Raw genomic sequence first — 144,179 nt, forward strand, 5'->3', positions numbered from 1 at the left:
GGAAGTGTCTCTGGGGTTTGAGCTTCCCTTTGAATTCCATTTGTCACCCCCAACATCTCAAGCCCGGATGGCTAAAGTCCCTTCCTGACAGAGTCAATCCATCCTGGTACCACTGTCTCTCCACTGCCATCACGCCCCAGTCTTTACCAAGAATGCGCACAGTGGCTTCCTGCTGCCTGGCAGCTGATGTGTGATCTGTGCTACCCCTACTCATGGTCCCTCCTGATCTCTGCAACCCTTTCTTCCCTTAGCAGCTAACTCAACAGTCTGAAGAGCTTCCTTCACCTGGACAGCTGCCTTCACCTGGACAGCTAGTCCTCAATTCCCGTTTTCCCACCTCCTTAAGCAGTGGACTGGGTCAGAGCCACCATACAGGATACATCTGGGCATTTCTCTCCTGGAACATGAGCTTAAGAATCCTCACCTGCAAGGCGGTGAGTGAGGTGACAAGTGAAAATACCAAGCAAGCCTGGCACGGAGGAAAAACTCAAAAGATGCCGGCTGAAGTGCGGCCTGGGCTTCAACCGCAGTTTAAGATTCACCCCGTCTCGTATAGCATCGCTATTTCTCATCGGAAGAAGGAAAGGAAAGGGAAAGGAAAGGGAGAAGAGAAGAGAAGAGAAGAGAAGAGAAGAGAAGAGAAGAGAAGAGAAGAGACGAGACGAGACGAGACGAGACAAGACAACACAGAGAGGATTCTTCTTTTCCCAAGAGGATTCTTCTGCCAGACGTCGCCATCTCTGGGCCCCAGTGAGCTCCGTGACTGCACCCTCTTCAGGCTCCACCCTCTTCAGACCCCCATGGGGGTCTGTCGTGGGCTGGAACACTCTTGGCTATTTCTCATCGGAAGAAATAGCGATGATTTATGTTTTTCAAATTTTTAGGTAAAACAAATCTTAGTGGTACTGTTCGCTACATTGTTCAGTGCTTCTCATTTGAAAACCTCTATAATACAGTCTTCTTTGAAGAGTAAGGAAGATGTATGTTTCTTCTGATGAGTAAGTATACTTCCTTTTATGTGACAATGGGAACTCTATATAGGGCTTTCCACTTTCCACCTTTGACCAGGAAGCTCAGAGCAAGGCCTCATACTCAGTTGCAAATCTCCTGGTTGACCTGGGGGAGGGAGACAGCGTGACATGAGGACAAAGCAGGGGCCCCAGGGTCTGTCGTGGGCTGGAGCACTCTTGGCCCCTTCTTACCCTAAATCACTCTCTCTAGGCCCCTCTTAAGCTTCAGTTCCCTCACTTGTGTTAGAGGGATAATAAAATGATGAGGATAACACCTGTTTTACCTGATTGTTGTGAGACAATGCATTTACAGTATTTTATAAAATTTTTAAAAAGTCGTATGAAAGTTGCTCATTAGCAGTCTAGGTTTTCTAACATAATTATTTTCCCTCTTTTCCCTCCCAATACCTGGATCTGATCTTTTAAACTTTAAAGTTTTTTTTTTTTTGAGACAGGGTCTCACTCTGTCACCCAGGCTGGAGTGCGGTGGCACAATCTCAGTTCACTGCAACCCCCACCTCCCAGGCTCAGGTGATCCTCCTACTTCAGCCTCCTGAGTAGCTGGGACTACAGGCTCATGTCACCACACCCAGCTAATTTTTTGTAGAGACAAGGTCTTACTGTATTGCCCAGGCTGGTCTCGAACTCCTGGACTTAACCAATCTGCCCACTTCGGCCTCCCAAAGTGTCAGGATTATAGGCATGAGCTGCTGCGCCCAGCCTACAATTTTATTATAAACTGTGTCTCTTAATTTGCTGTGATCTTTTCTGGAAGAATACAGAAAACAAATATTAATAAATGAGAAAATCATTCCTACAGAGGAGTCTCCCTGAAGGCAAGAAATTGTGTCCTTCCCTTGTTTTGTACAATAATGATTTACATTAGAAAAACATTTAGCTATGGAAAGAACTTTCTATTTTGGTTCCTATGCTAAGACCAAAGGAAGTACTCAATATTGTTAAAATAAATGAAACTGTATGGGTCACAATGAGAATGGTCCAGAAGGGGGCTTTTTGTTTTTTTTGTTGTTGTTGTTTTGAGACGGCGTCTTGCTCCGTTGCCCAGGCTGGAGTGCAGTGTTACGATCTCAGCTCACTGCAAGCTCTGCCTCCTGGGTTCACACCATTCTCCTGCCTCAGCCTCCTGAGTAGCTGGGACTACAGGTGCCCGCCACCACACCAGGCTAGTTTTTTGTATTTTTAGGAGAGGTGGGGTTTCACCGTGTTAGTCAGGATGGTCTCTACCTCCTGACCTCATGATCCACCCGTCTCGGCCTCCCAAAGTGCTGGGATTACAGGCATGAACCACCGTGCCCGGCCCAGAAGGGGGCTTTTTGGTTGGGGTTGTACTGATAACACTTGGTGATTTAGTCACACATTCATTATTTCATTTATCCAAGTATATACTGATGCTGATAATGAACCAGGCATTCAGCTGAGCACTGGAAAAACGGTGACCAACACACAGTGTCCACTCCATGCTGAGGCAGCTCACAGTACACTGGGGGAGGTGGGTAAAAAAATCATTTCAACATGGTAAGGTAAGTGCTATCAGGGCCAGGTGCAGTGGCTCATGCCTATAATCCTAGCACTTTGGGAAGGCAAAGTGGGAGGATCAATATAGTGAGAACTTGTATCTACAAAAATGAAAAGGTAAGTGCTCCAGAGCAGAGAACCATGTGGGGAGCAGCAGGGATAGTGTGCCTGTACCTGGAGGGGACAGGAGAAAGAGGGACGAGGTTTCTAGGTAGAGGACACATAGCATGATCTCTCCAGGTAACCAAAAGGTTCAGTGTGCTCAGAGAAGAGATGGGTAGAATCATAAAACCAGGAATGGAGGCAAAGGCCAAACCAAGAATAAAGGCAGCTTCCAAGGAGCCTGGAATAGATCTTAAGGGGAGGGGGTTGGCAGTCAGAGCAAGGTGCTGACGGCCAGGAAGTGAGAGCTCACTGACATCAGACATGACAGATCCAATCTCGCTCCTTCAAAGGCAGCTCCATACTGCAAGTTGCTGTGTTTCACGACCACAAAGTCCTGTGCAGACAGGACCAGCTCTCTAGGCAGGGACCGTTAGCTGCTGGAGGGATTCATCCAGGGCCTGCATAAACACTGGTTGACCGGGATGCTAAGAAGGGGAGTCAGGTGCTGGACCAGGGCTGGACCAAATGACCTTTCAAGTTCCTTCCAAATCTGAACTTCCAGGATTCTAAAGCAAGCCCGGTAGCTGAACTGGTGCCATGGGCTGGAATCTGTGGCTGGGGAGCTACCCTGGGCAGCAAATGGGTTAACGCTCAAATAACTTTTATATATGAATTAATGTGCAGAGTTGGGAGCCAAAATCTGTTCCATTAATTTTTCCATCCATTCCAGGAGCAGTTAGGTACACACAGTAAAGTTTATTTTGGTGCATGGTATACTTCACTCCATTAAAAATAAATTAATCAGCAAATTCCTGCCTGGCTCAGCTCTGGTTTATGTAAATAGTGCCCAGCTGTAATGAGTTACAAGGTGTTATTATCTCACACACACACAGGAGGCTTCACTCTAGAGCTCCGCTCGCAACAAAAGCATCTTAAATAAACTGAGAGAAGGCGGTTTGATTTGTAATGTTTTCACAGAAGTGGGATATACCTCACCCATATAGAGTTTCTTTATATGACTCATTTTATAGCAAGTTAAATGAAGGAAGTTTGATGGGGGAGGAAGGGGTAATATGGTTCCCCACTCCCTTTCTTCACTTTAAGAAAATCCCCCAAGAGATGACCTGCACTGTGGGAGGAGGGGCTGGTCCTCAGGTGCTCAGACCAAGGTGGCTCTGCAGCACGTGCTTCAGAAGTTGGGAAGGGGGCCCAAAGCTAGGCACAGGTCTGGGTCTGCTACAACTAAGCCAGGAGGAATGTTCTCTTCTCCCCAATATCTCATGAAAGGGGGGGCCAAGAGAGGAGACAGCATGTTCCTCATTCAGTTCACTGTGACAAAGGTGACTTTGTTCTCAAGGCCTTCTTCCAAATGACTTAGGATGTGAAAGCCCTTGGTCATCAGAGGCCTCCTGGGTCCCAGACGAGGGGCCTGGCTGGCTGTGCCTTGGCCTGAACAGAGACACATCTCCATGAACTAGAGGCAAGAGCAGCAGCAGAGACCATCCCAGCCTCTTCCCTTTCTCCATCACTAACTGAGTTGGGCGGTGCCCTCACTACCACATTCACCAACTCAGGCAAGTTTCTAAGTCCCTGGAATAAAGAAGGGCCACGGCAGAGAGAAGTCTCTGTTTCTTTTAATGGCCAACTCAACCCCATGGCTGGAAGCCGAGGGACAATGCGTGGTCGCCGTCCGGACTCCGCAGCATTATAATCCACTCCTAGGCCACAGCAGGCCCTGGGGGGTTTCCCTTTTGAACCTACGCCATCCCTTCCTCAGCCTTTGAGAAGAGCTGTCAGTCACAGGTAGTTGCTGGAGGGGGTTGGGGAGTGTGTGCTGGGGGACTCTCACTCGGGGCTTCCCGAGGCAGAGGACATGCGGGAGAGCTAGGGGTTCTCCCATCCCTGTATCCCAGCAGATCAGACTCCTGGGCACACTAAGAGGAAACTCAACACAAATGGGGCCAGGTATTTGACAGATGCTGTTCAGAGGTCAGTTCAGGCCACTTTCTGCAGGGTCCTGGACCAACAGGCACTTCTCTCCTGGCGGTTCCTCGAAGCCAGCTGGCCAGCCGTGCAGAGGGCCCAGCCCATCAAAGTCCCTGGTCGTTGTAAGTGGGAGAATGGGGCTTCAGGATGCTCTGAGGATTCTTCTCCACTAGAGGGCGCCAGCTCACCTCCCCTGTCAGAAGCAGATCCTCCCCGTTCATGGAATCCAGGTACTGCATCTGCAACCAGAGGAGTGGGAAGGAGGAAGCGACAGAGGCAGGACAGACGTGAGGAGCCAGCATCAGGAACCAGCCTCCCAGAGGAGAGGAAGGAAGGGGACGGGGCATGAGGGGGGTTTCTGACCATCCCAGGTCCCAGGCCAAGCCGTCTCTGATCCAGATAATTTCACTAAGTTGGTTCGGAGAAAGCAATCACTGGGGAGCTGGGTGGGGCGGTTGGGGTGGGGGCGGTTAGGGAATTCCCTATCACACCTCTGAATGGAGATGGACACACATCTCCCAAGGACTCGTCTCCCCGTCACGCCCTCCCTAGACAGCTCCTGCAGGCCAGGAAGTCAGGGCTTGCAGCGCACACAGCCATGCTGTCCACCCCAGAGCTGCCGCGTGAGAGTCCTGATTCTGTCCCTTCCCAGTGCTGCTATCCAGGGTGGCCGCTTCCCCTCTCTGAGATTTAAGTTCCCTTGCCTGAGAGAGGGGATAGAAACAGGTACCTCACAGGACACATGAAGAGATTCATATATGCAGTGCGAGTCACTCACACTTTAAGCATATGTATGCCTCTGTTGTCCTCTAGTGGGCCCCTGGTCAGTGGGCCCTAGCATCACCCCTCTAGGACAGTAGGGGCAGACGGCTCTGCCATTAAAATGGTCATCATCCAGAGAAGCCACTGCTGTAAGGCCAGGAGGCTTCATCTTAAGCTTTAGATCATTCCTCCTTCCAAGAATCCACCATTCCGGTTGCTTCCGCTTCCAGCTGCTGACGCTTGAACTCAACCCCAGCCTCTTGCACGCACCTCAGCTCTGGATTCCCATGTGCCCTGCCATGTCTTCCCTAAAGCCCACTCCTCCTTACAGTGACTCCATTTCTGTCCCCAGTGCCACCACTCTGCCCACCTCCTGGGTTGAAAATCTCAACAAGACCTGTGGTTGGCTCTTGGGTCATCAGCCACACCAAGCAGCCTGCTCAAGGCCCAGCTCCTGCTCTTCCTTTCCTGGCCTTCAGCACTCTGCCCTCTCTGTATCACATTACGGGCTAGCTTACTCCAGGGTTAGCCGTGTGCCTGGGCTTCCTCACCAAACCATGAGCTGGCCCCTCGAGGGCAGGACTGGATCTTATTAATCGTTGCTTTCCCAAGAGTGCCTGGAGCAGCAGGTGCTCAAAACGTTTTGCTGACATAACTGGGTCCCCACCAAAGCTCCCTGCTTTCCCAAGAGCCCCTTTGCTGTTTTTCCACTGCCTCTCACTGGGGCCACATGGGACCTCTTGTAGGGACAATGGTTGTGGCAGCCCCTTCCTAGAGGGCCCTCAGAGAAGTCCCAGGTGTGTCTTGTTGTGGCTTCTGGCACAAGCCCACCATGGCAGATGGAAATATTGGGCAGGTCTCTCAGAAAACACAGCATCTGCTTTGAGAATTACTACTCCTGTCTGAGGGTGAGTCCAGTCAACAGGTAGTACGAGAATTCTCTGTGGGTGGGGCCCTCTGGCCATGCCATGCCTTCTCCCTGGCTCTGGCAGATTTGAAGAGTGGTCAAACAGAAGTCCTGGCTCCTGGGATTCTCTACCCTGTGGGTCTGCAGAGCCCCGGTATGTGGTTTTTCCAGCAGTTTACAAGCTAGTCCTATTGGCCCTGTCTTCTCAAGAGCTGAGCTCCAGCCTTGCCCTTCCTGGTTGGAGGCTTGAAGACCATGGATACAAGTGAACAAGAGAGTAACAGTGGGGTGACACCCCTTCAGCTCCAAGGGCCAGGTCATGAAGCAAAGGTGTGACTCATGGCACAGCCTGAGTTGTCTGAGGCAGCTGAGGCCTCAGTGGCCACATGAATCACGCAGCTTGGGGCCCTAGGGCAGCTGTGCAGGCTGACTCACTGGGAGGCCCTGGAAGAGCCTCTATGTCCTCTTCCCTGCCAGTCAGCTCACTCATCTATCAAGTATGAGTCTCCCATCAATACAAGATCTGAGGGCAGGGAGGTCAAGGAATTAATTCCCTGGGCTTGAGGAGAGCTATGTGGGTAAGCAGTCCCCACTGCAGAGCTTTCTCCTAGAAGCTTTGATGTCGGGGAGACCAGGGGAGCCAGAGGGGTGAGAAACTGAAGTGGGGACACCCTGCTTGACCATGGAGAGCATCTAGCAGGAAGACGCTGTCTGTGAAATGCTGCCTGCTGCCCAGTCCTGCTGGAAATCAGGAGCAGGAAACAAATCCAAGTGGGTAGAGAAGGGGTCCACAGTGGGCGGCTGCCGGTGCTCATATCTGCCAGGACTGTGGGCCCAGCTGCTAGCATAGCACCCGGCACATAGTAGGCAATGGGGTGCACAGTGAATGAATGACTCAAAGTTCCTGAGAGCAGGAGACTACTCGATGCCTCTTCCTCTCTCTTTCTTCCCATTTCCCGCTCCCTGGCCCAGTTCATGGTTGGACACACAGAAGGCGCTCCTTCTTCAGCGTCTAGCGCTGATGTGATCTGGTCAGAATTCTCTCGGACTGCTCCTTGGTAACTCAACCTCTCATGATCCCCTGGAAGCCCAAGAGGAGGGCCCACTGTTGCCAGGACTTGGGAGGGGAGGGAAAAGGTCGCTCACCTGTTTCCTCACATACTCTACCAGCAATTCAAGATGTCGAGGGTCTTCACATTTCCCATTGAAGAACGTTCTCCAGAGGGCAGCGGCCAGCCCATGATCATCTGAAAGGATCCCCTGGAACACAGAGCACAGCAATGGTCTCCGGAGGGATCCACAGAGCCAGGACACAGATGCTGGGGATACTGTGAACATGCTAGCAACCGTGGAACCGACTCAGAAGGACCCTCCACACATAAGAGGAAAATGGGGTAGTCACACAGTAGAGGTGGAAGGGGTCTTACAAGGGCATCTGGCCCAGTCCCTTCATTTTATTACATATAGAGGAAGAACAGGGGGTCCAGAGGGGCCAAGCCACTAGTTAGGTGATGCAGAGCGGGGACTCAGGCACAGCTCCCTCTACTCCGTACTGTGCCTGGCCCAGGCAACGCTTGAGAGGCCAAGAAGAGAAACAGTAGCAGCAATGCTCCCCTTGCTGTCCACAGGGCACAGGCTGGGAATATTGTGAATGTATGTTTCTCCCAGGAATGGAGGTGGGCATGGACTGTGCCTTCTTGCTTGGTCCAAGGACATATATTTGCAAGGCAACTGGCTCTTTGGGGAAGGGAGCCAGCTACCTTGTCTTCACTGTTACCCAACTCAGCATTTCACAGACAGCGTCTTCCTGCTAGATGCTCTCCATGGTCAAGCAGGGTGTCCCCACTTCAGTTTCTCACCCCTCTGGCTCCCCTGGTCTCCCCGACATCAAAGCTTCCAGGAGAAAGCTCTGCAGTGGGGGCTGCTTACCCACATAGCTCTCCTAAGTAGAGGAACAGGATGTTCAGCAGGATTGCTGGGGCCACAGAGGGCCAGGCTCAGAGCCTGCATGTGTGTGTGTGCCTAACACTGCCTCTTTTGGCACAGAAGAGACTTCTGTTGGGAAGCTCAAAGATTACAGAGCAAAATGAGAGCCCCAGCCACCAGCTAAGGACATTTTCTAGCTTGGACCTCTAGAGTAGGGAGGGTTGAGAGTCTTGCTTCCTGGGGTGAAGGTGACTGATGGAGCAGGCCCTGAGAAGTTGCTCTGTCCAGATGCCAAGGTAGTGTGTGGAATCGATGTGCTGACTTGAAGTCAGAAGGCAGATCAAGTCCTAGTTCCACCTCTGCCAAGATCAGTGATGGTGGCAGTTGACTAAACCAAAGTCTCAATCTTGTACTTCTTAAAAACAGATGAAGTTACCTGCTCTACTTACAGCATTCTTGAACTACTTGTAAAGTGTAATCTGTTGGATACAAAGATTAGGCGTATGCTTTGGCAGACAGCTGGGATATAGTCAAAACAGTGGGGTCTGGGGGCCAGAGCACAGAGTTCAAATGCCAGCTCTGTCATTTGATGGCCGTGTGGCCTTTGAGAAGCTATTAGCCAATCCTGAGCCTCAGTTTTTCATGAGTTAAACAAGCCTAATAATACCCATCCCACAAAGTTGTGAGAAGTGAGAGACACTGGCCATGAATGGCTCTATAAGTGGTAAACATTACGCAAAGACCCAGGATCACTTTATTCGACATTATATTGTGGTCTGTCCTCTTGGGCATTGTGGTATATGAGGTCTGGCTCCAGGCCTGCTGCCAGGAAGGGCCATGTCCAGTATGGGGTGCTGACAGTTTGGTAGAAAAACATTCCACCTGTTCCAAATGCTCTCTGATAAATACTCCTTACAGTTCCACAGCTTAGGACTGTCCTGGCACAATGGCTGAGTCAGGAAAACTGGCTTCTTTTGGCAGATGGGGAAAGGAGCAGAGGACAAGCTCAGGCACATCACCCTTCTGCAAACGATTTGCTAGCACAACAGCATGCCTGTGTCTACTGTGCCTGGGCACATGCCAGAGCACTGCTGGCAGCAACCCACATGTGCTGTGCAGAAAGGAATGGGATTGGGAGTGGGTGTTACGGGGACCTGGAGAATGGGCAGAGCCCAGGATGGGAAAATAGGCAACTTTAGCAGCGGGTGAGATGGCTGGGAAGGGGCAACTCCACAATCAGGAATTCCTGAGCTGTCAGAAGGAAAAGAATGACTCAGGACTCACTAATAGTGAGAACAACCCAACTGTTCCAGACTGTTAGGGTTCCCTCACACACCTGGCTCCTAATGATTATGTATGCCAAGTAGAACAGATATTATATTCGCGTTTGCTTTGCTTTGCTTTGTTTTGAGATGGAGTCTCACTCTGTTACCCAGGCTGAAGTGCAGTGGTGTGATCCTGGCTCAGTGCAACCTCTGCTTCCCAAGTTCAAGTGATTCTCCTGCCTCAGCCTCCCAAGTGGCTGGGGACTATGGGCATGCGCCACCACACCTGGCTAATTTTTTGTATTTTTAGTAGAGATGGGGGTTTCACCATGTTGGCCAGGGTGGTCTCGAACTCCTGACCTCAAGTGATCTGCCCGCTTTGGCCTCCCAAGTGCTGGGATTACAGGTGTGAGCCACCGCACCTGGCCTGTATCCCCATTTGAAAGATAAGTAAACTGAGGCTTAGAGACTAGCTAACTGATGACTGAACTAGAACTAGCATGCAATGATGAGGTGAGGGATGGTGACTGACCCACTCTAGTCAGAACACAGAACCTGGCATAGAGTGGGAGAGCAATCAGAATGGCTGAATACCCAGCATTTTGGGAGGCCAAGCTGGGTGGATCACTTGAGCCCAGGAGTTCAAGACCAGCTCGGACAACATGGTGAAATTGTTTCCACAAAAAATATAAAAATTAGCCAGGCACGGTGGCACACGAGTCGACTCAGGAGGGATGAGGCAGGATGATCACCTGGGCCCGGGGAGGTCGAGGATACAGTGAGCTGTGATCACACTGCTGCACTCCAGCCTGGGCAACAGAGTGAGACCCTGTCTCAGAAAAAAAAAAAAGAATGGCTGAATAAATTAACGCACACAATGTCAGCCTTCTTCCCACCACACTGCTAGCGTAAGGCAGTGAAAACAAATGAGAGACTAATCTGAGGGTGCACATTTCAAACTAAGAAAGCAGAAAAGGAAGAAGGGTCCTGGGAACCAAACATGAGGACACACTGTAATTTCCACCCAATCTAATCGGGTGCCTACTTGTTTTCCCTCACAACACAACAAAGCATCCTTCAGAAATTAAGACATCTAGGTCTAGAGTAACTGAGAGGAAGCCAAGGGGATTGTTTTGGTTTTGGAGGGTTCTGGTTCTGATTAAGGGTTTAGAGTGGCAGAGTTCCACTCAGTGAAGACTGATTTGACATCACTATGTGCTCAGCATAATGCTAGGAACACAAGAGTCACCGCAATATGGTCCGAGCTCTCAGGGAACTTGCAATCTAGCTGAAGGGACAAAATCAGTGCACATCTAACAGCAGCAGAGTAATACCCTGGAGAATGAACACATGCCAAGCTGCAGAATGAGACTCAGCTATACTCTACATGGCTGCCTCCTTGTTCTACAGTCTTAGCTTTTATGACAACTCCTCAGAGAGACGTTCCTGGTCCACACTAAGTCATTCCCCCTGTTATTCTCTCTCACCGCACTGTACTGTAGTTAGATATTTATTGCTTGTTTATCTGTTACTTGTTTACTATGTCTCTCAATTATAAGGTAAGCTCCAGTGGGAAAGAGCCAGACCATGTTTGTTTTATGCACCAATATATTTTCATGTATCACACATGGTAGACACTCAAAAGCTACCTGTTAAATGGATAATGAATAGATGGATGGGTGTTGAAATTCACAGTAAAAACACAAGACAGCCAGAGAGGTCAGGAAAATCTTTCTGAAGAAGTGGGCCTTTAAGAATTGGGAGAATTGAGCTGGGCTTAACTGGTGAATTGGTGGCTCACGCCTGTAATCCCAGCACTTTGGGAGGCCAAGGTGGGCAGATCACAAGGTCAAGAGATCGAGACCATCCTGGCCAACATGGTGAAACTCCGTCTCTACTAAAAATACAAAAAAAAAACTAGTCGGGCACAGTGGCACCTGCCTGTAGTCCCAGCTACTTGGGAGGCTGAGGCAGGAGAATTCCTTGAACCCGAGAGGCAGAGGTTGCAGTGGGCCGAGATTGTGCCACTGCACTACAGCCCGGCAACAGAGAGAGATTCCATCTCAAAAAAAAAAAAAAAATGGGAGGATTTGGAGAGCTGTGGATTTTTATTTATTATTATTATTATTATTATTTATTTTTTTGAGATGGAGTCTCTCTCTGTTGCTCAGACTGGAGTGCAGTGGCGCGATCTCAGCTCACTGCAAGCTCTGCCTCCTGGGTTCACGCCATTCTCCTGCCTCAGCCTCCCGAGTAGCTGGGAATACAGGTGCCACCACCACGCCTGGCTTTTTTTTTTTTTTTTTTTTTTAGTAGAGACGGGGTTTCACCATGTTGGTCAGGCTGGTCTCGTGACTCTTGGCCTAGTGACCTACCCACCTCGGCCTCCCAAAGTGCTGGGATTACAGGCGTGAGCCACTGCGCCCGGCCAGCTGCAGATTATTCTAAGCAAAAGAAAATGTTCAAAACATTTACAGAGGGAGTACCTACAAGGTACGCCAGGTCCTGAACCAGGCCCTAAAGCCGACCAAGACTCAGCTACTGCCCTCAACCCCTCGTTTTAGGTAGAGTCTCAGTCAGACACAGCATGTCTATGGGGCAGTAAGGCAAACGGCCTAAGAGAGAGCACAAGAAATATAAAGGCAGATAGGGCACATAGCAATGGGAACAGTTCACAGAAGGCCTGGAAGTTCAGGGAGCAATTTGGACCTAATGTCATAGGAAACAGGGAGGTACCCAGAGCGTCCAGTGAGGGGGAAGAATCTAAGCAAGATTCTAGGAAAAGGTTGCTGTACAACAGTGCTGTCCAACAGAACTTTTTGTGACTATGGAACTGTTCTGTATCTGCACTGTCCAAGATAGTAGCCACATATAGTAACTGAGTATCTGAATTTTCCATTTTATTTAATTAATTTAAGTCAAAATAGTTGCATGTGTTTAGTATTGAATAGCTCTAGAACCTTGTGATTCCAAGTGTGGTCTGTGAAATGGCTGCACCCCGATCACCTGCAGCTGATAGCAATGCAGAATCTCAGGCCCCACCCCACACTTGCTGAGTCAGAATCTGAATTGTACCTAGGTCCTCTAGGTGACTCATAGGCACATTAAAATATAGGAAAAACTTCTAGAATTGCACATTAAAATCACCTGGGAACTTTTACAACTACAGATGTTCACCTCCACCAGTTAAATCAGAAGCTTTGGGGGATAAGACCCAGACACTGATATTTCTAAAAAGTGTCCCAGGTAATTAGTATATTTTCCCAAATTTCCTGCTCTTAAAAGTCACCTTGGAGTGACATATTGAACCACCAGGTAGCACTCCTACTGAATTGGAATCTTCAGAGAGGTGATAAAGATTTAGATTTTAAAAGCACTCCAGGTGACTCTTGTGGTCAGGCACAGTTGGGTAAAATGGCTCTGCCAGAATGGACTGGATGGGGGACCGGGAACAAACAATTCGGTACATTTTTATTAATATTGATAAAAGGATCGACTGAGCCAACAGAGCCACCTGCAATAAAGACCATAAACAAAGGCTCATAGAGAGGTGTAGTTCTTCACTCCTAAGCCTCATCCTTTTCTGTATAGTAAGGCTTCTACAATTACAATTCGTCCTCTTTTATAATTGATACGTAGGCTGGATGTGGTGGCTCACACCTGTAATCCCAGCACTTTGGGAGGCCGAGGCAGGCGGATCACCTGAGGTCAGGAGTTCAAGACCAGCCTCAACATGGAGAAACCCCGTCTCTACTAAAAATACAAAATTAGCCGGGCGTGTTGGTGCATGCCTGTAATCCTAGCTACTCGGGAGGCTGAGGCAGGAGAATTGCTTGAACCTGAGAGGTGGAGGTTGCGGTGAGTCGAGATTGTGCCATTGCACTCCAGCCTGGGCAACAAGAGTGAAACTCTGTCTCAAAAAAAAAAAAAAAAAAAAAAGATATGTACACTTGAGCAATAATTCTCAATTCCCATCCCATAACCACCAAAAGCTCATGTTAAGTTAATGATGTGTATAGTATGCAATCTAAATGCTTCCTTCTAATTCAGGATATGTAGTAGAACAGGAATCAGGAGACCCTATTTTAACTGGTCCTATGACCCTAACCAAATCATTTAACTGGATTTTTTTGGTAAGCTTGTCTCCTGGCTTTAATTATTATCTTCAGGCTGGTAACATTTCCTCCAATCTGAACTTCAGTTCCTTACTTTTGTCCTTTTGTGCATTTCTCACTCTGTGACTACCACATGCCAAGCACTATGTCAGGCCACATAAATGCAAACACAGTAGGCATTGCCACTACCCAAAAAGAAATCCCCACCCAGCCAAGGTGACAGATAATGTGAATATAGTAAGCACTGTGAGAGTGCAGGGAGGGTGGAATGAGCTGAGCCACAGCAAGTTCAGGAACTGCTTCCCAGGAGAGGTCATGCTTGCATTAAATCTGGAGGTAACCATAAAATCAGTATAAAAGCATCTGGTTAGTTTAAAATATCAGGTGTTCATTACACCATTCTTTCTACATGCTTGAAATCTCCACAATAAATGATGGGGAGAAAAAAGATGAGATAGATGAACCTCGAGGGCATTATGTTAAGTGAAATAAGCCAGTCACAAAAGGTCAAAAATTGTATGATTCTACTTACATGAATTATCTACAGTAGTCAAATTCACAGAGGCATAAAGTCAAATGAATGGTGGTTGCTAGGGGATATGAGGGAAAGAGGGAATAATTATTGTTCAATAGGGACACAGTGTCAGCTTGGAAGATGGAAAAGCTCTGGAGATGAATGGTGGTGATGGTGCAAAGCAATGGGAATGTACTTTATGCTACTAAACCATATAGTTAAAAATAGTTAACACTGACATTTTATTATATGCATGTTTTACAATTTTTTAAAAAAGATGAGATAGATCCAAATGTCCTGATGTGGAAGGACACCCAAGATACACACTTCGGTGAAAAAAGCAAGTTGCAGAATTGTGTGTCTAGTGTAACTCCAGTTGCATAAAGAAGGAAAAGAAAAAGGTGCTTGTCTATGCACAGACAACATTTGGAAGGACATCCAATAAACCAGGAATTAAGTTTTTGTCTGGAGCAGGATAGGAAATAGGTCTTCTCATTTCATGGTTTTTTTTTTTTTTTTTTTTTTGAGACCAAGTCTCACTCTGTCACCCAGGCTGGAGTGCAGTGGCGCAATCTCAGCTCACTGCAGTCTCCACCTCCCAGGTTCAAGCGATTCTCGTGCCTCAGCCTCCCAAACAGGTGGGATGACAGGCGCATGACACCATGTCCGGCTAATTTTTGTATTTTTAGTAGAGACGGGGTTTCATCACGTTGGTCAAGCTGATCTCAAACTCCTGACCTGAGGTGATCCATCTGCCATGGCCTCCCAAAGTGTTGGGATTACAGGCGTGAGCCACCGTGCCCAGCCAGGTCTTCTAATTTCTACTTCAACCATTTATGTACAGCTTTACAAACTTTTATTTTTATTTATTTATCTTTTTTTGAGACAGAGTCTCACTCTGTCACCCAGGCTGGAGTGCAGAGGCACGATCTCGGCTCACTGCAACCTCTGTCTCCCAGGTTCAAGCAATTAACCTGCCTCAGCCTCTGGAGTAGCTGGGATTATAGGCACCCACCACCATACCCGGCTAATTTTTGTATTTTTAGTAGAGATGGGGTTTCACCATGTTGGCCAGGCTGGTCTCGATCTCCTGACCTCAAGTGATTTGTCTGCCTCAGCCTCCCAAAGTGCTGGGAGCCACTGCGCCCGGCCAGTTTTACAAACTTTTCAAATGAGCACGTATTGCTTTCATAATTAAAGCAAAAAAAAAAAAAAAAAAAAGTGTATACTTTGCCTGGCAGACCACACTGTTTACATGAATGTCCTCCTCTCTCTGGGAGCACATGGGGCTAAGACAGTGTCTCATTTGCCTCTGTCCCTCCATCCAGCACCCAGCAGTCACTCAACAAATGCCAGTTGAATGGTTTGACCATATTAAATACTGCCTTCTTTCCCAAACATGTGGCATGTTTCCCAAACATGCTGAGCATATTCATTCTCGCTGCCCAGTTGATGAATATGAAGAAATAAATACTACGCCATGGTGGTAGCCAGTAACAATGGTCCCCGCAGCTTCCCTCAGAGGCTCTCATCAAAAGCTTTTGCTGGGGGAGGCCACTGTTCTGCCTAAGCCTTGGTAAATGATCTTACCTCATCATATCCCAAGATCGCTGCATAGAAATTATTTGTCATGAGGATCATGTTCTTCTTCAGGATATAGGGATTAACCTACAGAAACAAATGGCAAAAACAAAAGTATGAAAGAAAGAATTAAAAAAACCCAAAAAGTATGATCTTTGACTCTTAGCTGTCACAGACTTTTAGTAGAACAGAGAGACAGCCACTAAGAAGTCAAGCTGCCAGTCCATTCTCAATTCCCTGACCTGTCAGGATTCTCCCCAATTTGCCAACTTCTTTTAGGTTTTGATCTCAAATTACACAAGTCAGCTTAATGAACTGAGCCCCAAACACATGTTGAGTTTTGTGCTAAATCCTATGAACCAAGTATAAGAAAAGGTTTCTTGACTGGAGGAGCTCAGTCCAATGTAGGAAAATAGGCATATAAAAAATAATTACACTGCAACATGTTGCCTCAAATCCTATTCCAAACATGCTGAGTGATAAATGGGTTTTAGTTTTACCTGCTTGAGGGAGCTGGTAAGTGCTCTCCAGGAGGTAACATTTAAGTGAACCTTGGAGGAGGAGGAGTTTGACAGAGGAGAGTGAGGGGGAGGAGGGAGAGACAGCATTCTAGACAGAAGGAGGTGTGCAAAGGTGCAGAGGCTGGAAAGAAAATGACTGGCACAGGGAGGGTGTCAGGGAGGGTGAATGGGCAGGATCACGGAAAGGTATGTTGAGACTAGGTTAGGAGACATCTTAAGGGTCACTCAAGAGTTTGTTGTGATGAAAAAACAAAGAGAAGGAAGTGGTCAGAGATGGGAAGAGGAGGGAGAGAGGCAGGACTGTGAGAAACATGCTGAGGAAAAAGGGGGGCCTCTGAGGCTATGGAAAGGAGGGAAGAACAAAGCAGGGGTAACTGTGAAGCAAGAAGAATGTTAAAGTTAAGAGATCATCTTGGCTGGGTGGTGGTTCACACCTGTAATCCCAGCACTTTGGGAGGCCAAGGCAGGCAGATTGCTTGAGCCCAGGAGTTCAAGACCAGCCTGGGCAACATGGTGAAACCCCATCCCTACAAAAAAATACAAAAATTAGTCTGGTATAGTGGTGCATGCCTGTAGTCCCAGCTACTTGGGAGGCTGAGGTGAATCACTTGAGCCTGGGAGGCGGAGGCTGCAGTGAGCCAAGATCACGCCACTGCACTCCAGTCTGGGCAACAGAATGAGAGTCTCTCTCAAGCAAACAAACAAAAACTCAGAGACTGTTTTAGAAATGCAATTCTGGTGAGATGGTTGAGAGTCCGGTAGAATTCCTCTCTCCTCTCAGGGAACAGCCTGGCCTGGAGGATCTTTAGGGCCCAGAGTGAAGTTCGCTGAATGCCTTCAATAGGGAACAACTCTGACCTCCAGACAGTAACATGCTGTAAGGCAGGGTCCACGTTTTATTCCTCTTCACGATCCCAGCAGAAAGCCAGTGCAATGTAGAGCACAGAGTAAGGACTCACTGACTATCTGAACTGATGGTTTTGGAAACAGCCAAAAGGCATTTGGAACTTTATATGGAGAACAAGATTTGTGCTTAACAACTCTGACGGTGACCATGCCCACGGTCATCTCATTTACCAAGTACCTGTCATGGGCCCGGAGCTTTATGGACACTATCTCCTCTAATCGTCACCAGAACTCAGAGGTAGATGTGTTACAGTCACTCAGACTATAAGTGACTGTGTGAGAGACTCAGCCGGGTGAAGTGATGCCTTGTGTCGCAGAGCAAATGCATGATAAAGCTGAGATCAGCATCCAGGTCAGTCTGAATCCAGAGTCCACGCTCCTTTCAGTCTGCCAGGGTTCTGCTTCTGGGAGGATAATTTTACTTTGGGTCACAAATCAAAGACTGAGTGATTTTATCCTGTGGCTCATAACTAGTCGGAAGAAATGCAGAAAGGGTGATCTGGATTTAGACTCAGAAAATCTGGGTTCAAGTGATAGTTTTGCTATGTACACAGGATGTTATCTTAAGCAAGTCAACCGGAGACCATTTCTTTTTTTTTTTTTTTTGAGACGGAGTCTCGCTCTGTTGGCCGGCCAAGCTGGAGTGCAGTGGCATGATCTCAGCTCACTACTACCTCTGCCTCCCAGGTTCAAGCGATTCTCTATTCTCCTACCTCAGCCTCCTGAGTAGCTGGGATTACAGGCATCCGCCACCATGCCTGGCTAATTTTTTTGTATTTTTAGTAGAGATGGGGTTTCACCATGTTGGCCAGGCTGGTCTTGAACTCCTGACCTCAGGCGATCAGCCTGCCTCAACCTCCCAAAGTGCTGGGTTTATAGGCATGAGCCACTGCACCTGGCCCCTTTTCTTTTAAATGCCCTACACACAGGGCTGTTTGGAAGAGCACGTGAGTTAGCATGCATTCATTCATTCATTTAATAATGTGTGTATGCTGAAAGCCTTGGTAAACTGCAGAATGCTCTGCAAATGTACGGAATTATAAGTAATAACTTCTGGTTTGTTTACGTAAAACCAAAACCAGTTCCAATGCTTTACAGTCATGGATAATTTTCAAAAATGAAAGGATTGTGAAGCTCAAGGCTGGAAAATGTAGACTGGATGTAAGCAGGAGTGCAAACCATGACCTATCCCACACACCTTCAACCAGGGCCACATTAGCCATCCATCCTTGGTATTCTCACAGCTCTCTGGGCATACTTTCTCCCCTGGGTACACACACAGTTTAGAGCTGCTTATGCACCTGTCACTCCCACTAGTCTGGGAGCTACTCAAGGGTCATAGGAACCATGTCTGATTAATCTCAGCACCCCCATCATCTGGTCCAGAGCCTAACCCAGAGCAAGGGCTAAGACAGGCTTGCTGGTAACTGAATTTTGACAAGGGCCTGTGTACTACGCCATGCATAGCATGTTCTACCCAACTAGTTTTCTGGGGGGTTTTCTTCTTCTTCTTTCTTTCCCCCTGCTGAATACCTTCCATGTTTCTGGAATTTCAGAAACATATACTGCCAGACTTCTACTGTCCCATCTGCCAGAAAGGGCTGGGGTAAAGGGAAGAGTCAAGAAACAGGCCAGAGCTAGAGTTCGTTCCTTCTGTCATGTGAGGATGAGACTACAACTCAGACCTCCTGATACCCACACTTGGAGGCTTTCCCTACTCCCACGTGAGTTGTTCTTCTGTGTTAGGAATAATCGCAGCGATATCATAATAATATAATGGACAATATCAGAGGTATCAAAGAGTAAGGCAGGAGCATCTCTCAGAGGAAAACATTCACTGAACCTGCCTAGCAGAGCTAGTTTATGTCATGTATCACACCATTAAGCTCTGGAGCAGGAAGGGCCCTCAGAGATTACCTAGCTCAATACCCTTGAGGAAAGGGTGAACTGAAACCCAGAAAGAAGAGACTTATTCAAGGTCACACATCATAGTGTCAGAGCCAGGATTAGAACCTGATTTCTGGGTGAGTGCTTTTCCTACTTTACCATCTGCAGGGTATTTCCAGAGATCACCGACACATTCATCTGCAAACCTCAGTTCTTGCTTTCCAGCAAGGCCCACATACATACAAACACATTTTCTCCTCTTGGGATACACCTGCATTCTGGTTGGCTACTGCCCAGGAAAAACAGAGCGCAAGACTAGAGTTCCTTACTAGCAAGGCTCCTTGACCTTCTGGTCCTATATTCTAACTCCAGTGACCTGTAGGCTGCCTCTCCCTTCACCTCTAGCTGAGACAATGGCAAGCTGCCACAGCTAGAAATGCTTTTCAGAAATCATCACCCAGGCTGGATTAGATCACGAAAAGGGCCCTTCCTGGAAGAGGGTGAAAGTGTAACCAGTACAGACACATGATCTGCAGGGCAACAGGTGAGGGCAAGTGACAGCAGCTTCCTCAACTACCAGACTCACTTGGCGGGGCCCTTCTAGCTAGTCCAGCAGCCAAGGGGAGCGGGATATTCGCTCTGGTGAATTCCTGTTGGATTTTAGTCCCTCATTTAAGTTCCTGGTTGCTGGTGTGCAGGTTCCCCGCCTCTCCACTGCCAGATCATACTATATGGAGCGCTCTGCCCATGACTACACAGCTGTACCCAGCAGAAGAGAAACTCCTCCCAGATAGTGTTGGGCCGTTCTCTTATTAAACTCATCCTTTCCATAATGCTTTGCTTTTTATAAAAACCCATACATACAACGCCACAAGGAAAAGGTTCCTTTTATATCAGTTACTCATATTTTCCCATTTATTTAAGCCATTAAAATTCATGCAGATATTTTATAAGCCATCAGGATTCAGTGACTGGTATTACTGAATGTTTAATAATAAACTAAACAGAAGAAATCAGAGGGTTAAATGATGACTGCAATTCCTGTAATGACTTAATTAAATTTTTATTGAGTACATAAACTATGATGTCACTTCTAGCCAACCATGGGCCTGCTTTCCCAGCATGTCACAGGGAGGGAGCACTCAATAGGAGGCTCGGCTAAATGAGCAGCAGGTCTCAGCTGAAATGGGGAAGGGAGTAAGGCTCATGTAACACACTCAATAAATTATCCGTTCATTTTTAAACAAAGTCCATGAGTTATAATATATTTGCCATGCACTTTTTATGACATAATAAAAATGTTACCTTAAGGATTACTTAACACATACTACAAATGTTATAGCAGAGGCAGGCACAAGGGGCAAAGAAAACAAACACGAGCAGGCCAGGGACAGGTCCTGGAGTTTATGTCCCAGGGGAAACAGCATAGTATATTAAAAAGGGAATGCAAAAAAAAAGGAGAGGATGCAAGAGTTCAGGGTTACTAATCAGCAGATTAATGAATGAGACAACCAACAGGGAACACAAGTAAGGCAATAATGAATCTTGCAGGGCACATGTTTAATTAAAGTAGCATTCTCAAGGAGGAATATTAGCTTTAAAGAGATGCCAGTTCATTCGAGGCCAATTCGCTGTTCTCTTTCCTCTTTTCACTGTTGCTGCTCTTAAAGATATTTATGTGACTGCTTAACAGAGGAACCAGACTATGTGGATATAGGGACTGACGGGAGATCAAGTTTTAACTCCTCCGTGAACTCTACAAGGCTTCTAGTGATCTGCTCTTGGCCATTGTTTCTGCCTCCCCTCCTCTTGCCTCCCTACTTTACCTCACCCTGCAGTCAGTAAAGTATGTGCATAGATACATCATGCTCTTGTCTATTTCTTAGTCACACTGCTGCCAGGAATCCTTCTCTTCTTTATCGACTGATGGAAGGGATGCTAACTCCTTATCCTCTAAGACTTAGCACACATATTATTTTCTCTACTAAGTCTGCCCTCATCACCAGTCTACAGGTGCCCCAAAGTGATTCAAGTCTGGAGACGGATCCCATCATTCATTATTTACCAAGTGCCAATAACTGTGTTTACACATTAGCCACTTAAACCTTCCCAAGGACTCTAAGAGACAGGAACTGTTACTGTCTCTGCTTTAGAGAAGAGGAATCTGATGTCTGGGAAAGTTAAAGCTAGACAGCTAGGAAATAGTGAGGTCAAGATAAGAATACAGAGCAATCCAACTCCAGTGCCTGTGTTGGAACAGACACCGGAATGAATGTAGCTGCCCCTTCCTGTGCCCCATAGCTCAGGCTATCTGCAGAGGCAGAACTAAGAAATGCCAATGTGGTCTTGGGTAAACACAACTCAGAGATTCCAGTTCCAGTGGCAGCTAGAGACAGCCACCAGATGGGTCATCAGTGGCCAGTTACTAATACATCTGATATTCCTAGTATAGCCAAGCTCCACTCCTGGGAAAACCTGAGGTTGGGAGTGGGTGTAATTATGGTGGGGGGATGGGAAAATAGAAGAAAGTTGGCATGGAAAACACTGATAAGCACAAAGGTAAGAATAAGCTTTAAGGTTACTGGCTTGAAGCAAAGTTGCTAACAGCAGCAGACTAAGAATTTGCTGGAATGAATGAATGACAAAGGACAGCCAGAGTTGCTGGCTGAAGCCTAAGGACTATATCAAATTCATCATAAGGCAACAATGCAACACAAGATTGTAGGTCATGTTTTAGCTGTGCTGTAGTAGACAGTAATGCCACCACCCATGCTTTGCAGTGCCAATGCCATGTTCTACAGTCATTGTGTGGCAACAGGCTGATGTGTACTGAACATCAGCTAGCCTATTTAAAGTTCAGGTTAGAAATTAGCCCACTGTGGAATATTTTATGAGATACTTAGAAACAGAGTAAGAGTAGATAGACAAGAGAGACGGGGACATGGAGAGACCAAACAAAAAAGTCTACCTGTTACTCACATGCATTATGACTGAAAGACCTATTGAGGGTCTTTTAGCAATGATGACAAAATACAAACAAAACTCTGTGTGTGCACACACACACACACGCATATCGGGCAGTTCCAGAGAAAATTGTTAATACCAAGAATAAAAAGAAAAATATTTCAAATGAAAGACAATTTCTTTCTCTCTTTTTATAGAATAATGTGAACATTTAAATATAGTATGTTCCCGTTGCGATGAAAGGCCAACCTAAACTCAGCATGAGGAGATCCATTTTAAAATCCATTTTAAACATTTCAGACTTTTAAGGTACAAGGGAAGTTTGCTATATGATAACATGCTTTTTAAAAATATTCCCTTCTTGGCTGGGCAAAGTGGCTTACATGTATAATCCCCATGCTTTGCGAGGCCAAAGCAGGTGGATCACTTGAGGCCAGGAGTTCAAGACCAGCCTGGACAACAAAGTGAGGTCCTGTCTCTACAACACAGTAATAATAATACAAATCCCTTTCTTATTTATTTTGAAAATTCCTGTTTTGCTGCTTGGGATCTACATGTTCAAGACTGCGTAGCCTGATAATGTCCTGAAAAACAAGGGATATGGTTGGCAGACAGAACTGCAGAACCAGTAGCCCTAATTTCTATATAGTCACGGAGTACAACAGTCCTTCCCTCAGGCTTGGAAAATAGCCAAGAGAGAAAAGATGTATGTCCTCAGAAATTCTAGTCATTTGTCCAGCTGAGAAAACATGCGAACACATAATATTAAGTCTACAATCATCTTTAAAAGGAGCTGATGAGGTACATTAAGGTTCTGAGATGATCAAACTACCATGGCTATTTAATTTTCTTCTCTTTAGGGCATTTGAATAAGGGGAATATTACAGCTATAATCTACTTTGGTTTCTGGAAGCTTTTTATAGTATACCACATGACAAGTCTCAGGCATACTCATTAGAGAAGCCAACACCTGGCTTGAAAGAGTCGCAGTTTTAACAACAGCACTGATGGTGTGGAGTCCTAAAGGAAATAATCCTGGGGACTATCTAAAATCCGTACTGATAATAATGATGGCAGTGATGGTGGTAACAACGATTACACAATGCATTTGATAATATTTTCATTTTATGATCTTATTTTTGCCTCACAACCACAACCCTGCCCTCAAGGAGCTCACAGCCAAACTGCTATTGTTGTCCTGACTCTATCAACAAGGAAACAGAAGCTCAAAAATGTTAAGTGGCCAGGCACGGTGGCTCATGCCTGTAATCTCAGCACTTTGGGAGGCTGAGGCAGGCAGATAACCTGAGGTCAGGAGTTCGAGACCAGCCTGGCCAACATAGTGAAACCCCATCTCTACTAAAATACAAAAACATTAGCCAGGCATGGTGACGCGCACCTGTAGTCCAGCTACTCAGGAGGCTGAGGCAGGGGAATCACTGAACCCGAGAGGCAGAAGTTGCAGTGAGTCGAGATTATGCCACTGTACTCCAGCCTGGCAACTGAGCAAGACTCTGTCTCAAAAAAAGGAAAAAGAAAAAAAAATGTTAAGTGACTTGCAGTCAGATCACATCCTGCTTGTAAGTGACAGTGCTGGGACTTTTAACTCAGATGGCCAGTCTCTAAATCTACTGTCTAAGCCATCACACCTTTCTGCTTCTGATGAGTCATATGAGAAACGGAAGAACTACACAAGCACAAATCTAAAATTGCTCATTTCTGCACTTTGGAAAGCAAGAGTAAAACAGACTCTTTTTAAATTTAGAAAAACTGTCCTTAAAAAGAAGATGAGATTCGACAAGGTCAAATGCACAGTATTATGTCTATATTAAAATAAAAAAATAACAGGATGAAGCAAGGGTCTGGCCAAGTAGACGTAATAGCATACCAGAGCAAATTTCCCTCATGAACAGATAAATCAGAAATATGAAAAGGTAATTATTATTACCTATATTAAAGGAAAAGCCATATGCAAAGGTCAAAAAGTTTTCTTTCCTCATTTATTTTAATAGTCAAAAGTCTTTGTCGTAGCAACCATACTTAAGAATGAACATGGAGAAACCAGAGAGGTTTCAAGGAAGAATGTCAGATATATATGGTTACAATGGGTTGGCACTAGTCACAGGCCAGGGCGTTCAAGATTCTATGGCTAACAGAAACACCCAGAGGCTATTCCATGGATTGGTTAGGTTGCCTCCATCATCTGCCTCAATGGATCAGTAGATCTTAGAAGTACTCCAACACTGAGGTCTCTATCTCTTTTTGCATTTCTTCCTTATGTTCAGGACCTACTCTTCCCCAGTTCCATGAGTTGGCGGCTGTTGATCCTAGAATGCTGTCCCCTCATCACAGAGATGGACACATAGCTGAAGCTGCTAATCAGACTCTTGCTTCTGAGAGTAGAAAAAAACAAATATGAAAGGAAGCTAAAGTTGGATCTCCCTTGGCAGGACACCGTGGCTCATGCCTGTAATCCTAGCACTTTGGGAGGCCATGGCAGGAGGACTGCTTGAGGCCAAGAATTAAAGACTAACCTGGCCAACACAGCAAGACCTCACCTCTAAAAAATAATAAATAAAATAGTAAAATTGGGTCACCCTAAAGAGACTATACATAAGTTCCTATTGCTAAGATCACTTAGCTATCCTGTATCTTTCCTTCCTGAGTCCTGTTATTAAACTCTCCATTCTGTGAGCCTTAGTTACCTTCCAATAAATACTTTGGTTGCTTAAATTAGCTAAAGTCAGCCTCCCAAGTAGCTGGGATTACAGGCACGCACCACCACACCCAGCAAATTTTTTTTTTTTTTTTGAGATGGAGTCTCACACTCTTGCCCAGGCTGGAGTGCAGTGGCACGATCTCGGCTCACTGCAAGCTCCGCCTCCCGGGTTCACGCCATTCTCCTGCCTCAGCCTCCCGAGTAGCTGGGAATATAGGCGCCCGCCTCCACGCCCGGCTAATTTTTTGTATTTTTAGTAGAGACGGGGTTTCACTGTGTTAGCCAGGATGGTCTCAATCTCCCGACCTTGTGATCCGCCCGTTGGCCTCCCAAAGTGCTGGGATTACAGGCGTGAGCCACCACGCCTGGCCGAGCAAGATAATTCCATTTACACCCACTAGGATGGCTATAATTTAAAAAGAAAAGAAAAATAAGTATTGCCAAGGATGTAGAAAAACTGAAACGCTCATGCATTGCTGAAGAAAATGTAAAATGGTACAGTCAGTGTGGAAAACAGTTTGGTGGTTTCTCAAAAGGCTGAACATAGAACTACTGTATGGCCCAGCAATCCCACTCCTAACTATATGTCCAAAAGAATTGAAAGCAGGAATTGAAACCAATATATTTGTACACCAATTTTCAGAGTAGTATTATTTATGACAGCCAAAAGGTGGAAACAACCCGAGTATCCAATGACAGAGAGAAACAAAACGTGGTACACACATACCAAGGGATATTATTCAGTCATAAAAAGGCATGAAATTTTGAGATATGCTATAACATGGATGGACCTTAAAAATGCACTCATAAATGCATTATGCTTAATGAAATAAGTCAGACACGGGAGGACAAATGTTGTATAATTTGATTTATATGAGGTACTTAGGCACCTTCAGAGACAGAAAGTAGAATAGTCTACCTGGGGCTGATGGGAGGAAGAAAGGGAAAATTATTATTTAATGGGCACAGAGTTTTTGTTGGGGATAATGAAAACGTTTTGGGTACAGATGATTGTTACAAAACACTGCGAATGTACTTAATGCCACTGAATCAAGCATTTATGAATGGTCAAAATGATAAATATTATGTATATTTTACCACAATAAAGGAAATCTCAGTTATAAACAGTTCTTCTCAGACAGTCATTTCAATCTGTGGCTTAACCATGTGTGTATTAAAGCCTCTCTTAGGACACTTATCCATTCAGCACAGTGGTATCATGAGCTAACTGATGTTCCTCACCAGATTATAAACTGTCTTGGTACAGAACTCTACATTGCATTGTACATGATTGATAAGCACGTATTAAGTACCTGCTGTATTCTACTGTGATATATGCTGGAGGTAAAAAAACAATAAAACACAGTACTTGTCCTCAAGAAGTTTATAATCTCATGTGGAAGACACACCTAGCACGTTGTATATAAAAAATAGCAATGGTATAGGGACTGAAAGGCTTGAGAGAAGAGGCAACATTTATTATAGTGGGTATTAAAGGGTGAACAGGTATGTTCAGACAGAAAGAATGGTATGTATAAAGGCACAGGGAGGTGAATAAGTACAGCATTTTCAGAGGAAAGTTTGTAAAACACACACACACACACCACACACACACACACACACACACACACACACAAAACCACAGAAGCGCTCATGGTGGCAAGAATCAGAAGGTGGAGCTGGAAGGGCAATTTTTGTGAGATTGTAAATGGCCCTGAACGCCACATGAAGGAAAGAACAAGGAAGGGGTCTAAGCACAGGGAAATTGCATGGACAGATTTATTTTCAAAAAGTAACCCTAGAAGTACAGATCACAAAGTTGGGAGAAGGTCCAGAGGCAGGCAAACCAGAGGAGACTGCTACAATGGTCTAGGTGAGAGTCCTTAAGGAACTGAAACAATGTTAAGTGACAACAGGGACAAAGACGAAGAGGCATGCTTTCGAGAGAAATGGCTACAGCCAGAGCAATGGGATTTGATTATCGAGTAGATGAGGAGGAGGAAAGGGGAGGCCATGACTTGCACGTAATCAGACTTCACTGAAGAAAGCGGAGAGAACAGAAAGATGAAGACAGAAGGCAAGTTCTATGCATCATACACTGCTGACTTTCTGACCCTGGCAGCGCCAAGTGTAGACAACCAGTCTTGTATGATTTTAGCAATCGCCATGCCCTTCATGTCTCCTATGTTGTGGTAATGGAAAATCTTACTTGGATAAGATGTAATATGAGCAAGATGTGTATTTAGTTTGAGCCCGGCAGGCGTCTCCAGTGGAGCACAGGCATAACACAACAGGGCCTAGGAGCCTGAGCCCCTTTTCCAGTGATTTGTTCACTACATGTAGGTCGGTATCATTCCTCCCGGCCCTCTGCATTCTGACTGCAGCCATGAGGTCTGATTACGGTCAGCAAGAAGATGCTGACACACTCAGGTTTCCAGAGACACTTGGAGGCTGCTAATTGCACCGTGAGCCTCATGACTACATTTATGAGGGCAGAAAAGCTGCAGGCACTACTTGGCTTTTTTAATGATTTTCTATTAAATTTAGGCAGACAGGGTACAGTGGAAAACTACAGGATGTTTGTTCCCCATCACTATCAACCACATCAACTGCACAGACACAAAAGGCAAACAGATGAATATAGATCAACAAGTTAGTCAGTTCTCTGTTAATAGAGCTGAGCTACTGTCACTTGTCATGGATGCTGAGGCTCTGAACAACCTAGAGGATCTAAAGGCAACACTGAGATCACTGACCCGAGTCCTTTCCCAGTGATCCCAAAATAGATATCATATTGACCAGATAGCAACATTTTCTCAGAGGACCCAAAATTTAGCCCCTTACTGATCTTGAGGTTCCTGACCCTTCATCCAACAGCCCTGCCTTCTTCTCCACAGCAATGAAGAGTGAAAGGGGCGGGGCCACCCTAATGAACCAAATCACAGGAGTTAACTGGTAACTCCACCTGGGCACAATGGGTCAAATCAAAGTCTAAAGCCCAAAACAGTAAAGCAGACATTTACATTGTTTTACACAGGTCACAGAATGTTTGTCTTTCACTGCTGTGTCCTAACTGCTCACTGTTCAGAGCTGTACAATTGCCAAAATACTGACCCAATGGTAATCTGAGAAAGAGGCTGTTCCCTGCTGAAGACATGAGGAAGCAAAGGCTCAGAAAGGTCAAGTGACTCACCCAATTATCACTTGGCTAATAAATGGTCAAGAGGTTCACAGAGACAAGGTCTTCTGGCTCCTAGTCCAAGTTTTTTTGTTTGTTTGTTTTAAGGCTCAAACAGAATTGCCACTCAGCAGATAGCTTATACATTCCTGTAGAAGCATCCCAGGAATGGCTGAGTCCGGATCCCAGGTAGAAGCCATATGATCATTCTTACTTAAGTAGTGAGGTGGTGAAGGTTGAGGCCAGAAGTGAGGTTCAGATATCCCTTAAAATGGAACTGACACAGCCGGGTGCGGTGGCTCATGCCTGTAATTCCACCACTTTGGGAGGTTCAGGTGGGCAGATCACCTGAGGTCAGGAGTTTGAGACCAGCCTGGCCAACATGGTGAAACCCTGTCTTTACTAAAAATACAAAAATTAGCTGGGCATGGTGGTGTATGCCTGTAGTCCCAGCTACTAAGTAGGCTGAGGCAGAAGAATTACTTGAACTGGGAGGCAAAGATTGCAGTGAGCCGAGATTGTGCCACTGCAATCCAGCCTGGGAAACAGAACAAGACCTTGTCTCATAAAAAAAGGAAAAAAACAAAAAACAAAACAAAACAAAAAAACCATGGAACTGACATGGCCTGTGAATTCTGAGTGACCCCATCTTTTTTTTTTTTTTTTTTTTGAGATGGAGTCTTGCTCTGTCGCCCAGGCTGGAGTGCAGTGGCCGGATCTCAGCTCACTGCAAGCTCCGCCTCCCGGGTTGACGCCATTCTCCTGCCTCAGCCTCCCGAGTAGCTGGGACTACAGGCGCCTGCCACCTCGCCTGACTAGTTTCTTTGTGTTTTTTTTTAGTAGAGACGGGGTTTCACCGTGTTAGCCAGGATGGTCTCCATCTCCTGAACTCGTAATCCGCCTGTCTCGGCCTCCCAAAGTACTGGGATTACAGGCTTGAGCCACCGCGCCCGGCGAGTGACCCCATCTTTATAGGGTAATTCTCTTTTGTCCTCTTTTCTCAGTAAAATGTCCTTAGAAAGGTATTTTATCCAAAGGAAAGAGACAAACTCAGAATGCTGTATGTTAACGAGATGCTGTCTTTGGTGTTCTGTATTTAAGTCCCAACTCAGGCCTAGGAAATGCACTGAATCTAAGTAAATTTTGGGCCCCAACAGCCCTGTTTCCCCACCTTGTGAGTCTGCAAGATTAATCACTCTGAGCTTCAGTTTTTCCATCACAACTATGCAAAACTGCCCTTCCTTTTCCCTTTTTTATATTAACAGATGAAAATGCTTAACAGTAAGTAAATTAGTGGCAAACATCTATTTCACTCTCACGCATTGTTTAAAGAACCTCACATGTGATAACTCATTTATCCCTCACAATGCTACAGTGATGTAAGGTGGGTATTATGGTTATCTCTATTTTATGGAGAGAAAACTGAGGCACAGAAAGGAAATAGGCAGAGACCTTGCCCAAGGTCACATGGCTAGGGCGGGATTTAAGTCCAAACTGGCTTCAGTATGTGAGTATTCTCAGCTACTCTGTGATAATGCATTGGAAAGAAGGTTATAAACTCAACCCAATCCCCCACGTGGAGATGAGGGCCTGGAAGCCTCTGAAGCTTCCCTCGGGACCTCGGGGTTTACCTACTCTCCTGCCTCATCCTCCCATCATACTCAGCCCTGCCCTGGGATAACTCCTGGAAGAAGCCTGCAGTGAACACAAAACAAAAAAGCAAGTGAACTTATATCTTTCTTGTTCGTCTGTTTTGTGTGGAAGTGAACCCAGGAAAGATTCAACTTCCTTTCTCAGAATAAACTAGATTGTAAGCCCTGTAAGATCACTTATCTCTGGTATATTCTCTATGAACCACATGCAGGGATTAGCATGTGCTGAGACAAAAATGTTCCTTGAATAAATGAATGAATGAAGCAATCCTTAATAAAACCATACAAATTAATAATGTTCCTGGATCTAGAGGAAATACATTCAATATTGCCTTCATCAAATGTATTCAGCACTAACCAGGCATCAAGCACTGTTTTAGGAGCTGAGGCTACAGCAGTAAACAAGAGACAATTCCCGAACTCCGGGAGTTTAGGATGATTAGTCAGGCTGCTGAATTATTTGCAGAATGAATCTGAGATGAAGAGAGTCAAGAGGGAGGAGGACCAGTGAAGAAGCAGCCGATAGTGAGTTTACGTGAGAGGTCAGGACTGGATCTGAGCATGAGTAGGACAGTTGAGGCCCTGATAGTGGTTGTTTTAAAGAAGGGCTCCTTACAGTTCCTCCTGCTCCTTTGAGAACCAGGCACATCATATGGATGGCAAGGATCATTGACATTCAGAAAGACCAGCTAAACAGAGGACGATGAACATGGAAAAACAAGTCCCTCCACTCCAGCCAGGCCCCTTCAGCTCCAACCAACACCATAGGGCCATTCACCCAGCATTTTGGGGAAAACAAAGCAAGAAAAGCGTGTTACAGCAGACTCATCAATGGATCCAGAAATACTCATGGCACACCCAGGGTAGCTGAAAGGAGCATCTGTCTCTACTGTATTCTGGGTCTGACCCTAGAGCCTCCAGAACTTTTTTACATAGCCCCACCCAGATCCTGGTGGAGCCACTGCCCTCTGGTGGTACCCAATGCAGGAGTTAAGCCCACAGGAGAAAAGAGCAGACAGCTGCCCACCTTGCGGTAGGGCACGGAGTGAGAGGCATATTCAACCCCAAGAGCTCGTCACAGTGCCTGTATGTCTTACTACTGCAATCACTGCTTTTTCCAAAGACACTATTTAGAGAAAACTCTGGTTAAAATGCAAGAGTTATCTGGGACCATTAAAACAGATCTTACTGGCATTCATTAACGATTTGGCATCAATTTAATCAGGTAAATTGCAGTGTAAGTATAGAATTGATTCTAAGAAGATGGGGTTAGGAATAGACTGTGAGTTCACTCACTCATCCACCATTCAACCAACATTGGATGAAGGCTTATCATGTACTAAGCACTGTGCTAGACACTGGAATGCTGACCTTAACAGAAAAGGATCAGGAGGTCTTTGATTGGAGGCTTCTCCCAGCAAGACAAAATGCAGGGTGTGTGTAGTGGCTGTAGAGAACAGCAAAGATGACAGTATCATGTAATGAAAAGAGCAACAGAATGAATCAAGGGAAGTGAGTTTTAGTCTCTGCTACTACCACTACTATATGACACTGACCAAGCCTTTTTCCTGCCCAGGACTGAGTGTCCTTACTTGGAAAGGGTTGAATTAGGATCATCTTTGCGGCTGTCAAGCTTCTAGGACCTTGGCGGCCACTGAAATGATTAGGAGATGGCATAAAATAAACACACTGACTGCTTGGCAATTCTGACCAGCTAGGGCTAGCCCTGGGTGGGGCTTCCTGCCATCAGCCAGGGCAGTCTAAAATTCCTTTACATAGTCCCTGAGGATCATCATCAAGTGACATTCTTCTGACATCCATACCCAACCACTTCATCAGACCAGATACCCCTAGTATGTTATGAACCCCACACTTGTCCCCAGCTACCCTAGTCTCTTCTGGTCCTTTTGAACTGAGACTATTAGGGATGGAGCCAGTTCTTCCAGTGCTATGGGGCAAGAGAGGCTTGGAGAAAAGTAGGAAGTTTTGCAAACTGCTGTTCACTGTTGTAAATTCTACCCTGGGCTGGAAAATTTTTATCTCATGGATTTTTTTTCAAGCAGGAAAGGCCCTTAGAAATAACCTGGTCCAGGCTCTGCATCGGAGCCTGCTGGTTAATTAAAGAACTAAGTCTAATTTCACTCCTGTAGCTCCAAGGCTGGTGTTTTTCAGTTCTCCCACACTGTCCTTCTAGAGGGAGGCTCTTCCCTGGTAGCCAACTCACCCTGGGACCTAAAGCACAGGAGACGATAAACACCTTCTGTCTTTGAAGGAGAAGGAGTATAGCCACAAACACCTATCGGAAATGCCAAAGACAATAAGGTTCATGTGAAATCTGAAGAATCTTAGCAAAAGAGCATGAGACAGAGATGAAAAGAAGAGCGGGAGACAGAAGGCTGCTTAGCGCTTAACAGGAACCATCTCCTACTTGCCCCATAACCATACACATACCACAAGCCAGCTGATTCCTAACCCCAACAGCTAAACTGCCCAAGGCCTAGGTAAGGGGCAACACACACAGTTTACACCTTTTATTATTTTGATCAAAATTTCTCTCCTGGGAGCAGAAAGGGGTCAAAAGTCCAACACCAAAAATATATATCTTTATAAGTCATGGGCAAAGAAGTATTACAGCAGACAGTTATTAAAAAAAAAAAAAAGCTACAGTGAACGCAGCAGAGTAGGAGGTGTGAGAAAACTCACTCCAAGTAATTTATTCACTGAGAACCACAAAGGGCTTTCCCAAGAACAGCAAAAACACCATTAATTTCTCCATTACCCTCCTTTCAAAGGGCTCCAAACACTTCACACATATCGTTTTAAATTGTCCTCAAAGGCTCCAAAATAAGGGGTTACTATTTCCTCAGGTACAGATGGAGAAACTAAAGCATTTACGCCCACCCTGCTCTGCCCAAGTCATCCTAAAAGATTCAGCCAACATCAACTGAGTGCCTGCTATGTGCCTTACTCATGCCAGGCAGAACAGGAGACAGAAGGATGAAAGATAGGATCTTTGTCCTCCAGAAAGCCAGAATCTAGTGGGGTGTCACAGACGCACCTATAAATCCCTTCAAAAGATGACAGCTTATGCTAGGTGCTATTGAAAAGGTCCAAATACAGTATCCTGATAGCTCCAATTTATCAAGTACTTAGTATGTGCCAAACACTGTGCTAAGCCATATTGTTTAAGTGACATAACTGTGCATGACTTACCTTATAGAGGATGGAATGGAAACAAGGAGAGGTAAAGAGACTTGCCTAGGATCTCAAAGCAACATTGTGGCAGAGCAGAGATTAGAACCCATGTCTGTCTAGCTCCAAAGCCCACATGATGAGAGGTGAACTGTTTGGAAAACTGGGCACTGGCCTCTCAACTTTTTAGCACTGAATGCCACGCTTCGGAGGCGAATAGCAGAACACACAGGGGCCCTCACTAGATTTTGGGGGAATGGCCTGTTTCCCAGGCCCAGAATTGTATGTGCATGTACTAACTGGGATTCTCCATGATAGGGACATCTGAAGCCAAAGGTTGGTGTGTCTACCAAAAGGGAACAGAGCTCTCTCTGGGAAAAGAAGAGCTGAAAGGTCCTGAACTCTTCTTGCTACTTTGTTAAGTACTAAAAATGGAGCAGGACTAGAGGGTATGGGATTCCCAGGCTGGCTTTAACAGAAAGTTCACACCCTGCAGGACAGGCATGGCGGCTGCAGTACATATGCAGTACAGTATCCTTTTCTCAGAGCCAGAGTGGAACTCTTGCCGGGGAAGAAGTCCTCTGCCGGAGAAGGACCTGGCTTAGTGACAGCTCTGCAGAGCTCACCTGGTGGCAGCAAGTGCTGCCTCTTTTGCCAAAGCCCCATTTTGGAGGCCAAGGAAGAAAATACCAGACTTAGAGAAAGGAGAGCTCCCCACACCAGACAGGTTACAAAGAACACGGTCAGTCCTGGGGAATGCCTAGGTCTTAGCAAGGACTGGGCTAATAAATCACTCTATTTTAAGTCCATAAGACATAAGACAGATGGGAGAAAGAGAAAGTCCTCCGAACTCTGGGACCAAAGTTGAGCCTGGAACTAGGAAGCCTAATCCCCAGCCTAGCATTCTTCCCACTTAACTCATGGCATCCTTCTGTAATTGTTTCATATCTTAATTTCAACCTAACGAAACAACAAGAAGAACAAAAACCCTTTGATGGAGCCAGGTACTTCTGTGTATTATTATCGCATTTAATGTAAGCGACTTGTGCTTCTATCAGTGGATCAGTTAGTCCATCAGTTCACTCATTATTACTTATATTCTATCTATTTCCAAAAAAAGGTTCAAGTTGGATTACAACAAAAGGCACATGTTATGGCCAAAAGAGCCAATTTTTTTGGAGCAAAGATTTTGAAATCCATCAGATCTGGGCTTGTGACTTACTATGGCGGCCACAGCCAAGTCCTTTAAGTTTTCTGCCCCTTGGTTCTCCTCAGTTGTAATATGGGGACACACTCAACTCTATTGCAAGGTAATTTGTGAGGATTAAATGAGACGATGTCTGTAAAATTCCTGGCACATAGTTTTGCCCACAGTATGCACCTCAACCAAAATAAAAGTAAGAGAAAAGAGTTAAGTAATAGTCTGTGGGGGGCAGGAGAAGAAAGGGGATAATGAATACTTATATCAAAATATCTAAATAAGGGAAGCTCTGTACTTGTTGGCAGTTGTGGCAAAAGGAAAGCGGGACTGCTATACCATTCTCATTGTTTAATAAAGAGAAACATGGAAATTCATCAGGACAGAGAAAGTTCTTAATTCTCAATGCAGAAGGGCTCATAAATACACGAGTGACTGTGTATGTTACACACATACACATGCTTATACCATTTCTCTCTCCAACAGGAACAGGGCAAACGGCTCTCCAGAGTCCTGCTGCCCCCCTGACACCACACTACTGCAGTGTACAGAGAAGTACTTCAAGAGTTAAAACATTTCTGTGCCAATATTTTAAGAGTGCAGAAGGTTCCAAATTACATGTAAAATAAACAATGCCAGACTGTGAAAACTCTTGGCTGCAACGTTCTCTGATGTTAACAAGAGTTTCTTTATTACTGTAACCTTTCAGAAGTGAATAAAAATTATTTCTCTGCCCTAGTTTTGCCCTCCAGTAAAAGTGAAGAGAGCAGTGACCATGGAAAGAGCTGTACAATGACCTCTCATGAAGGCCGGGGGCTGGGAAGGGGGCAGTTTAGAACACAAAGCCTTCCATATATGCTTCTAGGTTAAAGGCTAGAAATTTAGTTTGTGCTGTGCTGATCATATTGTAAAATTTTACCTTCCTAATACTTTTATGTAACCAAAACCCTTAGAGACAAGAAGGCATTTTCGAGAGCCCAACCTGAGCTGGTGCTATGGAGAAAACCCAAATCTGGACCATGATCCTTCAACTACTCAGTGAACCCCCTTACTCAGAAATCGAGTCTGAAGTGTCCTTAACAAAGAAGGAAGAAGTACTGCGTGTGACCAGTACTTAAGACAAAGCATGTTACTTCTCAGACCTTTAAGTGTGGATGAGTCTGTAAATATCATACATACATGAGGATCTCAAAATGGAGCTAGTCTGGATAAGGAGAATCTGCATTTACCACTGCAGGAAAAGGAAGAATGTCACCAAACAAAGCCAAACATTGTTTGCCTTCTCATACCAACTCGGTGCCTTTATCCACACTATTCCTCTGCCTGGAATTCTCTTCTTGTCTAGCAAACACATACTTATCTGAAAAGATTTAACTCAAATGTCATCTATTCCCAGCCTGTCTCCTCTGGGCATTCTCAGCAATTTAAAAACATTATAATTTCTTAATATTGTAATTATCTGTTTATGTTTATCTTCTCCTACTAGACGAGGGAGTCATGGAAAATGTCTTAATCATCCTTGTATCTCCAGTGCTTTTAGCACAGTACCTGGAAGCTAACAGGCCACAATAAAATGGATGGATAGATGGGTAAAACTTTGTTTGTGTCTGGGAACAGAAATCAGACAGAGAGTGATGAACTGCTAAAAAAACAGAACACAAGCTCTGGGATTTAACACAAGGCTAGCTTTTCAGACTTCCACAGAGTTGCAGAATGTTAAGTCTGGAAGAGAATGTAGAAATCATCTAACTCTTCTCCCCAGAGAGGTGATGTGATGTGACTTACTCAGGCTTACCCAAAGAGTGGCCAGGCCAGGCAGAACTCATTCCATTATGCCACACTGTCCCTTCTTATTACTGTCTAAAACTGTAGGTAAAATAAGTAATGATTAAGGTCACATATCTAATGTTTTTTCATTATAAACAAATGAACAATGGAAATCATCTAGGAATTCAAACAACTTGAAAAAAGATACAATATCTGAATTCTTCAAAAAGTTTACATAGTGTCACCATGTGACCCAGCAGTTCCACTCCTGGGTATATTCCTCAGGAAAGCTGAAAACATATGTTCAGACATAAACTCACATATGAATGTTCACAGGAGCATTATTCGCAAAAGCTAAAAAGTGGAAAGTGGAAAGACTAAATGTCTATTAATTAATTAATAGAGTTTTAAAACATGGTATTGCTACACAACAGACTATCCCAAAAAGGAATGATGTTGGTCGGGGGAGTTGGGCAAAAAATAAACAAATGAAGAAAAAAGACAAAAAAGGAATGAAGTACTGAAAATATGCTACAACATGAGTGAACTTTGAAAACATTCTGCTAAGTGAAAGAAGCCAAACATAAAATACTGCATATTATATGATCCTATTTATATGAAATGTCCCAAATATGTCAATCCGTAGAGATAGAATGTAGAATAGTGGTTTCCAGGGGCTGGGGATAAGGGGAATGGGTGTGGCTGCTAATGGGCACAGGATTTCTATCTGAGGTGATTAAAATACTCTGGAATAGTGGTGATGGGTACGTAACACTGTGAATTTACTAAAAAGCATATTTACATGTTATGGGATATGAATTATATCTGTTTTTAAAAACATAAAAATGGAATATCTGCCCTCTAGAAGCTAACTAACTGGAGAAGCTAGGACCAACATGTAAGATGCTTGGCCAGGCATGGTGGCTTATGCCCAGCACTTTGGGATGCCAAGGTGGGAGGATCACTTGAGCACAAGTTCAAGTGATCAGTGTGGGCAACATGGCGAGAACCCATCTCTACAAAAAACCCCACAAAAACAAAACCTCAAGATGCTTAAGGACTAAAAGGTTCAATGCTACAATACAAGTGGATACTGTGGAAGTTACAGGAAGAAAGAAACAACACTTAGGTTAAAAATCTTAATGCCAATGCTAGAGCCATAGTTTTTAGTTAAGTACAGAGTAGTAATTAAAAGCACAGGCTCTAGAGTCCAGAAGGTTTGGGTTCCAATCCAGGCTCCCATATTTACTGTGTAAGTCTAATTAAATTGCCTAACAGTGGTAGGTAGGCTGAATTTGGTCTCCCAAAAGATATCCATCTCCTAGTTCCTGGAACCTGTGAGTGTTACCTTATATGGCAAAAAAGGATTTTGCAGCTAGGGTCAAATTAAGACACTTGAGACAGGGAGGGAATCCTGGATTACCCAGTTGAGCCCTAAATGCCATCATACATATTGTTCCCTTTAAGAGAAAGGCAGAGGGAAACTAGGCTCAGATAGAAGAAAAGGCAACATGACCACAGAGGCAGAAATTGCAGGGATGCAGCCACAAGTCAAGGAACGTGAGCAGCCACCAAGAGCTGGAAGGGGCAAGTCTCCCCTAGAACCTCCAGAAGAAGCACAGCCCTGCCGACATCTTAATTTCAGCCTCATGAAACTGATTTCTGGCCTCCAGAACTGTAAGAGCACAAATTTTTGTTGTTTTAAGCCACCAAGTTTGTGGTAATCTGCTGTACCTGCTATGGGAAATGATCTCTGAGCCTTAGTTTCCTCATCTGTAAAATGAGGCTAGAAATGTTACTAATCTCACAGGTAAGACTATTGTAAGATGTTATAAAATTCAAATGGTGCTTGTAAAGTGCATGAAAAAAAGAAAGTGCTCAATAAATATTAGCTATTACTATTGGGGAACTCTGCTTCTGAATTATACTGAAATCCTCAAGTTTTACATGTTGTTAGCTCATGCCTTAGCAAGGAGAGCAGTAAGAGTGGCAACCAAGATACCCGAGTTCTACTCTTCAGTCAGTTTCTAATTTGTACGCAGCTCTTCCAGAGCCAATTTCCCAATCACCTAAATGACAGAATTAGTTTAGGAGCAGTGGTTCTCAAACTAGAGAGCTGGTGAGAAGACAAGACTGTTGGGTCCCACCCCGAAGATCAAGGGTATGCCCTAGAGCTAGCATTCTTTTTTTTTTTGAGATGGAGTCTTGCTCTGTCACCCAGGCTGGAGTGCAATTGCAGTCTAGTCTCATTGTAACCTCCACCTCCCAGGTTTAAGCAATTCTCCTGCCTCAGCCTCCCGAGTAGCTGGGACTATAGGTGCATGCCACCACACCCGGCTAATTTTTGTATTTTCAGTAGAGATGGGGTTTCACTTTGTTGGCCAGGCTGATCTCAAACCCCTGACCTCATGATCCGCCCGCCTTGGCCTCCCAAAGTGCTGGGATTACAGGCGTGAGCCACCATGTCTGCCCTGAGCTAGCATGCTTAACGAGATCCCAAGCGATGCTGAGGCTGCTGGTGTGGGGACCACACTTTGAGATCTCTGGATCAGATTATTTCAGTGTTCCTTTCCAGTTTAAACAGTCTAAGATTCCCCAGTAACATCCAACAGATGCAGCACTCAAGTAATAAACACTGCTGTACCATGCTGAAATAGCCTTAAAACTAAGTTCTTTTCCTAAGTAAGAGTGGGAGGGTGAGTATGAAGTACATGGTAAAGACTAGTTTTAACTTCTGAACTAAGCAGATTGAGAAATCTAAAGCAATCGTGGAAACAGGAAGAGACTGTCCCCTTATCCAACATGCTGGCCCCATTTTAATTTATCTTAATCCCACCTTTCTGCCTTTTCACCAGACCCCTTCCCCTCACGGGCTCCTCTAGAAACACATCTAGGTGTCTCCTGAATTCATTTATTGGCTTTGCCGCACACAGTATAATACCGCCTTTGTTAGTCTCCTGGCCCGGCCCCTTCAAGCACGGTGTTCAGTCTCGGTGTTCCTCTACCCTTAAAAAAAACACAACCAAGGAGTCTCTGAAAAATAATTGTAAAATCAACTAAGGCAAATTCAGACGATGTAGAGACGTTCAGACTCTAAACGATGGGAAAAGAAACAAATTCAGAACATTGTCAGCATTCTCATGTCTTTTTCCCCTTAATCTCCATTAGTCCTGTTGAGTAGGAAGTCTCTGCCGTATTAGAACATTGTCAGCATTCTCATGTCTTTTCCCCTTAATCTCCATTAGTCCTGTTGAGTAGGAAGTCTCTGCCGTATTGGATTAGAAATTGAGTAAAAGAGGCCTCAGGCTTGGGAGTGCACTGAAGAAATAAATGCAGTGCCTTTAGATTCAAGAAAAGCTGTCCTCTTGGTCTTTGGCAGTGCTTGGTAATAAGACAGGAGAAAAGGTTTCTTTCTTTCAATTGGAAGGTATCATGGTATAGTAAAGAGGACACTGGACTGGAAATTGGCGTAATCTGGTCTTGGTCCTCATTCTGCTTTCTCTAGTTGTATGACCTTGGCCAAATCAATGAACTTTTCTGGGCATCCATTTCCTCACCACAGAAATGAGAGGGCAGAACCTTAACCAGAAATATGCATTAGAAATCTTTTGGGGCCGGATGCAGTGGCTCATGCCTGTAATCCCAGCACTTTGGGAGGCCGAGGCAGGTGGATCACTTAACGCCAGGAGTTCGAGACCCACCTGGCCAACATGCTGAAACCCCATCTCTACTAAATATAAAAAATTAGCCGGGTGTGGTGGTGTGAGCCTGTAGTCCCAGCTACTCAGGAGGCTGAGGCAGGAGAATTGCTTGAACCTGGGAGGTGGAGGTTGTAGTGTGCCGAGAACACACCACATACCACTGCACTCCAGCCTGGGTGACAGAGCGAGACTCCGTCTCAAAAAAAAAAAAAAAAAAAAAATTTGGGATTTTTCAAAATGCATATACCTGAGTCTCTTCACAGACTCAAAACCTCTGAGGCACCCAGTCTGACATTCCAAGGTTCACCCATCCTATAAAGCAGATTAAAAGTATAACCAGGATGAAACAAGAGCCAGGGAACCCATGAGGCAGGGCAGAGAGAGAACGGACCTTTTTCAAAACGGGAGGATGGTAAGAGAAATTGAATCCAAGTGTAATTAGAGAAGACCATTCTTAAGTCAGTATTTGGAAGACAAGGCTAGCCAGACGCTAACAAAAGAAGCAAGTATTTATGTTCATCCAACACATATTTGAGTAGTGACTTCTGTAGGCATGTGGTTTAAGACACCAGAAATCCAAGAATCCTTATCCCATCCAATAGGAGTGACCTACATAAACCACGAGCACACCATGGTAAGTTCAGAGAAGGCCAGATATATTAACATTATTGGTGAGTACCGGGAAAAGCTTCTTGGAGGAGGTATTATCCAGCTTGTGTCTTATAGTGCCATGAGCAGAGTAGACGGAGAAGACCAGATCAGATGGAACAGCATAAACAAAAGCCTAGAGGCATAAAAGAACACAGCACACTTATGGCACCAGTGAATGTCTGGCATGAAAAGAATATGTATTTGTGTGCATGCACTTAAAAACTTTTTTGGAAGGAAGGGGTATGATTTGTTGGAGATTAAACTAGAAGAATGGGGGTTAGAGCCAGAACATGAATACTTCTTTTCTCTCCAATTTTTTTGCTTTGAAGAATTTCAAAAAATTTATAAAAGATGTAAGAGTAATACAACAAAAACGTATATAAGTTGTTTTGATATCTGCAACTTCAAATGGTTCAGCAAAAGAAAAGGGTGTGTAGATGCATGGGTAGAGATAAAGCAAATGTTGCAGAAGATTAAACCTTTGGCACAATCTTAGATGCACATCTTTAGATGCACAATTTTTAATTTTCTGCAACATTTGCTTTATCTCTATCCACACATCTACACATCCTTTTCTTTTGCTAAACCATTTGAAGTTCCAGATATCAAAACATTTTACCCCTAAATACTTCAGTATGTATCTGCTAAAAAGAAGCACGTTCTCCTATGTAAATACAAGGGTTCTATATGCATCCTTACCCAATCTAATAGGAGAGATCTATATAAACCAATAATTACAGCACACCATTATAAGTTCTATCTCTGAAGTTGGTGTAGTGCTGCAGCAACGCAGAGTCCGATGTGCCACTCAGAAGGACAGGACTGGCACCCTGACTGTATGCACCCATGCGTCTGACCAGTTGTAAAACTGCTTGAGGCACCTACTCCTCTAACTCTTGCTACCTCTTAAGGCCTAGGGGTAGGAAACATATGTAAAGAAAGGCATGTATCTATCAGAGGTACATTTTCAGTAGGACCCTGCTTAAATTCGTAAGCCAATCCCAAAATGGAATTATTCTGACTTCTAAGAATTTAGCCTTCTCTCTCAAAACTGACTATCCGCTCCAACAGCTCAGGCCATTTTAGATACTTTCAAAAGAACAGCTGGTATCTGAGAACATGTATTCTTATTTTCATGGCCTCAAGCCCAAGGGATTGTCCTTTAGTTACACTCACACCATTTTCCCCCCAACCCAAGGAGTGTAATAGTGCAATCACAGCTCACTGCAACATCGAACTCCCTGGCCCAAGTGATCCTCCCACCTCAGCCTCCCGCAGAGCTGGGACCACAGGCATGTGCCACCATAACCAGCTAATTTTATTTTTGAAAAGATGGGGTCTCCCTACATTGCCCAGGCTAACTATACTTTTTGACATGCTCCTTGTCTTTAAAAACAATACCTTTGGCAGTGAGTTTTAATTCTGACCTAGAGATGCAAAACAGTACAATTTTTATACTGTTGTAAAATAGAAGAGGTCTGAAAATTTTTGTGGGGAAAGAGAGGAGATTTGGTGACGGGTGGTGATTACAGAGGCCTGAAAGGAAATTTTCAGAAAAACTGAAGTCTCTTAAAATGTAATGCCTTTGTTAGTTTAGATACATAAAATACCAGCCGGGAGTGGTGGCTCATGCCTGTAATCCCAGCACTTTGGAAGGCCGAGAAGGGCAGATCACCTGAGGTCAGGAGTTCGAGACCAGCTGGGCCAACATGGCAAAACCCTGCCTAAAATTACAAAAATTAGCCAGGCATGGTGGTGCACGCCTGTAATCCCAGCTACTCAGGAGGCTGAGGCAGGAGAATCACTGGAACCCGAGAGGCAGAGGTTGCAGTGAGCCAAGGTTGCGCCACTGCACTCCAGCCTGGGTGACAGAGAGAGACTCTGTCAAAAAAAAAAAAAAAAGAAAAGAAAAGAAAAGAAACATAAAACACCCTACGTATAAACTGGGGTTTTTTAAAAATCAAGCAATTCCGTTAGAAGATGGAAAAGTATGGGAAAAGAAACTAAACAGTTGATGGTGGGGGAAACGATTTCTTATTTCCTTTTCTTCCAATATTTAAGAGTAACACAGCAAACAAATATCCTCAGAATAAAACACAGTATCTCCCTGCCCCACTTTTTCCAGTACATATTCTGGGCCTGCAGGAGTGTCTTCTTTCATTCTTCAGATAGTTACTGGGCACCTATTCAGGAAAGGGGCAATAACAGGCACTTTGGAGACAGATGCACGTGATCCTGCACCACAGGAATTCACCTGGAAGACAGTCAACATAACTGAATGACAACAATACAAAATAGAAACAGTAACAGCTGGAAGAAGGGTAGATATAAATCATTAAGGTACTTCCTTAGGGGAAACTGGGATTGGCTTCCAGTTAGCTGTGGAAGGATGTGAAGGAATTGAGGCTGGGGTGTTAGGGTAATCTAGGCATATGCACCGAGTGAGCAAAGACACAAGACAGAAATAGCAAGGAATTCAGCTTGGCTGGAATGAAGGGTATGTGAAGCAAGGATGGAATGTGATGTTCACTGAGTGCTTACTAAGTGCCAGGCACATGTGCTAGTAGGTTTCACATATTTGAAGTTCAAGAAGAACTAGGGGAAATGAATTTGGAGAGGTAGTCTGGAGTGTGATCATAGAGGACCTTACAAAGCAAAATGGTGGTTCTGAGAAGCAAGGCAGAATTACACAAGAGTCCAGTTCAGCCCACAGTTCCTCCATTTTTCCTAGGCCCTCTGCACCATCCCATCAAGCAGCTCTGCTACAGAGACAGCAGGGGACCATGAGGTGACAGAAGGTGCATTCTTACTCTGGAAGTCTCGCTGAGGCAACAGGCATGCCAGGGACCGCTGATAAAGGTAAATTGTAATTTCTCAACTACAGTCCACTCCCATCCCTTCCCACCTCTGTCTTGGAAAGCTTGAGCCTGCTCATGGTGAGCCACAAGGTGGAGATGTCTGGCAGGGCAGAACTGAGAGGAAGTCGTTTAGCCAGCCTAAGGTTACCATTAACACTTTGAGCCACTGCCGTGAGCTAATTTTTATGTTTGTTTTTTAAGTTTGGTTGAAATGTCACAAATGGAAAAATTAAGTAAAGCGCCCCGGTTAGCCACAAGACTGGACACACCTGGCTGCAAACCCAGCAAAAGAAACTTACTTCATTAGTAGGAGAGGCAGAGAGTGAAATTTACATCTGAAATCTGCCTGCACCAGGAGAAAGTGCTGAGGCCAAAGGCGCTGTCTGTTTTTACAGCTGTGTCAAGTCTTAGTTCTTTACTCTTACCAACACTCAGGAGTGCGGCAAGGGCCCAAGGAAAAACGGTCTCCAACCTCTTCAGCTGCAACTCAGCTCACAAAGATTTTTAAGAAGCAGTTAATGAAATAAAACAAGACCAGATGAGGTGATATAATGAACTTTATTTCCACAGCTAATTTATAAGTTTAAATCCCAAATAATGTTTTTTTAAGTCAGAACACTCTAAATTATTGATGTGATTTTTGTAACCTCAAATTTAACACCTGCTTTTTGTACCAGCTTCACGATGATATATGAGTCTGCTCCATTTTTCACAATAGTTGGGCTCCAAAAAGTTGGTGAAAAGCAAATTTTTGTAAAATAAAAATTTTCCCACCAAATCAGAATAGAATTCTAATTTCAAAGGAGTTTTTGATGCAAATTTATTATTAATCACTAACTCAAAAGTGGCTCTCTTATTTCTTGATCTTCCACACACCAATCCACTCAAAGCAATCACCTCTAAGTTTTTGGCATGAGAAAAATCACTACTACATTGATCGGTTTTATAAATTCTACTTTTTATATGAGTTTTCTTACAGAGGTACACCTGGGATGCCAAATAACACAGACATAGATTTGCAAATTACCACCTTCAAATCAGATTTTCAAGCTGAAAAAAAGCTGAAAACTTGGGGCTCATGCAGTTAGGCCTCCCCTGTCCCCACCTTTTTTTTTTTTTTTTTTTTTTAACACAGAAACTGAAGCACAGAAGAGGAAAGATTTGCCAGTCAGGGTGAGAACCAGGCCAGACTGGCTCTACACTGCGTATCACTTCTCCCTAACCACATGTCCCATTTATAGGTTGTACACACACAGAAGACTGAGATCCCCTCAAACACACACATGTACTCACACTCATCCATGCATGCATTCACGACCCACTGGTTAATATACAATTGTCTTGCCTATATAAGGCGTGTCTATTTATGCCATGAGGTTAAAAGGAGGTATCAAGTCAACTATAGCAGAAAAGCAATAAATAGTAATTCCCCAACTCTTCCAAATCTGTTATTTTAAAACCATCATCCTTTACTTACAGTCTTTGTAACTAAATTGGAACTTGGGCACTTCTCTTCATAAAGGCAATTTAAGAGCCTGTATTGGGGTACCACCTAAAGCCTTGCTATTGGCCCCTACCCCACCCTGCGTCACTAGCAACATCTGCATCACCTGGAAGCTTTTCAGAACTGTAGATTTTCTGACACCTGTCCTGAAACTTACTGAATCAAAATCTGTATTTTAACAAGATCCTCAGGTGAACTACAGGCACATTAAGGTCTGAGAAACGCTTACCTAAAACACTTCCTTATGGGCAGCACCCTATCTACAACAATCCAAACAGAAAAAATGGCTTGATAAAATGCAATAGGGGAAAAATTCCCCTAATTCCTGCAGGACTGCACTGATATACACTTGGATCAGAGACTAATAAATCAGGTATGATTTATCTAAAAAATGTTAGCTTAAAAAAGAATTCCAAAGCCTGGTATTCAATATATTCATTCATTTGACAATTATTCAATGTTTACTGCATAAGCAAAAAACGGAATAAGATGGTTTTCTGCTTTTATAAAACTTACAGTTAAGTAGAAGGGACACTACATAAGAATTAACATGGGAGAAGGCTCAAGTGTTGACTACTGTGATGAAGAGAGATGGAGGTCCAGAAGGAAATTCATCTGCGGGCAGAGGCAACTAAAATATTCCTGTGGTCCAGGAGTCAGCAACCTATGGCTCATTAAACTAGTCAGGACAGGGACAGCTGTGGCCCATAGGGCTCTAGTGAGACAACTTCCAGCAGAGTTTAGTCAACAATGATAAGAACAGGTTCACTAAAGGAAGAGCTACTGTGTAACTGCCTGGCAGTCAGCCAGGGCTTTGGCTGACCAGGAGGTATCTCTGGCCGTCATTAAATAGGACTGAGATTGCCAACCACTTTATGTCCACTGTGCACTGCCGCAGAGTCGGGTGGTAAGTACTTGAGGGCATGTGGGAACACTCAGCTGGGTGAATACCTTAAAGGCTGCTGATCTCACTCTGGGCAGCTGTGATATCGTGAAATTTATATTTGGTCTTCAACTCCTTTCCTGGCATACAACTCCTAAAATCTTTGGCCTCTCCCAAGTGGTGTCTTTTTGTATGCTAATGATTGACTGGTGGCTGGCAGCACTTAGGTGGCTTCAGGATAGGGGCTGATCACTGAAAAGACCAAGGGAGGATTAGAAGGTTAGGACTTTCTGTCCCATCTCCCAAACTCCAAGGAGGGCAGAGAGGCTGACTGATTTCCAATGGCCAGTGGTTTAATCAGTTGTGCCTACATAACGCAGCTTCCATAAAATCCCTAAATGGACTGGGTTTGGGGCACTTCAGGATAGCTGAACAGGTGGAGGCTTCTGGACAGCTGCACACCAGGAAAGGTATGGAATCTCCTCACTCCTTCCCACATCTTGTCCTATGCATCTCTTCATCTGTATCCCTTGTAATATCCTTTATAATAAACCGGTAATGTAATAAGTGTTTCCCTGAGTTCTGTGAGCCGCTCCAGCGAATTAACTGAACCCAAGGAAAGGGTGGGAAACCCCAATTTATAATCAGTTGGCCAGAAGCACACATAAAACAGCCTGGAGCTTGCAACTGGTGTGGCAAGTTGGGGGCAGTCTTGTGGGCAAAGCCCTCAACCTGTGGGATCTGACACTATTTCCGGGTATACAATATTGGAATTGAATTGGGTTAGAGGACACCCACCTGGTGACCTCTCTCCAGAAGTGATTGCCTGTTTGCTGTGTGGGAGAAACTCCCACAAATGTGTCACAGAAACCTTCTGTGTAATTGTAATTGAGTGATAGAACAGAAAAAATACTTTCTTTTCCAATATTACACAGCAGCCAAGACAGTAAGAAAGCATAACAGTGAGAAAAATGAAAAAGGAACCAAAGAGGATCATTACAAAGATAGCTCTCAGGTGAAGGATAGGCATCAACTCAAAAATGGTTACTTTTCTCCTTCCTTGAAGGTAAGAAAAAATAACAAAAAATAAAAAAGGTTACTTCTGGGGAGTTAGACTGGGGAGAAAAAAGACACTTGTTTTTTACACTCAATACTTTTTACTCTTTGATTTCTATTCTGTGAGCATATGTAACTTTTATAATATGTCCATAAACTTTGTTTACTTCTCAGTCCACAGGGATAACTTTGCCCTGTAATGAAAGAAACCAAATTAACCCATTTCATGACCTAGTCATGGTTCTAATTTGGATGCTCCCAAGCTGGGAGGCAATGAAATGAGAAGTAACAGGGAACCACAAGCTACTAAAACATGATCTAGATACACAAAATACACAACACAAACAAAAGAAGATACTATTGAGAGGTGAAGTCAGCTAGGCTTCTGGGTCAAGTGGGGACTTAGAGAACTTTTCTGTTTAGCTAGAGGATTGTAAATGTACCAATCTGTGCTCTGTGTCTAGCTAGAGGATTGTAAATGCACTAATCAGCATTCTGTAAAAACGTACCAATCAGCGCTGTGTGTCTAGCTAAAGGATTGTAAATGCACCAGTCAGCACTCTGTAAAAATGCACCAATCAGCACTCTGTGTCTAGCTAAAGGATTGTAAACACACCAATCAGCACTCTGTAAAATGGACCAATCAGCAGGAAGTGGGCAAGGGCAAATAAGGCAATAAAAGCTGGCTACCCTAGCCAGCAGCGGCAACCCACTTGGGTCCCTGTCCACACTGTGGAAGCTTTGTTCTTTTGCTCTTCATAATAAATCTTGCTGCTGCTCACTCTTTGGGTCCATATCACCTTTAAGAGCTGTAATACTTGCCGTGAAGGTCTGCAGCTTCATTCTTGCAGTCAATTGAGACCACGAAGCCACCGAAAGGAAGAAACTCTGGACACACCATCTTTAAGAGCTGTAATGCTCACTGCGAAGGTCTGTGGCTTCATTCTTGAAGTCAGCGAGACCAAGAACCCACCGGAAGGAACCAACTCTGGACACACTATGATCTGTATAACCAACTACATTCTAGTGTTTTGGTTTCATTTTTCTATTGTCATTACATCCCATGTGACATATATATACAATATATTCCCCTTTCTCAGGTTAATTATTAAATGTACCAATGTACATTTTCAGTAGGTATGTTACTAGACTCTTCTAGGTTGCTAGTGATCAAGGAGCTTGAGTTTCAGTTCCTGAGGAGAGTGTAGGCCCCATACCAGGGCCTCCCAACAGAACTAATTTATAGGACTGGTTCAAATATTGAATTGGTGTCAAAGGTATAGTATCCTTCACTGGATTATCATTTGATTCCCTCCATTCACCAAATCCATCCCTCCTATCACCATGATTTGGGCTTTACAATCCCATCTCCATACAAGATGACTTCATACTGACAAATCACAAATAATGTGTACAAACACACAAAGTATCTGTGGAGTATGAGTTTCCACAGAGGCAGAAAAAGTGACTTTAGCTGAACTGCCACTTGATATTAGGCAGCATTTCACAGAAATCTAAAAGCAGGGCCATTTTAGAACAGATAAAATTCCAAACTCAAACCCTTCTCTGGAATTGTCCAGGACCAGCATCTGACAGCACTCACTTACCCCCATGACTCTGCCGCGCTGCTGAACATCCTCCCACATAAAATGAACTATGATACGACACATGTACTTCCCACTCCGGCCTTCCTGCTTCATTCGGACTAGACACATCCTGGGTGGGAAGAAGACAAAAAAACTCTTGGCTGTTTGCATTTTTCACATCACACATTTCCACTGAAGGTCTCCTCATCTAAGAGTGAGTTTAGCAAAGGGCACCAAATCAAACTGGAAGTGAACTTAGTTTTTTTAAAAAAAAACTTTTGGCCGGGCGCGGTGGCTCAAGCCTGTAATCCCAGGACTTTGGGAGGCCGAGACGGGCGGATCACGAGGTCAGGAGATCGAGACCATCCTGGCTAACACGGTGAAACCCCGTCTCTACTAAAAATACACACACAAAAAAACTAGCCGGGCGAGGTGGCGGGCGCCTGTAGTCCCAGCTACTCGGGAGGCTGAGGCAGGAGAATGGCGTAAACCTGGGAGGCGGAGCTTGCAGTGAGCTGAGATCCGGCCACTGCACTCCAGTCCGGGCGACAGAGCAAGACCCCGCCTCAAAAAAAAAAAAAAAAAAAAAAAAAACTTTTACTGAAATATAACAAAGATACTATTAACTGTATAAATCTTAAGTGTACAGCCTGGATGAATTTTTATGTATTACACATACACCCACACAAGCACCACCCAGATCAAGATACAGATTATTTAGGGCACCTCTGATGGCTCCCTCATACCTGGAGGGAACCACATTTTGTGGTTAGAAGATAAACAAGTCTGAATCCTTCATTTTACTGATGAAAGCAGGAGTCCTAAAGAGGGAAAGTAATTTGCCCAACACCAGAGTCCATAAAACTGGGTATAGAACTGTGCTGTCCAATACAGTGGCTCCACTGTGGCTATTGAGCATTTTAAATATGGCTAGTCAAAACTGAGATGTGGCACAAGTTTAAGATTTCAAAGATTTAGTTCAAGAAAAAGAATGTAAAATATCTCATTCATTTTTAATACTGCTTTCATGTTGAAATAATATTTCAGATATACTGGGTTACATAAAACCTATTAAAATTTGTTTCTTTTTACTTTTTCAAATGTAGGTACTAGAAAATTTTAAATTACATACATGGCTTGCGTTATACTTCCATTGGACAACACTTGTCCAGAACACAGATCACAGAAAGTATTATGATTATATTTCTGTAATTATCAAATTGTTTCCCCCACCAGAATGTAAGCTCTACTGAAGATAAAGATCAAGTCTGGTTTTTGTCAACATTTTATTTCCAGGGCTTAAGTATAGTAGGCACTCAATATACACTTGCTGAATAAATAAATGAACAAATACCACAGGGCCAAGGTTAGGACCTTTTCCCCTATACCACATTTGCCTCTAGTCAGTCCAGAAGGTTTTCTGCTCAAGACCTTACATAATCTAAACATACAAGAATTATATTTTATTATATATAGGAATATAAGCAAGGTCCCCAACTTTTCAAACTAGTTCCTCATCTCATGACCATAGTTCATTCTTTTCTGTTTTCCCCTTTTTGAGACAGGGTCCATTCTGTCACCCAGGCCGGAGTGCAGTGGCACAAACACAGCTCACTATAGCCTCGACCTCCCAGGCTTAAGGGAGCCTCCTGCCTCAGCCTCCTGTGTAGCTGGGATCACAGGTGGGTACCACCACGCCCAGCTAATTTTTTATTTTTTTGTAGAGATGGGGGTCTCACTTTGTTGTGCAAGCAGGTCTCGAACTCCTGGGCTCAAGACTTCCTCCCACTTCAGCCTCCCAAAGTGTTGGGATTACAGGTGTGAGGCACTGTGCCTGGCAGACCATACTTATTTTTATTGTTTCTCATTAAATAGCTCCTTAAGCAGCTACAACACGATTACTCACCTAAAAGACAGTTCCTGTCACAATTATGGAATAGTTAATCCAACCTGACAATTCTACCTCCATACACAATTGATCCGGCCAATTAAAATCTATCAGCAATAGTATGGTACAATGAAATGATTACAGCTTGGCCTGTCTCAACATCTTTGTTAATAACTAAGATGGAGAAAACAAAACATATTTACCAAATTTGCAGATGACAAGAAGCTGGGCAGGAGAACAAATGTGCTAGATGACCCAACCATGAACCAAAAGTACTCTAATAGGTTGAATCTAACAAGATCAACCTAATAGGGATAAATTCAGGATCCTGCATTTGGGTCTGAAAGAACAACTGTAAAAGTACAGCACAGATGAGTCATGCCTACCTATGTGTGAAAAGACTTACAGGCTTAAGTTGATATTATGTGCTCAGTAGGAATCAAGAGGATGACAATGTTGCCCTCCAAATTAATGTGATTTTAGATAGAGTAATGCAAATATAATATCCTCAGTGTGTAAAGTGAGACTTTTGTTCTACTCAACACAAACCAGAACCTATTTGGAATACTATCCACAGTTTTGAACATTATATTTTAAGAAATAGGAGGACCAGAAGTATCTTAAGAAGACCAGAAGATATTTAGCCTAGAGAAAAACAGGAAAGTTGACTTAAACATTGTAGAAAAGTGATTAAACTGTTTACCAAAGAGAATCAGGCCACGCCTGGTGGCTCACACCTATAATCCCAGCATTTGGGAGGCCAAGGTAGGAAGATCACTTGAGCCCAGATGTTTGAGACCAACCTGGGCAACACAGTGGGACCCCGTTTCTACAAAAAATATGAAAATTAGTCAGGTGCCGTGATGTATGCCTGTAGTCCCAGCTACTCAGGAGGCTGAGGCAGGAAGATCCCTCGAGCCCAAAAGGTCAAGGCTGCAGTGAGCCATGATGGTGCCACTGAACTCCAGTCTGGGTAATGGAGTGAGACCCTGTCTCAACAAACAAACAAATAAAACCAAAGCATTAGAATCAGAACCAATGGGCAGGCCATAGAGGGAGAAAGATATACTCAACATTGAAGAGCAAAATCAAAAGCTTACTAACAGGAATGTCTAAAGTTTTGTTTTTTTAATTTTAGAGACAGGGTCTTGCTCTGTCACCCAGGCTGGAGTACAGTGGCACAATCATAACCCATTGTAACTTCAAACTCTTGGACTCAAGCCATCCTTCCACCTCGGGCTCCCAAAGCCCTGGGATTATAGGCATGAGCCACTGTGCCTGGCCTGAGTGAGTGTCTGAAGATTTGAATTATGAAACTGACAACCTCAAAAAGTAGAGAATTTGCCTGTCACTGAGAAGTGAATCAACGCTTGGTGGGAACTCGGGTATCTGACAGAAGGTCAGGTGCAGTGGTTCACACCTGTAATCCCATGGCCGGGTGCCGGTTCACATGGCCGGGTGCAGTGGTTCACACCTGTAATCCCAGCGCTTTGGGAGGCCAAGGCCGGCAGATCACCTGAGGTCAGGAGTTTGAGACCAACCTGGCCAACATGGTAAAACCAAAAACACAAAAATTAGCCAGGTGTGGTGGCGTGCGCTTGTAATCTCAGCTACTCCAGAGGCTGAGGCAGGAGAACTGCTTGAAATCGGGAGGCAGAGGTTGCAGTGCCAAGATCACACCACTGCACTCCAGCCTGGGTGACAGAGTGAGACTCCATCTGAAAATAAAAAGAAGGCTGACTACGTGATCCCAAATGAGGTTTATTGATGTGATTCAAAATCTGTAGACTGGGTGCAGTGGCTAATGCCTATAATTCCAACACTTTAGGAGGCCGAGGTGGGCGGATCACCTGAGGTCAGGAGTTCAAGTCCAGCCTGGCCAACATGGTGAAACCCCGTTTCTACTAAAAATACAAAAATTAGCCAGGTACAGTGGCATGCACCTGTAATCCCAGCTGCTTGGGAGGCTGAGACAGGAGAATTGCTTGAACCCGAGAGATGGTAGTTGCAGTGAGCTGAAATCGCGCCACTACACTCCAGCCTGGGCGACATAGCAAGACTCTCAAAATGAAAAAACAAAAAAACTGGCCGGGTGTGGTGGCTCAAGCCTGTAATCCCAGCACTTTGGGAGGCCGAGACGGGCGGATCACGAGGTCAGGAGATCGAGACCATCCTGGCTAACATGGTGAAACCCCGTCTCTACTAAAAAAATACAAAAAAAACTAGCCAGGCGAGGTGGTGGGCGCCTGTAGTCCCAGCTACTCAGGAGGCTGAGGCAGGAGAATGGCGTAAACCTGGGAGGCGGAGCTTGCAGTGAGCTGAGATCCGGCCACTGCACTCCAGCCCGGGTGACAGAGCGAGACTCCGTCTCAAAAAAAACAAAAAACAAAAAACAAAAAAACTGTAACCTCTGACCCCAGATAGTGCTTAAGAAATAGCACTTTATAGGCTGGGTGTGGTGCCTTACACCTGTAATCCTAGCACTTTGGGAGGCTGAGGTGAGCGGATTACTTGAGGTCAGGAGTTCAAGACTAGCTTGGCCAACATGGTGAAACCCGTTTCTACTAAAGATACAAAAATTAGCCAGGTATGGTAGTATGCGCCTGTAATCCCAGCTACTTGAAAGACTGCAGCAGCAGAATTGCTTGAACCTGGGAGGCAGAGATTGCAGTGAGCCAAGATCACACCACTGCACTCCAGCCTGGGCGACAGGGTAAGACTCCATCTCCAAACAAAAACAAAAAACCAGCACTTTGTGACAATAATGAAACAGGGCACAGAAAAAGATTTAGCTACTTGACAGGACACAGAGCATATTCCACAGCAGAAACAAACTGGGAAAAAGTTCAACAGTCCTTTTTCATAAGACTTTTCTAAAAGTTAATCAAATCCCTCATGCCAGCCTCTCACCTGAAAAGACGCTGTGTGTTTTGATGCTTAAGTGCTGTCAGAGGCCAATTCATCAACAGTAATAGTGAGGTAATGGAATTCTTCATTTATTTGAAAATTCTGTAGTTTGTTAATACACCTGCCCTCTGAGGTTTAAAAGGCACAGATTTTCTCAGACCATAAACTTTCTAAACGTATCAACATGGGATGAAGTGTTTTTTGTTTCACAACAGTTTGTTCCATAGCCCTTACAGATAACAGTGGGCTCAAATGGTTATCCAGTTGAAAAGATAAGGCAAAATGAAGACACTTTCAAAATGGTGACTGACAATTCACTCAATGAACATAGGAGTCCCTATTGTGTGAAGGTGTATGGCTGGATGCTCTGGGGATTACAGTGATGGCTAAAACTAGAACCCAGCTTTTATGGAGCAGTTTCCTCTAGGTGAGATAAGGTACACCACACATAAACAGCCCTAAAAGGGCATGCCATAGATTTCTCAAGAGAAGAGTGCCATGGAGCTTAAGAGGATGACTTTTGGCCAAGTAGAATCAGAGAAAGCTTCATGGAAAATGAAACACCATACCTGGATCTTGGAAGGATAAGCTGAAGTTGAACAGGTTGAAACAAAAGACAAAGGGAATGTCCAGCTGATGGAATGTTCCAAGCAAAGGCAGGGCCATGGAAGAGTTCAGGATGTCAAGGTAAAAATGAATACCTAGATTGTGGGGAGGGCAGGGTATAGGATGCAGAAAACTGAAGCCATAAAGGTCATGAAGAGCTTTAAAATGACTTGCTGGCCGGGCGTGGTGGCTCAAGCCTGTAATCCCAGCACTTTGGGAGGCCGAGACGGGCGGATCATGAGGTCAGGAGATCGAGACCATCCTGGCTAACACGGTGAAACCCTGTCTCTACTAAAAAATACAAAAAACTAGCTGGGCGTGGTGGCAGGTGCCTGTAGTCCCAGCTACTTGGGAGGCTGAGGCAGGAGAATGGCGTGAACCCGGGAGGCGGAGCTTGCAGTGAGCTGAGATCCAGCCACTGCACTCCAGCCTGGGTGACAGAGCAAGACTCTGTCTCAAAAAAAAAAAGACTTGCTAAGAAAAAGTATGGACTTTACTCAGCAGGCACGGGCCAGCTACTGGAAGAAGATTCACTTCTTAGCACTGAGAACAGCTGAGTCTCTGAGAAGTTAACCCTTTCTTCCCAGCCTCAATCCTATAATAAAATATAAGTATCACCAGGGCTGGAAAAGCACAAATTTGGTGAATATAGTCATGTATAACATAACGACATTTTGGTCAACAACACACCACACATATGAGAGTGGTCCCATAAGATTATAACGGAGCAGAAAAATTCCTATCATCTGGTCTAGATGGTCCTGACCTGGTAGAGGCCTAGACTAATGTGAGTGTTTGTGTCACAGTTTGGTTTTTGTTCTTTTTTTAGAGACAAGGTCTCACTTTGTCACCCAGACTGCAGTGCTCTGATACAATCATAGCTCACTGTAACCTCAAACTCTTGGACTCAAGCTATCCTCCTGCCTCAGCATCCCAAGTAGCCAGGACTATAGGTGCATGCCACTGCGCCCAGCTAAGTTGTTAATTTTTTTGTAGAGACAGGGTCTCACCATCTTGCCCAGGCTGGTCTCGAATTCCTGGGCTCAAGTGATCTACCTTGGTCTCCCAAAGTGCTAAGATACAGGCAAAAGCCACTGCACCCAGCTCTATGTCTTAATTTTTAACAGAATTTTTTTTTTTTTTTTTTTTTTTTTAGGCGGAGTCTCGCTCTGTCGCCCGGACTGGAGTGCAGTGGCCGGATCTCAGCTCACTGCAAGCTCCGCCTCCCGGGTTTACGCCATTCTCCTGCCTCAGCCTCCCGAGTAGCTGGGACTACAGGCGCCCGCCACCTCGCCCGGCTAGTTTTTTTGTATTTTTAGTAGAGACGGGGTTTCACTGTGTTAGCCAGGATGGTCTCGATCTCCTGACCTCGTGATCCGCCCATCTCGGCCTCCCAAAGTGCTGGGATTACAGGCTTGAGCCACCGCGCCCGGCCCAGAATTTTTAAAAGTAGAAAATAAAATTTAAAAAAAAATGGAAAAAAGGTTATAGAATAACAATACAAAGAAAGCTGTATAGTGTGTGCTTTAAGCTTAAAATGTAAGAATCAAAAAGTTTTTTTAGGCTGGGCACGGTGGCTCACACCTGTAATTCCAGCACTTTGGGAGGCCAAGGTGGGTGGATTACTTGAGGTTAGCAGACCAGCCTGGCCAACATGGTGAAACCCCATCTCTACTAAAAATACAAAAATTAACCAGGCGTGGTGGCGCATGCCTGTAGTCCCAGGTACTCAGGAGGCTTAGGCAGGAGAATCACTTGAACCGGGGAGGCAAAGGTTGCAGTGAGCTGAGATCACGCCACTGTACTCCAGCCTGGGCAACAGAGCAAGACTCTGTCTAAAAAAAAAAAAAAGTTTTTTTAAATTAAAAAGTTTATAAAGCATAAATGTTATAGTAAGCTAAGTTTAATTTATTATTGAAGAAAAAAATTTAAATAAATTTAGTGTAGCCTATGGCCAGGTGTGGTGGCTCACACCTGTAATCCCAGCACTTTGGGAGGCCAAGGCGGGCAGACCGCTTGAGCCCAAGAGTTCAAGACTGACTGAGGTAACAAAGTGAGACCCCACCTCTACAAAAAAATGTAAAAATTAGCCAAATGTGGTAGTGAGCACCTGTAGTCCCAGCTATTGAGAAGGCTGAGGTGGGAGGATTGTTTGAGCCTGGGAGGTCAAGACTGCATTGAGTTGTGGTTGCGCCATCAAATTCTGGACAGAATGATAGAGTGAAACCCTGTCTCAAAAAAAAAAAAAAAATTAGCTTAAGTGTACAGTGTTTATAAAGTCTACAGTTGTATACAGTAATGTCTGACTCACCCAGAGCAACTTCTAGTTCTGCAAGCTCTATTTATGGTAAGTACCTTATACAAGAATACCATCTTTTATTTCTTATATTGCATTTTTACTGTACTTTTTCTATGTTTAGATGCATTTAGATACACAAATACTTACCATTATAACTGCTTGCAGTATTCAGAGTTGTACAGGTCTACAGCCTAGGAGCCATAGGTCATATCATACATCCCAGGTGTCTAATAGGCTATACCACCTAGGTTTGTGTAAGTATACTCTATGATGCCCACACAATAATAAATACCTAATGATGCACTTCTCAGGACAGATCCCCATCATTAAGCGACACACGACTGAATTTACTTTAATAGAACTATCCTTTTCAGAATATTCTGATCCAGAAATATAAACTAAAGATTATACCTGCCTTTTGAGAAATATACAACCAGCAAAGATTGTTATAACCTATACCTAATTTTGCTGATACTAACAGTTTAAAAAACATGGATTGATGCCTGAAAATAAAAGGAGGGCAAATTCTCATTACTCCTAAAACGTTGGACCCAATAAGTTCAACAGACCTTTTATTGATGCAGAACACTAAATATTGTAACTCCTCATTTAACATCACAGATAGATTCTTGGACACTGTAACTTTAAGCTTAACAACATAAAACGAAACCTATTTTACCATAGGCTAAGTGACATAAACAAGAGTTATATTCCTACAGTATATTTCTGGTCACAAAAACATCACTAAACTTCTAAATAAAGACCCAAAAGACTTCCAATATTAAACACTGAAATAATGTGAGCTATGCATACATTATGGCAGGGCACACTTAGACCCACACCCATTCCAATAAGGACAATTTAGACATGTCAGTTCACCTCATGTGCACATCTTTGGGATGTGGGAGGAAACAGGAGGACCCAGAGAAAACCCACCTAGACATGGACAGAACATGCAAACTCCACACAGACAGTGGCCCCAGATGGGAACTGTTATTTTTTTCCTCATCACTGTTATAACAAAATGACATTGAACAGAACAATGTAATTTGAAGAACTGCTATATAAAGCTCTACAGCAAATCTCATTACACATAAAGTTGTAAGACCAAAGCAAAGAATCAGTCTTCCTATCAACCTGAAGTTACTGAAGATTCCCATGAGTTCTACTGGGAAAATAAGATTCTGATCTACAGGGCTGTCCAATCACCAGTACCACATTCAGCTAATTAAATGCTCACCTAATTCTTTCCCTGAGTTTGTGAATCAAATTCACTAGGTAGTTAAGGACAGAAAAGTAGTCCTATTGTGAAGGACTTTTTTGTTTATCCTCTTCAAGGGAAAAGCAGAGCTCAAGGCTGGGCCGAAATCTTAAGACAGTCAGCTGCCTGGAATGTCCAGACAAGCAGCTGAATACCAATTCTTAGACCACCTGACCCTGAAGCCTATCACGTTCAATTTACTCTTGTTTGATAACTGTTTGGAATAGGTAATACATGCACATAGTAATAAAAACCAAGTCTTCTTCCTACCTTCATCCTCTGCCAACCAGTTCCTCTCCCAAAGGCAACCTCAGCTACTAGTTTCTTAGGAAACCTTCCACATATAACCTATACACACACAAGTTTATGTATGTGTGTATTCTTTTTACATAAATGGTACCTTCTTTATCTTCCCTTTTGTGCTAATATTCTACACATACTACCTTTTTTTTTTTTTTTTTGAAACGAGGTCTGGCTCTATCACCCAGGCTGGAAAGCAGTGGTACAATCTCAGCTCACTGCAACCTCTGCCTCCTGGGCTCAAGTCATCCTTCTACCTCAGCCTCCTGAGTAGCTGGGACTTCAAGCATGCGCCACCACGCCCAGCTAACTTTTGTATTTCCTGTAGAGATGAAATGGGGTTTCGCCACGTTGCACAGGCTGGTCTCAAACTCGTAAGCTCAAGTGATCCTCCTGCCTTGGCCTCCCAAAGTGCTGGGATTACAGGCATGAGACACCACACCCAGCCAACATACTATTCTCAGACATTAAGAAAAAATTACATCTGATACTGGAATAGAAGGATGGAAGTGAAGAAATCTCAACTCCAACTCTGTGTTCCATCCACAGACACCCCAGTGAAAAATTTTGGACACCAGAATGGATTCCTACTAATTTATTTGACCATTGTTCGGGTGACATCTGATTGATGCTGAATTCAACTAATTTATCTGGCAATTTTTCCTATTCTAAAAATGACTAACAGGAAGAAAGGAAAAAAAAAACTTAAATAGCAAAAACGGACAAGTGCTATAATTAACAGTTAACACAACTACATGCCAGGCACTAGGCTAAGTGATTTGGATGCATTATTTTTTCTAATCTTTACAACAACTTCATGAAGCTGATACTGGTGTCCTTACTGTCCTCATTTCACAGGTGAGAAAATTTGAGTCTTAGAGAAGTAACTTGCCCAACGATACAAACCTAGTAAGTGCTAAAACTGAGATCTGAACCTAGACAATCTGATCCCAGAGTCCTACTAAGGTTTTTGTTGTTTTCGCCTCCTTTAATGATTAGAACAAACCCTCCAGAATCTATTGACCCTATTTTTCATTCAGTCCTCACAAGTACAGTAATTTAAGCTTCAAAACTAGCATCATGTTAGAAATACCACATCAGAAAAAAAAAAAAAAAAAGACTGGTAACTGGAGGCAAGCATACCTATAACAAGAGTAACTGCTAGCAGCCTAATAGGAAAAGAGGAAATGAAAAATTTATTTAATAGAGACATGAAAAAACTAGCAGAGCAATTGAGGTTCAACAGGTACAACTCAAAGACAATAGTCTGGCAAAATACAGTTAAGAGTTATCAGGACATCAGTTATTAGGACAACATCAGTTATTAAGAATTATCAGGACATCATGAGTGATTCAGAAAAGGCTGAAGTATGTTGAATAGTAAAAGAAAAATAAATAGGCCAGGCGCGGTGGCTCATGCCTGTAATTCCAGCACCCTGAGAGGCCAAGGCGGGCAGATCACCTGAGCTCAAGAGTTCGAGAACAGCCTGGACAACATGATGAAACCTCATCTCTACAAAAAATACAAAAATTAGGCCGCGTGCGGTGGCTCACGCCTGTAATCCCAGCACTTTGGGAGGCTGAGGCGGCCGGATCACCTGAGGTCAGGAGTTGAAGACCAGCCTGACCAACATGCTGAAACCTCGTCTCTACTAAAAATGCAAAATTAGCTGGGCGTGGTGGCGCATGCCTGTAATCCCAGCTACTCAGGAGGCTGAGGCAGATGAATCGCTTGAACCCGGGAAGTGGAAGTTGCAGTGAGCCAAGTTCGCATCATTGTACTCCAGCCTGGCAACAGAGCAAGAAACCGTCTCAGAATAAACAAACAAACAAACAAAAATTAGTGGGGCATGACTGTAGTCCCAGCTATTTGGGAGGCTGAGGCAGGAGAATCGCTTGAGCTCCAGAGGTGGAGGTTGCAGTGAGCTATGATTGTGCCTGGGAGACACAGACAGAGCTCGCCTCAAAAAAAAAAGACATAAAGAAAGAAAGAAAGAAAAATAAAACAAAGTCAAAATGGTTAATAAAAATAAAAGACTTGAAGATCCTGCTACCCACTGCAAAACAAAGCCAACACTTGTCACAGACTCTGACCATATAACAATAATGTTGAGTCATTAAGTAAGCTATTTCACAATACAGCTCACTTTAAATCACATCATGGGTGTATATCCTCTTAATAAATGTCTCAATTTAACATTGAGAGGTCAAATTACATTTTGTCACTGATTTAAAGTCATAATATCAGACCTCTGTTGGAAACGAGGGGGAACTGAGGACAGGGGGCATTATGGAGGGAATAACACACTTCCATGCTAAAACATAATAAAATAAATAAAAACTGCCCTCAAGAATGTAGGCTGGGCACAGTGGCTCATGCCTGTAATCCCAGCACTTTGGGAGGCCAAGGCAGGTGGATCACCTGAGGTCAGGAGTTTGAGACCAGCCTGGCCAACATGGTGAAACCTCATCTCTACTAAAAATACAAAAATTAGCCGGGCATGGTGGCAGGTGCCTATAGTCCCAGCTACTCGGGAGTCTGAGGCAGGAAAATCACTTGAACCTGGGAGGCAGAGGTAGCAGTGAGCCGAGATCGTGCCATTGCACTCCAGCCTTGGCATCAACAGTGAGACTCCATCTCAAAAAAAAAAAAAAGCAAAATATCAGTGTGCCAATCTGTATCCAGAAAAAAAAAAGAATGCAAAATAAACTTTAAAAACTATCTTGTAATAAAAAAGATTCCTATATTAATTAATCATTTATTGAACAAGTATTACTAAGCACCTACTCTGAATATAGACTGAATCTGTGCAGATACTACTCTCTGTTTAAGATCAACTCAAGGTGCTCCTCCCAAGTTTGATGTGTCACCCAGGCTGGAGTGCAGTGGTATGATCTCGGCTCACTGCTATCTCTGTCTCCCAGGTTCAAGAGATTCTCCTGCCTCAGTTTCCTGAGTAGCTGGGATTACAGGCACCCACCACCACACCTGGCCAATTTATGTATTTTTAGTAGAGACAGGGTTTCACCATGTTGGTCAGGCTGGTCTTGAACTCCTGACCTCTAGTGATCCACCTGCCTAGGCCTCCCAAAGTGCTGGGATTACAGGCGTGAGCCACCGTGCCTGGCCTGATGATGTTTTTAAACCCACAATTTATTATTTAGGTTTTAAGCTTCACAGTACTATCCTTGTCTCTCAGTGATTCCAGTGGCTCATACATAATACTGATCTCTTTTATATATAAGAAACACAAATAATCCAGCTAGCAAAGTAAAGAAAAAAAGGAGTGTTCAAACCTGGCACCCAGATATCTCTAAAAGGCAAGCATGGAGACGGGACACAGGAAGAAAATGTCACTCACTAGGAGTATCAAATGATAAAGGGCTGAAGCTATCAATCCTTCCTTATGGAAAATAATAATAATGATTACTACCATTTATTAAGTTCTGTAATATGAAACTTGTCACTGTAAGATGCATTTACATTCATTCTCTCTCTCAGAACATTATAACTATCCCTGTTTCACAGAAAAGAAAACACACTCTGAAGAGGTTAAGTAACTCAAGATTGCACAGTAGAGAAGAAAGGGGCTGGAATGAAGCCTGAGCTCCCCCCTTTTTCCCCCATTCTGTGATAATACAGCACCAAGAACCTCTTCCTGCTAAATAAGACAAGTAGGAAGGCAACAATACTGTCTGCAGAGTCTCCTTTGAACAGGAGAGTTTCCTAGCTATGATTTCCTCCTCTCAGCCTAAATCTGGGAGGGAAGATTCTTGTTATTCCTGATGCTGACCTCCTGCCAGGTACTGGCAGCTCTGAGCATCCTGTCTCACTCGCTCTGTTTGGGCCCTCTGACAATGCCAGTTGTGTTTTGGCCTTGTTTCTCCCGCATGGTAGTTTATAAGCTGCTTAGAGTAGATCTGATTTTGAATTAATAAAGACTAGCAGGCACTTGGGCAGGTTTGTCACTCTGGCTGCTATGAAGGAATCCCAAAGGGGACTTTCACAAAGCTTGTTTCCCTTACTCTGTCACCAGCTGAGGCCAAGAAAGCAGAGCCTAGATGGCTACACTCAAGCCCCAGCAGTGTGCTAATGAATGAGTTTATTGATCTGTAAGCTGGCACGCTGACCCTTTTTCAGGGCTGTGTACAAGGCTATCTCTACCTGGTTTCCCAAATTCCCTCACCATGAAGCCTAACCCTTCTGGGGGGAGCATGAGGGCCACAGGACAACCTGTGGGCAAACAGACAAGTTGGGTGAGGTACTTCCTGAAGCCATCTCACCTGACAACAGGCCTCCTCCAAGAGCTACACCTGGCCTGCAGCTTGCCTGTCAGATCCGCTATAAAGAATAAGCCCCTGGGTAGCGGGTATCAGCGCACTTAGGGTATGCAATGTTGGTAAAATGCTGCTGCATAGGCCTTTGGTTTGGGCAGTAAAGCTACAAGCATGGGTGTTTTAACACTGCAACTCTGGCTGGGGGAGGGTAAAAGAGGATGTGCACATGGCCAGGGCTCACCATGTATAGCAGGCCTGGGGTTGCTGGAATCCAGCAGAAGCCTGAATGCCCTACAGCTACAATAAAAATGCTGTGGTGGTTTTAAAGAGCCTCTGCAAAGGCTGCCAGTGTCTGCCAGTGCAGTTCTCTGGCTGCACTGAGACTGGCACCAGTCTGCTTTCTAACCTCTTCCCATCCCCACACTTTAATTCCTTCTCTTCTTTCCCAAAGGCTTCTTCCCTTCAGCTTACAAAATCGTTCCAGTGTTTCCCCCACTTTAAAATAAAAAACAACTAAATGCTTCCCTTCTAAACTGTTTTTCCCTCAAGTGATCATCCCCTCATTTGAAACTTCTTAAAAATTAGTTTACAATAACTTCTTTGCCTCTTAATTACTCCTCAATCCTATATAGTGTGTTCTAGCCCCCAGAAGTCCAAGGCAACCCCCCTTCCCCCGTGATCCCATATAATCTGTACATCATCCTGTGCTAGTTTCAGGTTTACCTGTGGCCTCTCCCGGAATACACAGAGTGAGCGCCAAGAAACATGGGGCCCGTCGTAACAGCTGGTGATCCGTAAATGTTTGCTATGCTCATATGACATGTTCATACTCAGGGGAAGAGACCCCTATCCCCTGACCACCAAATAGGACAACCAGAAAGGAAGCAAAGTGTTTAGAAGGGGTAGGTAACCACAGTTAACTTCAGAGTTGTCTCGGGTCCTCTACTACTGAGTAAGTGGCCTGAGACAATTCCTTAAAATTGCCAAACCTGTCTCCCCATTTGCAAAATGAGAGAAGTGGACTAGATCTGTAGTTTTTAAACTGCACTGTGAGTTTCCATGGAACTACTTGAGGGTCTTTTTTTCAGTGGGCATGTTGTGAAGTGAAGCAAGCAGGTCATTCCCACCCCCTTTTATCATATATATCATATTTGGTGGCTGAGCATAAGATTTCATTTTTAAAAAGGACTCTGCTGATAAAAAGTTTGAAAATCACTAGATCCCTCTACTTGGAAGGCTTTTTCATCCACTCTTTCATTTGCTAATTTCTATTCACCCTTTAGGTGTCAATGTAAGTGTTCTCTTTAGTGAAGCCTTCCCTGACTGACCCACCCCTAAACTAAATGAGACGCCCAGCTTCTCCCACGTAGCCTTGTCACATCCTCTCACCACACCTATCACAGCTGTGATTTGTTTAATGTCTCTCTTCTCTCCTAAGCCCTAAGAGGGCACGAAATAAATTTGTCTGCTATACACAGTACCTTCAATCAAGAGAATAAATGTCATAATTTTATGAATCTATGTTTAAGTAGGTACTTAAGTATTAATTAATGTTAATTTAAGTATTTAATTAGTTACTTTAGTAGTTATAATTACTAAAGAGGAAAGCAACTTAGTGCTTTGAGTTAGCCAGACCAGCACCTGAATTTCCTCTCCACCACATTCTAACTACTTCTTTGGGAAAGTTCTCTGACTTCTCTAAGCCCCTAATCCCTCATATGTAAAATGAGAATAAAGAAGTTGTGATCATGTGTGAAATAATGTATGTAAATAAATAAATGATAATATACATAAAACACCCAGTAGTAAGTATATTTATGAAATACCTGACTTTAAAATAACCTTTAAAAACAGACTACATTTTACTCCCTCTCCATCCTACCTTCATTACAGGTATGTTCTAATTTTATTAGTTCCATTCCATTTTATAAAATTAATTTCTGCATTGAGAAGGTACTAGTGCTCCATGATTTCAAAAGGGGAGTCTCTACAAATCTGTTAACACTTACAATGCCAACACAAATTCCAACTATATAAATCTCCCTGCCCAGAAGAAAGGGAATGCTTCATAGCAGAGATAATACCTGAATTGGATACTGAAGGAAAAACAGGAATTTGTCAGGTGGAGAGGAGGGGGAAGGGTCTTCTAGGCAGAAGAAACTTAGTGCAGAAGACTTGATATTTCTACTACATAGTTTTGCTTTTTCTTGCGGAGAAGGGAGTAGTGATGGTAATGATGCCTAGAATAGCAACAAATGAGACTAGTAAAGGCACCATAGGTCACATTTGATCAGATGTGAATGTAGTGATATGAAACTTGTATTTTATTTTATTTATTTTATTTTATTTTATTTTCTGAGATGGAGTCTCGCTGTGTCGTCTAGGCTGGAGTGCAGTTGCACCATCTCAGCTCACTGCAACCTCAGCTTCCCGGGTTCAAGCGATTCTCCTGAGTAGCTGGGACTACAGGTGCCTGCACCATGCCTGGCTAATTTTTTGTATATTTAGTAGAGACGGGGTTTCCCCATGTTGGCCAAGCTGGTCTTGAACTACTAACCTCAAGTGATCTGCCCACGTCAGCCTCCCAAAGTGCTGGGATTATAACTGTGAGCCACCGGGCCCAGCCAAAACTTGTATTTTATTCTGAGAACAATAGAGAACGTTAAGGAGTGAGTGCGTGTGTGTGCATATGTGTGTGTTTGTATGTGTGCTGACCCCATTTGTGCTGAGAAGGCCAACAGAATGGGAATGGGAAGCTAGAGGCCAAAGACCACTTTTCAAGTACAGTTGGTTGCAACTCAGTGTAATCAATTTAGTGGGTGATATCATCAATGTCTGTTTAAAATGAATTCAAATGAAATAGAAAATATTGGGGGTTCCCTCTCTCGGCCTTGGAGCCTCCCTCCCTCGGTCTCTGTACAGAGCAGCTGCTTCTTTCTTCCTTCCCCCTTCTTTCTTGCCTATTAAACTCCCTGCTCCTTAAAACTAAAAAAAAAAGAAAGTATCAGAGATTACCTGACATTATAAGGATAAATTTTACAGAACTTTTGTACCAGATTCATGTGTCCATTCATATGTCCATTCTGGTCACAAAGTAACATGCATTTGTTACTACTGGTCAGGGTCAAAAAAAGTTTGAGTTAGGTGACTGAGCAGGTGAAGGGGTGAGGGAAAAGACAAAGGAGGGCTCCCAGGTTTCTGGTGTGGGCATGATGCCAGTGGCCAAGACAGGGAATAGGGGAGGAGGCCTGCTTTTATCAAGTCCACGTGGGGATGCCGGACAGCGCAGACAGCGGCCTCTCTCAGCATTTTTTCAGCAGCCACAGTCAACACTAATCTTGTTCAGCAAAGACAATGAACACATAGTCATTGCAGCTGCAAGCTCAAGTGAATATACAACTGATAAAGGTCCTCTAGGAGCTGGAGGGCGTCCCAGTCCTAAATCCCAAACCACAGAAAAACTGTGAAACTAAAAAAAAGCAGACAGGATAAGTGAAACACCATTTCCTCCAGGGAACTAACAGGGTGTGAGAAATCTTGTCCTTATTCTAAGAGTCAACAGGGAACCCTTACCCTTGGGAACCTAAGCAAACCTTCTGAAATGTCAGCCACCAGGGTATTTTTGTTTATTAAGAGTTTGTTTGGGCCGGGCGCGGTGGCTCAAGCCTGTAATCCCAGCACTTTGGGAGGCCGAGACGGGCGGATCACGAGGTCAGGAGATCGAAACCATCCTGGCTAACACGGTGAAACCCCATCTCTACTAAAAATACAAAAAACTAGCCGGGCGAGGTGGCAGCGCCTGTAGTCCCAGCTACTCGGGAGGCTGAGGCAGGAGAATGGCGTGAACCCGGGAGGCGGAGCTTGCAGTGAGCTGAGATCTGGCCACTGCACTCCAGCCTGGGTGACAGAGCGAGACTCCGTCTCAAAAAAAAAAAAACAAAGAGTTTGTTTGGTTTTGGTTTTGTTTAGGGGAGGAGGCGTTATTTCTACTTTTCTAACTGTTTTCTAAGCCTCCTACCCCACCCCACACTACCACCTCCAAGAGGTACTTCAACCCCTGCGCCTCCAGCAAGTCCACTGAGTCCTGTAACCTTGATGTGGCTATCCTTTGGTTACCCTCCTGGAGCTTCAGGCTAAAAGAGCAGGGCCAATAGAACATGGCTTGGGGTGGATCCATCATTCCTCCTAACTGCCTGCCCCGCCCCCCGTCCCCCTCCATTCCATTAGAAGAAAGAGTTCTCCAATTCTTGGAGTATCACAGCACAACTGAGCCCCAAGCTAACTACTTTCCTGGTGACCCTTCTACTACATTCCTCAGTAAACCTGCCCCAGACACGTCAGGCAACTGGCTGCCCTCAAATACTCCATGTTCTTGTACATGTTCTATCTTTTGTTCCCAATATTTCCTCAACCTAAAATGCCCACCCTTTCTCTGACAGAAATTCTAGTCACTCTTCGTGGTGCATCTCAAATGTCACCTCTACCACAAAGCCACTTTTTATCCAACACTCCACCCCATCACCAAATCTGGATTTAGTGACACCACTTTGTGCTTCCACTGCATCTGCCTGTGTCTTGGGCACAGCATTTCTTTCACTGTCGTGCATTATAGGCAATCGTGCTTTCATGTCGTCTCTTTTCCACTAGACTTAACGTTTCTTGAAGATCCAGACACAGAGCCTGTATCTGATTTGCCCAAAAGAAATGACCAGAAAAGAACACATGTCATACCCTTCTCTCCAACATCCCATGGTCCTGCACACACAGGAGGTCCTCAAGAAGAGTGTGCTGATTCAAACTGAAAAGCTACAGATTCTTTCCACCAAAACCTGCAGACCATCAGAACTAGGGGAGAGAAAGAGTGGAAGGGGAATCAAGCGTAGATTTGAAGCAGACAGCTTCCCTCTCTCGATTGAACTAGGGGTGGTACACCCTACTCCTCAGAAATTAAACCAACCTCAGCAAGGAAGATTCAGCAGGCAGTTTGGAAACTTTAAAGAACTATAAGTAGTTTCAAGGTTCTCCCAGCTGCTGTTAGTCGGGTATTGACCTTGGGATGTGGTCACAGGGATTATATATTTTATTTTGCCATCCACTCCCTCTAACACTGATACCTCTAGCTATATGGGCAATAAAGAGTCTTTCATACAGGTTCTGAACATTATCTTTGAGTTCCTCTGGGAACACCCTAGCCTTCTTGCAACCCTCCCACCTTTCCAGTGAGTAATTTTACAGTGCCACCTCTGCCGTCCTCCTCTCCTGAAAAAGCACTTTTTCCCCTCAATATATCCAGCTTCCCTCCCTGAACGCTATGCCCTAAGCTTCACCATTAAGACAATAGGAAGGCAGTATGCCTTCTAAGCTACCTGATGCGTGGCACATTTCAAAGAACTAACAGGTAGAAGTATAAGAGTTTTGATAGTTGCAGCTTCCTTTGTGATCCTATAAGTACTTCTCATTCATATTTATTATATAACTTAGGCATTCTGATTTATAATTGACCATTTTACACAACTTAGCTCCCTCACTTGACTGTAAGCTTCTTGAGAACTATTCCCTAGTTCCCACAAAGTGCCCAGGACATGGTGTGCACTTAATAAACTACTGCTTAGAAAAAGATAGCATAGGCTGGGCATGGTGGCTCACGCTTGTAATCCCAGCACTTTGGGAAGCCAAGGCAGGTGGATCACTTGAGGTCAGGAGATTAAGACCAGCCTGCCCAGGATGGTGAAACCCTGTCTCTATAAAAATACAAAAAAATCATCTGGGCATGGTGGTGGGCTCCTGTAATCCCAGCTACTCAGGGGGGCTGAGGCACGAGAATCACTTGAACCCAGGAGACGGAGGTTGTAGTGAGCCACAGTTGCACCACTGCACTCCAGCCTAGGCAGCACAGTGAGACTATGCCTAAAAAAAAAAGTGAAAAAAAAAAAAAGCATAAAATAAACTGCCACCTTAGGCCTCCTAAGCCAAACTCAGTGTAACTGTGTGAGTACAGAGGAAGAAACATTTCGGAGGTGATCAAAACCAAAAAGTATATAGTAGTCAGTTGTGCGATGCAAAGGCTCAGCTGAAGGCAGTCTCAAACAAGGGTTCTTTTGACAGGGCAGCCATTCCCATGTTCCTCAGATACTCACTATGGTCAAAGTAGTAAACTTAGTTCTCCAGAATTTACTTTCCCAAGATCTGGCAGTTCAATAAATACATTCCCCAGCCCCCCACTTCAACAACTCTCCTATATCCTTCTGACCTTTAATACTGTGTAACGTTAGATGAAAAATTGATTTTTTTTGGCTACTTATTTCACAGCTGAAGAAAAAATATACTGTTTAAGGTGTTAAATATTTTTACATGTAACAAACCTGGCATGAAGCTAACCTGTATGCACATTTTAGAGGTACAGGCGTAAATGTCAGTGCTATAATTTGTTATAGGTTTCTGATGACCAGCAATGAAAATGACCACGGATTCTCACAATTCAAACCACTTTTACGTAAATGTGAACTTTCCTAAAACAGCCAAGGGAGAGAAAACTTTCCATCCAAGCTCACAGCGTCTCTTAAGAGATACTGATAGCATTGTTCACTGGGTTAGGTGTTCTTTGAAAAAATCCTACAAATATTAGTTTTCTTCTGGGCCTATGCTTTGACCTTTAATAAAAATGTGCTTCAAGACACCAGTTATTAAAATGAAAGGAACAGTTTTTAACACCTGAACAACTGCCATTTCATATAATCAGCCCTGCTGAGGGCTATACCTTACAAGTCAACAGTGTTTAAAAAAAATACATTTAGTGACTTCATTTAAATTGCTCACTTACCAGACGTGGAGTAGGGTTATAAGAAACCATGAATTGAATGTATCAGGCATCTGACACCCTAGAAAATAACAATAAGGTATAAGTATGTGAGGGTTTAAAGGAGGCATATTGACTATATTTTAAACATTGGCAGGCACGGTACTTACAGCGCTGTCTGATTATGCTATTGCAGAAAAGTCCAGTAGAACAATAGGGAGAGACCATGGAATAAAAGAACATTGAATCATAGCGCGCCAGGAGTAAAAGAAAAAAAAAGGATGGATGTGGTGGTTCACACCTGTAATCCCAGCACTTTAGGAGGCCAAGGTGGGCAGATCACCTGAGGTCAGGAGATCAAGACCAGCCTGGCCAACATGGCAAAACCCCATCTCTACTAAAAATACAAAACTTAACCAGGCATGGTGGTGGACACCTGTAATCCCAGCTACTCAGGAGGCTGAGGCAGGAGAATTACTTGAACCCGGGAGGCAGAGGTTGCAGTGAGCCAAGATCAAACCACTGCACTCCAGCCTGGGCAATAGAGTGAGACTCTGTCTCAAAAAAAAAAAAAAACAAAAACAAAACATTGAATTCAGTCTGACCACTAGCCTTCTAGTTCTAGCCCTGTTACCAGCTTGTTATGTGGCCTTGGACAAATCACTTCTGCCCTTTGAGTCTTGGTTTTCTCACCTTGCGGAATGTGGCCTAGATTATTTCTATGGTTCCTTCTAGCTTCCATGTGATTCTACAGTATTTTCCCTCCATGGGCTTGAATTCTGAAAAGCTAGGCAAACACTCCCTCACTTTTTTCACTTGGGCTCCACTGAGAGGCTTAAGTCTTTCTAGTATCCTTTTCCTGTCTTCTTTCTGTAAGGTACCCAATGTGCTATGGATATGGGTGTGCTAAATGATTTGCCCAAAAGAAATGACCAGGAGCTGGGTGCAGTGGCTCACACCTGTAATCCTAGCACTTACGGAAGCTGAGGTGGGTGGATTGCTTGAGACCAGGAGTTTGAGACCAGCCTGGGAAACATAGTGAGACCCCGTCTCCACAAAAAAATACAAAAATTAGCTGGGCATGGTGGCATGTGCCTATAGTCCCAGCTCCTTGGGAGGCTGAGGTGGGAGGATCACTTGAGCCACGGAGGTAGAGGTTACAGTGAGCCAAGATCATATCACTGTACTTGAGCCTGAGTGACAGAGCAAGACCCTGTCTCAAAAAAAAGAAAAAAGAAAAAGAAAAGATCAGGTGAAAAAAGTCAGGGCTCTAAGGAGCTTCAGCTGAATAAGAAAGCACATTATATTTAGTGAAAGGCTGTTCATCACCCCCCAGAAATAACAAAACTGGGAAGGGTTTCTCCTTGGTTTCAGATCCCACAAATTAGTTCTGTGCCCAGACATCAAAGCCTCTCAATTCTCACTCAGCTAAGAAAAGCCTCCTGCTGGATGAGGAGTCTCCCACTGAATGTGCCCTCCTTATTACATAACAGGGAGAAAAGCCAGAGCAAGAGGAAGATGCAAAAAGAGAATAAATAAGTGGGGAATTTGGGCCCTTATGGTAGAATCTGTCCTTTGGGGCAATGACTCAAGAAAGAAGCACTATCCTCTGCTTTTCAGGTATAACCATCAAGGTATACGAGGTACTAAATAACAAAGAGGGGTCACCAGGAGATAAAACATAGGCCCAGACCCCCGTGAGGTACATTAACAGCACCAGTAATAAAGAGCTGTAATTCACTGCGGGCTTACTACGTGCCAGATGTTCTACTGGGTTCTTTACATCCATGAGCTCAATGAATCCTCCCAACAACCCTGAGGTAGGCATTGATATCCCAAATTGACAGGTAAGAAAACTGACTCAGAGAGACCAAGACAATTGCTGTTCAAAGTCATACAGCTATGAAAAGAGACACCTGAGATCAAATTCAGATCTACTTGATTCCAAACACTGTGTTCTTAATCCTGCTCTAACAGCCTCTCTAACACCACTATCAGAAACCAACACTCACTAAGAGCCCATCTGCATACCAGATCTACTGCAAGCCATGTCAATACATTATCTCACTCAATCCTCATTTTAACCCTGGAGGGAAGCATTATACTCCTCATTTTAGAGATGAGGAAACAGGCTCAAACTAAGTAACATGTGGGCAGCCACAATATTAACAAGCTAGTGGCAGGGCTGCAGTTTGAATCCAAGTCTGTCACAAAGTGACACCAAAATACTTTGGTGAGCTTACTGGGAGGTGCCTAGCAGCTGTCAAGTTGACTTCCTCTCAGAGCCCAGCAGGAGGGAGCTGAAGGCTGGTCTGGCCAGCCATACAGCTATTAAGACACATGCCATCTGAGAATGGGCCAACCACCCTCCACCTAGACGAGAATAGCCCTGAGAAACTCTCAAGCCCGGATCTGAAGTTGGGTCTTTTTTGGATGCTAGAACAAAACATTAAAAAGAAAAATTTTCTTGGAAGTCTGTCTTTCAATCTGGAAAATGAAATTTGGCTGCTTCTAAAGGACAATCTGTTCAATTGCTACCTCTACATCAAAGCTTCTCGGCAGCCTCTAGGAGCCTTTCCAATTTTCTCAGAGAGGGAATCAGTTCTTGGGCTGGAAAGCACAGACAGACAGACAGGCCAGCAGCTGGACGTGGGTCACAATTTCCCCTTCTGGGGTCACCTCAGGGCTGAGGGTGGGAAAAGTGCTGGCATATGATTGAGTCCCTATACACATTGGTATCAGAACAGAAACCCACAGGGTAAAGCCCTAAAAAGTAACACCAATGACTGTTGACTGTGAACTACGCAAGAATACAGCAGATTCTTTAGTTCAGTGAAATGCATTTAAACATTTCAAAGTTAAAACCTGCTGTAGTATTTTGCCACGATCACACTCTTGCGCCAATGCACATTCAGTGCTTCAGTTTCTGAAGCTAGGCACTTTCTTGACATCAAGTTGGATACAATTAAATAGTTCATTACTGTTATGGGAAGGCAGCATAACACGGTTGTACATTTAATGTGGGGTCAGACTGCCTGATTCAATACTTTGACTCTACCTCTCACTCACTATGTGACACTGGGTAAAATTACTCAATTTTCTTCTCTGTAAAAATGAGAAAAACAAGATAACTGACCTTGTAAGATTTTTGTGAGAATGAGATAAGGCCTATAAAATGTTTAGCAAAATGGTTAGTATTAAGTTAGCAGGTACTCAACAAATATTCACTATTATTGGTTTTCAGGCAATTATTTAAATAGAATTGAAATTATCTTTGAAAAACCTCATTAATTATTTCAGACTGTATCAGTGATAAACCTCAACCACAGACTCAGAATGTACTCATTAAAGAACCTCCTCTCCAAGGCCTCCAGTCTCTTAAGGGTTAAAGACAAAGCAGTCTGCAGACAACACTGTGGAATTAAACAGGAACTCTACTGACTGACCACCTCTGCTCCAAAGTGCTCTTCAGGGCAGAACATCTCTAAAAGACCAGTCAGCAAACCGCTGTGTATTCATCAGTGCAACACGCTCAGACAAAAGACATCCTCAAAATATCTAAGAAACAGCGGGCGGCTGAATTCTCAGGACTCCAAAAGTTAAGCCCTAAAATACCACAAGTCCAAGTGAGCAATGACCACTTTAAAAAGTACAATCTTGGGAAGCAATATATATATTGCTTTCTCTTGTTTCGTTTCTTTTTTTTTTTTTTGCCCAGGCTGGTCTTGAACTCCTCAGCTCAAGGGATCCTCCTGCCTCAGCTTCCCAAACTGCTGGGATTACAGGTGTGAGCCACTGCACCCAGCCCCTTTCTCTTATTTCAAACCTGTCTCACCTACTCTTTAGAATCCAAGCCACAGGAAAGTCAATGTAATTATTTTAAAGATATTTGTAATCTTCTGCCTCCAGATGGCATATTCTAGATTTGTTCTCTTTTTATTCACTAGCCACAGTTTGGAAGCACTTTGGTTTGATATGAAAACTTAATCCATCCACAAATGACTAAGATGGGCCACAATAGAACGTAATAAAAATGAACATGCTATAGGTCTCAAAAGTAAATTTTCAAACTGAGTCTCAGAAAACCTGAAGAGTGGCGTTACTGAAAAATTTACTTTCTCCCTAGGTAACTACTTCAAAGGCTAAGCTAGGACAAAGCTCACCAATAGGTACACACTATAGTTAGTATAAACATCAGTTTCCAATACCAATAGAAAATCTCACAGAGATAGTTTGCATTTAAATATGACAAAATACAGAAAATATTAAAATGTATTACATTTTCTAATTTGCAATTACACTCATTCACAGGCAATATGTTATAGTGGAAAAATCCCTGGATTTTAAACCAGACAACACAGGTTCAAGGCTTGGCTAGGCAACCCTGGGTGAGTCACTTAGCCTCTTTGAGGCTCAACTGTTTCTGAAAACAAAATAAAACAAAATGAAAATAATACAAGCCCTTCCTAGCCCACAGTATTTTGTAACTCCTAAGTGAGACAAATGTAAAAGCATACTATGTGAGCTAATAGTATAAAAGTTACTTATAAACTTTTCTTAAGTTTTATAAGTAGTTTACAACAGGCTATGAATTGAAACACGATATGTTAAATATATAAAAAAGTCTTATTATTCAATACTATAATATTAACTGAAGAACCTTCAATAATGAACAGTTGGCCAACACAAAGATATCTAGTAAACATCCTTTCAAAATAATTCTAAGAAATGTCTGAGTTATTTATTGAATCAAATATAAAATAGACATTAAATAGATGTCTGAGGATGCGGGTTATTGTTTTTTTGTTTTTGTTTTTGTTTTGTTTTTTTGAGACGGAGTCTTGCTCTGTCGCCCAGGCTGGAGTGCAGTGGTGTGATCTCGACTCACTGCAACCTCTGCCTCCCGAGTTCAAGTGATTCTCCTGCCTTGGGTCTCCTAAGTAGCTGGGATTAGCCCACCACCATGCCCAGCTAATTTTATTGTATTTTTAGTAGAGAGAGGGGTTTCACCCTGTTGGCCATGCTGGTCTCGAACTCCTGACCTCAAGTGATCCACCCGCCTCAGACTCCCAAAGTGCGGGGATTACAGGCTTGAGTCACCATGCCTAGCCTGAGGATGAGGTTTCAAAAAGACCTGATGAAAAATACTTCACACACGGATTCACGAAGGCACTTAAAGAAAAAAAAAGGCCGGGCACAGTGGCTCAAGCCTGTAATCCCAGCACTTTGGGAGGCCGAGACAGGCAGATCACGAGGTCAGGAGATCAAGACCATCCTGGCTAACATGGTGAAACCCCGTCTCTACTAAAAAATACAAAAAACTAGCCGGGCGAGGTGGCGGGCGCCTGTAGTCCCAGCTACTCGGGAGGCTGAGGCAGGAGAATGGCGTAAACCTGGGAGGCGGAGCCTGCAGTGAGCTGAGATCCGGCCACTGCACTCCAGCCTGGGCGACAGAGCGAGACTCCATCTCAAAAAAAAAAAAAAAACCAGGCTGGGCATGGTGGCTCATGCCTGTAATCCCTGCACTTCAGGAAGCTGAGGCAGGATCACTTAAGGCCTACGACCAGGAGTTCGAGACCAGCCTGGGCAACACAGTGAGACCCTGTCTCTACAAAAAATAAAAATAAACAAATTACCCAGGCATAATGGCATGTGTTTGTAGTCCCAGGGACTCAGGAGGCTGAGGTGGGAGGGCTGCTTGAGCCAGGAGTAAAAGGATGCAGTAAAAGGGCTAGAGGCACTGACTCCAGCCTAGGTGACAGAGCAAGATCATCTCTAAAAAAAAAGAAAAAGAAAAAAAGTAGTTTCTAATATTAATAGCTTCATCAGGTAGAGAAAAAATATTTTTTCCTTTTGGACTAACTTATCCTAGACTAACAAAGAAGCAGGAAAATATTCTTTCCAGGTTATGAATAAAGAAGAAATGAAAGGTGGACATTAAATTGGAATTATAATTCAGTATGGTATTTTAGTTTTTGGTATCAATCTGCTGAGACAGTAAAATAAACAAAATGATTTGTATTTATTTGATTTTTAGAAACCAAAATAGGCCAGGCCCCATGGCTCACACCTGTAATCCAGAACTTTGGGTTGGGAGGTCAAGGCAGGCGGATCATGTGAGGCCAAGAGTTTGAGACCAGCCTAGTCAACATAGCCAAACCCTGTCTCTACTAAAAAAAATACAGGCCGGGCGCGGTGGCTCAAGCCTGTAATCCCAGCACTTTGGGAGGCCGAGACGGGCGGATCACGAGGTCAGGAGATCGAGACCATCCTGGCTAACATGGTGAAACCCCGTCTCTACTAAAAAATACAAAAAACTAGCCGGGCGAGGTGGCGGGCGCCTGTAGTCCCAGCTACTCGGGAGGCTGAGGCAGGAGAATGGCGGGAACCCGGGAGGCGGAGCTTGCAGTGAGCTGAGATCCGGCCACTGCACTCCAGCCCGGGCGACAGAGCGAGACTCCGTCTCAAAAAAAAAAAAAAAAAATTAGCCGGGCATGGTGGCGCGCACCTGTAGTCCCAGCTACTCAGGAGGCTGAAGCACAAGAATCACTTGAAACTGGGAGGTGGAGGAAGCAGTGAGTCAAGATGGCGCTATTCCACTCCAATCTGGGCAATAGAGCAAGACTCAAAACAAGTCTCAAAAAACAAGACGAAACAAAAAAATAGTTATTAAATAACCAAAACTGCATCCAGCTTTCTTCATTGTGAACACAAGTATATGTAAATATTTGCTGCTAGAGAAAAATCTCAAATGTACACATTTAGGTGTATGCTGCTTTGAGGATGTGACTATTACCACAGAAGTACACAGCATACATTTCCTTCCAAAATCTGTGGAAGTGGAAATGATTTAATCTCTCCCAATTACAAGTACCTGCTTTAATTAACTTTGTTAATAATATAACTGTTTACAGCATCAAAATTAATACTGTGATAACAATCAACTGCTTCTGATAGTCTAAACCAGCAAAACCCTTTTGGAAAGCAATTAATCAATGAGGTAAACATAATAAAATTATATGTGCCTTTTGACCCAATCATCCTTTAACATGAGAAAAAAAAATCATAATTAATCCAGGATTAATTATGGATTAATTTTAATTAATCCTGGATTAATTAAAACAAAGCTTAAAAACAAAAGAGGAATAGCTGGCCAAAAGTCCATGTCAAAATGCTAAGTAAAACATCCAGAATGGGCCGGGCACAGTGGCTCACACCTGTAATCCCAGCATTTTGGGAGGCCGAGGGCAGATCACATGAGGTCAGGAGTTTGAAACCAGCCTAGCCAACATGGTGAAACCCCATGTCAACTAAAAATGCAAAAATTACCTGGGTGTGGTGGCACATGCCTATAATCCCAGCTATTCGGGAGGCCAAGACAGGAAAATCGCTTGAACCTGGGAGGTGGAGAGGGAGGTTACACTGAGCCAAGATTGCACCACTGCACTCCAGCCTGGGCAACAGAGCAAGACTGTGTCTCAAAAAAAAAAAAAAAAAAATTCCAGAATGTAAAACAGAATATGTTTACTATGAACACTCTTATGTAAAAAGATGCACATGTGCACAAGGGAGATGATGTCAAAGTACCGTTTGTTTGTTTGTTTTTTCAAAATAAGCAAAATGTGTTATTTATAGGATCCTTTTGCCCTCTGTTTACTCTATTAAAAAAGAAAAGCAGCTGGGTACAGTGCCATGTGCTTTTAGTCCCAGCTACTATTCAGGAGGCTGAGGTGGGAGGACTGCTTTAGCCCAGAAGTTTGAGGCCAGCCCGGGCAACAGAGCAAGACCCTGTCTCTAAAGAAATATATACAATAATTTTTTTAAAGAGAAAAATAGGCAGTTTGGATTATATGCTTTGTGCAGGAAAAACTGTTTCACTAGGGACTAAAAAAACCTACCCTATTAAAACACAATCATAAAAATGAAATGTAGGTTTGTTCTCCTTCTCAGTACTATCAAACAATAACTTACTTAGAAAGAATTCCTCGAAGTCAGTTTTCTCCACACAGCTAGTATACATGCGCAGGGCAGCAATCTTAATCTTCTAGACAAAGAGAATAAAACCAAACTCAAGACATGACCAAGTGGATGTTCTATTTCCGTTAGACATGGGTCACAGAATCTTATATTTCTTCAACTAGAAGGAAGGGTCCAAACCTCTCTCTAGGTAATTTAAACCAATACAAATATATTTTTGTTTTCTTAGAGCTTAGCCATTCATACAGACTTCACACAATTTTCATATTTTAGGACTTCAGCATGAAAACCTCAGAAAGGCTTTTCCAACATTTAAATGAAATCTCTCATTTAACTCCAACCTACTTCACCATATTTGTGCCTCTAAATCACTGTTCAGCATTATCCACATTAACTCCTTAGAATCTGAAATCTTTTACAGAAAAAAATTACACATTCTTCTGGCCAAAATCAAACAAAAACCCTCAAGCACTACTCAGAGGCACTACTATCTATTCTATAAATCTCTGGGCAATGGAATAAGAGGCATCTTTTTTCCAGATTTTACTTAGTTTTACAGTTTGCTGATTAACACTGTATCTGTAAATAAGGGTTTCTAATGAGTGCAAAATACAAGAATCAAACTTTTACTATTCCCAAAGCACTAGGAATTCTCTTAGGCTTTTGATATGAGTGATGGTTTTAATTTATTCACTGAGCTGTATACTTAAGATCTGTATATTACACTGCATATAAATTATGCCTTAATAAAAATAAATCTAAAAATAAACTATTTAAGAGTTGACTTATAGGTCTGAAGACCAACTCAGCACTATAGGAACAGGTATTTTAAGGACTTCCAAACATTTCATTAAGGATATAACTAAATAAATGAGCACATCAACAAGGCTTCTAGAAGCCGATTTTTTCTTAAAACAACAGGGAAAGTTACAAACTCAAATATGCATAGACTAAAAACAAATGTGTACAGGCTGAGAATGACCTAGTAACTGAAGAAAAACCAATCTAGAACTTAGTGGAGCTATGATATTAAGGTTTAAAGTCACCGAGAACATACTATACCCAAAACTATATAATGTTCATATTTTTCTATATTCTCTAGAGTTAAAGCAAGTGTCTCTGATGGGTAGAAATACCCATAACAAATTAAGGAATGATTACGTCTCTGATTGTAATTAAGATATTTTATATGATAATTTGAGATCTGTCATATTTTTAAGAGCTTCCAGTCTAAAGTTAATACAGAGGAAAACAGGACATATAGAAATAGACAATAGAAATCAGACATCCCTATCTGGGGAGTAAGTCAGCATTAGAAGCCCACATTTAAACAAAACCCATGATGAAACACTAGAAAAGAAAAGCAAATTAAACCTAAAAGCAAGCAGAAATAATGATATAGTAAAGAGCAGAAATCAACAAAACTGAAACAGAAAAATAAAATATTGAAAATCAAAGCCAGGTCAGGCGTGGTGGCTCATGCCTGTAATCCCAGCACTTTGGGAGGCCGAGACAGGCAGATCAGCTGAGCCCAGAAGTTGGAGACCAACCTGGGAAACATGGCAAAATGTTTCCATCTCTACCAAAAATACAAAAATTAGCTGGCCATGGTGGTGCGTGCCTATAGTCCCAGCTGCTCAAAAGGCTGAGACAGAAGAATCGTTTGAACCTGGGAGGCAGAAGTTGCAGTGAGCCGAGATCGTGCCACTGCACTCCAGCCTGGGTGACAGAGCGAGACTCCGCCTCAAAAAACAAAATTTTTTTTTCAATAAAATTGATAACCTATGAAACTGATCAAGGAAAAAAAAAAAAAAAGCCCAAAACACATAAGATACAAATTTTCAATATCAGGAATCAGAGAGCAGACATCACTACATATCCTGAAGACATTAAAAGGATAATAAGGGAATACTATGAACAACTTTACTCCAATGAATGTGATTACTTAGATGAAACAGACAAATTCCTTAAAAGATACAAACTATCAAAGCTCACTAAAATAAATAACATGAATAGTCTTGTATCTATTAAATAAATTGGATTTGTGGTTAAAAACCTTCCCACAATGCAAACTGCAGACCCAGATAGCATCACTAGAGAACTGTACTGAACATCTAAAGAAATGTTACGAAATCAGCTGGGCGCGGTGGCTCACGCCTGTAATCCCAGCATTTTGGAAGGCTGAGGCGGGTGGATCACGAGGTCAAGAGATTGAGACCATCCTGGCCAACATGGTGAAACTCCATCTGTACTAAAAATATAAAAATTAGCTGGGCGTGGTGGTGTGCGCCTGTAGTCCCAGGCTAAGGCAGGAGAATGGCTCGAACCCAGGAGGCAGAGGTTGCAGTGAGCCGAGATCACGCCACTGCACTCCAGCCTGGCGACAGAGTGAAACTCCATCTCAAAACAAAAAAGAAAAAGAAAAAAAAGAAATGTTACGAAATCTACACAAACTCTGCCAGAAAACAAGAAGAAAGGATACTTCCCAGCTCATTCAATAAGGCCAACCTTATCCTGATATCAAAACCAAGGTCATTAGGAGAAAACAAAACTATAGAACAATAGCCTTCATGAACACAGATGCAAAATTCCTTAAGAAAATATTTTCAAATTAAATCCATCAATATTTTTAAAAGGACAATATATCATAATCCAGTGAAATTTATCCCAGGAATGCAAAGATAATTCAACACTGACAAATCAATCAGTTTCACCATATCAACAGACAAAAAAAAAAAGCCTGTTTAATTTTGTTAACACTTGCAGTTCTAGGAAGTATTTGACCACAGAACACATATTGGGAAGCACTGGTCTGTGCCATTACCAAACTAATGATAATCTAATAATATCACGATCCTAATAATTTGGCCTTGACAGGTCTACTCCTATCCTTAAGACAGGGAGTTCAGGACATCTGCCCCAGCTCCTTGCTTCATCCAATAATTCACTGAGTACATAACTCAGTGCCTGACACTGATCTGGATGATGAGAATAGAGCAGTAGACAAAACAGACAAAAATCCCTGTTCTGACAGAGCTTATGGCCCAGTTCAGCTATAGACAAGCATGTAACTTTAAAATTTCTAATCACCTATTTCTTGATCTTATTTTTTTTTAAACTTGTAGTCTCCTTCAGATTCCTATATATAAAATCCTCTGGGTTCATAATTAATCACCTTGCCTGGAGACTTGCCTTTAAGGCCCAAGGCCCAAGACTTTCCTTTAGAAGGAAGCTTCCCCAACAACACGTTTGTGAAAAAGCATTCATCACAAACAATGAAGACTTCACCAGATTGGCCAGAGTATGTTTTCAGTGCTCATGCTATGGCAATCAGGAGCATTTTATAGTTCTTCACTTTTCCTGCTGCAAGGCCAAGCCTTTATACTTGGATGAGCCATTTTCCTGGACAAATCTCTAAAGCAAGTCCCTTAAGACTATCACACAGAGATTAGAAATAATAACTTGAGGAAAGAACTTCTTCAAGAATCATGCACGGATCTGAGTTAAGGAGGTAGGGGACTGAATTTTCAACCAGTCAATACAAGTTGTCTGGTCCTTGGATGACTTCATATTTATTTCATTTTAACTTTAGAAGACTTCATCAGTCATTTTTTACTTGAGTAAAAGAGAGGCACCTTGAACAGCTTTAGGAAATGAAAATCTGCTCTCCCACGAACTGATGCATTTTTTAACATCCTACAGGATGAAAAACAAATCTAGTAAAAGGATTGCATTAACAGCTATGTAAGAGTTTGAGGCCGGGCGCGGTGGCTCAAGCCTGTAATCCCAGCACTTGGGAGGCCGAGACGGGCGGATCACGAGGTCAGGAGATCGAGACCATCCTGGCTAACACGGTGAAACCCTGTCTCTACTAAAAAATACAAAAAACTAGCCGGGCGAGGTGGCGGGCGCCTGTAGTCCCAGCTACTCGGGAGGCTGAGGCAGGAGAATGGCGTAAACCCGGGAGGCGGAGCTTGCAGTGAGCTGAGATCCGGCCACTGTACCCCAGCCTGGGCGACAGAGCAAGACTCCGTCTCAAAAAAAACAAACAAACAAAACAAAGAGTTTGAAAGGGCCTGGCGAGGTGGCTCATGCCTGTAATGCGAGCACTTTGAGAGGCCGAGGCGGGCGGATCACGAGGTCAGGAGTTCTGAGACTAGCCTGGCCAAGAGACCAGGCTGGCCGATATGGTGAAACCCCCTCTCTACTAAAAATACAAAAATTAGCTGGGCGTTGTGGTGGGCACCCGTAATCCCAGTTACTTGGGAGGCTGAGGCAGGAGAATTGCTTGAACCCGGGAGGCAGAGGTTGCAATGAGCCGAGATCGCGCCACACTGTACTCCAGCCTGGACAACAGAGCGAGACTCCAACTCAAAAAAAATAAAAAGAGTTAGAAGGGTCTTTTAAATCATTTGAACCTTCTATTATCTACTGGAAATCCTTCTACAGCATTCTTGATTCACAGTCAACCATCTGGGCCTCTGTTCAAACAAGACCAATGACCTTGTAAGGCTACCTATCCCACCGGAGGACAATTCTTGTTAGATTCTTATTTTGCTAAACTTAAAATCTGCTCCACGTAACATTCATTGAACATTATTCTGCCCACTGGAATACCTTCTTTTTTTCACAGTTGCCCTTCAAATACCTGAGAAGAATCATCCTGTCTTCTCTTTTCCAGGCTAAGCATCCCTATTTCCTTCAACCATTCTTAACAGTTTCTAAAGCTTTCATAAGGCTCACTGCCTACCTCTGAATACATTCCAGTTTGTCAGTGTCCTTCAGAATAGGAATAACTTTTTGGCTTAATGCTCATATGGAAACCTATTCTATGGCATGTGACTGAGTTGGGTAAATATTGTCCTTATCTCACCTGATACTGCATATAAAGATAATTTTTTAAAATGATGATTCCAGGATACTCACATAGGTAAGGAAAAGCTACATTTAAGATCCTAAATATGATTACAGAACATGGGAATAATACATGAAAACATTAAAGAAAAAGAGAAAAGATAGCTGATACTGCTGATGAGGACAGACATGCAGTTATTTTACTTCCTAATCAAATACATGTGAAAACACAAAACAAATAATTTTGCCAGTGCAATCCAATGAAAGTGTATTGATTTGAATCAACATTGCTGAAAACGGTTTTGTTTTTCAAAATGAAAAGTTACACATACATTTTCACATCTCAATTACACTAGAATGTCATACTTTGATACTGTGATGTAACAAATTTTAAAATGAAGGTTACAGGCTGGGCGCAGTGGTTCATTCCTATAATCCCAGCACTTTGGGAGGCCGAGGCAGGTGGAATCACTTGAGGTCAGGAGTTCAAGACCAGGCTGGCCCAACATGGTGAAACCCCAACTCTAGTAAAAATATGAAAGTCAGCCAGGTGTGGTGGCATGCACCTGTAGTCCCAGCTACTTAGGGGGCTGAGGCAGGAAAATTGCTTGAACCTGGGAGGCGGAGGTTACAGTAGGCTGAGATCGCGCTACTGCACTCCAGCCTGGGTAACAGAGTGAGACTGTCTCAAAAAAAATAAAATTAAAATAAAATAAAATGAACGTTATAGAAAGTACAACTATCACATTACAAAAGAGTTTTAAAATGCAAACCTCAGGGATTTAGTTGATATCACAAGGGAACCAAGACAAATCAGAGGCTAACTTAGGATAAAAGAGTGAAGGAATTTTCCTGATGATTTAGTAATCCTCCAAATGACAGTCAATTTTCCCTCTAGAATCATTAAAAAACAGCCTATACAAAACATATGGTAGCAACCAAGTGGAACCCAATCACCAAGAAATGAATAAAACTGTAAATGTTTCTCTTTTCTTTTTTTTGTTTTGACTTCCCTCTTAATTTCTAATTTTCAAACAAAACATATACTTTAAGTTTGTAAATCCAAATGCCATAAGCACAACATTTTTTTAATAGGGGAAAAGATTCTACTTAAAAACATTACCAAATATACCAACAATTATCAAGTGTCAAAAAATTAAGATATTAAAAATACAACTTTAAAGAACATAACTAATATTTCATTGGCAATTAAGAAGATACTTCATACCTTAGGGACTCAAGAACATCATTATCAGTATTTGTGTTCTTTCTATATTTTTTCAAAGTCCTTTAAAAACAAAATGCTTGTGGAATTACTGTTCACTTTTCAGAATTCAGGTAAAAGAGTAGTTATAGAGAGAAGTTCTTATTTGCTGTAGTGAGAACTGTTAGAAAGAGAACCAGACACCATAAGAAGAAACCACAAGTAGAAGTCTATAATAAAATTGAAGGCCGGGCACGGTGGCTCAAACCTGTAATCCCAGCACTTTGGGAGGCCGAGACGGGCAGATCACGAGGTCAGGAGATCGAGACCATCCTGGCAAACACGGTGAAACCCCGTCTCTACTAAAAAATACAAAAAACTAGCTGGGCGAGGTGGCAGGCACCTGTAGTCTCAGCTACTCAGGAGGCTGAGGCAGGAGAATGGCGTAAACCCGGGAGGCGGAGCTTGCAGTGAGCTGAGATCCGGCCACTGCACTCCAGCCTGGGCGACAAAGCGAGACTCCATCTCAAAAAATAAATAAATAAATAAATAAATAAATAAATAAAATAAAATAAAATTGAAATTCGAATTTGAATCCAACTTGTTAAAATGGTGTAACTGGCATTACTTGGTTGTTCTGAGTAAAGCTTTCATATTTTCTAGAAACATCTTCCCTACTGCTTTGAGTGGGCTTGCTTTGACTTATGACTGATTCGGCTTACCCAATATTCCAGCAACCCTGAAAGGCATTAAAAGGCATTTCTGCCATAGTGATAGAGAGAAATGGTATTACAGGTTGAGTACTCCTTATCTGAAATGTGCGGAAACAGAAGTGTTTTGAATTTTGGATTGGGGGGGATTTTGGATTCTCTGCATTACACTTACCAGCTGAGCAACCCAAATTCAAAAATCCAAAATGCTCCAATGGGCATTTCCCTGGGGCATCATGTCTAAAAACTCCAAACGTTTTAGATTTTGGATTTCCGATTTTCCAATTTGGGATGCTCAACCTGTTCTAGGAGACAAGTGGGCTGAGAAGAACTGAATTGCTGATGTTTTATTTCTATAATTGGTTAGAGGTATTATTGTAAAAGCCCAGGGGCAGTATACATCTGAGGCAGAGAGGACATTCATTCATTTACAGCCACTACTATTATAACAGATAATGTGCTAGGCCAAGAGTTGACTGGGATTGACACAGCTAACAAATATCCCTCCATAATAAGAATTACAATAGATCGTGGGCTTAATTACTTAATAAAAAGATGCCGATTAGTAAAATTTTAATGAAAATCCCTTATAAAATATAGGTTCATTGGAAAGTAATGCTTCCTTAAGAATGTTGCCCATCAGAACATTTGGCCCATCTGACCCCTCAGAAGTCGTCTATATATGGCATACCATGCAGCAAGGGCCTGGAAAGCCCAGTCTTGTTGCCATGCCTGCTACTATGAGACGCTTCTAAGGAATCAGGTGGAGGGACTAGTTCAGTCCCACATGTTGTATAGATCTGACTGGAAGCAGTGAGGAGGGGTTGTGGCACGTGGGCAGAGATATTTTGGAGAAGTTCTCAGAATAATATATGGACCTTGAGAGCTTACTTGGAGGTTCTGGCAGTGGAGTGCAGCTACTTATATACCCTTAATCAAAGAATGGTCCTCCTGTATTGGAGAAGGTCATCCTCTTCAACCAAGAACACAGCTTCAAAAGGTCGCACATGGAGTGGTCAGGGAGGAAGGGAACACCTGCCTACCCAGCCAGATCAGCCGAATCAACCCTGGTGATCAATGCAGTGACAGATGTCACAGCCAGATCGTCCTCACATCCAAAATAATGTATGAATTCCATGAAAGCAATGCAGAAGCTTTAAAAAAATCTACGAGGAGCAGAAAGCACAATGCCCAAAAGGAAAAATGAGAAGAACTTAAAGGACTTTACCCATTTACTGTATTTCAAAGGTCCTGTGAATCCCATGGCTTCTATTATCTTTGTGAAAGCACCAACCTTCTCCTCAACAGGCTGTGGGAAATCTTTGGTAGTAGAAAGCTGATTAACCAAAAAGAAAGAAACTAAAATTAGTTGCAAAAAAATTTTAATAGAATGCTTTGTTCCTCATCAGGTCGGAGAGAATTTTTTTTTTTTTTAATACAGTCAGAGTCTCTTCCTTTCACCCAGGCTAGAGTGAAGTGGCACAATCATAGCTCACTGCAGCCTCAAACTTCTGGGTTCAAGTGATCCTCCTGCCTCAGCCTCCCAAGTAAATGGGATTACAGGTGCATGCCATCACGCCAAGTCAATTTTTAAAATTTTCTGTGGAGGTGGGGTCCACGGCCTGTTGTTCTGTGGAGAGCGGGATCCACAGCCTGTTGCCTAGGCTGGTCTCAAACTCCTGGCCTCAAGCAATCTTCCTGCTTCAGCCTCCCCAAATGCTGGGATTACAGGTGTGAGCCACCATGCTCGGGCTGAGGGCATTTTTATTGCTTAGATTTTTGTTTTCACCTACAATTTTTTTTTTTTTTTTTTTTTTTTTGAGATGGAGTCTCGCTTTACCGCCCAGGCTGGAGTGCAGTGGCCGGATCTCAGCTCACTGCAAGCTCCGCCTCCCGGGTTTACGCCATTCTCCTTCCTCAGCCTCCCGAGTAGCTGGGACTACAGGCGCCCGCCACCTCGCCCGGCTAGTTTTTTTTGTACTTTTTTAAGTAGAGACGGGGTTTCACCATAGTAGCCAGGATGGTCTCAATCTCCTGACCTCGTGATCCACCCGTCTCGGCCTCCCAAAGTGCTGGGATTACAGGCTTGAGCCACCGCGCCCGGCCTCACCTACAATTTTTAATTTTCACTTTTTTAAGCATCTTATCATTCAATGAAAACACATTTGGAACTGGACCTAATAGATGCCCTCTAAATTTCAGAGCAAGACATGCCCACTTCATTGACTGTATGTCTATTAATCCATATCTAGCAGATGACAGATGTGGGGTATTAGAATAAAAGTTCTGGCCGGGCGCGGTGGCTCAAGCCTGTAATCCCAGCACTTTGGGAGGCCGAGGCGGGCGGATCACGAGGTCAGGAGATCGAGACCATCCTGGCTAACACGGTGAAACCCCGTCTCTACTAAAAAAATACAAAAAACTAGCCGGGCGAGGTGGCGGGCGCCTGTAGTCCCAGCTACTGGGGAGGCTGAGGCAGGAGAATGGCGTGAACCCAGGAGGCGGAGCTTGCAGTGAGCTGAGATCCGGCCACTGCATTCCAGCCTGGGCATCAGAACGAGACTCCGTCTCAAAAAAAAAAAAAAAAAAAAAAAAAAAAAAGTTCTATCAAAAAGAGGACTTTTTTTTTTTTTTTTTGAGACGGAGTCTCGCTCTGTCGTCCAGGCTGGAGTGCAGTGGCCGGATCTCAGCTCACTGCAAGCTCCGCCTCCGGGGTTTACGCCATTCTCCTGCCTCAGCCTCCCGACTACAGGCGCCCGCCACCTCGCCCGGCTAGTTTTTTGTATTTTTTTTAGTAGAGACGGGGTTTCACCGTGTTAGCCAGGATGGTCTCGACCTCCTGACCTCGTGATCCGCCCGTCTCGGCCTCCCAAAATGCTGGGATTACAGGCTTGAGCCACCGCGCCCGGCAAAAAGAGGACTTTCAAAAGGAAATCTTGACCCCCATCTCCCAAGAACAATTCTGAGAAGTAAAACATTCTATGCTTATTGATGTAATAGGAAAAGGAAAAAAAAACACTGCCTGAAAGCAGTCAAAAGTCATTCAAAACTGCAATCAAGCACTGAATGTTTTTAAACTCTTGCATTTTTTAGTAAATGCAAGAGTTTCACAAATTTTACTAATGACTACAGAAAATATAAGTCTTGTAGTTTGCAAATAACCTCCAAGGAAAGTCTGTTCTAATGTTAACCCTCTCCAAGCAAAGGCAAGCTATTTAACCAATAAAAAATTACCCAAAAGTTAAATATCACTTTATTTTTTATTTTTATTTTTTATTTTTTGAGATGGAGTCTCACTCTGTTGCCCAGGCTGGAGTGCAGTGGCCGGATCTCAGCTCACTGCAAGCTCTGCCTCCTGGGTTTACGCCATTCTCCTGCCTCAGCCTCCCGAGGAGCTGGCACTACAGGCGCCCGCCGCCTCGCCTGGCTAGTTTTTTGTATTTTTTAGTAGAGATGGGGTTTCACCGTGTTAGCCAGGATGGTCTCGATCTGCTGACCTTGTGATCCGCCCATCTCGGCCTCCCAAAGTGCTGGGATTACAGGCTTGAGCCACCGTGCCCGGCCATCACTTTATTTTTAACATGTAGAAAATTCATACGTTTTCCTCTTAAGTGTTTTCTGGACAAGACAATGGAAGAATAGGTCCAAATATTCAGGCTGGCATGGTGGCTCACACCTATAATCTCAGTAATTCCAGTATTTTGGGAGGCCGAGGTGGGAGGATCACCTGAGCTCAGGAGTTCAAGGCTGTAGTGAGCCATGATCATGCCACTGCACTCCACCAGGGCAACAGAGCAAGGCCTCATCTGTTAAAAACACTTAGGGAGGCTGAGGCAGGAGGAATGCTTGAAGCCAGGAGTTTGAGACCAACCTAGGTAACAAAACGAGACCTTGGTCTCTATAAAAACTTAAAAATTTGCAGTACACAGTGGTGCATGCCTATAAGTCTCAGCTATTCAGAAGGCTGAGGCAGGAGGACAGCTTGAGCTTGGGAGTTTGAGGCTACAGTGAGCTATGATAGCACCACTGTACTCCATCCTGGGTGACAGAGCAAGATCTTGTCCCTGAAAAAAAAAATTCATTTTGTCTGCCACTTACTTAGCATCCTTGTGACCTTGGACAAGTCACTTTACCCCCTGAGACTCACCTTCTGCATTCGCTAAAACTCAGCCAGCTAACAATTTTGTTGAGATCCAAAGAACACCTGTGTGAAAGCATACTATAAACGTAGAATGCACTGATAATTCTCACCTTATGTGTGGCGTGATACTTCCTATTCAGCTGTATGTCTATTCCAGGAATCTGTTCTGATCCACATACTCGGGACTGGCTCATCTGGGGCCACTGAAGAATAGAAACATAGATCTATGCAACACTGAGCACTTACAGGGTTAATCTGAGCAGAGCTGTTTCAAAGTAAAGACTATAGGATCTTTCCAACCTTACTTAGCCCACTTCCCAGTGATCAGCTCACCAAGAAGATCTAAGATCAGCACCTACAAGGGTGTCTACTACATGGTAGATGCCCAATACATATCTGTTGAATACCTGAAGAAATAAAAGAATTTGGGCCAAGCACAAGAGCTCACACCTGTAATTCCAACACTTTGGGAGGTCAAGGTGAGAGGACTGCTTGAGGTCAGAGGTTTAAGACTCAGCCTGGGCAACATAGCAAGACTCTATTTCTACAATTTTTTTAATTGGCTGGGTGTGGTGGTGCATGCTTATAGTCCTAGCTGCTCAGGAGGCTGAGGTGGGAGGATCACTTGAGCCCAGGAGATCAAGCCTGCAGGGACCTATGATCACACCACTGCACTTCAGCCTGGGCGACACAGCAAAAGCAAGACCTTGTTTGTAAAAAAAAAAAAAAAGAAAAAGGAGAGAGTGAATTCAAAGACCGGGTGGTGTGGCTCATACCTGTAATCCCAGCACTTTGGGAGGCCGAGGCGGGTGGATCACTTGAGGTCAGGAGTTCCAGAGCCTGGCCAATATGGTGAAACCCCACCTCTACTAAAAATACAAAAAATTAGCCAAGTGTGGTGGCACACACCCATAATCCCAGTTACTCAGGAAGCTGAGGCAGGAGAATAGCTTGAACCCAGGAGGTGTAGGTATCATGCCACTGCACTCCAGCCGGGGCAACACAGCAAAAATCGGTCTCAAAAAAAAAAAAAAAAAAAAAAAAAAAAAGAGAATTCAGCCCTGGAAACCTGGAACTACATCTAAGTCAACTCTAGGAAACAGAATTGTAGTAAGTATCTATTTAAATATGGGCAGCAGTGAAGTATATGGAGAAAAAAAAACAAAGACACCCGTCACTTTTAGGTTTAAAACTTGCTTCTGCCACCTGCAACAAGCTCAGTGGCCATGGAAAACTTACTGAACCTCAGTTGCAGTAAGGATGAAAGAAGATAAGATATATAAAGTACCTTTCACAAAATAGGCACTCAATAAATAGCAGAAGTTTCCATCATCACTATCATCATCGACACTATTGTTTGGATCACAATCACCACCTTTTTTATGTTCACATTGCATTTAAAAGCAATTTGGCAATAAAATAGCCATTATTATGTGCCAGATACTATACAGAATGAAAACTGGGAGGAAAGTTCACTAAGGAGATGGTTAATTAAAGTTCAGTCACTCAGTGGAAAATCAGGTATCCACTGAGGGTTTTTTGTTGTTTTGTTTTTGTTTTTTGAGACAAGGTCTGGCTCTATTGCCCAGGCTGGAGTGCAGTGGCACAATCCCAGCTCACTGCAACCTCCACTTCCCGGGCTCAAGCAATTCTCGTGCCTCAGCCTCCTGAGTTGCTGGGACTACAGGCATCTGTCATCACACCCTGCTGATTTTTGTATTTCTGTAGAGACAGTGTCTCCCTATGTTGCCCAGGCTGGCCTCAAACTCCTGGGCTCAAGTGAGTGATCCTCCTGCCTTGAACTCCCAAAATGCCTTGAACTCCTAAAATGAACTCCCAAAATGGGATTACAGGCATGAGCCTGGGTGCCTGGCTGGGATTTTTTTTTTTTTTTAACAGCAGTTTTAGGCTCATAGCAAAATTGCCTGGAAAGGGCAGAGTTCCCACATACCCCTTCCCCTACATGCACAGCCTCCCCGGCCATCAACATCCCACACCAGGGTGGTGCATTTGATACAAAGTATGAACCTACACTGACACATCATCATCACTCAGAGTGCACAGTTTACTTAGAGATTATTATTGTTAACATGAAAAAATGCTTATAATATGTATAAAATTATAGGTTAAAAACATGACTGCATAGACTGCATATAGGCAAGTTTAGAAAGAACACACAAGAAACCAAAGAGTTATTTTGTTCAGTTAGAATTATGGATAAATTTAACAATCTCTAGCCAAAATAACTCTGGTAAAAAAAAAATAAAAGAATCTAGCTTCCAAACTCTCACTAATGCTTTATTACCTTTACAATAAAAAGAGGTGAGAGGGAGCAGGAAGAGGACTGACCCTTCAATTCTGGTTTTATTCCAAGAAGAAATGGAACACATGGAATGAAAATGATTTTTTTTATTTAACCCTAACGAAGAAAAAATAGAATTTCTAATTGTGGAATGTTACTATTTACTTTTCTTTCCAAACAAGGATATTAAAAGATTAGTCAGGATTCTTCTGGTTAGTCCCAAGGACACTTAGGCTTTAATTCATAAGTATCAAGCAGGCTTTGTAAAATACAGACTAAACACAGAACACCTCCCCATTACATCACATACATCAATGCAATGGTCCATCTAAAACACAAAGCACTTAAACTGGTTCAAAGAATACAGCCAACAGCAGTTTCCACAAGCTGTGCTTTGGGCTGGGTCCTCTTCTGTTAGGTTCTATGAGATCCTTCTTTTTCCTCACAGCTCCAGGAGTAACCAGTGGATTTCTTCTGAGGCTGTCCTACCATCCACTGTATTTCTATCCTACCATTATTCATGAGCTAACATTCTACACTATACTGAACTACTAAAGTACCTATGTATCTAGTATCAAAGACAACATCTAGTTTCTCCACACCTACACACTTATACACACACACATTTACTTTTTTGTACTACCCACTCTTGTCCTTGCACTTCCCACAAAAAAAATCACTCGACCCTTAAAGACCTCAATTTTTCCTTTGCTTAGATTAAAAAACATCAATAGGCTGGGCGTGGTGGCTTATGCCTGTAAACCCAACGCTCTGGGAGGCCGAGGCGGGACGGTTGCCTGAGTCCAGGAGTTAGAGACCAGCCTGGGCAACATGGCAAACCCCCATCTCTACCCCCCTCCAAAAAACAAAAATTAGCCAGGCATGTGCCTGTAATCCCAGCTACTCAGGAGGCTGAGGCAGGAGAATCGTTTGAACCCAGAAGGTGGAGGTTACAGTGAGCCAAGATCATGCCACTGCACTCCAGCCTGGGTGACAGAGCGAGGCTCTGTCTCAAAAAATAAAAATAAAAATAAAAAAACAAGAATGACAGAGGCAGAGAAGTAGAAAGGGGGTGCTGGGACGAACTCAAGCAATTCTTGAATACCATGGGTGTGTGCGTCTGCTCCTTTTAGCAACTATAAGCCCCACCAGGGCATAGGCCATCTTATACATCTTTCATTTTCTGTCCCAGTGCTCAACACCATTCTGGGCATGAAGTCACTACTCAATAAAAACTAGGTGGATATTTTTTTTTTCAAAAAGGACAACTTTGGAGAACATCCAAAAAAAGAACCACAGGAATGATCAAAGGGATGAATAAAAGGTCCTAGTGGAAAGGTCAAAAGGAATTTAGGCTGTTTAGCTTGGAGAAAAGGCAACTGAAGAACTAAAGAGTAACTCAGAATAACAGCACTTGAGCTGGAAGAAATCTCAGAGATATTCTGGTCCAACCTTTTCACTTCACAGATGAGGAAACTAAGACCAAGGGAGAGGTTACAATTTGGTAAAGGTAATTTTAGGACAACTTTTTTTTTTTTTTTCAGTTTCATTTCAAACAGTGAGGAGAAAACTTTCCCAAGTAACAGGAACATAAATAGCAATAAAAATAGCAATTGCAACTTACTGAAGATCTCCTGTATGCCTAGTACCTACCTACATGCTTGGTGTTTTACTTACGTTATCTCACAACAATCTTATAAAGTATATTTTCCTATTTCTTTTTTTTTTTTTTTTTTTGAGACGGAGTCTTGCTCTGTCGCCCAGGCTGGAGTGCAGTGGCATGATTTCGGCTCACTACAACCTCCACCTCCTGGGTTTAAGCAACTCTCCTGCCTCAGCCTCCTAAATAGCTGGGATTACAGACGTGTGCCACCACGTCAGCTAATTTTTGTATTTTTTTCAACAAAGACGGGGTTTGACCATGTTGGCCAGGCTGGTCTCAAACTCCTGACCTCAGGTGATCAGCCCACCTTAGCCTCTCAAAGCGCTGGTATTACAGGCATGAGCCACCACATCTGCCCTCCTATTTCTTTCTCTTTTTTTTTTGGAGTTAGGGTCTTGCTGTGTCACCCAGGCTGGAGTACAGTGGTGTGGTCATGGGTCACTGCAACCTTGACCCCCCCCGACTTAAGGGATCCTCCTGACTCAGCCTCCTGAGTACCTGGGAACACAGAGATCCAGCTATTCTTGATTTTTTGTTGAGATGAGGTCTTGCTGTGTTACTCATGCTAGTCTCAAATTCCTGGCCTCAAACAATCCTCCCACTTTGGCCTCCGAAAGTGCTGAGATTACAGGCATGAGCTACTGTGCCCGGCCTATTTTTTCCTATTTTAGAAATTTGAGGCCGGGCGCGGTGGCTCAAGCCTGTAATCCCAGCACTTTGGGAGGCCGAGACGGGTGGGTCACGAGGTCAGGAGATCGAGACCATCCTGGCTAACACGGTGAAATCCCGTTTCTACTAAAAAAAAATACAAAAAAAATCTAGCCGGGCGAAGTGGCGGGCGCCTGTAGTCCCAGCTACTCGGGAGGCTGAGGCAGGAGAATGGCGTGAACCCGGGAGGCGGAGCTTGCAGTGAGCTGAGATCCGGCCACTGCACTCCAGCCCGGGAGACAGAGCGAGACTCCGTCTCAAAAAAAAAAAAAAAAAAGAAATTTGAACATGAAGGTTCAAAGAAGTTCATTAAAGACTAGAATATATATTCAAAGCTATGTCAAGATACTTACTAATTACAAAGGGAAAATACTAACTTTAGAGTTCAGGAACCTGACAAACACCAATGTAAGCAAGTGGCCGAAGTTATAAGACCTACTAGCATTATATATCACCTGATATGATGCACTGAGAAGGGAATAACATCATTTTGGCCAAAAATGCATAACCTCAATCTCATTATAAGAAAATATTAGAAAGGTCAGGCGTGGTAGCTTACACCTATCATCCCAGCATTTTGAGAGGCTGAAGCAGGCGGATCACCTGGGTCAGGAGTTCGAGACCAGCCTGGCCAACATGGCAAAACCCCTTCTCTACTAAAAATACAAAAATTAGCTGGGTGTGGTGGTGGGCGCCTGTAATCCCAGTTATGCGGGAGCCTGAAGGAAGAGAATCACTTGAACAGGAGGCAGAGGTTGCAGTGAGCTTAGATCACACCACTGCACTCTAGCATGGGGGATAGAGCAAGACTCTGTCTCAAAAAAAAAAAAAATAATAAAATAAAATAAAGAAAAGAAAATATTACACAAACTCAAATTGAGAAACATTCTACAAATAACTGACTAGTACTCTTCAAAAGTGTCTAAATCTTGAGAAGAAAAAGAATAAGAAAATGTGACCAGGCACAGTGGCTCATGCCTATATTCCCAGCACTTTGGGAGGCCCAGAAGGGTGTATCACTTGAGGTCAGGAGTTTGAGACCAGCCTGTTCACCAAATGGTGAAACTCTGTCTCTACTAAAAATACAAAAATCAGCCAGGTGTCGTGGCACACACTTGTAATCCCAACTACTTGGGAGGCTGAGGTAGGAGGATTGCTTGAACCCAGGAGGTGGAGGTTGCAGTAAGCAAGATAGTGCCACTGCCAAGATAGTGTCATCCAGCCTGGATGACAGAGTGAGACTCTGTCTTAAAAAAAAAAAAAAAAGAAAAGAAAAGAAAATGTAACAGATTGGAGAAGACTAAGAATATATGACAACTGGATTTGTTATCACAGACCAAAAAAGGACATTCATGAAAAAAAAAAAAAACTTGACAAAATTGGAACAAATAGACTAATTAATAGTATTATTTCAATGTTAATTTCCTGGTTTCAGTAACTGCACCATGGTTATATGAGACGTTAACATTAGGGGCAACCAGATGAAGGCTACTTGGGAATGCTACCACTTTTACAACTCTTATATAAGTCTAAAATTATTTCAAAATTTTAAAAATATTTTTAAGTAGACAGAACTTCAAGAGGCTAAGACAAAGCTGAAAGTATGTCTCTAGCTCTTTGAAAACAATAATAGGATCATAGCATTGGACATTATCTTACAGATATCTGATACTACCACTCGTCCAAGGAAGGATTCCTTTATGTCAGGCCCTTGACTTACATTCATCCTACCACTGCCTGAATATTTCCAGTAAGAGTAAATTTACTATGTGAAAAACACAGCCCACACATTCCATTATGCACAATTCTAATTAACATAACTCTTTCTCATTCTGAGCCAAACCTTCTTTCCTGTGAGACATGTACCTGAGGATGCCATTCTGAAGCAGAAGTTTACAACCAGGGGACCTCAAAGATAGGAAGATACTCCAGTAAGTTACAGTCGTTATGACAAAAGGTCCAGTTGATTTACAATGACTAAAATTACATCTGGTCAGCATGAGATAAACCACCTTGAGTCATTTACATAAATGCTTTGCTATAAGGTTGTCCCAGAGCCTAATACAGCACCCGGTACATATTAGGTGCTCAAGAAACGTTTACTGACTCAAAGAGTAGGGTACAAGTCAGAAATTCATATAATGAGTTCTTTTCCCCTACCAAATGCTATTAAATAACAATGCTATAGCCAGGCACGGTGGCTCAAGCCTGTAATCCCAGCACTTTGGGAGGCCGAGACGGGCGGATCACGAGGTCGGGAGATCGAGACCATCCTGGCTAACACAGTGAAACCCCGTCTCTACTAAAAAAATACAAAAAACTAGCCGGGCGTGGTGGCGGGCGCCTGTAGTCCCAGCTACTCAGGAGGCTGAGGCAGGAGAATGGCGTGAACCCGGGAGGCGGAGCTTGCAGTGAGTGGATATCGGGCCACTGCACTCCAGCCTGGGTGACAGCGTGAGACTCCGTCTCAGAAAAAAAAAAAAAAAAAAAAAAAATGCTATAAATAACAATGCTATTAAAATTTTGTACAAAAAGTAACAGAACACAGCCCCAACTCTGAAAAGAAATAGCTGCATAACTACCCAAAGTAGATGCCTCTTCTGTACAGGCATATTCTCCATTCATTCAACATACACTTAGTGACTACTCTGTGCCAGGCATAGTGAAAAGACCAGGAAATACAAGAGAAAAACAAGATGTCCTCAGAAGGGCAGGGCTTACACATTAATTGGAGGGAATTTTAAAGTAGATTATATATGTTACATAAATTATATAATATATATAATTACATATAGCAAACATTTTAATTGCATCAAATATGAAAAAGAAAGTTAAAGGCTACAGATAAAAATCATAAATTGGTAAGAAAAATGAGTTCCCAATAGATGGAGAAATGCCATAAGCATACAATTTTCACAAACTGAAAAACAACTGATCAACACAGAAAATATACATAATCCTGAGAGCTAAACAAAGAAATACAAGGTAAAACAAGGTAACATTTCTACCAATTTATTTAAGTTAAAAAAAACTCAACTTGAGAGAGGTAATGATGAAAAACTAGTTATATATACACTGCTGATGGTAGCATAAATTAAAACAACTTTTTGAAGAAGCAAATTGTTCATACTCTGACCCAAGGTATGCCTTCCTAGGAATTTAATAAGTAATTAGAAGTAAGAAAAAAAATATGTACTAAGACAATGGTAAGAAAATTAAAGCTTATAATGGCAAAAAAAAAAAAGGAAAAGATTTTCATATCAAAGGCTAAGTAAATAAAATATTATATAGCCATTAAATATTTAATTACAGGCCGGGCGCGGTGGCTCACGCCTGTAATCCCAGCACTTTGGGAGGCCGAGGCGGGCGGATCACAAGGTCAGGAGATCGAGACCACGGTGAAACCCCATCTCTACTAAAAATACAAAAAATAGGCCGGGCGCGGTGGCTCAAGCCTGTAATCCCAGCACTTTGGGAGGCCGAGACGGGCGGATCACGAGGTCAGGAGATCGAGACCATCCTGGCTAATACGGTGAAACCCTGTCTCTACTTAAAAATACAAAAAACTAGCCGGGCGACGAGGCGGGCGCCTGTAGTCCAGCTACTCGGGAGGCTGAGGCAGGAGAATGGCGTAAACCAGGAGGCGGAGCTTGCAGTGAGCTGAGATCCGGCCACTGCACTCCAGCCTGGGTGGCAGAGCAAGACTCCGTCTCAAAAAAAAAAAAAAAAAAAAAAATACAAAAAATTAGCCGGGCGCCGTGGCGGGCGCATGTAGTCCCAGCTACTCGGGAGGCTGAGGCAGGAGAATGGCGGGAACCCGGGAGGCGGAGCTTGCAGTGAGCCGAGATCGCGCCACTTCTCAAAAAAAAAAAAAATTAATTACAAAGTCTATCAAAACAATATGAATAATGTCCATTCTAATAAGTGAAAAGGTACCAGAATATAAAATTCTGTGGACATCTGTTAGGGCACTTCAGGAATAAAATACATATACATACACACACACACAGAGGCTGTAAAAGAACCAGCAGAGATGAAAATACTGATGTTTTCAGATTTGAAGTTGTAGGTGATTTTTATTTCCCTTATTACTAAATTATTTGTATTATTAACAAAAATCAGGAGGGGAGAAAAGCCCTCACACAAGGTCCAAGGTAAACTACATTACAATGAATTAGGTGGTCAACGGTAAATGAATACCTCAAATAATTGTTTCTTGGATTTCATATTCATATAAAGGAAAAAGAAATAATTATCACGCCCAAATAAAAGTAGCACAAGGCGGCTACAAAAAGAAAACTGAAAAAGGTTAACTCGGAGATGAATATCTGGAAATACTCCCTAACAGTAAAAATCATCAGACTGTAGCATGGTATCCTAGGCTAAGTTCCACTGCTAGGGCATTTAGAAGCAACGCCCTAGACACCATACTTTAGGAATCAGTCCTAAGCTGGCACCACAGAGACCCAGAGTGGTCTCATGAGGTTTTTCCATCACACAATTTGGTTGGCTAATCTATAAATACATGACATTTGCACATAAACACTAAGTTTCTCATACTAAGCAAAAGAACAACAAATCTTACCTGGGAAGTGCCAGACAGAGCCCTGCCACCCTGTCCTTGGGTAGGAGACACAGGTATCAATCGGCTGCATCCTGGAACCCACTGGGAAATGCTAGTCTGGTTCCTCTAGAGAAAGAAAAAAATAATCTGTCAGGAATCTAAATCATACTCCCTACGTGGAAGGCAAAGAGTGTACCTGTGACATTGTCATATAATTAGAAATATATATTTGGTCTTCATCTCTAGTTCCTGGCACAGAGCTCCTAAAACCCTTGGAATTTCTGAGTGATGGGGGTGTCTGTAACTCATAATAAGCCCCTTTCAACCATACCTGAGTTTATGCTAATGAGATGATTCATGCAGGATGGAGGCTGGTTGCCAGAGGAACCACCCACAGGAATAGAGGGTTGGAATTTAACCTCAACTCCTCAAGGCATCCCCACCTCATTAGAGACTCAGCCAATCGCAAGTACCCAGTGATTGAATCAATCATGCCAACCCTAAGCCTCCATAAAAATTCTAAATGACAGGGTTCAGAGAACTGGTAGAGATGAAAAACTCTTTTTTCTATATTCAACACTCCACTTCTGATACCAAATGTGCAGGGGTAAGAGGTCTCCATACCAAGCAATTCTCCAGTTCTCTGCAGACACCAACTGGGTGTCCTACAATTTAACTTAATTCTTTTTTTTTTTTTTTGAGACGGAGTCTTGCTCTGTCACCCAGGCTGGAGTGCAGTGGCGCGATCTCGGCTCACTGCAAGCTCCGCCTCCCGGGTTTACGCCATTCTCCTGCCTCAGCCTCCCGAGTAGCTGGGACTACAGGCGCCCGCCATCTCGCCCGGCTAGTTTTTTGTATTTTTTAGTAGAGACGGGGTTTCACCGTGTAGACCAGGATGGTCTCGATCTCCTGACCTCGTGATCCACCCGTCTCGGCCTCCCAAAGTGCTGGGATTACAGGCTTGAGCCACCGCGCCCGGCCCAATTTAACTTAATTCTTACACTAACTGCCTGGAGTCAGCAGAGACCTCACAGCTCCATTCAACAGGATTGTCCCCACTTCAGACTCCCATCACAAGCAGTGAGTCCCCAGGTTACTTACACTTTTGTCCAACTTGTCCATACATTGGGGATTCCCACAGCTGCCTCCTCAGATTCAATAATTTGCTAGCATGGCTCAACTCGGGGAGGCACTTCACTTACATTTATCAGTTTATTATAAAGGATACGCCTCAGGAAGAAGAGCCAAAAGGAAGTGATGCAAAAGACAAGGTATGGGGTGGGAGCCTGCTCTCCGGGTGTGCCACCCTCCCTACATTTTGATATATTTACTAACCCAGAAGTTCTCCAAACCCAAGGATTTCTATGGAGGCTTCATTATGTAGACATGATTGACTATCACTGACCATTGGTGATTAGCTCAATCTCCAGCCCCTCGCCCCTTCCAAAAGTCAGGGAGGAGTGGGAGAAGCTACAAGTTCCAACCTTCTACTCACATATTTGTTCCTCTAGCAACCAGCCTCTACCCTCCAAGAGTCAGCTTATTAACACAAACTCATTGCTGGGCATAGAGGTTCATGCCTTCACTCCTATTATCTCAGCATTTTTGAGAGGCTGAAGCAGGATTACTTGAAGCCAGGAGGTCGAAACCAGCCTGGGCAACAAAGTGACACCCCTGGCTATACAAAAAAAAAAAAAACCCATAAACTTATGTATCGTTGAAAGGGGCTTATTATAAATAACAAAAGACACTCCTCTCACCCCAATCACTTTGCAAGAGTTTCAAGAGCTCTGTGCCAGGAACTAGGGATAAAGACCAAATATATATTTCTTCTCTCACAATATCATATTTGGGTTGCAGCCACATGCCAGGAGGGTGGCACACTCTAATTCCACAGGGACAGAAGCAACTGTACTCAAGATCATTCCAGATCTGGCCTTTAGTACCTAAGTTTAGAAATCCTGCCAGAATGGGGTATCACATGAATGAAGAACTTCCAAAACGGGACCAAGACCAAGCCTCCACATGCTCATTTCTCCAAGGATAAGATATACCACTGCCTACTACTGGTTCCGCAGACTAAAATAATTCTGGTAACAGGTGACTCAAGCAGTGGGCATGGGCTCCCTCTGGGAAGAGAAACAAAATAAGCAGACTTCTGGCATTTTATGATTAGATTATAATTCAAATTACAGTTTGCAATGTCTTTTTTTTTTTTTTTTTTTCTGAGGCCGAGTCTTGCTCTGCCACCCAGGCTGGAATGCAGTGGTATGATCTCGGCTCACTGCAATCTCTACCTCCCGGGTTCAAGTGACTCTTATGCCTCAGAGTCCTGAGGGGCTGGGACTACAGGAATGAGCCATCACATCTGGCTAATTTCTGTATTTTTAGTAGAGACAGGGTTTCAGCATGTTGGCCAGGCTAGTCTCAAACTGCTGACCTTAAGTGATCTACCTACCTCGGTCTCCCAAAGTGCTGGGATTACAGATGTGAGCCACTGTGCCTGGCCTCTTTTTTTTTTTTTTTTTTGAAGAGACAGAGTCTCACTACATTGCCCAGGCTGGAGTCCAGTGCCTAGTCATGGTGCTAACATTGTACACTACAGCCTCAAATGCCTGATTCCTGGGCTCAAGTGATCCTCCCACTTCAGCTTCCCAAGTAGCTGGGACTAAAGGCTTGCATAACCTGTGCCTGGCTTACAATGTGTTTTCATAAACACTGACTTCCTTACCTGATCTTCACAGAATCCCTTTATAGTAAGCAATGCTGAGATCATCATCATCCCCAAAAGGAGGAGGAAACTAGGGTAGAAGTTTTACAGTGAGAAAACACACAGGGGCAACTTGATTTCCAAGACAAGAGAGATTACATGGCTGTTCAAGTAGAAACTGAGATTCACAATTTCCCTCTAACATGAAGCTCATTTCAGAAAGGTCTCTTGGCCAAAAGGAGAGGTTAGGCTGGAGAAAGGGAGAGCTCTGTCTTGCTAAATGAGAAGTCTGCTTTATTTTAAGAAGCTGAAATACATTCTACTGTATAAATGACAGCCATGTACATAGCACTGAAAATCTTAATTTTAGGAACCAACTCTAGGGATCTGAGGGTTTTCTTCACTTGACCTGTAGACCTTATAGGGCCATAATGAGGATCACACACACAAATTGCTTGAAAATCTTTTGCAAGGCATAATGTACAACACAGTCAGCCCTCCACAGCCATGGGTTCTGCATCCATGGATTCAGCCATCCACAGATTAAAATATTTAGGAAAAAAAAAATGCCAGGCCTGGTGGCGTGTACCTGTAGTCCCAGCTACTCTGGAGGCTGAAGCATAAGAATCACTTGAACCCAGGAGGCAAAAGTTGCAAGTGAGCAGAGATTGTGCCACTGCACTCCAGCCTGGGCAATAGAGAGGGAGACTCTGTCTCAAAAAACAAAACAAAAAAAATCATGCCAGGCGCGGTAGCTCCTGTAATCCCAACACTTTGGGAGGCCAAGGCAGGCGGATCACGAGGTCAGGAGATCAAGACCATCCTGGCTAACACGTGAAACCCCGTCTCTACAAAAAATACAAAAAAATTAGCCAGGTGTGGTGGCGGGTGCCTATAGTCCCAGTTACTCAGGAGGCTGAAGCAGAAGAATGGCATGAACCCGGGAGGCGGAGCTTGCAGTGAGCTGAGATCATGCCACCACACTCCAGCCTGGGCGACAGTATAAGACTCCATCTCAAAAAAAAAAAAAAAAAAAATCAGGAAAAAAAAATTTGCCATACTAAACATTTAGACTTTTTTTTCTCGTCATTACTCCCTAAATAATACAGTATAACAACTATTTACATAGCACCTATATTGTATTAAATGTAAGTAATCTAGAGATTATTTAAAGTACATAGGGGGATATACATAGGTTATATGCAAACACTATGCCACTTCGTATCAAGGACTTGAGCATCTATGGATTTTGGTATCCGAGGGAGGTCCTGGAACCAAAGGACCAGGGATACTCAGGGACAACTGTACTAGGAGTCAAAGATTCCAGTTTAAATTCAGCTACTCTAATATTATCTTTACAAGTAATTTAACCTCTGTGACATTCAGTTTCCTCACAGCAATTATCAGGAATACTTAATGAGCATTTGATGGCAGGCACTTTTTTGATACTTTACATATATGACCTCATTTAAACTTCACAATCACCACTCATGTAGGTATACCATTATCCCATTTATATAAAAAAGGAAACTGAGGCATGGAGAGGATAAACAACCTCCCAACATCACACAGTTCTAACAGCAGGATTAAGATATGAACCCAGGCAACCCAACTCTAGAATCCATGCTCATTTACGGGATGAAAGGGTAGAGTATCTGCAAGGTACCTTCTAGCTCTAACATTATATGACCTAGTCTGGAACCAATTAAAACAGCATATTGTGGAAAGTGCCACATAACTAAAGGCAGAAAGCACTGTTCAGAAGCTACATATCAGATCATCACCTCTGGAAGCCTTGGTTGTCTCTTTTTATCAAAAATAAGACAAAATCCCTATTTCTTAGGATTTTCTTTAAAATTAACAAATGTACCTTGCAGTATGTTCAGCATATTAAGTTGAATCTGAATCTCCATTTCCTCGAGTAGACAGTAACAGGTTGAGGTGGGGGGAGAAAGGCATTAAATTTTTAAACCTACAGACGCTTTCTAAAGTGTCTCACAGTTCTAAAATTGTATAATTGCCACTTACAGCACCTTATATTTCAAATGAAAAGTGGAGCTAAAAATATTTTATTTGAGCTGCGGTTTGATCGGTTGAAGTGGTTTTCCAAATGGGAGACAGTTACTGGTGTTCTGTTTTACAAACACTGACAGATTTACTAGAATCATTCAATGTCAGATGTTCCTGTCCTAAAAATGTTAAGTATGGGATAAGAGGAAACTGCTTCAGATTCAGGGCCAAGGGCGGGGGGGACAGGGGGAGCAAGAGGAAATTACAAGTTGAAACAATGCAAACTTTTGGAAGATTTTCTGAAGAATTTCATCATGTAATTTCCAATGTCAACAAAATTTTTCTCTGTAATTTTGGCTCCGGTTGGTCTTAGGCCAATACTTTTAGAACAGTTCTTATTAGAAGAAAGGAACAATCAGCTGTTCTTTCCTTTTCCAATCCTACAATTCTTGTCCAAATCCTTAATTGAAACCACTGAAGTGTAGCAGAAAAGGTAATCCCAAGTCAGCCATCAAATAGCTGTGAACTGGTTACTCAACAATCTGGGCCTCCATTTTCCCTTATGAAAAATGGGAATAATAAAAGCTATCTCATAGCAGTGTTCCCAGGAACATTTCTGAAAGCACTTTGATAACAGAAAAACACAACCAACGGCATCACTGTTATGAATAACGGTTACTGAATTATGCAAGCCCTGCTTTCCCCAGCAAACTGACAGAGAAGCAAAAACCATTTTCTTAAAATATTGTTTGGAATCTGGCATTCATTCCCTTTCTCAAAAGAGGTTTTCAAGGATCTCTGTATTGTAACTTAAATACCTGATCCTTACTGGTCTTTACCAATTGAATCCCTCTAAACTCATAATACTTGCTGGGTTTTCCACTCAACAGTTTCAAAACCTGACTCAGATTCTCTGGTTTGGGAATCACTGCTCCACTCCACACACGCTAATTCCCTTGTAGTAATTTCCTCTGGGACTCTCCTCTTCACTCCAACCCAAACTATAAGCTCAATTGCTTCAAGAAATCTCTCTAGGCTGGGCCTGGTGGCTCACATCTGTAATCCCAGCACTTTGGGAGACCGAGGCAGGCAGATCACCTGAGGTCAGGAGTTCTAGACAAGCCTGGCCAACATGGAGAAACCCCATCTCTACTAAAAATACAAAAATTAGCCTGGCATGGTGGCAGGTGCCTGCAATCCCAGCTACTCGGGAGGCTGAGGCAGGGAGAATTGCTTGAACTTAGGAGACAGAGGTTACAGTGAGCCAAGATCATGCCACTGCACTCCAGCCTGCGCAACAGAGCAAGACTCCACTCAAAAAAAAAAAAAAAGGAAATCTATCTAGATGTCAGCTTCTGGTTCTACTGGCTCTACTCAGTCCTTTTTTTTTTTTTTTTTTTGAGATGGAGTCTTACTCTGTCACCCAGGCTGGAGTGCAGTGGCGCCATCTCGGCTCACCACAACCTTCGCCTCCCGGATTCAAGCAATTCTCCTGCCTCAGCCTCCCAAGTAGCTGGGACTACAGGGACACGCTACCATGCCTGGCTAATTTTTGTATTTTCAGTAGAGGCAGGGTTTCACCATGTTGGCCAGGCTGGTCTTGAACTCATGATCTCAGGTGATCCACCCCTCTCAGCCTCCCAAAGTGCTGGGATTACAGGCATGAGCCACCGTGTCAGCCTCTACTCGTCCTTTATCTTTTCCACCTCTTCCAACACTTCATCTATAAATATATATCTGTGGAAGTACTTATCTCTCTCTTAAGGTACTAAAATATTAGGCCTATAACAATTAGCACATCTCAACTTCTCCCAAGTTCAAAAAACATTTATAGCCATTCCCAATGGCAAAAAATTATTCCTTTAACTTAAGATAAATGCACTGTTACTAAGTGGGAACTAGTTTTATTGTCATTTTGCCTTTCCAACACTTCAAAACCAAAATTTTTAAGATAAGCTTCATGTTTTTGTTTCCCGTGCACATTGTTAATTGCAGTGATTTTTACATCAGTATTTCAAAACATTCTGACATACCACCTCTTGTACTGACTACCCTTTAGTCAGTCCACTGACAGGCCTGTAATTGTGCATGTGGTTTTTTTAAGATACACAGTATTTTCCTTGGCTCATTCATGAGCTAGAAAACGATTTACAGGTGTAGCGGATTCTAGTCATTCACCATAAAATCACCACAAACACTGAGTGAGCAAATACTGAACAATTGCTTCTAGAGGAAATGCCAGACTTAGGTTCCTGCAAACCTCTGGTCACAACATTCATCAACCAATCAATACATAGCCTTGCTTTATGGGTTTCTGTTGAAAAACACTCTACTTAATATGCATTGTTGATTCAGTAACACTGAACTCACAGCCAACAGCACTATAACTCACTTAGCAAAATTTACCTAATAAACATATTTTCCCGTAAGGCACATTGTGGCCTTCTTGCACTCAGCAATGCTAGATAGCATTTCCATACTACACCTGGGGGACATTTTAAAGATGGGATTCACCAACAAAAGCACAAAAATATGAAAAATATGGCACTAAACAGGCCATGAAAAGAATACTTGTTACAGTATGAAAACTGAAACAAGAAGGCGGAATGTTGACCCACCTCAGCTAGGAACACGCACGTTGGCAGCTCAAATTCCTTACCCTCTGCAAATGTCCACAAATAACTACAAAAGTGCCGTGAGTATTGATTTTGGGGTTTCAAATAAATTTTAGCAACTAGGTGAGTTCACAAATATAGAATCTGTGAATAATGAAAATCAATTATAAACATGAAATCCACTTTTTTTTTTTGAGATGGAGTTTCGCTCTTGTTGCCCAGACTGCAGTGCAATGGTGCAATCTCAGCTCACGACAACCTCTGCCTCCTGGGTTCAAGCGATTCTCCTGCCTCAGCCTCCCAAGTAGCTGGGATTACAGGCATGCACCACCATGCCCAGCTAATTTTATATTTTTAGTAGAGACGGGGTTTCTCCATGTTGATCAGGCTGGTCTTGAACTCCCAACCTCAGGTGATCCCCTGGCCTCAGCCTCCCAAAGTGCTGGGATTACAGGCGTGAGCCACCACGCCCAGTCGAAATCCACTTTATAAGTCACCGCTGGTGCCTATATTCCAAATGCCATGGATATTAATTCAATTCCGGAGTCCAAAGAACAGATACTATGGTAACAAACTTTCCTTCCAGTTACAATATGGCATGCTATAATACAAAAGGATATTTCCACAGAGGGAAGAAGAGAATGTTTAACCATTCCTTCAAAAATTACTGAATACAGGCCGGGCATAGTGGCTCATGCCTGTATTCCCAGCACTTTGTGAGGCCGAGGTGGATCACTTGAGGTCAGGAGTTCAAGACCAGACTGGCCAACATAGTGAAACAGTCTGTACTAAAAATTATATAATATATATAAATAAGCCAGGTGTGGTGGCACGCACCTGTAATCCCAGCTACTCAGGAAGCTGAGGCACAAGGATCGCTTGAACCCAGGAAGAGGAAGTTGCAGTAAGCAGAGATCATGCTGTTGCACTCCAGCCTGGGTGACAGAGTGAGACTCCATCTCAAACAACAACAAAAAATTACTCCAGCACTTTGGGAGGCCAAGGCAGGCAGACTGCCTGAACTCAGGAGTTTGCAACCAGCCTGGGCAACACAGTGAAACCCTGTCTCTACTAAAATACAAGAAAATTAGCCAGGCATGGGGGCGTGCACCTGCAGTCCCAGCTACTTGGGAGGCTGAGGCAGAAGAATTGCTTCAACTCGGGAGGCGGAGGTTGCAGTGAGCCAAGATCGCACCATAGAACTCCAGCCTGGGGGACAAGAGCGAGACTTCGTCTCAAAAAAAAAAAAAAAAAAAAAAAAAAAAATTACTGAATACACTGCCTCCTCCCACTTTGTTGGGAGTTTTCAATCTGAGCTTTCAAAAGATTGATTACATATAGGAAAGATTTGAGTAAATCAATAAATACATTAAGGGTGAGGGGTCAGGTTTCTATCAGAGAAAGGAGTTAACAAATATGGCAAGGCAAAAGAGTAGAACAAATCCTGTGGTATTAGAATGGATTTAGAATAACTGGTGTGGGCTTTTAATATATAAAGAAAAAGATATAGACATATATATATTTCCCACCCACATCCTCACAGGGCCTGCAGACAATGACACTCCAGTAGCAATGAGCACATGTAGCACCCAGATTTGGTTTCTAAATAGCAACAACCACTAAACGAACTAGTCTCCTCAAGAGAAAAGTTGACTCCAGAATGGGGATGATGTTCATCAAAGCCTTACAAAGAATTGGCATTATTCAATCTGTCTGATAGTTCCTTAGAAGGCCCTATTTCAAGGCTGTCTTAGAATTCACCCAGTGTGAAAAAAACCTTTTGCCCAGGAGCACCGGTTAAAAACAAATAGAGGTAACTGTTTGACTTCATGGCTTCCTGAGGCAGTGAACAACAGATGGGGAAAACAACAGACTAACCAAAAAGGTTTAAAGGAAAAGCTGGTGAATGAGACGTCCACAGGGGCTTAGAAAAGCCCCAACATATTCATGGCATCTAGGAAGCCATGAACACACCCAGGTCTGTGCACATACCCAAAGTTGTGCACATGCTCAGGAAAGATCTAAGAACATCTCTTACTTGTGGTTGACCTTGAGGTTCTGCACAGCAGGAAGTGAAAGTTAAGGCGGTGTTACTGAATGTCTGGCAGAGAGTTATAGGTACATCCCAACATGCACACAGAGCCCCACAGGAAAAACTGGGATACTCACTGCTTCCAGGCAGTGAGAACAGAATTTTAAGAAATTTAGCAGAAATTTAAAGAAATGTGCTTAATCATTACCTGACCACTAAACTAAGCAGAGACTTCAGTGGCCACAAACGACAAAGAATACAGACTACAGAATCAATTCAGAAAAGTCACTAAACAAAAATGCAACAACAAATCTTGGGAAGGGAAACAATCTGATTTCCAGAGTGGCCACATTACTTAAAATGTTTTTTAACAAAAAACATTTTGTTTTCAACAAAAAAAAAGTTATAAAACATGCAAAGAAACAATAAAGTATGGCCCACACACAGGGGGAAAAATGCAATCAATAGAAACTGTCTCTAAGAAAACCCAGACAGCAGACAAAGAGATTTTTAACTATTTCAAATATGTTCAAAGACCTAAATGAAAACATGTCTAAAGAACTACAGGAAAGTGGCTGGGCACGGTGGCTCACACCTGTAATCCCAGCACTTTGGAAGGCCAAGGCAGGTGGATCACCCGAGGTCAGGAGTTTGAGACCATCCTGGCCAACATGATGAAACCCCACCTCTACTAAAAATACAAAAATTAGCCAGGTGTGGTGGCAGGCACCAGTAATCCCAGCTACTCAGAAGGCTGAGGCAGGAGAATTGCTTGAACCCAGGAGGTGGAGGTTGCAGTGACCTGAGATGGTGCCACTGCACTCCAGCCTGGCAACAAAGCCAGACTCCGTCTCAAAAAATAAATAAATAAATAAATAAACAAACAAACCATAGGAAAGTATGAGAATGATGTCTTACCAAAGAGAATATCAACAGAACGAGAAGTTATTTTTCTAAAGACAAAATAAATTCTGGAATTGAAAAGTCCAACAACTAAAATGAAAAACTCATTAGAGGGGCTCAACAGCAGACTTCAACAGGCAGAAGAAAAGAATCAGTGGTCTTGAAGATAGGTCAATTTAGATTATCCAGTCCAAGGAACAGAAAGAAAAAGCAATAAAGACAAATTAATAGCCTCAAAATGAAAAGCAAAATAGAAAAAAAGAAGAACAAGTTTAACAGCCTCAGACTGTGGAACACCATCAAACACACCAATATATGTATAATTAGTCTCAGAAGCAAAGAAAATAAAAGGACAGAAAAATATTTGAAGAAATAATGGCAGAAAACATCCTAAACATAATGGAAAATGGTAATTTAGGATTCCAAGAAGCTCTACTAACTCCAAATAGGATAAACACAAAGAGAGTCACAGACACATCATATGCAAGCTGCCAAGAGACAAAGACAGATTCTTTAAATGAGCAAGAAAAGAAATTCATCATATACAAAGCATCCTCAAGAACATTAACAGTTGATTTCTTCTCAGAAACTGTAGCAGCCAGAAGGCAGTGGGATAAAATAGTCAAAACACGGAAAGACAAAGATTTTCAAACAAAAATTCTATATCCGGCAAAACTATTATTCGAAAGTGAAGGAAAAATGAAGATTTCCCAGATAAGCAAAATGGAAAGAATTTGTCAGTAGTAGACTTGCCCTGCAAGAATAAGGGAGATCTTCATGTTGAAATGAAAGGAAACTACAGAAAACTCAAATCTATATGAAGAAATAAAGTAGACTAATAAAGGTAACTGTTTAGGTAAATAAAAAATATGGTATAAATGGATTCTCTGTTTGTAATTTTTTTTCTTTTTCTTTTTAATTTAAAAGACAACTACAAGAAGAAATAATTATAAATCTACATTGGTAGGCATATAATGCATAAAGATGTAATTTAGATGCCAATAACACAACATGGAGGAAGGAACAGAGCTACATAGAAAGAAAGTCTTTACATATTACTGAAATCAAGTTGGTATTAATCCAAACAAGACTGTTATGAATTAAGATGTTCATTGTAATCCCAGGGCAGGTCACTAAGAAAACAGCTCATAAAATATAGTAAAAGCTTGTAACATGTACACAAATTAGCTCAAAATGGATAAAAGACCAAAATGTAAGACCTAAAACAATAAAACTTTTAAAAGAAAACTTACAGGAATGGCTTCATGACAGTGGATTTTGCAATGATTTCTTGGATACGATATCAAAAAAGCAGGCAATATTAGGGCCAGGCATGGTGGCTCATGCCTGTAATCCCAGCACTCTGGGAGGTTGAGGTGGGTGGATCACTTGAGGCCAGGAATTTGAGACCAGCCTGGCCAACATGGGAAAAACCCCTCTCTATCAAAAACATAAAAATTAGCCAGGTGTGCTGGGCATGCCTGTAATCCCAGCTACTCGGGAGGCTGAGGCGGGAGAATCGCTTGAACCTGTGAGGCAGGGGCTGCAGTGAGTCTAGATTATGCCACTGCACTCTAGCCGAGGTGACAGGGCAAGACCCTGTTTAAAAAAAAAAAAAAGAGTAGGCAATAAAAGAAAAAAGAAAAAAAAAAGTTGGACTTCATGAAAATTAAAAACTTTTGTGTATCAAATAACAGTATCAACAGACAGAAACAGCAACCCATAGGATAGGAAAAATACATGCAAACCATATATCTGATGAGGGACTGATATTCAAAATACATGAAAAACTTGCCAGATGCGGTGGGTCATGCCTGGCCAACATGGTAAAACCCCATCTCTACTAAAAATACAAAATTTAAGGCTGGGCACGATGGCTCACACTTGTAATCCTAGCACTTTGGGAGGCCGAGGCAGGCAGATCACATGAGGTTGGGAGTTTGAGACCATCCTGACTAACATGGGGAAACCCTGTCTCTACTAAAAATACAAAATTAGCTGGGTGTGGTGGTGTGGGCCTGTAATCCCAGCTACTCGGGAGGCTTAGGCAGGAGAATCATGTGAACTCAGGAAGTGGAGGTTACAGTGGGCCGAGATCATGCCATTGCACTCCAGCCTGGGCAACAAGAGCGAAACTCCGTCTCAAAAAGAAAAAAAACCTGAAGAGGTGCCCAATATCATTAGCCACTAGAGAAATGTAAATCAATACTACAATGAGACACCACTTCATAATAAGAATGGCTATTGTCAAAAAAAACAGAAAATAAGGCCACGTGCGGTGGCTCACACCTGTAATCCTAACACTTTGAGAGGCCGAGGCAGGAGCATCACTTGAGCTCAGGAATTTGAGACCAGCCTGGGCAACACAGCAAAACTTCCTCTCTACTAAAAATTTAAAAATTAGCTGGGCATGGTGGCACACACCTGTAATCCCAGCTACCCGGGAGGCTAAGATGAGAGGATCACTTGAGCCCAGAAGTCGAGGCTGCAGTAAGCTGTCATTGGACCACTGCACTGTAGCCTGCGTGACAGATCAAGACCCTGTCTCAAAAACAAACAAAAACCAGAAAATACCAAGTGTTGACAAGAATGTGGTGCAACTGGAACCCTTATGCACTGCTGGTGAGAATGTAAAACAGTGTATCTACTGTGGAAAACAGTAGGACAATTCCTCAACAAATTAAACAGGCTGGACATAGTGGCTCACGCCTGTAATCCCAGCACTTTGGGAGGCCAAGGCAACAGAATTGCTTGAGCCCAGGAGTTCAAGACCAGCCTGGGCAACATAAGGAGACCCCATCTACAAAAAAGAAAAAAAAAATTAGCCAGGCACACACCTGTGGTCCCAGGTACTCAGGAGGTGAGGTGGGAGGATCACTTGAACCCAGGAGGTCAAGGCTGCAGTGAGGTATGACTGAGCCACTACACTTCAGCATGCATGACAGAGCGAGACCCTATCTCCAAAAAAAAGATAGAAAATTCTGACACATGCTACAACATGGATGAACCTTGAGGGCATTATGCTAAATGAAATAAGCCAGTCACAAAAGGTCAAATACTGTATGACTCCACTTATATGAGGTACACAGAGTAGTTAAACTCACAGAAACAGAAAGTAGAATGGTGGCTGCCAGGGGCTGGGGAGAAAAGACTATAGAGAACTATTAATAGGTTCAGAGTTTCAGTTTTACAAAATGAAAAGAATGCTGTGGATAAGGGTGGTAAAGATGGCACAATAGTGTAAATGCACTCAATACCACAGAAATGTATACTTAAAAAGTGAGGGCCTATAATCCCAGTTACTCGGGAGGCTGAGGCAGGAGAATCGCTTGAACCTGGGAGGCAGAGGTTGCAGTGAGCCTAGATCACGCCATTGCACTCCAGCTTGGACAACAAGAGCAAAACTCCATCTCAGAAAAAAAAAAAAAAAAAAAAAAAAAAAGTTTAAAAAGTAAATTTTGTTATATGTATTTTACCACAATTTTAAAAATTTTTCTAAAGTACAGGGTGGCTTTCTGTAATTTTTACTATTTCCAAAGAAAAGCAAAAACGATCACCAATGCCCAGGACAACTCATAAAAACCATAAGTATGTCCAGTTCTACTGATCAAATGCCCAGGCTCTCTGCTGTAGTCACTCAACAATAGCAGTGTTTTAGTTTCCTCCTCCTTCCCAAGCCCATCACTGGAGAAGGGAAAATATTGGCTGACAAGACAAAAAGAGGAAAAAATAAGGCAAGACTGACAAGAATGTTTCAGGAATACTTTTTTTTTTGAGACAGAGTTTCATTCTTTCACCCAGGCTGGAGTGCACTGGCGCAATCTCAGCTCACTGCAACCTCTGCCTCCTGGGTTGAAGCAATTCTCGTGCCTCAGCCTCCCAAGTAGCTGGGATTACAGGTGCCCACCACCAGGCCTGGCTAATTTTTGTATTTTTAGTAGAGACAGGGTTTCACCACGTTGGCCAGGCTGGTCTTGAACTCCTGGCCTCAAGTGATCCACCTGCCTCAGCCTCCCAATGTGCTGGGATTACAGGTGTGAGCCACCGAGCCTGGCCAGGAATACTTCTCTGTGGTTCCATTTTCTTATCTGTAAAATAGAGGAAATAACATGCCCTCCTTTCCAAAGGGATGTTATAAGGATTAGGGAAGTATGTTAAAGTGCTTAGCACATAGTAAGTGCCCAATAAAATGTTAGTTATCAGGCCAGGCTCAGTGGCTCATGCCTGTAATCCCAGCACTTTGAGAGGCCAAGGGAGGCGGATCATGAGGTCAGGTGTTCGAGACCAGTCTGGCCAACATGGTGAAACCCCGTCTCTACTAAAAATACAAAAATTAGCCTGGCCTGGTGGCACACGCCTGTAATCCCAGCTACTCGGGAGACTGAGGCAGGAGAATCACTTGAACTTGTGAGGCAGAGGTTGCAGTGAGCCGAGATCACACCACTGAACTCCACCCTGGGTGACAAAGCAAGACTCTGTCTCAAAAAAAAGAAAAAAAAAAAGTAGCTGGGTGTGGTGGTGCATGCCTGTCATCTACTCAGGAGGCTAGCACAGGAGAATCGCTTGAACCTGGGAGTGGAAGTTGCAGTGAGCCGAGATCGAACCACTGCACTCCAGCTTCGGCGACAGAGCAAGACTCTGTCTCAAAAAAAAAAAACAACTAAACGGTGGGAGGGGAAGAAAAAAAAAATACTAAATTCAGATCATACTAATTGCCATTTCCCCAGCAGTCCTCATTTCTGAATCAATTTCTGGCCTGAAATCAAACAATCACTTCACCAGGTGAATCTTTCTGGCAGTTATGGGGGGATTCTACAATTAAAAATTTACTGAACAGCAATTCAGGGTACCTCACTCCGCTAGGCTGGCAAGGAACACAAGAAGTAAAACTGCCTCCTTGTAAGCCATATATAAAAAGATCAAAAACACAAATGCAAAATAACAATTCAAAAGATACCCAGAGGCAGGAATAGGCCATGTCTACTATGAAAATCTATGTCTTTGACCCAATATTTGAAGACTCACTAAAATTATAAACCCTCCCATCCCTCCATGATTAAAAACTAAGCTCTGTATCCTAACGTTTTTTCTGCTGCCACTTTCTTTTCTCTTTTAATTCCTAGAAGAAAGAGTATGCTAGAAGGATCAGGACTAAATCTCAAGAGGCGCAGTAGTTTCATACACGGGTGCTAAAGAGTCTAGTATCTAGTAGTCTTTCCTTACTTCATTTATTCAACAAGTAATCATTTAACACCTATGATGTGCCAGACACCATACTAGGCAAAGTGAAAACGACCGAGACAGACATGGCTCCAATTCTCAAGCAGTTTTCAATCTAATAATCTATATTCCACCTAACTGTACAGTTAAGAACTGACTTACGATCTATGAAAGAAACACTGAGAATCTCAGAATCTAAAGGGACTGCAGGAGATAAATGCCCTCGTTTTTCACATAGGAACAATGAGGCCCAAAAGTGACTTGCTTAAAGTCACCCTATGCACCAGTGACAGTCAGGTACTAGAACCCAGGTCTCCTGAAACTCCAATCAGTGTCCTACATGCTCCTCTCCCTGAGGGGAAGCAGTTACATGGGGGACGGAAGGAAAAGCAAACCCCATCAAATAAAGGCCAGATGTCACTCTTCCCCTCCTCGAAAGATAGGGGAGCTAAGGTCAAAACGGGGGTAGGAAGAGGTAGGAAGCTGCCTCAGTTTCCCCACGGAAAAGCGGCCACGCAGCCTAGCTATAACACAGGCTCCCCTCCTGCAGTCCCTTCCAATTCCTCCCGCCCTGCCTTGTCGAACCCCAACCCGGGACCCAGAGGACTACCGTAGAAAATTACTCCTTCACTCACAAGGACTCGCACCAGCAACGCCATGTTCCTCAATAACCATTTCCGGGTGAAGAGTGAGCTTCCGGTGTCCCCTTTTCTACGTCCTCCTTTTGCCGGCGAAAGACTGGCACGGACGACGCAGGCGCAGAGAGGCCGCTAAGCGCACGCGCGCTTGCTTTCTCGGCTGTGCACGAGGCTGTCATGCCCGGGCACGCGCCTCCCTGCTTTCTTCCTCGCTACACGTCACAGTAGCTCAAATCCTTCCCCCATGCCCGTCTTCTTGACCCAGACCTCGGGCTTTTCATACCCCTCTCTTTATTCCCCACCTAACCCAGCCTCACTCCTCAGCTCTTCCTTCCTAGACTCCATCCCAACACTTTTCAATGGGGATTTAAAAGAACAGGACCTTGGGAAATCTCAGTCTTTAGAAAGAGCTAGAGGGCCGGTCGCGGTGACTCACGCCTGTAATCTCACCACTTTGGGAAGCAGAGGCGGGCGGATCACCTGAGGTCAGGAGTTCGAGACCAGCCTGGCCAACATGGCAAAACCCCGTCTCTACTAAAAATACAAAGAAAGTAGCGAGGCATGGTGGTGTGTGCCTGTAATCCCAGGCGGAGGTTGCAGTGAGCCCAGATCGCGCCACTGCACTGCAGCCTGGGCGACAGAACAGGACTGTGTCTCAAAAAAAAAAAAAAAAAAAGTCAGAGAAGGAGGCTAAGATAAAAGGAATACGGGGAACAACAGAGTCCTGAAAGTCATGGCAAGAGGGCGGTCATGTGCCTGGTAGAGGAAGAAATTTTTGGGATTTGTGGTTGGTTGATTGTTTAAGGGGAACCTCTTTGAATATTGATAGGAAAGGATTAGTGAAGAGTATACAGGGCCGTGCCTGGTGGCTCACGCCTGTAATTCCAACACTTTGGGAGGCTGAGGCAGGTAGATCGCCTGAGGTCAGGAGTTCAAGACCAGCCTAACCAACATGGTGAAACTCTGTCTCTACTAAAAATACAAAAAAAATTAGCCAGGCATGGTGCCATGTGCTGTAATCCCAGCTACTTGGGAGGCTGAGGCAGGAGAATCGCTTGAACCCGGGAGGCAGAGGTTGCAGTGAGCTGAGATTGGGCCACTGCCCTCCAGCCTGGGCGACAGAGCGAGACTGCGTGTCAAAAAAAAAAAGAGTATACAGGAGAATGAATCAAGGGGGCAAGGAGCTTCCTGAGGAAAGTGGCAGAGAACGGCCTTGGTAGAAGACTCCTCTTCCGTTATAACCCAAGAGAAGAGAAGACAAAGTACTAGTGCTTTGGGGGTTGAGGGAGCAGAGGGGCAGGATGTTGAAGGACTTCTTTCATTTCATTCAGTCAACAAAGACCTATTGAGTCTTCCTTATGTGCTGAACACAAGACATACTGGCTTCATGGAGTTCTTAGACTGGTGGGGGAAGCATAGGAATCCAGTGAAAAAAATAAAAACTGGGGAACTACTTTTGTTAGGCTGGTAAGGCCTCTCCAAGAAAGTGACATGTAAATGAAATCTAAAGGAAGAAGAGGAGCTAGCCATGGGAAATAGCTTCACTCTATTATTCTTTTATTCTTTTTTAAATTTATGGATTTTTTATTAATTGACAAAAAAATACATATTGTGTACAACAGGATGTTTTCTTTTTTCTTTCTTTTTTTTTTTTTTGAGACAGAGTTTCGCTCTTGTCGCCCAGGCTGGAGTGCAGTGGCGCAATCTCACTCACTGCAACCTCCGCCTCCTGAGTTCAAGCGATTCTTCTGCCTCAGACTCCCAAGTAGCTGGGATTACAGATGCACACCACCACGCCTGGTTAATTTTTGTATTTTCAATAGAGATGGGGTTTCGCCATGTTGGCCAGGATGGTCTGAAACTCCTAACCTCAGGTGATCCACCCACATTGGCCTCCCAAAATGCTGGGATTACAGGAGTCAGCCACCGTGCCCATGGCCAGGATGTTTTAAAATATGTATACATTGCGAAATGGCTAAGTCAAGCTAATTAATATATGCATTACCTCATATTTTTGTGCTGGAAATGCTTAAAATATGTTCTTTTTTTTTTTTTTTTTTCAGATGGAGTCTAGCTCTGTTGCCCCGGCTGGAGTGCAGTGGCCGGATCTCAGCTCACTGCAAGCTCCGCCCCCCGGGTTTACACCATTCTTCTGCCTCAGCCTCCCGAGTAGCTGGGACTACAGGTGCCTGCCACCTCACCCGGCTCGTTTTTTTTTTTTTTTTTTTTGAGACGGAGTCTCGCTCTGTCACCCAAGCTGGAGTGCACTGGCCAGATCTCAGCTCACTGCAAGCTCCGCCTCCCGGGTTCACGCCATTCTCCTGCCTCAGCCTCCCGAGTAGCTGGGACTACAGGCACCCGCCACCTCGCCCAGCTAGTTTTTTGTATTTTTTAGTAGAGACGGGGTTTCACCGTGTTAGCCAGGATGGTCTCGATCTCCTGACCTTGTGATCCGCCCGTCTCGGCCTCCCAAAGTGCTGGGATTACAGGCTTGAGCCACCGCGCCCAGCCTTTTTTTGTATTTTTTAGTAAAGACGGGGTTTCACCGTGTTAGCCAGGATGGTCTCAATCTCCTGACCTCGTGATCCGCCCATCTCGGCTAAAATATGTTCTTTAAGCAATTTTCAAGAATACAATAAATATTCATAGTTGCTATAGTCCCCATGTTATACAATAGATCTCTTCTTTTTTTTTTTTTTTTTTTTTGAGACGGAGTTTCACTCTTGTTGCCCAGACTGGAGTGCAATGGCGTGATCTTGGCTCACTGCAAACTCTGTCTCCCGAGTTCAAGTGATTCTCCTGCCTCAGCCTCCCGAGTAGCTGGGATTACAGGCATGCGCCACCATGCCCAACAATTTTATATTTTTAGTAGAGACGGGATTTCTCCATGTTGGTCAGGCTGGTCTCGAACTCCTGACCTCAGGTGATCCACCTGCCTTGGCCTCCCAAAGTGCTGGGATTACAGGCATGAGTCACTGTGCCCGGCCTGCCCGGCCTACAATAGATCTCCTGAATTTATCCCTCCCAACTGAAATTTTATATCCTTTGACAAACATCTCCCCAGCCCCTGGTAACCACCATTCTACTCTCTACTACTATGAGTTCAACTTATTTAGATTACACATATGAGAGAAATCAAGCAGGATTTGTCTTTCTATGCATTGTTTATTTCTCTTAACATAACGTTCTCCCAGTTCATCCGTGTTGTCATAGATGTCAGCATTTCCTTCTTCTTCTTTTTTTTCCTTGAGACAGAGCCTCGCTCTTGTTGCCCAGGCTGGAGTGCAGTGGCGCAATCTCGGCTCACTGCAACCTCTGCCTCCCAGGTTTAAGCAATTCTCCTGCCTCAGCCTCCCTAGTAGCCTGGACTACAGGCATGTGCCACCACATGCAGCTAATTTTGTATTTTTAGTAGTGACGGGGTTTCTCCATGTTGGTCAGGCTGGTCTCGAGCTCCCGACCTCAGGTGATCTGCCAACCTCGGCTTCCCAAAGTGTTGGGATTACAGGCATGAGCCACCGCGCCTGGACAGCATTTCCTTCTTCTTTAAAGCTGAATAGCATTCCATTATATATATAAATCACTTTTTTTTTTTTTTTTTTTTGAGACAGAGTCTTGCTCTATCACCCAGGCTGGAGTGCAGTGACATAGTCCCAGCTCACTGCAGCCTGTACCTCCTGGGTTCAAGCACTTCTTGTTCCTCAGTCTCCTGAGTAGCTGGGACTACAGACGTGTGCCACCATGTCCAGCTAATTTTTGTATTTTTAGCAGATACGGAGTTTCGCCATGCTGGCCAGGCTGGTCTCGAACTCCTGGCCTCAAGTGATCTGCCCGCCTCTGCCTCCCAAAGTACTGGGATTACGGGCATGAGTGACCGTACCTGGTCATAAATCACATTTTCTTTCTTTCTTTCTTTTTTTTTTTTTTTTTTTTGAGATGGAGTCTCACTCTGCCACCACCAGGCTGGAGTGCAGTGACGCAATCTCAGCTCACTACAACCTCCCCCCACCAGGTTCAAGTGATTCTCCTGCCTTAGCCTCCTGAGTAGCTGGGATTACGGGCATGCACCACCACACCCAGCTAATTTTTGTATTTTTAGTAGACATGGGTTTCACCATGTTGGCCAGGATGGTCTCGATCTCCCGACCTCATGATCTGCCCTCCTCGACCTCCCAAAGTGCTGGGATTATGGGCATGAACCACCACGCCCGGCCACCACATTTTCTTTATCCGTTCATCCAATGATGGACACTTAGGTTAATTCCCTATCTTGGCTGTTGTGAATACCGCTGCAATGAACATGTTAGTATAGATGCTTCTTCAACGTACTGATTTCATCTCCTTTGAGTATATACCCAGTAGTGAGATTGCTGTATCCTATGGTGGTTCTGTTTTTGATTATTTGAGAAACCTCTATACTGTCTTCTATAATGGGTATACTAATTTACATTCCACCAACAGTGTGCAAGGGTTCCCTTTCTCCACATCCTCAGGAACACTGTTAGAGTAGCCATTCTAACAGGTGCAAGGTAATATCTCATTGTGGCTTTATATTGCATTTCCCTGATGATTAATGATGCTGAGCATTTTTTCATATACTTGTTGGCCATTTGTATATCTTCTTTTGAGAAATGTCTATTCAGATATTTTACTCATTTTAAAGTTTGGGTATTAACCCCTCATCAGATATACGGTTTTTAAATATTTTCTCCCATTCCATAAGTTGTCTCTTCACTCCGTTGATTGTTTCCTTTGCTGTGCAAAAGTCTCTTAGTTTCATATAACTATTTCTCTATTTTCACTATTTTTGCCTATACTTTTGGGGTCATATTTTAAAAAAATCATTTCCGAGAACCAAGTAATGTAGCTTTTCCCCTATATTTTCTTCTTCTAGTAATTTTAGTTTGAGGTCTTATGTTTAAGGCTTAAATCTATTTTGAATTGATTTTTATTTGAGACAGGGTCTTTCTCTGTTGCCCAGGCTGGAGTGCAGTGGTGCAATCAAGGCTCACTGTAGGCCGGGCGCGGTGGCTCAAGCCTGTAATCCCAGCACTTTGGGAGGCTGAGACGGGCGGATCACGAGGTCAGGAGATCGAGACCATCCTGGCTAACATGGTGAAACCCCATCTCTACTAAAAAATACAAAAAAAAACTAGCCGGGCGAGGTGGCAGGCGCCTGTAGTCCCAGCTACTCGGGAGGCTGAGGCAGGAGAATGGCGTAAACCTGGGAGGCGGAGCTTGCAGTGAGCTGAGATCCGGCCACTGCACTCCAGCCCGGGCAACAGAGCGAGACTCTGTCTCAAAAAAAAAAAAAAAAAAGGCTCACTGTAGCCTCGAAGTCCTGGGCTCAAGTGATCCTCCCCCATCAGCCTCTTGAATAGCTGGGTCCACAGGCTTGTGTCACCATGCCCAGCTAATTCTTTTATTTTTAGTAGAGACGGGGTACAGGGGGTCTCCCTATGTTTCCCAGGCTGGTCTCAAACTTCTGGGCTTGAGCAATCCTCTCATCTCGGTCTCTCAAAGTGCTAGGATTAAAGGTGTAAGCCATAACACCTGGCCCTCGATTTTTGTATATGGTATGAGATGAGAGTCTAATTTCGTTCTGCATGTGGATATCCAGTTGTCCCTAAAGGGTAAAGACTGCCCTTTATCCATTGTGTGTTCTTTGCACCTTTGTTGAAAATCAATTGACTATAAATGCATAGGTTTATTTTGGGGCTCTACTCTGTTCTATTGGTCTATGTGTCTGTACAAATGCTATTCTACCAGCAAATGTTGGGAAGTGGGAGAGGGAAAGAAGATTTCAGAACAACAATCTTGAGGTAGGAAATAAAACAGTATATTTTAAGGATGGGTGCAATGCCTCATGCCTGTAATCCTAACACTTTTGGGAGGCCAAGGCAGGTGGATCACCTGAGACCAGGAGTTCAGAGACCAGCCTGGGCAACATGGCTAAACCCTGTCTCTACCAAAAAATACAAAAAATTAGCCGGCTATGGTGGCAGGTTGCTCTGTCGCCCAGGCTGGAGTTCAGTGGTGCAATCTCAGCTCACTGCAACCTCCACCTCTCGGGTTCAAGTGATTTTTCTGCCTCAGCCTCCCGAGTAGCTGGGACTACAGATGGGCACCACCATGCCCAGCTAAGTTTTGTATTTTTAGTAGAGACGAGATTTTACCATATTATCCAGGCTCTTCTCAAACTCCTGACCTTGTGGTCCGCCCTCCTTGGCCTCCCAAAGTGCTGGGATTACAGGCGTGAGCCACCGTGCCTGGCCAGAGGAATTATATTTTAAGAGACAGGATCTCTCTATGTTGCCCAAGCTGGTCATGAATTCCTGGGCTCAAGGGATCCTCCTGCCTCAGCCTCCTGAGTAACTGGGACTACATGTGAGAGCCACCATACCCAGCCATTGGAGGATATTAAGTAGAGAGGGCTACCTAATTCATGTTTAAGAAGTTGACTTTGGGCCATGCACGGTGGCTCACACCTGTAATCCCAACATTTTGGGAGGCCAAGGTGGGCAGATCTCTTGAGCCCAGGAGTTTGAGACCAACCTGGGTAACATGGCAAAACCCTGTCTCTAATAAAAGCACAAAAAATTAGCTGTTTGTGGTGGTATGTGCTTGTGGTCTCAGCTACTCAGGAGGCTGAGATGGGAGAATCACCTGAGCCTGGGGAGGTCGAGGCCACAGTGAGCATTGATCGTGCCACTGCACTCCAGCCTGGGTGACAAAGTGAGACCCTGTCTCAAAAAATATATACATGAATTAATTAAAATAAAAAATCAAGAAACAGTTTTTGTTGTTGTTTGTTTGTTTGTTTGTTTTTTGAGATGGAGGCTTGCTGTGTCACCTAGGCTGGAGTGCAATGGGGTGATCTTATCTCACGCAACCTCCGCCTCCTGGGTTCAAGCGATTCTCCTGTCTCAGCCTCCCGAGTAGTTGGGATTACAGGCGCCCACCACCGAGCCCAGCTAATTTTTGTATTTTTAGTAGAGGCAGGGTTTCACCATATTGGTCAGGCTGGTCTCGAATTCCTGGCCTCAGGCGATCTGCCCGCCTCTGCCTTCAAAGATCTGGGACTACAGGCATAAGCCACCACACCCGGCATTTTTAAATTTTATATAGAATTTTTGTATAGATCCAGTTCATTTTAACAACTGTTCTATCAGCCGGGCACAGTGGCTCACCCCTGTAATCCTAAAACTTTGGGGGGCCGAGGTGGGTGGATCACCTGAGGTCAGGAGTTTGAGACCAGCCTGACCAACATTGAGAAACCCCGTCTCTACTAAAAATACAAAATTAGCCGGGCTCGGTGGCACATGCCTGTAATCCCAGCTACTCGGGAGGCTGAGGCAGGAGAATCACTTGAACCCAGGAGGCAGAGGTTGCAGTGAGCAGAGATCACGCCATTGCACTCCAGCCCGGGCAACAAGAACAAAACTCAGTCTCAGAAAAACAAAACAAAACAAACAAACAAAAAAGCTGTTCTATCATATGACTATACCACAGATATGGTATAGTTGATAGACAGTTTATTTACATTTTTTCCTAATAACCAATATTTTCTTGAACATTCTTGTATATTTAAGAGAAAAGTAATTTTTTTTTGAAAACAGGATCCCTCTCTGTCTCCCAGCCTGGAGTGCAGTGGCACAGTCATAGCTCACTGCAGCCTCAACCTCCTGCATTCAAGTGACCCTCTTGCCCAGCCTTCTAAGTAGTTAGGACTCTAGGCAGGGGCCACTACGCCCAGGTTAAGAACAAAAATGTTAATGGCATCAGTCTATTTCTGTGTGATTTTTCTCCAAAGTCATTTGCTGTCTTAGTATTAGCAGGGGAGAGAGGTAGAGTTGGATTCAATGAAGGATTAGGGTGTTTCCAGGTCAGCAATGGATGTAATCAGAGCATAGAAAGTGCCAATGTTGTCTGGATCAGCAGGTCAATAGATCGAGACCATCCTGGACAACATGGTGAAACTCCATCTCTACTAAAAATACAAAAAAAAAATTAGCTAGGCATGGTGGAATGCACCTGTAGTCCCAGCTACTTGGGAGTCTGAGGTAGGAGAATCACTTGAACCCAGTAGGCAGAGGTTGCAGTGAGCCGAGATCATGCCATTGCACTCCAGCCTGGCGACAGAGCAAGACTCCATCTCACACACACAAAAAAAAGGCCGATGTTGTCAAGAAAGTTTCAAATGATAAGCCAGGAAATCTGTATGGTGAAAGAAATAAAGAGAGGGAGAAGCTGTTAGAAAATATAAAGGAACAAATGAATAAAATAAAATGTTAAGAGAATAACTGAATGAGAACTTAAAAGATAAGAAATTGAGATCAGACAGTGAGATGTTTGAATTTAATGTTTCAGAATTAGAGGTGGCTGTGGAAGAATGTGGCTGAAGTGAAGTGAAACTGAAAAGTCCCTGAAGTGGAGGCCTTGAACGAGTTGAGAACCCAGAATTTAGGATGTGTCATCTACACAGACATTTAGGCTGCCTAGGACGATGGCTAGACTCAGAATGAAGAGGCATACACAATGTCTGATGCCAAAGCCTACGATAAACAGAGTATCCATCAGGTTGGTAGTAGAATGAACATATAGCGTGAGCCTTAAAGGAGCAGCTGGTTGGGGTAATGGACTGAAAGTAAGTGACAGCAAGTGGATGAAGACTCCAACTCCGGTCTTTTTTTTTTTTTTTTTTTTTGAGATAAGTTCTGGCCCTGTCAACCAGGCTGGAGTACAGTGGTGCAATCTCGGCTCACTGCAACCTCCACCTCCCAGGTTCATGCGATTCTCCTGCCTCAGCCTCCCGAGTAGTTGGGATTACAGGTGCACACCACCACACCTGGCTAATGTTTTGTATTTTTAGTAGAGACAGGGTTTCACTATGTTGGCCAGACTGGCCTCAAACTCCTGACTTCGTGATCCACACACCTCAGCCTCCCAAAGTGCTGGGATTACAGGTGTGATCCACCAGACCTGGACAACTCCCAGTCTTAACACAAATAGCGCATACAGTGATGACAGATAACATTCCAGGGAGGGCTACAGGGGAAGTAATATTCAAATGGGAAGGCCAGGTTTCATTAACGCAAAAAGTAGAAGGAGCCGGGCGCGGTGGCTCAAGCCTGTAATCCCAGCACTTTGGGAGGCCGAGACGGGCGGATCACGAGGTCAGGAGATCGAGACCATCCTGGCTAATACGGTGAAACCCTGTCTCTACTTAAAAATACAAAAAAACTAGCCGGGCGACGAGGCGGGCGCCTGTAGTCCCAGCTACTCGGGAGGCTGAGGCAGAAGAATGGCGTAAACCCGGGAGGCGGAGCTTGCAGTGAGCTGAGATCCGGCCACTGCACTCCAGCCTCGGTGGCAGAGCAAGACTCTGTCTCAAAAAAAAAAAAAAAAAAAAAAAGTAGAAGGAACTTTCTAGAACAGGCTGGCAGTATAGACAACTTTATCTCACACAGATTCCATAGTCCTCTCGCGGAGGAATCCCCATTCTCCTTAACCTCAGCTCCCCAGTGCTGCTCAGCTTCCCTCCACTGCCAGAGCTCCTCAACTTCTTATACCCCAAACCCTCAGCCTGAAGCCCTGGTGATCTCCACTGTTCTCCCTAAGCTCCCTCTGCCCATCTTTCTTTTCACAGTGACTTCACCCCTCAGAATTCCCATACTTCTTTATAGGCCCCACATTGAAACCTAGCCATTTATTTAAAATAAAACAATTGGGCCAAGCATGGTGGCTTATGCCCGTAATACCAGCAACTCAGGCGGCCCAGGCAAGAGGATCACTTGAGGCCAGGAGTTTGAGACCAGTCTGGGCAACGTGGTGAGACCCCATCTCTACAAACAATCTTTTTTTTTTTTAGAGAGAGTGTCGCTCTGTCACCCAGGCTGGAGCGATCTCAGCTCACTGCAACCTCTTGGAAAACAGTCTGGCTGTTCTATGAATGCTAAACATAGAGTTACCGTATGATTCAACAATTCCATTCCAAGGTATATATCCAAGAGAAATGAAAACATATGTCCACACAAAACTTGTTTGCAAATGTTCATCACAGCATTATTCATAATAGTAGAAAAGTAGAAGCAACCTAGATATCCATCAACCAATGAATAGATAAAAAACAATATGGTGGCCAGGCGCAGTGGCTCACACCTGTAATCCCAACACTTTGGGAGGCCGAGGCGGGGGATCACTTGAAGTTGGGAGTTCGAGACCAGCCTGGCCAACATGGCAAAACCCTGTCTCTACTAAAAATACCAAAAAAATTAGCTAGGCGTGGTGGGAGGCGCCTGTAATCCCAGCTACTTAGGAGGCTGAGGCAGGAAAACTGCTTGAACCTGGGAGGTGGAGGTTGCAGTGAGCCAAGATCGTGCCATTGCACTCCAATCCAGCCTGGTCAACAAGAGCAAAACTAAAAAAAAAAAAAAAAAAAAAAAACACAATATGGTATATCCAGGCAATGGATTATTATGCAGCAATAAAAAGAAATGAAGTACTAATACATGCTACAACATGGATGACCCTCAAAAAACATTAAATGAAAGAAACCAGTCACAAGAGGTCACATATTGGATTATTCCATTTCTGTGAAGTGTGCTTCCCCACCCGCTCCCATGGCCAGTTTTAGACCTCATCACCAGAATTGTCTGAATTCCGAAATTTTTAATTTATGTCATTCTGTGTTCTCACCATCCTATTATTCTGGTTTTAATTCATTACTCCGAGTACACCTGTCGTTCTACCCCATTGAGACACTGCACTTTTTATCTCTTCTCTTTATAGTCTGTTGACCCTCTCACCTCTTTGTTTCTTCCATCTAGTTCCCATCCAGTCTATCGTTTTAATTTCTCTCTTGCCAGTATTAACTCCCTTGCTCAATTGTCTTCCTATCTTGTCCACCTAGAAAGACCTCAACCCTGCAATTGTGTATTCATTCCATGCCTGCCTCTGGATTCGTGAGTACTATTGAAGAAAATCAAGCAAAGATTATATTGGTACCAAAAAATATGGTTTTCAACCTTTATTAAGCTCTACTCTGTCCTCCTTCTCCAAAACCACCATTTATAACTACATTAGATAGTTAGGGCTGCCATAACAAAATGCCACTAAGTGGGTGGCTTAAAGCAATGGAAATTTATTGTTTGGTAGTTATGAAGTCTGGAAGTCTGAAATCAAGGTGTTGGCAGGGCTATGCTCTATCCATAGGCTCCAGGAGAGGAATCTTCCTTGCCTTTTCTAGCTTCTGGAGATTGCCAACAATCCCTGGCATTTCTTACCTTGCACCTGCATAACTCCAATCTCTGCCACTGTTATCACATGACATTCTCCCTCCCTGGGTGTTTGTCTCTATGTCTCTTCTCTTCTTCTTCTTTTTTTTTTTTTTTTTTGAGATGGAGTCTTGCTTTGACACTCAGGCTGCAGTGCAATGGTGCTGTCTCCACTCACTGCAACCTCCACCTCCCAGGTTCAAGCGATTCTCCTGCCTCAGCCTCCTAAGTAGCTGGGATTACAGGCACCCACCACCACGCCCAGCTAATTTTTATATTTTTAGTAGAGACTGGGTTTCACCGTGTTGGCAAGGCTGGTCTCGAACTCTTGACCTCATGATCCACCCGCCTTAGCCTCCCAAAGTGCTGGGATTACAGATATGAGCTACCATGCCCGGCCAATACATATGAATTCTATCTGCACCTCTCCAATCTCCACTGCCTCCTTCATAGGTAAGACTATAGTCTTCTCTCACCTGGACTACTACAACTAATTTGGTCAGCAAGTTATGTTAATAGAGCATTTCAGGCAGAAAGAACAGCACATGAAAAGACATTGTGGTAAGAATTGGCTTGATTTTGAGGACAAAAGGAAAGCCAAGGTCAGTGTGACTGGAAGGTAATGAGTAAGGGTTGCAGTATAAAAGATGAGGTCTGAGGCCAGGGGCAGTGGCTCACACCTGTAATACCAGCACTTTGGGAGGCCGAGGTGGGTGGATCACGAGGTCAGGAGGTTGAGACCATCCTGGCTAACTCGATGAAACCCTGTCTCTACTAAAAATACAAAAAATTAGCCGAGTGTGGTGGCAGGCACCTATATTCCCAGCTACTCGGGAGGCTGAGGCAGGAGAAGGGCGTGAACCCGGGAGGCGGAGCTTGCAGTGAGCGGAGATAGCGCCACTGCACTCCAACCTGGGCGATAGGGTGAGACTCCATCTCAAAAAAAAAAAAAAAATGAGGTCCGAGAGGCAGACACAGTCCAGATTTTGGAGGCCCTGAAGGTCCATGATAAGGAGTTTGCATTTTATTTTATTTTAAGCAAAGCGGTGACATGTTTTAAAAGGGCTCTCTTAGCTGGTTTACAGAGAATAGGTTGTAGATCATAGCATAGTTTACTTCCAGCATGCTCTCTAGGCTTGGCAAGATGTTAATGCGACCCCAATTTTGGGGCTTGCTCTAGCTTGCTTTCACTGTATTTGAAACTGGAAAGCTATCCAAGTTGTTTTCATTTTAGCTTCAAATAAGGAAACCTCTTTTATTCTCTGTTAACTGCCAAGGATCAAGAGTCCCTCCCTGGAAGAGGCAAGGTGATACATTCTTTCCCTGGGGAAAAAAAAACTGTCACAGGAAGCCAGAAAGAAGAAGGGAAGGGGGGCAGTGTCCCAATCCCATTGGATTACGCAATCAAGCTGAAGGTACCCATCTCCATTCAAATAAAGTGATTGTGCTTTCCTAAAACGAAAAGCCATTGTCTATCAAGAACTTACGCTGATTTATAAATTTATCTATGTGAAAATATTTAGGAAAGTTAAATATTTAATAAATCACCTTTTTTTTTTTTTTTTTTTGAGACTGAGTCTCACTCCGTTGCCTAGGCTGGAGTGCAGTGGTGCGATCTCTGCTCACCACAACCTCTGTCTCCCGGGTTCAAGCGATTCTCCTGCCTCAGCCTCCTGAGTAGCTGGGATTACAGGTGCCCGCCACCGAACCTGGCTAATTTTTGTATTTTTAGTAGACACGAGGTTTCACCATGTTGGCCAGACTGGTCTTGATAAACAAGTAATGTTGATAGCACATCCTGACCTCAGGTGATCCACCGGCCTCGGCTTCCCAAAGTGCTGGGATTATAGGTGTGAGCCACCACACCCAGCCAATCACCTTTTTTTTTAGAGACAGGGTCTCCCTCTGTCACCCATGCTGAGTGCAGTAGGCATGATCACAACTCACTGCAACCTCAAACTCCCAGCTCAAGTGATCCTCCTGCCACAGCCTTCCCAAGTAGCTGGGACCACAGGCACATGCCACTAGGCCCAGGTAATTATTTTTACTTTTTGTAGAGATAGGGTCTTGCTATGTTGCCCAGGCTGGTCTCCAATTCCTGGACACAAGGGATCCTCCCACCTGGGCTTCCGAAAATGCTGGGATTATAGGTGTGAGCCACCATGCCCAGCCATAAATCATGGTTTGTTTTTTGTTTTTTGAGACAGTCTCACTCTATCCCCCAAGCTGGCGTGTAGTGGCATGATCTTGGCTAACCGCAACCTCCATCTTCAGGAGATTCTCCTGCCTCAGCTTCCTGAGTAGCTGGAATTACAGGTGCACACCACCACACGTGGCTAATTTTTGTATTTTTAGTAGAGACAGGATTTCACCATGCTCGCTGGTCTCAAACTCCTGACCTCAAGTGATCCACCTGACTCAGTCTCCCAAAATGTTGGGATTACAGGTATGAGCCACTGACCCTGGCCAAATGACCTTTATTAAAAAGATGAATTTTATACTGAAGCTGTTTTAGAACATTCAGAATATATATACTCTAGGACAATATTTGCCAATGGGATCTGTTATAATGTCTGTTTTTCTTTGAGGAACAGTCTGTGCCCTTTACCTATCAATTAACCCAGCAGAGAGCTGGTTTCTGTGTCTTATTGGCCCCCACACAGAATTGTTTTATTTGCCCCTTAGTGCAGTGCAAACAATTTTTTTTTTTTTCTGAGACGGAGTCTCGCTCTGGAGTCGCCCAGGCTGGAGTGCAGTGGCCGGATCTCAGCTCACTGCAAGCTCCACCTCCCGGGTTTACGCCATTCTCCTGCCTCAGCCTCCCGAGTAGCTGGGACTACAGGCGCCCGCCACCTCACCTGGCTAGTTTTTTATATTTTTTAGTAGAGACGGGGTTTCACCGTATTAGCCAGGATGGTCTCGATCTCCTGACCTCGTGATCTACCCGTCTCGGCCTCCCAAAGTGCTGGGATTACAGACTTGAGCCACCGCGCCCAGCCAGTGCAAACAATTTTAAGAAACCGTTCTATTGGCCAGGCACAGTGGTTCATGCCTGTTATCCCAGCACTTCAGGAGGCTGAGACTGGCGGATCACTTGAGGTCAGGAGTTCGAGACCAGCCTGGCTGATGTGAAACCCTGTCTCTACTAAAAATACAAAAATTAGCCAGGTGTGGTGTCATGTGCCTGTAATCCCAGCTACTCGGGAGGCTGAGGCATGAGAATCTCTTGAACCTGGGAGGAGAAAGTTGCAGTGAGCCAAGATCATGCCACTGTACTGCAGCCTGGATGACAGAACGAGACTCCATCTCAAAAAAAAAAAAAAATAAAACCTTTCTATGAACCTTATTGTTGTGTTTATTGTAATAATGTAATCGAAGATATTTGTTGCATTAGTTTTCAAGAATGGCTGTACAATTTGCTGAGCAATGCTTGATTAACTCAGATGCAATAATCTGTGTAATAGCCTATTTTCTTGCTTTATATTGGTTGCTAGACAGCTTAGGTATTGCTCGCCTGTAGCAGATATAGATCATTATGATCCACATTTTAGCCCCATTCTTGGCTTCGTTTTGTTCCCTTGTTTTCTTTTTCTGTTGACTCACATTTGATTTATCTTGTCTTGCTTTTTACATATCTCACTAAGACTTTAAAATCAATTCTTAAACATGGCAAAATAGGAAGGGTGAACAATATTGAATATACTGAAACCGTTTCCAAGCAGGCATTAAATTCTATCCTTTTTTGAGACAGAGTCTCATTCTGCCGCCCGGACTGGAGTGCAGTGGCACGATCTCGGCTCACTGCAGCCTCCGCTTCCCAGGCTCATGCCTCAGCCTCCTGAGTACCTGGGATTACAGGCATGTGCCACCACGCCCAGCTAATTTTTGTCTTAGCAGAGACAGGGTTTTGCCATGCTGGCCAGGTGGTTTCAAACTCCTGGGCTCAAATGATCCATCCGCCTCGACCTCCCAAAGTGCTGGATGGGTAGATCACTTGAGCTTAGGAGTTCAAGACCAGCCTGGGCAACATGGCAAGACCCCATCCTTACAAAAAAGACAAATGAATTGTTGGCTGTGGTGATGCACAGCTGTGGTCCCAGCTACTCAGGAGGCTAAGATGGGAGGATTGCTTGAGTCCAGGAGGCAGAGGTTACGGTGAACCAAGATTGCACTACTGCACTCTAGCCTGGGCCACAGAGGGAGACACTGTCTCAAAAGAAAAGGTAAAAATATGGCCAGGCACAGTGACTTACACTTGTAATCCCAGCACTTTGGGAGGGTGAGACAGGTGGATCACCTGAGGTCAGGAGTTTGAGACCAGCCTGGCCAACATGGTGAAACCTCATCTCTACTAAAAATAAAAATAAAAAAAATAGCCAGGCATGGTGGTAGGCACCTGTATTCCAGCTACTTGGAAGGCTGAGGCAGGAGAATATCTTGAACGTGGGAGGCAGAGGTTGCAGGGAGCCGAGACAGTGCCATTGCACTCCAGCCTGAGTAACAAGAACGAAACTCAATCTCAAAAAAAATAAATAAAAATAAAAAGCAAAAAATAATGGAAATTATTTGTTTGCATTCCTGTCTCTATAACTAGACCGTAAACTCCTTTTGAAGACAGTTATTGTTCATTCATCCAACAAATACAATGGAGTCACATTAGGTACCCAGTTGATTTACTTGACTTCTTAGGGAAAACATAAAAAAAGAAGAAAGACCAATACTCTATGACTCCACTTAAGTAAGGTACCTGGAGTAGTCACATTCACTGAGAGAGAAAGTAGAAGGGTGGCTACCAGGGGCTGGGAGGAAAGGGAAATGGGAAGTTGCTCAATGGGTATAGAATTTCAGTTTTGCAAGATAAAAAAGTTCTAGAGATCTGTTGCTCAGCAATGTGAATATAGTTAACAGTATAAAGTATGTGCTTCAAAATGGCTAAGATGGTGCATTTTGTTCTGTGTTTATTACCACAATTTTTTTTAAAAAAGAAAAGGAAGAAGAATCAACTAGCAGTGCCTGAGATGAGAACATGAATCTGTGCTGTTTCCATGGCTGGTCTTGGTTCCTTCCTTCATAGAATATGCATCTCATTGGGCTGAATGTGATTTTATTGTTTAAAGATAAATGTTTCTGGCCAGGCGCTGTGGCTCACGCCTGTAATCCCAGCACTTTGGGAGGCTGAGGCAGGAGGATCACCTGAGGTCAGGAGTTCAAGACCACCCTGGCCAACATGGTGAAACCCTGCCTCTACTAAAAATACAAAAATTAGCCAGGCATGATGGCAGTCACCTGTAATCTCAGCTACTTGGGAGGCTGAAGCAGGAGAATTGCTTGAGCCCAGGAGGCAGAGGTTGCAGTGAGCCAAGATCGTGCCACTACACTCTAGCCTGGGCAGCAAGAGTAAAACTTCATCTCAAAAAAACAACAAAAAAAAGATGTTTTTTACAACATGGCCCCTTCCTGCAAGCCAGTTGCTTACATGGGCCTTAATCAAAGAAACTGTTTTTGTATTGGAGGGGGAAAATGGTCATACTAAACTCATTAAGAGAGAGTTAAAGAATCTTCAAGGATCGTTTTTATTATATGAGTACTACCAAATAGTACAATATATTATATATCCAAAATATATTACATATATTGTGGAGTTCCTGGTACCAGTTTTTACTACTGTTTTCTTTCCTCACCAACTCTCGAGTGATATGTCTGATCTTTGAAGCCCTGGCTCTTGGGTTTTCTCTGTTTTCCAAGTCAGCACCTCTCAGAAGGCAAGTGGACAGCCTCCAGTGCCCACACCTAAGGGACTTGGCAGCTCCCAGCTGAAGCCATCCTTCACAGAGTCAGTGGAACCAATCATCACCACGATATGATTTTAAGGATGGGAAGATATGTCCTCTGCACCTTGCTAACTCATGTTATTCATTTGCTCATATAGTCCCTATGCTGAATATGTCTTCCTTGAACCCTGCTATGGCTTGAGTATTTTGAGTGTGTCCTCCAAAAGCTCACGTGTTGGAAACTTAATCCCCAATACCATAGCATTGGGAGGTAGACCCTAATAAGAACGTGATTGGGTCATAAAGGGCAGAGCCATTGGGAACTGATTAATGTTGTTATCACAGAAGCAGGTTAGTTATTACGAGTGGGTTTTTTTGTTTGTTTGTTTTTTGGGTTTTTTTTTTTTTTTGAGACAGAGTCTCACTCTGTCACCCAGGCTGGAGTGCAGTGGCATGACTTTGGCTTACTGCAGCCTCCACCTCCCAGGTTCAAGCGATTCTTTTGCCTCAGCCTCTTGAGTAGCTGGGATTACAGGTTCGCACCACCATGCCCGGCTAATTTTTCTATTTTTAGTAGAGACAGGGTTTCTACTAAACCCCGGCAGGGCTGGTCTTGAACTCCGGTCCTCATGATCTGCCCACCTTGGCCTCCCAAAGTGCTGAGATTATAGGCGTGAGCCACCGCACCCAGCCGAGAGTGGGTTGTTATAAAGCGAATCCAGCCCTTCATGCCTCTCTCTGTTTCACATGTTCGCTTCCACCTTCTGCCCTTTGCCCATGGGATAAAGCAGCACAAGGCCCTCACCAGATGCCAGCACCATACTCTTTAACTTCCCAGCCTCCAGAACTGTGAGCTAAATAAACGTCTGTTCATCACAGATTGCCCATTCTGTGGCACTCTGTTACAGCAACAGAAAATCGATCAAGGCAAACTTCACCCAAGTTTCATTCAATCTTCAGGACCCAGCTCAGTCCCTCATCCTCCATGAAGCCTTCTTACTATTTTCTCCATTGTTCCACTCACTTGTCATATGGACATTTAATTACCTTCTTTCTGTTATTTACCTGAGTTAAACCATTATGTATTTCTCACATAATTCTTCATTTCTTTCGTTTTTTTTTTCTCTTTTCAGACACAGGGTCTCACTCTGTCACCTAGTCTGGAGTGCTGTGGCATGACCATGGCTCACTGCAGCCTCAAACTCCTGGCTCAAGTGATCCTCCTCTCTCAGCCACCCAAATAGCTGGGACTACAGGCGTGTACCACCAGGCCCAGCTATTTCAGAGACAGGGTCTCAGTATGTTGCACAGGCTGTGTTCTTTTTTTTTTTTTCTTTTTAGACAGAATCTCACTCTGTCACCCAGACTGGAGTGCAGTGGCATGATCTCAGCTCTCTGCAACCTCTGCCTCCTGGGTTCAAGTGATCCTCATGCCTCAGCCTCCCACGTAGCTGGGACTACAGCTGTGCACCACCATGCCCAGCTAATTTTTGTGGTTTTAGTAGACATGGGGTTTTGCCATATTGGCCAGGCTGGTCTCAAACTCCTGGCCTCATGTGATCCAGCCACCTTGGCCTCCCAAAATGCTGGGATTACAGGAGTGAGCCACAACTCCCGGCCCAGGCTGTATACTTCTTTTGTTATTATTTAATATGTCATGTTTATAGGCCTTGACTCCCCCATTATCAATAAATATAGGTAAAGTTTATAGGCCAGACGTTCTTCAAAGGACTTTTTAATGAACATTATATATAACCTTCCCAACAGCTCCATGACATAAGAACTATTATTGTCTCCATTTGACATATGAGGAAACATGAGGAAAGATAGCTGTGGTGACTTTGCCCAAGGTCACACAGCAAGAACGAGGCATAGCTGGAGTTTAATTTCAAGCTGTCTGACACCATAGCTCAAACCTATGTTCGTTCAATGTGCAGGATTGAAGGAAACTTTAGTGTTTATCTAGTCAACTTCCCTCTCTTGCACTGCTCTTTCTCTTCCTCTAAACCAAGCTCAAATCCCTTTTCCAGTTGCCCAAGTCGTTATCTAAGCTCTTTTTTTATTTTTTACTTTCTATTTTTATTTTGTTATTATTATTATTATTATTATTTTTGAGACGGAGTCTTGCTCTGTCGCTCGGGCTGGAGTGCAGTGGCCGGATCTCAGCTCACTGCAAGCCCCGCCTCCCGGGTTTACGCCATTCTCCTGCCTCAGCCTCCCGAGTAGCTGGGACTACAGGCGCCCGCCACCTCGCCCGGCTAGTTTTTTGTATTTTTTGGTAGAGACGGGGTTTCACAGTGTTAGCCAGGATGGTCTCGATCTCCTGACCTCGTGATCCGCCCGTCTCGGCCTCCCAAAGTGCTGGGATTACAGGCTTGAGCCACCGCGCCCGGCCTATTTTGTTATTTTTTTAAAGATGAAGTCTCATTCTGTCGCCCAGGCTGGAGTGCAGTGGCATGATCTCGGCTCATTGTAAACTCTGCCTCTTTGGTTCAGCAATTCTCCTGCCTCAGCCTCCCGAGTAGCTGGGATTACAGGCGTGCACCACCACATCCAGCTAATTTTTTTTATTATTATTATTAGAAACAGGGTTTCATCATATTGGCCATGCTAGTCTCGAACTCCTGGCTTCAAGTGATCCACCTGCCTTGGCCTCCGAAAGTGCTGGGATTACAGGCCTGAGCCACCACACCTGGCCTATTTTTTATTTTTTTGAGACAGGATCTCCTTCTGTTGCCCAGGCTAGAGTGCAGTGGTATGATCTCAGCTCACTAGTCTCAACCTCTCAGACTCAAGCAATTCTCCCACCTTAGTCTCTTGAGTAGCTGGGACTACCGGCACACACCACCATGCCCAGCTAATGTTTTAATTTTTTGTAGAGACAGAGTCTCCCTGTGTTTCCCAGGTTGGTCTCAAACTCCTGGTCTCAAGGAGTCCTCCCACCTCAGCCTCCCTAAGTGCTGGGATTACTGATGTGAGCCACCACACCCATCCCTAAGCTCTTCTTGCCATGGAGAACTTAGTATTTTGCCTTTTCCATCTTTAGACTTAAAAAACTCTCTTTTAAATGCATCTGACTTCTGCCTAAGGAGGAATATAGTATAGTAGCTCATCTGCACAATGGAGATTATAGGAGCTAGGAGCTATCTCCCAGGATGGTTGTAAGGAATGAATGAAGTCAGGACAAAAGCATTTAGCTCAGTGCCTGGCACAGGAACTGCTGAATACATGGCAGCAATAGGCTATCCTTTACTTCTCTTTACAAATCTGTGCTTTGGAGCCACACAAACCAATCACTTCTCTTTTACCCATGGTAGTCCTTCAATCTTTTTTTTTTTTTTTTTTTTTTTTAACACAGAGTCTTGCTCTGTCACCCAGGCTGGAGTGTAGTGGTGCGATCTCAGCTCACTGCAACCTCCGCCTCCTGGGTTCAAGCAATTCTCCTGCCTCAGCCTCCCAAGTAGCTGGCACTACAGGCGTGTGCCACCACACCGGCTAATTTTTGTATTTTTAGTAGAGATGGGAATGTTGGCCAGGCTGGACTCGAACTTCTGACCTCATGATCTGCCTGCTTCGGCCTCCCAAAGTGCTGGCATTACAGATGTGAACCACTACGCCCGGCCAGTCCTTCGGTCTTGAAAGCTGTGATCATTTCCTCTAAGTTGTCATCATTCTGCTCTTCCTGCTCCTCCTTTTCTTTTCTTATCTCTATATCTCTAGTTTCTTCAACTGAATCTCACAAAGCATTGTTTCTAGGCCCCTTACTATTCTGTCCTCCTCTGCCCCTGTCACTGTGGTCTATGAACAGAGCGAAACCACAATTTCCTTGGGTTTATACTACATGTCTGTTAACGAAGCCCACAATCGCATTAGCATTTAGGCTGCCGCATTACATTCAGCTAGATCCAGCTAGCTCCGTTGAGTTCATAGCCACCTACAACACCATTTCTTCCCCATCTGAAATTGTGAAATCACCTTTTTTTTACATTCTGTACGTGTGCAGTTGGTTTCATTAATTCAGATGGATAATTTGACTGTTTTCTCTCTTTTATTTATCTCCTCTGATTCAACCTATCGTATCCTAACATCCTTTGGAATCTTTATTTCTTCTTCCATTTATGCATAGATCTTGAGGACAGGATTGTTGCAAGGTAAGTGAATTCCTGTAAAGCACAAGTACCTGGCATGCAATAAGTCCTTGATAAACATTAACAACTGTGGTTGTTACTATTATCCTCAGCACAGTATCTGGCCCATAGTTGACTCTCAATAAATAGTCGCTGATTAATGAATGAGTGACTGGATCCATGATTGGTGAAATGAGTGAACGTTCCCTCTCCTGAACCCTAAGCCCAGCGAATTTGATATTATCTTTATTTTACATACAGGAAAACTGAGGCTCAGAGAGGTTAAGTAACTTCCCCAAAGTAGCTCAGCTGGGGAGTGGTAAAACCAGGACTAGAACTCAGGTCTGCCTGATTCCCAGGCCTGTGTGACTAACACTTCCCCACTATACTTTCTTACATCTGTGTTCAGGTCAGAACCAGTTGTGGAGTCAGAAGACTGAGGGGTTTCCTGAGGTCGTATGTTACACGCCCTAGAAAAGTGGGTTCTCCTGTTGTGACCTTGGGACAAGGAGATGTGGAGGGGCCATGAGGTGGGGAGCAGAGCACTGGAAGCCTCTTCTGTTTTCTCTTCTGTGGGCCTCTCAATTTTCACTGCCCTAAACTCTGCTTAGCTATTCCTCCCAAGAAACTAACAGCACTGTGTGTCCCCAAGGAGAAACTTTTAAGACCAAGGAGCCAAGACCCAGGGAGGTGATTCAACAGTTTGCCAGGACTGCAGTCAGTGGAGTCAAGGGCCCAGAGAGCAGCAGCAAGAATGGTATAAAGAACACTGAGAGCCCAGGGCGGTGGCTCACACCTGTAATCCCAGCACTTTGGGAAGCCAAGGTAGGAGGATCGCTTGAGGCCAGGAGCTCAAGAGCAGCCTGGCCAACACGATGAAACCCCATCTCTACTAAAAATACAAAAGTTAGCCTGGTATGGTGGCATGCGTCTGTAGTCCCAGCTACTCGGGAGGCTGAGGCAGGAGAATCCCTTGAATCCAGGAGGCAGAGGTTGCAGTGAGTGAGCTGACATTGTGCCACTACACTCCAACCTAGGCGACAGAGGAATACTTTGTCTCAAACAAAAACAAAAACAAAAAACAAACAAACAAACAAACAAAAACCAATGAGGGCCAGGTGCGATGGCTCATGCCTGTAATCCAGAACTTTGGGAGGCCAAGGTAGGAGGATTGCTTGAGGCCAGGAGTTCAAGACCAGCCTGGGCAACATAGTGAGACCTCATCTCTTAAAAAAAAAAAGTTTAAAAGCTAGCCAGATGTGGTGGCACACCTGTGGTCCTGGTACTTGGGAGGCCAAGGTGAAAGCTGCAAGTGAGCTATGATTGTGACACTGAACTCCAGCCTGGGCAACAAAGCAAGAAAGACCCTGTCTTAAAAAAAAAAAAAAAGAAGAAGAAGAAGAAGAAGAATGCAGACCTGCAGGAACCTGTAGTTATCACTCTGCCCCTTTGGGTATCAGCTTCCCCATCTATAAAAAGTGACGGTGGAGAGTTCTTTCCTTACCTGCTTCACTATGCAAGGCATGGTAATGATAACAGCTAACACATCCTGAGTGCCACCTCTGTGCCTGCTACTGTGTTGAGTGTTTCTCATATCCTTGCAGTTAGCGCCATGAAATAAATATATTGTTTATCCTCTTTTTTTGTTTGTTTGTTTGTTTGTTTTTTCAAATGAGGAAACCAAGGTTCATGGAATTAAGTTACTTGCCCAAGGCCTCTAACTCTAAGTGACAGAACTAAAATTTTGAAACTGTGCAGTCTTCAGAACTGAGAGACCACGGGCAGGAGAGTGTTTATGAACTCTCAAGTGTGATAGATGCCTTGTACCCTTTGGGGCTAGAATGAACAGTACCAGTTTACAGCTTGTTATGGTTGTGGTTGGAAGTGGGTGGCTGGGGGAGAGTGTTTTCCAAGGAGGCAGTTGAATAGATCCTGTGGTTAGGATGGATGACCTGATCACATCCCCAGAGTCTGGGTGGGAAAAGGCAGGAGGGTCACAGTCTGAAAGAGAGCCCTGGTGCAGGTTGAGGTGGTAGAGGAAACTCCTAGGGTGTCAATCCAAACCGTCCATTGGGAGCCCAGGCCTTCAGCAGGAGGGGCACTGTGGCTCAGATGACACGAACCTCTCTGACGGGGCTAAGGCAGAGAGAAGCTCCAGTTCGGTCAGAACTTTCCAAGAAACCAGGGACAAGCAGCTCAGGAAATAATACCTGTGGGAGCCAGCCCCACCTGTGACCCCTTCATCTTATCTCTCTGCCCTTGGGTTTCTGGCCCCCCAGCTTCTATACTGCTCCCCCTGGATCCCCAGCCCACTCATTGGCTTCCCCAGCACCTCCCTTCCAGGCCCATTCTCCCCTCACACATACCACAGCTCTGTCTGCCACGGTAGCTCCTTTGTTTACTTCCAGAGCTGCCAGGCCCACCACTGGCCAAACACAACGAAGCCCGGCCAGTGAGGGGAGGCTCCAGGCTCAGTCTGGCCCCTCAGAGAGAGGTAATGGCCTCCGGACCAAGGAGGCAGCTCAAAGGTAGGCTGCTCCTGCACTGTGCCCAAGCTTCAGGCCTAGAGGGAAAGGGCATGAGGTCTGCCCATAGCTGGGTGGGAATCCCTACTGTTGAAACAGCTTTGGCGAGGAGCCCTGGGAATCAAATACCCAGCTGAAGGGAGGTGGGGGAAATGTTGAGGTTCGCTGGGTGGGAAGCGGAGGCTTAGACTGCTCCTGGTTCTCCCTGTGTCTCTTCAGCCAGGTAGAACCAGAGTCCTCAGCCCAAGGAACCCAGGTGCCTGTTTCCCCACCAGAGGTCTGTGTTCCCCTCCCAAAAGTCTGTGCCCTGTGCCTCCCCAAAGATTCCAGCTGAGAAAAGGAAGTGAGCATTTACTCTGGGCCAAGCCCCAAGCAGGAAACATTGTCAGGATGTGTCAGGATGTGCCTGGCATTGATCTGTCTGAGGTTAGTGGGGAGTTTATTTATCTGATGTATAATTATGTATTTATATAATGTGTAATATAAAGGCAGGGGGCTCCAATTCTGTTTCTGGAGCTGGGGGCTGATGGGTGAGCAGTAAGGGTGCCAAGCTGGAGGGCAACAGGGCCACAGACATGGTCATGTGAGGAACAGTGGTTACTGGTGAGAGGACATGCCCCAACAGGGAGGAGGAGAGCCTTGGCAGCCCAGATTTCCCAGGGGAGAGATAGAGGACTCTTTCAATGGTGGCCAGGTAATTCTGTGAGTATGGGGGTGGCAGGGGCAGGCAGATATTGGTGAATGATGTAGGAATGATTTTAGAAGAAACAAAATCCCCAATTTCCCTCCCTTTTAGGGATCTATTTTGGCGACAACAAACGTGACTAAGGAATGTCAAGAAGAAAATAAAATTCTGTTGCCAGGCCCTAATGGAGAAAATAGAGCTCGGGACCCAGGGGCCTTTGGAAGGAACAGGAATGGGGTTAGAGGTGAGCACTGGCCCTGCTAAGCTGTACTCTCTGTCCCATTCTGCTTCAGTTTCCAGGAGTGGGGGTGGGGATGGGGCTCTGAAAATTGAGTTTATACATGAAGCAACCCACCTCCCCTCCCTGGGTCAGAAATTCTTCAACGGGTCACTGGGTCCCCTGGAGTAAACAAGAAATATGCCACAGTTTTAGGCACAGTTTTGCTTTTTATCTCATCAATATACATTTAAATCTAACAGTCTAACAGCCCCACACTTCTCAACCCTGTCCAAGCCCTCTCCTCTTCTCTCCCACCCTTGCCCAGTCAGCTTCTCATCTGTCCCAGGGACAGGAAGTCACCAGGCACAAATGTGACTTGAGGAGGCAGTGGCACCTGTGGCTCTCCCAAGAGGTGCTTAGGAGAGTCCAGAGGCTGAGGAGGCCCAGGTGAGAAGAAATGGTGGGCTGAGTCTCACCGGAAAACACTGTCTCCTGGGACTCAGTCCCATTCAGAGTCTGTCTCCCTGGGCCTGTGCCTGCCACTGGTCACATCAGCAGACGGGCAGCAATCCTTAGCCAGGGGAACTTGTGGATAAAAGGGGGCCTTTAGCCCAAGTCACACTCGGACAGCGAGCAAGCTTATTGAAATCCACTTTCATGCAAGCTGTGTAGATACTCCTGCCACAGCTTCCTGACCCCTCTGTGATTCCAGGAGTGCAGGAAGGGGCTCTTGGGATGTGCCACCCAGGAAGACAGAGGGCCAGTGCTGCTACCTGCAGCCACACGACTCCACGACCATGTCCTCATACTGCTTATACACCACGTTGTTGGCAGAGTCAATGAAGAGGATGCTGATGGGACTCAGCCGCGTGGGCACACAGCAGGTGGGTGGTGTGGACTCGGGGTCCATGGAGTTCATCAGGGTCTGGATGACTGCATGGTTCGTGGGCTCCAGGTGGGAGCGCAAAGGGAACTCGCACAGCCCCTCGCAGTGGAAAGCCTCGTACTCAAGGGGTGCAATGATCCAGTCGTCCCAGCCCATGTCCTTGAAGTTGACATGCAGTGCCTTCCGACTGCAGCGAGCCTTAAGGTTCTTGCTGGGTCGCTTGCCCTGGCGAGTGGCCAGTGGGGCCCGCCGTTTTCGCCTCTGGCTGAACAGGTACTCATACACGGTCTTATCGTCCTGGCCAGATCGGGCCTTAATCTCATTAAAGAACAGGTCCCGTTTCTTGGTGCGGCCGAACACCAGGAACAGGGCCTTCTCGTGGACCTGCCGGGCGGCACGGTCGAAGCCCAGGCCACGGAGGTCGACGGCCCGGCCCCGTTCCCAGGCCTCCAGCTCCAGGCACAGCTGGGCCGAGTTCTTAAAGTTTCGGAAGAGCTTCCAGATGTCGAACACCTCCCAGCCAGATCCGTCCAGGCCTGGCACGGAGCGCACATCCAGCAAGGCGGCCGGCTGCCGGCCGCTGGGGCAGCTGGACAGCTTCAGCTGGGCAGCCCGCCCGCCTCCGGGGGCCGCTGACTTGGCCGTGTCCGAGGGTTTCTTCCGCAAGATCCGCAGCTCTGCCCCCAGCAGCCCATCCTTCTCCAGGGCACTAATGTCAAACACGTACCTCTGCTTCCTGACCACGGGACCTCGGTCATCTAGAGAGAACACCCAGAAGTCATTCCCTGCAACCTCACCAAGGGAGTCAGTCACTTCGAGGCTGCAGGGGAAGGCCCCAGCTCTCTCCCCGTCCAGAGAGCTTTCTTTCACCTCTGTCCCATTCTGACAGAAGCCAAGAGCCAAACCACTGAGAGCCTTTTTCAAAATCAGAGCACTTCCTACGTAGCCAACCAAGTAGGGGTGTTCACCTGTAGATGTGTCCGGGGGTGATTTGCGTGCTTCTGGTGTTTGTGTCATGATCTACATGTTATCAGATATTTTTCAGCCTTGTAACTGCCTTCTACCTATCTCTCTCCCAGCCATGAGCTAACGTGGTATCTCATTTGCAAGATAGGTGGAGTGGGCATTAAAATTACTCTTGTTGACTGGGTACAGTGGCTCACACCTGTAATCCCAGCACTTTGGGAGGCTGAGGTGGGCGGATTGCTTGTGCTCAGGAGTTCGAAACTAGCCTGCACAACATGGTGACACTCTGTCTCTACAAAAAAATACAAAAACTAACCAGGCATGGTGGCGTGCACGTGTAGTCCCAGTTACTCAGGAGGCTGAGGTGGGAGGATTGACTGACCCCAGGAAGGTCAAGGCTTCAGTGAGCCATGAATTCACTACTGCACTCCAGCCTGGGCAACAGAGAGAGAGACCCTGGCTAAAAAACAAACAAACAAACAACAACAACAAAAAAACCCCACGCTTTTCCAGAGGAGAATCCCAAGATTCAGAGAAGTTAGATGACTTGCTCAAATTCTCAGCTGCTTCCACCATCCCTTAAAGGAGACCTTAGTGCTCTTGTTTTACAGATGAGGCACAGAGATGGGGAGTGACTTGACTAAGGTCACACAGCAAGTTAATGTCAAAGCTGGTCCACACTGACCACCTACAGCCCAATTTTCCTGGCTTCCCAGTACAAGGATTTTGTGGCCTATCTGTCTTACTCTGCTGAGTGTGTGCACGTGTTACAGTTGTATGTGTGTGTGTGTGATTGGGTTCATGTGTGAATATGAAAGAGTACACATTAATGTTGGGTTCATGTGTGAATGTGAAAGAGTATACGTTAATGACGCATTATATGTATAAATGATTGGGCTTGTGTACTATTTGAAGAGCACATATACGTATGTATGTGCATAATCGATCTTGTGTACACGTGTATGTAAGAAGGTGTGTGTGCACATGCGTACGTGTGTGATTCGGCATGCGTGTACATGTGTGATTTGGCACGTGTGTACATGTGTGATTCAGCATGTGTATACGTGTGTGAGTCAGCATGCGTGTACATGTGTGATTCAGCACGTCTGTATAAACATAAGGCTATGTATGTGTATGTGAGAAGCTCAGTAGTATCTCTGAATCAGCGTGCCCTCCTTCCTGAATACCAATTTGCCATTGGGGAGCTTTCATACATTGCTCTAGAAGGTGACTAATTAGGCCTTTAAACTCCCCATCTCCCCCTCTCGAAGCTCCCTTAGTGCTGGGGGGCACAAGGACTTATTTTATGAGCCCCCAAGGGGTCACAGCTTTCCCTGGCTGGGCAGGCAGCCAGACCACCTCCCCCACCTCAGCCAGACCTGCTGCCTCTGTGCCTCCCCCACCCCCTCACCCCCCGCCCCGGCAGCCCCCTCCAGGCCAGCTCTAATGAGAAGCCTCTCCCACCCTCTGACCCCTCCCCCACCCTGCCAGCCTAGGACCAGAGCAAATGAGCTGCAGGCAACTTGAGCGACCAACAGCCCACCTCCCTCTTCACACTAGGAAGAAACTGAGGCCCTCAGAGCAGGAGGGACTTGCTTAGATCACACAGCAAGTGGAGGGAAAAGGCTGCAACAGTAACACTAGGTGGACAGAGAGAGACAGAGGGAAGCAGAGAGAGATAGAGGGGAGCAGGTAGTCTCCCGAGTTAATGTAAGGAGAATGAGGCATGTTCAGGACAGGACCTAAAGTTTTCATGTTGGAAGCACTCTCAGAAACCACCCTGTCCAACCCCATAAAGGTGTACAGATGGGAAAACGGAGACCCCAAGTGAGAAGGGGCTTTCCCAAGGTCACACTGCGAGTTAGACCCTAGGTCTGCTCCCTCCCCATATATTCGAACATCATTCCATGACTCCAAGATGCCCCATTTACTGTGTGCAGCTCTCTTGCCTCCTCTATCCCCTTGCCTGAGAGCAAAGTTGCAGAACCGCGGGGACCTCAAGATTCATTTCTTTCTCTGCCATCTGAGACCACCTACAAACCCCTGGAGCGTGGAAAGTTCGGCCAGCCCAGCAGGGACAGATGCACAGCTGGGAAATCAAGTCTTGGAATCTGGTCTCCAACTCTGCCACCAACTAGCAGGTGTTGTCTTCTCTCTAGGCTTTAGTGCCCGCCCTGCACCTTGCAGGCGTTGAACCTGGTGATTCCTAGGTGCCCTCCAGCCCTGATGTGTGGGCAGCTCGGGATCTGCTATGTGTGAGATATGTGTGAGTGTCCCCATACACCCACCCCGGGCCAGATGCACACAGTGTCTCCCACCAGGGCAGTGCCAGGGCTTTGAAAGCCCCTCCATTCATGCAGATGCCCCTCCCTCTGAGCCGTGCCCCTGCCACCCCGCCCCCTCACCTTGCCCTTTGTCAATAAAGCTGGTGATGGTGTTGGCCAGGCCAGCCTCCAACTTCACGCTGCTGTTGCCTCCCTTTCTGTCAGCATCGGACAGCGTCCTGTACAGCGAGAGCATGTACTCGTGGGGTGTGATGGGGGGCGGGCGGAACGGCTCCTTGGGCTCTCGTGGGGGCCCGGGCTCCCTGGCCTTCTTCAGCAGGAAGGAGCTGGGGACAGATCCTGCTTTTGGGGGTGCCTTGCCCCCGGGAAGCTGTCCTTTTGGGGTCACAGTCCGGGCTGTAGCCTGCCTTGTTTGGGAAGGGTGTCCTGGCTTGGGTTCAGGGCCACCCGGTCTGGGGGGCAGCTTTTTGGGTTCATCCTTTTTGGGCTGTGTCAGGCCTCCTGTCTGCCCGGTGTCTCCCTTTGCCCTGGCATTGGCGGCCCCCCCACCATAGCTGTGACCCCCTGGCCTGAAGACGTTCCGGGCCAGGGGGGGCCTCTCCTTGGCCTCTGCTTTGGCCAATCCTGGCCTGGTCCCCTGGGGTTTCTGGCCCCAGTCAGGGGCACCCAACACAGTGCAGATGAATTCCAGGTCCAGCCAAGCCAGGTACCAAAGCAAGAAAGTGAGGAGTTTGGGGAGTCTCATCCTCTGGCCAGCCGCTGAATGACACCAAAGAGAACAGCGGCAGCAGCGAAGGTGCCTCTGGTTTGGCAGGAAAAACCATGAAAGGAGTGGACTTTCAAAAGCAGCGGCAGCAGCAGTAGCAGCAGAAGGAAAGGCTTTCTCCTCAGTCTGAGACTCTTGAAGTCTGCCGGGTGTGTGTTTGTATCCAGTCCCATAGTGGAAATGCTCTCGTATCCAGACGTGCACCGTCTCCAGTCAGCAGCTGAAAATAACTTGTTCTTGAAAGGAGAAAGCCGACCGCCCCCTTTCTCCTGCACAACTGACTGAGGGCTTGAAGGAGGCTTGTATAAGGCTGAGGGATTTTTCCAAGAAGGAAGAATGGCGTAATGCTGCCTGTGTGCTCCAGTTTTTTTTTCCCCCTAGTTTTGAATCCTTTCCAGTGAAAATACTTCACACACACACACACACACACACACACACACACACAGGCCTGCAGGTGCTCAGAAAAATCTTTTACAAACCTGAACTCAGGAATTGGAAACGGAATTCCAACCCAAACCAATTTAATTACTCTCTGATGTCATGCTGTCTAAACTCATTTAAGTGCGATATATTTATGTGAAAAAAATCACCGCTGCCCTTTCGAGGCCATGGCTCATGGGGGCTCTTGGCACAGAACCCCGCAGCAGGACTCTAGGCTTAAGGGGCCTCCCCCTCCATGGAGCAGACTCAGGGGTCTTCACCTCCACCTCATGGAGCAGCCCACCCCACCTTCCCAAGGAGAGATGCTAAAGAATGAGCTCAAAGATCTTAAGCCCCAGAAGCATGGGGAGTGTGGGTTCGTAGTTAAGTCCTTAGAGTGTTTTTAAAGCAGTTTCAACTCCTGCATCTAGCCTGGGACCTGATTTGTTGTATGTGTGTGTTTATGCGTGTCTGTGTGTGTGTGTGCCTGTGTGTGTGTGTGTGTGTGTGTGTATTGGGAGTAGGGACAGCACAGATGGCAGCATTTACCTACATTTTCTTTTATTTTAATAAACTTGTGGTGACCCAGAGACTGAAAAATATCTGTGCCCACTACACCCCCTCCCTACCCCCAAATGCCATTGACTGAATGCATATTCTTCAGGCTAGGGGGCACTGCTGCCCTTAAGTCCACTCCTTGGATGGCGGCAGGTCCAGGATGTACCCCACCTCCACTCGGGCAAAGACGTCCTCTGAGTTTTCTTAGAAGAGACTGGCTGAGTCTGGGGCAGCAGCGGCCCCTACAGGAGGCTGGAAAAGCCATTTCCCACATGATGCTCTGCTTTTCTCCTTTTTCTGCCGAGTCTCGCTGTGTCGCCCAGGCTGGAGTGCAGTGGCGCGATCTCGGCTCACTGCAAGCTCCGCCTCCCAGGTTCACGCCATTCTCCCGCCTCAGCCTCCCGAGTAGCTGGGACTACAGGCCCCCGCCACCACGCCCGGCTGATTTTTTATGTTTGTAGCAGAGACGGGGTTTCACTGTGTTAGCCAGGATGGTCTCCATCTCCTGACCTCATGATCCACCTGCCTCGGTCTCCTAAAGTGCTGGGATTATAGGCGTGAGCCACCGCGCCCAGCACAATTTCCCACATGATGCTTTTCTGGTAAGTCTGGAAGTTCTGAATTCCAGCTGAACTCAAGAGTATTCTTTTTTTTTTTTTTTTTTGAGACGGAGTCTTGCTCTGCCACCCAGGCTGGAGTGCAGTGGCCGGATCTCAGCTCACTGCAAGCTCCGCCTCCCGGGTTTACGCCATTCTCCTGCCTCAGCCTCCTGAGTAGCTGGGACTACAGGCGCCCGCCTCGTCGCCCGGCTAGTTTTTTGTATTTTTAAGTAGAGACAGGGTTTCACCGTATTAGCCAGGATGGTCTCGATCTCCTGACCTCGTGATCCGCCCGTCTCGGCCTCCCAAAGTGCTGGGATTACAGGCTTGAGCCACCGCGCCCGGCCCCAAGAGTATTCTTAATGAAAACGAATTGAAGTATGGAAGCTCCCTTCCTCTGGGGGACCTGTGCGATAGAGCCCCTGGGCAACTTACCACAGGGTCAGCGGGGAAAGCTGTTCACTTCACCTGAAATATCCTCCTCTCTCTCTCCCGCAACTGGAGGAAGTACTCCACATCCTGAGAAGTTTAGCTGAAAATTCACCTCCTTTGGGAAACCTTTCCTGGTCCCCAGACGGG

At 44.3% G+C, this 144,179-nt stretch overlaps 2 protein-coding genes across 3 annotated transcripts; both read right to left on the reverse strand.

Moving 5' to 3' along the window:
- Positions 1-3,387: 3,387 nt before the first annotated feature.
- LOC117068698 (ubiquinol-cytochrome-c reductase complex assembly factor 1) lies at positions 3,388-112,717 on the reverse strand. Of its 2 annotated transcripts, none has more exons than XM_033186223.1 (10): positions 112,514-112,717; positions 96,410-96,514; positions 87,262-87,354; positions 84,239-84,346; positions 76,237-76,309; positions 68,290-68,347; positions 47,952-48,060; positions 15,717-15,794; positions 7,453-7,566; positions 3,388-4,876 (listed from the first exon to the last, which is right to left on the reverse strand). In XM_033186223.1, exons 1-10 carry the CDS (start codon positions 112,535-112,537, stop codon positions 4,742-4,744), a joined length of 897 nt encoding a protein of 298 aa, XP_033042114.1. In that variant the 5' UTR covers positions 112,538-112,717; the 3' UTR covers positions 3,388-4,741. The 2 variants fall into 2 exon arrangements, with proteins under 2 accessions (XP_033042114.1, XP_033042113.1); XM_033186222.1 differs by lacking the exon at positions 112,514-112,717 and adding an exon at positions 99,120-99,182.
- Positions 112,718-137,327: 24,610 nt separating this feature from the next.
- On the reverse strand, positions 137,328-142,302 carry GDF5 (growth differentiation factor 5). The gene is made up of 2 exons (XM_033185361.1): positions 141,378-142,302; positions 137,328-138,764 (listed from the first exon to the last, which is right to left on the reverse strand). Exons 1-2 carry the CDS (start codon positions 142,000-142,002, stop codon positions 137,890-137,892), a joined length of 1,500 nt encoding a protein of 499 aa, XP_033041252.1. The 5' UTR covers positions 142,003-142,302; the 3' UTR covers positions 137,328-137,889.
- Between the last annotated feature and the right edge of the window lie 1,877 nt (positions 142,303-144,179).

This window comes from Trachypithecus francoisi, unplaced genomic scaffold, assembly GCF_009764315.1.
Source record: "Trachypithecus francoisi isolate TF-2019V2 unplaced genomic scaffold, Tfra_2.0 Lachesis_group21, whole genome shotgun sequence".
NCBI classification, from domain to species: Eukaryota; Metazoa; Chordata; class Mammalia; order Primates; family Cercopithecidae; genus Trachypithecus; species Trachypithecus francoisi.

Coding starts and splice junctions, on each gene's coding strand:
- LOC117068698 (XM_033186222.1), bottom strand. CDS start 99,170: ATGATGATGATCTCAGCATTGCTTACTATAAAGGGATTCTGTGAAGAT. Junction 76,310..84,238: donor CTTTGAAATACAGTAAATGG/GTAAAGTCCTTT, acceptor CTCTTTGTCTAG/AAGATTAAGATTGCTGCCCT. Junction 68,348..76,236: donor CTTCGAGGAATTCTTTCTAA/GTAAGTTATTGT, acceptor GTTATTTTCTAG/GGTGTCAGATGCCTGATACA.
- GDF5 (XM_033185361.1), bottom strand. CDS start 142,002: ATGAGACTCCCCAAACTCCTCACTTTCTTGCTTTGGTACCTGGCTTGG. Junction 138,765..141,377: donor CTTTATTGACAAAGGGCAAG/GTGAGGGGGCGG, acceptor TGTTCTCTCTAG/ATGACCGAGGTCCCGTGGTC.